Source organism: Hypanus sabinus, chromosome 4 (genome assembly GCF_030144855.1).
Source record: "Hypanus sabinus isolate sHypSab1 chromosome 4, sHypSab1.hap1, whole genome shotgun sequence".
In the NCBI taxonomy this organism is placed as follows: Eukaryota; Metazoa; Chordata; class Chondrichthyes; order Myliobatiformes; family Dasyatidae; genus Hypanus; species Hypanus sabinus.
The window spans coordinates 61,031,560-61,175,738 of NC_082709.1; the positions used below are offsets into that span (position 1 = coordinate 61,031,560).

General features: G+C 48.8%; 2 protein-coding genes and 1 long non-coding RNA gene across 7 annotated transcripts in view; 1 reads left to right on the forward strand and 2 right to left on the reverse strand.

Moving 5' to 3' along the window:
- Nucleotides 1-40,165: 40,165 nt before the first annotated feature.
- On the forward strand, nucleotides 40,166-95,229 carry slc19a1 (solute carrier family 19 member 1). 2 transcript variants are annotated; one of them, XM_059967214.1, is made up of 6 exons: nucleotides 40,166-40,757; nucleotides 63,106-63,706; nucleotides 65,833-66,003; nucleotides 73,691-73,883; nucleotides 77,535-77,676; nucleotides 89,261-95,229. In XM_059967214.1, the coding sequence occupies exons 1-6, from the start codon at nucleotides 40,596-40,598 to the stop codon at nucleotides 89,447-89,449; spliced, it is 1,458 nt and encodes a 485-aa protein (XP_059823197.1). In that variant the 5' UTR covers nucleotides 40,166-40,595; the 3' UTR covers nucleotides 89,450-95,229. The 2 variants fall into 2 exon arrangements, with proteins under 2 accessions (XP_059823197.1, XP_059823198.1); XM_059967215.1 differs by lacking the exon at nucleotides 40,166-40,757 and adding an exon at nucleotides 54,634-54,772.
- Nucleotides 95,230-101,277: 6,048 nt separating this feature from the next.
- On the reverse strand, nucleotides 101,278-116,021 carry LOC132392817 (uncharacterized). Its single transcript, XR_009511664.1, has 4 exons — nucleotides 115,590-116,021; nucleotides 103,297-103,718; nucleotides 102,014-102,186; nucleotides 101,278-101,735 (listed from the first exon to the last, which is right to left on the reverse strand). It is a non-coding gene; the product is annotated as an uncharacterized LOC132392817 (long non-coding RNA).
- Nucleotides 116,022-119,126: 3,105 nt separating this feature from the next.
- LOC132392814 (collagen alpha-1(XVIII) chain-like) overlaps nucleotides 119,127-144,179 on the reverse strand; it is a 269,811-nt gene continuing 244,758 nt past the window's right edge. For all 4 annotated transcript variants that reach the window (XM_059967218.1, XM_059967219.1, XM_059967217.1 and 1 more), the window contains 16 exons: nucleotides 143,972-144,007; nucleotides 142,132-142,185; nucleotides 141,303-141,377; nucleotides 141,138-141,212; nucleotides 140,378-140,426; nucleotides 138,682-138,771; nucleotides 137,131-137,174; nucleotides 135,478-135,594; nucleotides 133,320-133,491; nucleotides 132,114-132,181; nucleotides 129,201-129,329; nucleotides 128,596-128,634; nucleotides 125,475-125,807; nucleotides 124,624-124,821; nucleotides 123,813-123,928; nucleotides 119,127-123,179 (listed from right to left, as the gene is read on the reverse strand). In XM_059967218.1, coding sequence (XP_059823201.1) covers nucleotides 122,966-123,179; nucleotides 123,813-123,928; nucleotides 124,624-124,821; nucleotides 125,475-125,807; nucleotides 128,596-128,634; nucleotides 129,201-129,329; nucleotides 132,114-132,181; nucleotides 133,320-133,491; nucleotides 135,478-135,594; nucleotides 137,131-137,174; nucleotides 138,682-138,771; nucleotides 140,378-140,426; nucleotides 141,138-141,212; nucleotides 141,303-141,377; nucleotides 142,132-142,185; nucleotides 143,972-144,007 — 1,809 coding nt within the window. In that variant the 3' untranslated portion in view covers nucleotides 119,127-122,965. The remainder of the gene's footprint in view (nucleotides 123,180-123,812; nucleotides 123,929-124,623; nucleotides 124,822-125,474; nucleotides 125,808-128,595; nucleotides 128,635-129,200; nucleotides 129,330-132,113; nucleotides 132,182-133,319; nucleotides 133,492-135,477; nucleotides 135,595-137,130; nucleotides 137,175-138,681; nucleotides 138,772-140,377; nucleotides 140,427-141,137; nucleotides 141,213-141,302; nucleotides 141,378-142,131; nucleotides 142,186-143,971; nucleotides 144,008-144,179) is intronic.

Consider the following 144,179-nt stretch of genomic DNA (forward strand, 5'->3'; position numbering starts at 1 on the left):
CTGACTCAGAGCCTGTGTGTGCACCAGTGCCCTGACTCAGAGACTGCGAGTGCAGCAATGTCCTGACCCAGAGACTGCGAGTGCACCAATGCCCTGTCTGCGTGTCTGCTTGTGCACCAATACCCTGACCCAGAAACTGCGAGTGCTCCAATGCACTGACTCAGAGCCTGCGAGTGCACCAATGTCCTGACCCAGTGACTGCGAGTGCATCAATGCCCTGACTCAGAGCCTGTGAGTGCACGAATGCCCTGACAGCGTGTCTGCGAGTGCACTAATGCCCTGACTGCGTGTCTGCGAGTGCACCAATGCCCTGACTGCGTGTCTGTGAGTGCACCAATGTCCTGACTGCGTGTCTATGAGAGCACCAATGCCCTGACTCAGAGCCTGCGAGTGCACCAATGCCCTGACTGAGTGTCTGCATGTGCACCAATATCCTGACTCAGAGCCTGCAAGTGCACCAATGCCCTGACTCAGAGCTTGCGAGTGCACCAATGCCCTGACTGCGTGTCTGCGAGTGCACCAATGCCCTGACTCAGAGCCTGTGTGTGCACCAATGCCGTGACTGCGTGTCTGCGAGTGCAGCAATGTCCTGACTCAGAGCCTGTGTGTGCACCAGTGCCCTGACTCAGAGACTGCGAGTGCAGCAATGTCCTGACCCAGAGACTGCGAGTGCATCAATGCCCTGACTCAGAGCCTGTGAGTGCACGAATGCCCTGACAGCGTGTCTGCGAGTGCAGCAATGTCCTGACTCAGAGCCTGTGTGTGCACCAGTGCCCTGACTCAGAGATTGCGAGTGCACCAATCCCTGACTCAGAGCCTGCGAGTGCACTAATGCCCTGACTCAGAGACTGCGATTGCACCAATGTCCTGACTCAGAGCCTGCGAGTGCACCAATGCCTGGACTCAGAGCCTGTGAGTGCACGAATGCCCAGGCTGCGTGTCTGTGAGTGCACCAATGCCCTGACTCAGAGCCTGCGAGTGCACCAATGCCGTGACTCAGAGCCTGCGAGTGCACCAAAGTCCTGACTCAGAGACTGCGAGTGCACCAATTCCCTGACTGCTTGTCTGTGAGTGCACCAATGCCCTGACTGCGTGTCTGCGAGTTCACCAATGCCCAGACTCAGAGCCTGCGAGTGCACCAATGCCCTGACTGAGTGTCTGCGAGTGCACCAATGCCCAGACTCAGAGCCTGTGAGTGCACCAATGCCCTGACTCAGAGCCTGCGAGTGCACCAATGCCCTGACTGCGTGTCTGCGAGTGCACCAATGCCCTGACTCAGAGCCTGCGAGTGCACCAATGCCCTGACTCAGAGCCTGCGAGTGCACCAATGCCCTGACTCAGAGCCTGCGAGTGCACCAATGTCCTGACTCAGAGCCTGTGAGTGCACCTATGCCCTGACTCAGATCCTGTGAGTGCACCAATGCCCAGGCTGCGTGACTGTGAGTGCACCAATGCCCTGACTTTGTGTGCGCGAGTGCACCAATGCCCTGACTCAGAGCCTGCGAGAGAACCAATGCCGTGACTCAGAGCCTGCGAGTGCACCAATGTCCTGACTCAGAGACTGCGAGTGCACCAATGCCCTGACTCAGAGCCTGCGAGAACACCAATGCCGTGACACAGAGCCTGCGAGTGCACCAATGCACTGACTCAGAGCCTGCGAGTGCACCAATGCCCTGACTCAGAGCCTGCGAGTGCAACAATACCCTGACTCAGAGCCTGCGAGTGCACCAATGCCCTGACTGCGTGTCTGCATGTGCACCAATATCCTGACTCAGAGCCTGCAAGTGCACCAATGCCCTGACTCAGAGCTTGCGAGTGCACCAATGCCCTGACTGCGTGTCTGCGAGTGCACCAATTCCCTGACTCAGAGCCTGCGAGTGCACCAATGTCCTGACTGCGTGGCTGTGAGTGCACCAATGGGCTGACTGCGTGTCTGCGAGTGCAGCAATGCCCTGACTCAGAGCCTGCGAGTGCACCAATGCCCTGACTGCGTGTCTGCGAGTGCACCAATGCCCTGACTCAGAGCCTGTGAGTGCACCAATGCCCTGACTGCGTGTCTGTGACTGCACCAATGCCCTGACTCAGAGCCTGCGAGTGCACCAATGTCCTGACTGCGTGTCTGAGAGTGCACCAATGCCTTGACTGCTTGTCTGCGAGTGCACCAATGCCGTGACTCAGAGCCTGCGAGTGCACCAATGTCCTGACTCAGAGACTGCGAGTGCACCAATGCCCTGACTCAGAGCCTGCGAGTACACCAATGCCGTGACACAGAGCCTGCGAGTGCACCAATGCCCTGACTCAGAGCCTGCGAGAGAACCAATGCCGTGACTCAGAGCCTGCGAGTGCACCAATGTCCTGACTCAGAGACTGCGAGTGCACCAATGCCCTGACTCAGAGCCTGCGAGAACACCAATGCCGTGACACAGAGCCTGCGAGTGCACCAATGCACTGACTCAGAGCCTGCGAGTGCACCAATGCCCTGACTCAGAGCCTGCGAGTGCAACAATACCCTGACTCAGAGCCTGCGAGTGCACCAATGCCCTGACTGCGTGTCTGCATGTGCACCAATATCCTGACTCAGAGCCTGCAAGTGCACCAATGCCCTGACTCAGAGCTTGCGAGTGCACCAATGCCCTGACTGCGTGTCTGCGAGTGCACCAATTCCCTGACTCAGAGCCTGCGAGTGCACCAATGTCCTGACTGCGTGGCTGTGAGTGCACCAATGGGCTGACTGCGTGTCTGCGAGTGCAGCAATGCCCTGACTCAGAGCCTGCGAGTGCACCAATGCCCTGACTGCGTGTCTGCGAGTGCACCAATGCCCTGACTCAGAGCCTGTGAGTGCACCAATGCCCTGACTGCGTGTCTGTGACTGCACCAATGCCCTGACTCAGAGCCTGCGAGTGCACCAATGTCCCGACTGCGTGTCTGAGAGTGCACCAATGCCTTGACTGCTTGTCTGCGAGTGCACCAATGCCGTGACTCAGAGCCTGCGAGTGCAACAATGTCCTGACTCGGAGACTGCGAGTGCACCAATGCCCTGACTCAGAGCCTGCGAGTACACCAATGCCGTGACACAGAGCCTGCGAGTGCACCAATGCCCTGACTCAGAGCCTGCGAGTACACCTATGCCCTGACTCAGAGCCTGCGAGTGCACCAATGCCCTGACTCAGAGTCTGCGAGTTCACCAATGCCCTGACTCAGAGCCTGCGAGTGCACCAATGCCCTGACTGCGTGTCTGCATGTGCACCAATATCCTGACTCAGAGCCTGCAAGTGCACCAATGCCCTGACTCAGAGCTTGCGAGTGCACCAATGCCCTGACTGCGTGTCTGCGAGTGCACCAATTCCCTGACTCAGAGCCTGCGAGTGCACCAATGTCCTGACTGCGTGGCTGTGAGTGCACCAATGGCCTGACTGCGTGTCTGCGAGTGCAGCAATGCCCTGACTCAGAGCCTGCGAGTGCACCAATGCCCTGACTGCGTGTCTGCGAGTGCACCAATGCCCTGACTCAGAGCCTGTGAGTGCACCAATGCCCTGACTGCGTGTCTGTGACTGCACCAATGCCCTGACTCAGAGCCTGCGAGTGCACCAATGTCCTGACTGCGTGTCTGAGAGTGCACCAATGCCTTGACTGCTTGTCTGCGAGTGCACCAATGCCCTGACTCAGAGCCTGTGCGTGCACCAATGCCCTGACTCAGAGCCTGCGAGTGCACCAATGCCCTGACTCAGAGCCTGCGAGTGCACCAATGCCCTGACTCAGAGCCTGCGAGTGCACCAATGCCCTGACTGCGTGTCTGAGAGTGCACCAATGCCGTGACTCAGAGCCTGCGAGTGCACCAATGCCCTGACTGCGTGTCTGCGAGTGCACCAATGCCCTGACTGCGTGTTTGCGAGTGCACCAATGCCCTGACTCAGAGCCTGCGAGTGCACCAATGTCCTGACTGCGTGTCTGTGTGTGCACCAATGCCCTGACTGCGTGTCTGCGAGTGCACCAATGTCCTGACTGCGTGTCTGTGTGTGCACCAATGCCCTGACTGCGTGTCTGTGTGTGCACCAATGCCCTGACTGCGTGTCTGCGAGTGCACCAATGTCCTGACTGCGTGTCTGTGTGTGCACCAATGCCCTGACTGCGTGTCTGCAAGTGCACCAATGTCCTGACTGCGTGTCTGAGAGTGCACCAATGCCCTGACTGCGTGTCTGCGAGTGCACCAATGCCCTGACACAGAGCCTGCGAGTGCACCAATGCCCGGACTCAGAGCCTGCGAGTGCACCAATGCCCTGACTCAGAGCCTGCGAGTGCACCAATGCCCGGACTCAGAGCCTGCGAGTGCACAAATGCCCTGACTCAGAGCCTGCGAGTGCACCAATGCCCTGACTGCGTGTCTGTGAGTGCACCAATGCCCTGACTCAGAGCCTGCGAGTGCACCAATGCCCTGACTCAGAGCCTGCGAGTGCACCAATGCCCTGACTCAGAGCCTGCGAGTCCACCAATGCCCGGACTCAGAGCCTGTGAGTACACCAATGCCCAGGCTGCGTGTCTGTGAGTGCACCAATGCCCTGACTGCGTGTGTGCGAGTGCACCAATGCCCTGACTCAGAGCCTGCGAGTGCACCAATGCCCTGACTCAGAGCCTGTGAGTGCACCAATGCCCTGACTCAGAGCCTGCAAGTGCACCAATGCCCTGACTCAGAGCCTGAGAGTGCACCAATGCCCTGACTGCGTGTCTGCGAGTGCACCAATGCCCTGACTCAGAGCCTGCGAGTGCACCAATGCCCTGACTCAGAGCCTGCGAGTCCACCAATGCCCGGACTCAGAGCCTGTGAGTACACCAATGCCGAGGCTGCGTGTCTGTGAGTGCACCAATGCCCTGACTGCGTGTGTGCGAGTGCACCAATGCCCTGACTCAGAGCCTGCGAGTGCACCAATGCCCTGACTCAGAGCCTGAGAGTGCACCAATGCCCTGACTGCTTGTGTGCGAGTGCACCAATGCCCTGACTCAGAGCCTGCGAGTGCACCAATGCCCTGACTCAGAGACTGCGAGTGCACCAATGCCCTGACTCTGAGCCTGCGAGTGCACCAATGCCCTGACTCAGAGTCTGTGAGTGCACCAATGCCCTGACTGAGTGGCTGCGAGTGCACCAATGCCCTGATCCAGAGACTGCGAGTGCAGCAATCCCGGACTCAGAGCCTGCGAGTGCACTAATTCCTTGACCCAGAGACTGCGAGTTCATCAAAGTCCTGACTCAGAGACTGCGAGTGCACCAATGCCCTGACTCAGAGCCTGCGAGTGCACCAATGCCCGGACTCAGAGCCTGTGAGTGCACCAATGCCCAGGCTGCGTGTCTGTGAGTGCACCAATGCCCTGACTGCGTGTGTGCGAGTGCACCAATGCCCTGACCGAGAGACTGCGAGTGCACCAATGCCGTGACTCAGAGCCTGCGAGTACACCAATGTCCTGACTCAGAGACTGCGAGTGCACCAATGCCCTGACTAGGAGCCTGCGAGTGCACCAATGCCCTGAATGCGTGTCTGTGAGTGCACCAATCCCTGACTGCGTGACTGCGAGTGCACCAATGCCCTGACTCAAAGCCTGCGAGTGCACCAATGCCCCGACTGAGTGTCTGCGAGTGCACCAATGCCCAGACTCAGAGCCTGCGAGTGCACCAATGCCCTGACTCTGAGCCTGCGAGTGCACCAATGCCCTGACTGCGTGTCTGCGAGTGCACCAATGCCCTGACTCAGAGCCTGCGAGTGCACCAATGCCCTGACTCAGAGCCTGCGAGTGCACCAATGCCCTGACTCAGAGCCTGTGAGTGCACTCATGTCCTGACTCAGAGAATGCAAGTGCACCAATGTCCTGACTCAGAGCCTGCGAGTGCACCAATGCCCTGACTCAGAGCCTGCGAGTGCACCAATGCCCTGACTCAGAGCCTGCAAGTGCACCAATGCCCTGACTCAGAGCCTAAGAGTGCACCAATGCCCTGACTGCGTGTCTGCGAGTGCACCAATGCCCTGACTCAGAGCCTGCGAGTGCACCAATGCCCTGACTCAGAGCCTGCGAGTGCACCAATGCCCTGACTCAGAGAATGCAAGTGCACCAATGTCCTGACTCAGAGCCTGCGAGTGCACCAATGTGCTGACTGCGTGTCTGTGTGTGCACCAATGCCCTGAATGCGTGTCTGCAAGTGCACCAATGTCCTGACTGCGTGTCTGAGAGTGCACCAATGCCCTGACTGCGTGTCTGCGAGTGCACCAATGCCCTGACGCAGAGCCGGCGAGTGCACCAATGCCCGGACTCAGAACCTGCGAATGCACCAATGCCCTGACTCAGAGCCTGCGAGTGCACCAATGCCCTGACTGCGTGTCTGTGAGTGCACCAATGCCCTGACTGCGTGTCTGTGAGTGCACCAATGCCCTGACTGCGTGTCTGTGAGTGCACCAATACCCTGACTCAGAGCCTGCGAGTTCACCAATGCCCTGACTGCGTGTCTGTGAGTGCACCAATGCCCGGACTCAGAGCCTGCGAGTGCACCAATGCCCTGACTCAGAGCCTGCGGGTGCACCAATGCCCGGACTCAGAGCCTGCGAGTGCACCAATGCCCTGACTCAGAGCCTGCGACTGCACCAATGCCCTGACTGCGTGTCTGTGAGTGCACCAATGCCCTGACTCAGAGCCTGCGAGTGCACCAATGCCCTGACTCAGAGCCTGCGAGTGCACCAATGCCCTGACTCAGAGCCTGCGAGTGCACCAATGCCCTGACTCAGAGCCTGCGAGTCCACCAATGCCCGGACTCAGAGCCTGTGAGTACACCAATGCCCAGGCTGCGTGTCTGTGAGTGCACCAATGCCCTGACTGCGTGTGTGCGAGTGCACCAATGCCCTGACTCAGAGCCTGCGAGTGCACCAATGCCCTGACTCAGAGCCTGTGAGTGCACCAATGCCCTGACTCAGAGCCTGCAAGTGCACCAATGCCCTGACTCAGAGCCTGAGAGTGCACCAATGCCCTGACTGCGTGTCTGCGCGTGCACCAATGCCCTGACTCAGAGCCTGCGAGTGCACCAATGCCCTGACTCAGAGCCTGCGAGTCCACCAATGCCCGGACTCAGAGCCTGTGAGTACACCAATGCCGAGGCTGCGTGTCTGTGAGTGCACCAATGCCCTGACTGCGTGTCTGCATGTGCACCAATATCCTGACTCAGAGCCTGCAAGTGCACCAATGCCCTGACTCAGAGCTTGCGAGTGCACCAATGCCCTGACTGCGTGTCTGCGAGTGCACCAATTCCCTGACTCAGAGCCTGCGAGTGCACCAATGTCCTGACTGCGTGGCTGTGAGTGCACCAATGGCCTGACTGCGTGTCTGCGAGTGCAGCAATGCCCTGACTCAGAGACTGCGAGTGCACCAATGCCCTGACTGCGTGTCTGCGAGTGCACCAATGCCCTGACTCAGAGCCTGTGAGTGCACCAATGCCCTGACTGCGTGTCTGTGACTGCACCAATGCCCTGACTCAGAGCCTGCGAGTGCACCAATGTCCCGACTGCGTGTCTGAGAGTGCACCAATGCCTTGACTGCTTGTCTGCGAGTGCACCAATGCCGTGACTCAGAGCCTGCGAGTGCACCAATGTCCTGACTCAGAGACTGCGAGTGCACCAATGCCCTGACTCAGAGCCTGCGAGTACACCAATGCCGTGACACAGAGCCTGCGAGTGCACCAATGCCCTGACTCAGAGCCTGCGAGTACACCTATGCCCTGACTCAGAGCCTGCGAGTGCACCAATGCCCTGACTCAGAGTCTGCGAGTGCACCAATGCCCTGACTCAGAGCCTGCGAGTGCACCAATGCCCTGACTGCGTGTCTGCATGTGCACCAATATCCTGACTCAGAGCCTGCAAGTGCACCAATGCCCTGACTCAGAGCTTGCGAGTGCACCAATGCCCTGACTGCGTGTCTGCGAGTGCACCAATTCCCTGACTCAGAGCCTGCGAGTGCACCAATGTCCTGACTGCGTGGCTGTGAGTGCACCAATGGCCTGACTGCGTGTCTGCGAGTGCAGCAATGCCCTGACTCAGAGCCTGCGAGTGAACCAATGCCCTGACTGCGTGTCTGCGAGTGCACCAATGCCCTGACTCAGAGCCTGTGAGTGCACCAATGCCCTGACTGCGTGTCTGTGACTGCACCAATGCCCTGACTCAGAGCCTGCGAGTGCACCAATGTCCTGACTGCGTGTCTGAGAGTGCACCAATGCCTTGACTGCTTGTCTGCGAGTGCACCAATGCCCTGACTCAGAGCCTGTGCGTGCACCAATGCCCTGACTCAGAGCCTGCGAGTGCACCAATGCCCTGACTCAGAGCCTGCGAGTGCACCAATGCCCTGACTCAGAGCCTGCGAGTGCACCAATGCCCTGACTGCGTGTCTGAGAGTGCACCAATGCCGTGACTCAGAGCCTGCGAGTGCACCAATGCCCTGACTGCGTGTCTGCGAGTGCACCAATGCCCTGACTGCGTGTTTGCGAGTGCACCAATGCCCTGACTCAGAGCCTGCGAGTGCACCAATGTCCTGACTGCGTGTCTGTGTGTGCACCAATGCCCTGACTGCGTGTCTGCGAGTGCACCAATGTCCTGACTGCGTGTCTGTGTGTGCACCAATGCCCTGACTGCGTGTCTGTGTGTGCACCAATGCCCTGACTGCGTGTCTGCGAGTGCACCAATGTCCTGACTGCGTGTCTGTGTGTGCACCAATGCCCTGACTGCGTGTCTGCAAGTGCACCAATGTCCTGACTGCGTCTCTGAGAGTGCACCAATGCCCTGACTGCGTGTCTGCGAGTGCACCAATGCCCTGACACAGAGCCTGCGAGTGCACCAATGCCCGGACTCAGAGCCTGCGAGTGCACCAATGCCCTGACTCAGAGCCTGCGAGTCCACCAATGCCCGGACTCAGAGCCTGTGAGTACACCAATGCCCAGGCTGCGTGTCTGTGAGTGCACCAATGCCCTGACTGCGTGTGTGCGAGTGCACCAATGCCCTGACTCAGAGCCTGCGAGTGCACCAATGCCCTGACTCAGAGCCTGTGAGTGCACCAATGCCCTGACTCAGAGCCTGCAAGTGCACCAATGCCCTGACTCAGAGCCTGAGAGTGCACCAATGCCCTGACTGCGTGTCTGCGCGTGCACCAATGCCCTGACTCAGAGCCTGCGAGTGCACCAATGCCCTGACTCAGAGCCTGCGAGTCCACCAATGCCCGGACTCAGAGCCTGTGAGTACACCAATGCCGAGGCTGCGTGTCTGTGAGTGCACCAATGCCCTGACTGCGTGTCTGCATGTGCACCAATATCCTGACTCAGAGCCTGCAAGTGCACCAATGCCCTGACTCAGAGCTTGCGAGTGCACCAATGCCCTGACTGCGTGTCTGCGAGTGCACCAATTCCCTGACTCAGAGCCTGCGAGTGCACCAATGTCCTGACTGCGTGGCTGTGAGTGCACCAATGGCCTGACTGCGTGTCTGCGAGTGCAGCAATGCCCTGACTCAGAGACTGCGAGTGCACCAATGCCCTGACTGCGTGTCTGCGAGTGCACCAATGCCCTGACTCAGAGCCTGTGAGTGCACCAATGCCCTGACTGCGTGTCTGTGACTGCACCAATGCCCTGACTCAGAGCCTGCGAGTGCACCAATGTCCCGACTGCGTGTCTGAGAGTGCACCAATGCCTTGACTGCTTGTCTGCGAGTGCACCAATGCCGTGACTCAGAGCCTGCGAGTGCACCAATGTCCTGACTCAGAGACTGCGAGTGCACCAATGCCCTGACTCAGAGCCTGCGAGTACACCAATGCCGTGACACAGAGCCTGCGAGTGCACCAATGCCCTGACTCAGAGCCTGCGAGTACACCTATGCCCTGACTCAGAGCCTGCGAGTGCACCAATGCCCTGACTCAGAGTCTGCGAGTGCACCAATGCCCTGACTCAGAGCCTGCGAGTGCACCAATGCCCTGACTGCGTGTCTGCATGTGCACCAATATCCTGACTCAGAGCCTGCAAGTGCACCAATGCCCTGACTCAGAGCTTGCGAGTGCACCAATGCCCTGACTGCGTGTCTGCGAGTGCACCAATTCCCTGACTCAGAGCCTGCGAGTGCACCAATGTCCTGACTGCGTGGCTGTGAGTGCACCAATGGCCTGACTGCGTGTCTGCGAGTGCAGCAATGCCCTGACTCAGAGCCTGCGAGTGAACCAATGCCCTGACTGCGTGTCTGCGAGTGCACCAATGCCCTGACTCAGAGCCTGTGAGTGCACCAATGCCCTGACTGCGTGTCTGTGACTGCACCAATGCCCTGACTCAGAGCCTGCGAGTGCACCAATGTCCTGACTGCGTGTCTGAGAGTGCACCAATGCCTTGACTGCTTGTCTGCGAGTGCACCAATGCCCTGACTCAGAGCCTGTGCGTGCACCAATGCCCTGACTCAGAGCCTGCGAGTGCACCAATGCCCTGACTCAGAGCCTGCGAGTGCACCAATGCCCTGACTCAGAGCCTGCGAGTGCACCAATGCCCTGACTGCGTGTCTGAGAGTGCACCAATGCCGTGACTCAGAGCCTGCGAGTGCACCAATGCCCTGACTGCGTGTCTGCGAGTGCACCAATGCCCTGACTGCGTGTTTGCGAGTGCACCAATGCCCTGACTCAGAGCCTGCGAGTGCACCAATGTCCTGACTGCGTGTCTGTGTGTGCACCAATGCCCTGACTGCGTGTCTGCGAGTGCACCAATGTCCTGACTGCGTGTCTGTGTGTGCACCAATGCCCTGACTGCGTGTCTGTGTGTGCACCAATGCCCTGACTGCGTGTCTGCGAGTGCACCAATGTCCTGACTGCGTGTCTGTGTGTGCACCAATGCCCTGACTGCGTGTCTGCAAGTGCACCAATGTCCTGACTGCGTCTCTGAGAGTGCACCAATGCCCTGACTGCGTGTCTGCGAGTGCACCAATGCCCTGACACAGAGCCTGCGAGTGCACCAATGCCCGGACTCAGAGCCTGCGAGTGCACCAATGCCCTGACTCAGAGCCTGCGAGTGCACCAATGCCCGGACTCAGAGCCTGCGAGTGCACAAATGCCCTGACTCAGAGCCTGCGAGTGCACCAATGCCCTGACTGCGTGTCTGTGAGTGCACCAATGCCCTGACTCAGAGCCTGCGAGTGCACCAATGCCCTGACTCAGAGCCTGTGAGTGCACCAATGCCCTGACTCAGAGCCTGCAAGTGCACCAATGCCCTGACTCAGAGCCTGAGAGTGCACCAATGCCCTGACTGCGTGTCTGCGAGTGCACCAATGCCCTGACTCAGAGCCTGCGAGTGCACCAATGCCCTGACTCAGAGCCTGCGAGTCCACCAATGCCCGGACTCAGAGCCTGTGAGTACACCAATGCCGAGGCTGCGTGTCTGTGAGTGCACCAATGCCCTGACTGCGTGTGTGCGAGTGCACCAATGCCCTGACTCAGAGCCTGCGAGTGCACCAATGCCCTGACTCAGAGCCTGAGAGTGCACCAATGCCCTGACTGCTTGTGTGCGAGTGCACCAATGCCCTGACTCAGAGCCTGCGAGTTCACCAATGCCCTGACTCAGAGACTGCGAGTGCACCAATGCCCTGACTCTGAGCCTGCGAGTGCACCAATGCCCTGACTCAGAGTCTGCGAGTGCACCAATGCCCTGATCCAGAGACTGCGAGTGCAGCAATCCCGGACTCAGAGCCTGCGAGTGCACTAATTCCTTGACCCAGAGACTGCGAGTGCATCAAAGTCCTGACTCAGAGACTGCGAGTGCACCAATGCCCTGACTCAGAGCCTGCGAGTGCACCAATGCCCGGACTCAGAGCCTGTGAGTGCACCAATGCCCAGGCTGCGTGTCTGTGAGTGCACCAATGCCCTGACTGCGTGTGTGCGAGTGCACCAATGCCCTGACCCAGAGACTGCGAGTGCACCAATGCCGTGACTCAGAGCCTGCGAGTACACCAATGTCCTGACTCAGAGACTGCGAGTGCACCAATGCCCTGACTAGGAGCCTGCGAGTGCACCAATGCCCTGACTGCGTGTCTGTGAGTGCACCAATCCCTGACTGCGTGACTGCGAGTGCACCAATGCCCTGACTCAAAGCCTGCGAGTGCACCAATGCCCCGACTGAGTGTCTGCGAGTGCACCAATGCCCAGACTCAGAGCCTGCGAGTGCACCAATGCCCTGACTCTGAGCCTGCGAGTGCACCAATGCCCTGACTGCGTGTCTGCGAGTGCACCAATGCCCTGACTCAGAGCCTGCGAGTGCACCAATGCCCTGACTCAGAGCCTGCGAGTGCACCAATGCCCTGACTCAGAGCCTGCCAGTGCACCAATGTCCTGACTCAGAGCCTGCGAGTGCACCAATGCCCTGACTCAGAGCCTGCGAGTGCACCAATGCCCTGACTCAGAGCCTGCAAGTGCACCAATGCCCTGACTCAGAGCCTGCGAGTGCACCAATGCCCTGACTGCGTGTCTGCGAGTGCACCAATGCCCTGACTCAGAGCCTGCGAGTGCACCAATGCCCTGACTCAGAGCCTGCGAGTGCACCAATGCCCTGACTCAGAGAATGCAAGTGCACCAATGTCCTGACTCAGAGCCTGCGAGTGCACCAATGTGCTGACTGCGTGTCTGTGTGTGCACCAATGCCCTGAATGCGTGTCTGCAAGTGCACCAATGTCCTGACTGCGTGTCTGAGAGTGCACCAATGCCCTGACTGCGTGTCTGCGAGTGCACCAATGCCCTGACGCAGAGCCTGCGAGTGCACCAATGCCCGGACTCAGAACCTGCGAATGCACCAATGCCCTGACTCAGAGCCTGCGAGTGCACCAATGCCCTGACTGCGTGTCTGTGAGTGCACCAATGCCCTGACTGCGTGTCTGTGAGTGCACCAATGCCCTGACTCAGAGCCTGCGAGTTCACCAATGCCCTGACTGCGTGTCTGTGAGTGCACCAATGCCCGGACTCAGAGCCTGCGAGTGCACCAATGCCCTGACTCAGAGCCTGCGGGTGCACCAATGCCCGGACTCAGAGCCTGCGAGTGCACCAATGCCCTGACTCAGAGCCTGCGACTGCACCAATGCCCTGACTCAGAGCCTGCGAGTGCACCAATGCCCTGACTGCGTGTCTGAGAGTGCACCAATGCCGTGACTCAGAGCCTGCGAGTGCACCAATGCCCTGACTGCGTGTCTGCGAGTGCACCAATGCCCTGACTGCGTGTTTGCGAGTGCACCAATGCCCTGACTCAGAGCCTGCGAGTGCACCAATGTCCTGACTGCGTGTCTGTGTGTGCACCAATGCCCTGACTGCGTGTCTGCGAGTGCACCAATGTCCTGACTGCGTGTCTGTGTGTGCACCAATGCCCTGACTGCGTGTCTGTGTGTGCACCAATGCCCTGACTGCGTGTCTGCGAGTGCACCAATGTCCTGACTGCGTGTCTGTGTGTGCACCAATGCCCTGACTGCGTGTCTGCAAGTGCACCAATGTCCTGACTGCGTCTCTGAGAGTGCACCAATGCCCTGACTGCGTGTCTGCGAGTGCACCAATGCCCTGACACAGAGCCTGCGAGTGCACCAATGCCCGGACTCAGAGCCTGCGAGTGCACCAATGCCCTGACTCAGAGCCTGCGAGTGCACCAATGTCCTGACTGCGTGTCTGTGTGTGCACCAATGCCCTGACTGCGTGTCTGCGAGTGCACCAATGTCCTGACTGCGTGTCTGTGTGTGCACCAATGCCCTGACTGCGTGTCTGTGTGTGCACCAATGCCCTGACTGCGTGTCTGCGAGTGCACCAATGTCCTGACTGCGTGTCTGTGTGTGCACCAATGCCCTGACTGCGTGTCTGCAAGTGCACCAATGTCCTGACTGCGTCTCTGAGAGTGCACCAATGCCCTGACTGCGTGTCTGCGAGTGCACCAATGCCCTGACACAGAGCCTGCGAGTGCACCAATGCCCGGACTCAGAGCCTGCGAGTGCACCAATGCCCTGACTCAGAGCCTGCGAGTGCACCAATGCCCGGACTCAGAGCCTGCGAGTGCACAAATGCCCTGACTCAGAGCCTGCGAGTGCACCAATGCCCTGACTGCGTGTCTGTGAGTGCACCAATGCCCTGACTCAGAGCCTGCGAGTGCACCAATGCCCTGACTCAGATCCTGCGAGTGCACCAATGCCCTGACTCAGAGCCTGCGAGTCCACCAATGCCCGGACTCAGAGCCTGTGAGTACACCAATGCCCAGGCTGCGTGTCTGTGAGTGCACCAATGCCCTGACTGCGTGTGTGCGAGTGCACCAATGCCCTGACTCAGAGCCTGCGAGTGCACCAATGCCCTGACTCAGAGCCTGTGAGTGCACCAATGCCCTGACTCAGAGCCTGCAAGTGCACCAATGCCCTGACTCAGAGCCTGAGAGTGCACCAATGCCCTGACTGCGTGTCTGCGAGTGCACCAATGCCCTGACTCAGAGCCTGCGAGTGCACCAATGCCCTGACTCAGAGCCTGCGAGTCCACCAATGCCCGGACTCAGAGCCTGTGAGTACACCAATGCCGAGGCTGCGTGTCTGTGAGTGCACCAATGCCCTGACTGCGTGTGTGCGAGTGCACCAATGCCCTGACTGCGTGTGTGCGAGTGCACCAATGCCCTGACTCAGAGCCTGAGAGTGCACCAATGCCCTGACTGCTTGTGTGCGAGTGCACCAATGCCCTGACTCAGAGCCTGCGAGTGCACCAATGCCCTGACTCAGAGACTGCGAGTGCACCAATGCCCTGACTCTGAGCCTGCGAGTGCACCAATGCCCTGACTCAGAGTCTGTGAGTGCACCAATGCCCTGACTGCGTGGCTGCGAGTGCACCAATGCCCTGATCCAGAGACTGCGAGTGCAGCAATCCCGGACTCAGAGCCTGCGAGTGCACTAATTCCTTGACCCAGAGACTGCGAGTGCATCAAAGTCCTGACTCAGAGACTGCGAGTGCACCAATGCCCTGACTCAGAGCCTGCGAGTGCACCAATGCCCGGACTCAGAGCCTGTGAGTGCACCAATGCCCAGGCTGCGTGTCTGTGAGTGCACCAATGCCCTGACTGCGTGTGTGCAAGTGCACCAATGCCCTGACCCAGAGACTGCGAGTGCACCAATGCCGTGACTCAGAGCCTGCGAGTACACCAATGTCCTGACTCAGAGACTGCGAGTGCACCAATGCCCTGACTAGGAGCCTGCGAGTGCACCAATGCCCTGACTGCGTGTCTGTGAGTGCACCAATCCCTGACTGCGTGACTGCGAGTGCACCAATGCCCTGACTCAAAGCCTGCGAGTGCACCAATGCCCCGACTGAGTGTCTGCGAGTGCACCAATGCCCAGACTCAGAGCCTGCGAGTGCACCAATGCCGTGACTCTGAGCCTGCGAGTGCACCAATGCCCTGACTGCGTGTCTGCGAGTGCACCAATGCCCTGACTCAGAGCCTGCGAGTGCACCAATGCCCTGACTCAGAGCCTGCGAGTGCACCAATGCCCTGACTCAGAGCCTGTGAGTGCACTCATGTCCTGACTCAGAGAATGCAAGTGCACCAATGTCCTGACTCAGAGCCTGCGAGTGCACCAATGCCCTGACTCAGAGCCTGCGAGTGCACCAATGCCCTGACTCAGAGCCTGCAAGTGCACCAATGCCCTGACTCAGAGCCTGCGAGTGCACCAATGCCCTGACTGCGTGTCTGCGAGTGCACCAATGCCCTGACTCAGAGCCTGCGAGTGCACCAATGCCCTGACTCAGAGCCTGCGAGTGCACCAATGCCCTGACTCAGAGAATGCAAGTGCACCAATGTCCTGACTCAGAGCCTGCGAGTGCACCAATGTGCTGACTGCGTGTCTGTGTGTGCACCAATGCCCTGAATGCGTGTCTGCAAGTGCACCAATGTCCTGACTGCGTGTCTGCGAGTGCACCAATGCCCTGACGCAGAGCCTGCGAGTGCACCAATGCCCGGACTCAGAACCTGCGAATGCACCAATGCCCTGACTCAGAGCCTGCGAGTGCACCAATGCCCTGACTGCGTGTCTGTGAGTGCACCAATGCCCTGACTCAGAGCCTGCGAGTGCACCAATGCCCTGACTCAGAGCCTGCGAGTGCACCAATGCCCTGACTCAGAGCCTGCGAGTGCACCAATGCCCTGACTCAGAGCCTGCGAGTCCACCAATGCCCGGACTCAGAGCCTGTGAGTACACCAATGCCCAGGCTGCGTGTCTGTGAGTGCACCAATGCCCTGACTGCGTGTGTGCGAGTGCACCAATGCCCTGACTCAGAGCCTGCGAGTGCACCAATGCCCTGACTCAGAGCCTGTGAGTGCACCAATGCCCTGACTCAGAGCCTGCAAGTGCACCAATGCCCTGACTCAGAGCCTGAGAGTGCACCAATGCCCTGACTGCGTGTCTGCGCATGCACCAATGCCCTGACTCAGAGCCTGCGAGTGCACCAATGCCCTGACTCAGAGCCTGCGAGTCCACCAATGTCCGGACTCAGAGCCTGTGAGTACACCAATGCCGAGGCTGCGTGTCTGTGAGTGCACCAATGCCCTGACTGCGTGTGTGCGAGTGCACCAATGCCCTGACTCAGAGCCTGCGAGTGCACCAATGCCCTGACTCAGAGCCTGAGAGTGCACCAATGCCCTGACTGCTTGTGTGCGAGTGCATCAATGCCCTGACTCAGAGCCTGCGAGTGCACCAATGCCCGGACTCAGAGCCTGCGAGTGCACCAATGCCCTGACTCAGAGCCTGCGGGTGCACCAATGCCCGGACTCAGAGCCTGCGAGTGCACCAATGCCCTGACTCAGAGCCTGCGACTGCACCAATGCCCTGACTGCGTGTCTGTGAGTGCACCAATGCCCTGACTCAGAGCCTGCGAGTGCACCAATGCCCTGACTCAGAGCCTGCGAGTGCACCAATGCCCTGACTCAGAGCCTGCGAGTCCACCAATGCCCGGACTCAGAGCCTGTGAGTACACCAATGCCCAGGCTGCGTGTCTGTGAGTGCACCAATGCCCTGACTCAGAGCCTGCGAGTGCACCAATGCCCGGACTCAGAGCCTGTGAGTGCACCAATGCACGGACTCAGAGCCTGTGAGTGCACCAATGCCCAGGCTGCGTGTCTGTGAGTGCACCAATGCCCTGACTGCGTGTGTGCGAGTGCACCAATGCCCTGACCCAGAGACTGCGAGTGCACCAATGCCGTGACTCAGAGCCTGCGAGTACACCAATGTCCTGACTCAGAGACTGCGAGTGCACCAATGCCCTGACTAGGAGCCTGCGAGTGCACCAATGCCCTGACTGCGTGTCTGTGAGTGCTCCAATCCCTGACTGCGTGACTGCGAGTGCACCAATGCCCTGACTCAAAGCCTGCGAGTGCACCAATGCCCCGACTGAGTGTCTGCGAGTGCACCAATGCCCAGACTCAGAGCCTGCGAGTGCACCAATGCCCTGACTTTGAGCCTGCGAGTGCACCAATGCCCTGACTGCGTGTCTGCGAGTGCACCAATGCCCTGACTCAGAGCCTGCGAGTGCACCAATGCCCTGACTCAGAGCCTGCGAGTGCACCAATGCCCTGACTCAGAGCCTGTGAGTGCACTCATGTCCTGACTCAGAGAATGCAAGTGCACCAATGTCCTGACTCAGAGCCTGCGAGTGCACCAATGCCCTGACTCAGAGCCTGCGAGTGCACCAATGCCCTGACTCAGAGCCTGCAAGTGCACCAATGCCCTGACTCAGAGCCTGCAAGTGCAGCAATGCCCTGACTCAGAGCCTGCGAGTGCACCAATGCCCTGACTGCGTGTCTGCGAGTGCACCAATGCCCTGACTCAGAGCCTGCGAGTGCACCATGCCCTGACTCAGAGCCTGCGAGTGCACCAATGCCCTGACTCAGAGAATGCAAGTGCACCAATGTCCTGACTCAGAGCCTGCGAGTGCACCAATGTGCTGACTGCGTGTCTGTGTGTGCACCAATGCCCTGAATGCGTGTCTGCAAGTGCACCAATGTCCTGACTGCGTGTCTGAGAGTGCACCAATGCCCTGACTGCGTGTCTGCGAGTGCACCAATGCCCTGACTCAGAGCCTGCGAGTCCACCAATGCCCGGACTCAGAGCCTGTGAGTACACCAATGCCCAGGCTGCGTGTCTGTGAGTGCACCAATGCCCTGACTGCGTGTGTGCGAGTGCACAAATGCCCTGACTCAGAGCCTGCGAGTGCACCAATGCCCTGACTCAGAGCCTGAGAGTGCACCAATGCCCTGACTGCTTGTGTGCGAGTGCACCAATGCCCTGACTCAGAGACTGCGAGTGCACCAATGCCCTGACTCTGAGCCTGCGAGTGCACCAATGCCCTGACTCAGAGTCTGTGAGTGCACCAATGCCCTGACTGCGTGGATGCGAGTGCACCAATGCCCTGACCCAGAGACTGCGAGTGCACCAATCCCGGACTCAGAGCCTGCGAGTGCACTAATTCCCTGACCCAGAGACTGCGAGTGCACCAATGCCCTGACTCAGAGCCTGCGAGTGCACCAATGTCCTGACCCAGAGACTGCGAGTGCACCAATGCCCGGACTCAGAGCCTGTGAGTGCACAAATGCCCAGGCTGCATGTCTGTGAGTGCACCAATGCCCACACTGCGTGTCTGCGAGTGCACCAATGCCCTGACTCAGAGCCTGCGAGTGCACCAATGTCCTGACCCAGAGACTGCGAGTGCACCAATGCCCGGACTCAGAGCCTGTGAGTGCACAAATGCCCAGGCTGCATGTCTGTGAGTGCACCAATGCCCACACTGCGTGTCTGCGAGTGCACCAAAGTCCTGACTCAGAGACTGCGAGTGCACCAATGCCCTGACTCAGAGCCTGCGAGTGCACCAATGCCCGGACTGAGAGCCTGTGAGTGCACCAATGCACGGACTCAGAGCCTGTGAGTGTACCAATGCCCAGGCTGCGTGTCTGTGAGTGCACCAATGCCCTGACCCAGAGACTGCGAGTGCACCAATGCCGTGACTCAGAGCTTGCGAGTACACCAATGCCCTGACTCAGAGCCTGCGAGTGCACCAATGCCCTGACTCAGAGCCTGAGAGTGCACCAATGCCCTGACTGCTTGTGTGCGAGTGCACCAATGCCCTGACTCAGAGCCTGCGAGTGCACCAATGCCCTGACTCAGAGACTGCGAGTGCACCAATGCCCTGACTCTGAGCCTGCGAGTGCACCAATGCCCTGACTCAGAGTCTGTGAGTGCACCAATGCCCTGACTGCGTGGCTGCGAGTGCACCAATGCCCTGATCCAGAGACTGCGAGTGCACCAATCCCGGACTCAGAGCCTGCGAGTGCACCAATGCCCGGACTCAGAGCCTGTGAGTGCACCAATGCACGGACTCAGAGCCTGTGAGTGCAGCAATGCCCAGGCTGCGTGTCTGTGAGTGCACCAATGCCCTGACTGCGTGTGTGCGAGTGCACCAATGCCCTGACCCAGAGACTGCGAGTGCACCAATGCCGTGACTCAGAGCCTACGAGTACACCAATGTCCTGACTCAGAGACTGCGAGTGCACCAATGCCCTGACTAGGAGCCTGCGAGTGCACCAATGCCCTGACTGCGTGTCTGTGAGTGCACCAATCCCTGACTGCGTGACTGCGAGTGCACCAATGCCCTGACTCAAAGCCTGCGAGTGCACCAATGCCCTGACTGAGTGTCTGCGAGTGCACCAATGCCCAGACTCAGAGCCTGCGAGTGCACCAATGCCCTGACTCTGAGCCTGCGAGTGCACCAATGCCCTGACTGCGTGTCTGCGAGTGCACCAATGCCCTGACTCAGAGCCTGCGAGTGCACCAATGCCCTGACTCAGAGCCTGCGAGTGCACCAATGCCCTGACTCAGAGCCTGTGAGTGCACTCATGTCCTGACTCAGAGCCTGCAAGTGCACCAATGCCCTGACTCAGAGCCTGTGAGTCCACCAATGCCCTGACTCAGAGCCTGCAAGTGCACCAATGCCCTGACTGAGAGCCTGCGAGTGCACCAATGCCCTGACTCAGAGCCTGCGAATGCACCAATGCCCTGACTCAGAGAATGCAAGTGCACCAATGTCCTGACTGCGTGTCTGTGTGTGCACCAATGCCCTGACTGCGTGTCTGCAAGTGCACCAATGTCCTGACTGCGTGTCTGAGAGTGCACCAATGCCCTGACTGCGTGTCTGCGAGTGCACCAATGCCCTGACACAGAGCCTGCGAGTGCACCAATGCCCGGACTCAGAGCCTGCAAGTGCACCAATGCCCTGACTCAGAGCCTGCGAGTGCACCAATGCCCTGACTGCGTGTCTGTGAGTGCACCAATGCCCTGACTCAGAGCCTGCGAGTTCACCAATGCCCTGACTGCATGTCTGTGAGTGCACCAATGCCCGGACTCAGAGCCTGCGAGTGCACCAATGCCCTGACTCAGAGCCTGCGGGTGCACCAATGCCCGGACTCAGAGCCTGCGAGTGCACCAATGCCCTGACTCAGAGCCTGCGACTGCACCAATGCCCTGACTGCGTGTCTGTGAGTGCACCAATGCCCTGACTCAGAGCCTGCGAGTGCACCAATGCCCTGACTCAGAGCCTGCGAGTGCACCAATGCCCTGACTCAGAGCCTGCGAGTGCACCAATGCCCTGACTCAGAGCCTGCGAGTCCACCAATGCCCGGACTCAGAGCCTGTGAGTACACCAATGCCGAGGCTGCGTGTCTGTGAGTGCACCAATGCCCTGACTCAGAGTCTGTGAGTGCACCAATGCCCTGACTGCGTGGCTGCGAGTGCACCAATGCCCTGATCCAGAGACTGCGAGTGCACCAATCCCGGACTCAGAGCCTGCGAGTGCACCAATGCCCGGACTCAGAGCCTGTGAGTGCACCAATGCACGGACTCAGAGCCTGTGAGTGCAGCAATGCCCAGGCTGCGTGTCTGTGAGTGCACCAATGCCCTGACTGCGTGTGTGCGAGTGCACCAATGCCCTGACCCAGAGACTGCGAGTGCACCAATGCCGTGACTCAGAGCCTACGAGTACACCAATGTCCTGACTCAGAGACTGCGAGTGCACCAATGCCCTGACTAGGAGCCTGCGAGTGCACCAATGCCCTGACTGCGTGTCTGTGAGTGCACCAATCCCTGACTGCGTGACTGCGAGTGCACCAATGCCCTGACTCAAAGCCTGCGAGTGCACCAATGCCCTGACTGAGTGTCTGCGAGTGCACCAATGCCCAGACTCAGAGCCTGCGAGTGCACCAATGCCCTGACTCTGAGCCTGCGAGTGCACCAATGCCCTGACTGCGTGTCTGCGAGTGCACCAATGCCCTGACTCAGAGCCTGCGAGTGCACCAATGCCCTGACTCAGAGCCTGCGAGTGCACCAATGCCCTGACTCAGAGCCTGTGAGTGCACTCATGTCCTGACTCAGAGAATGCAAGTGCACCAATGTCCTGACTCAGAGCCTGCAAGTGCACCAATGCCCTGACTCAGAGCCTGTGAGTCCACCAATGCCCTGACTCAGAGCCTGCAAGTGCACCAATGCCCTGACTCAGAGCCTGCGAGTGCACCAATGCCCTGACTGCGTGTCTGCGAGTGCACCAATGCCCTGACTCAGAGCCTGCGAGTGCACCAATGCCCTGACTCAGAGCCTGTGAGTGCACCAATGCCCTGACTCAGAGCCTGCGAATGCACCAATGCCCTGACTCAGAGCCTGCGAGTGCACCAATGCCCTGACTCAGAGCCTGCGAATGCACCAATGCCCTGACTCAGAGAATGCAAGTGCACCAATGTCCTGACTCAGAGCCTGCGAGTGCACCAATGTCCTGACTGCGTGTCTGTGTGTGCACCAATGCCCTGACTGCGTGTCTGCAAGTGCACCAATGTCCTGACTGCGTGTCTGAGAGTGCACCAATGCCCTGACTGCGTGTCTGCGAGTGCACCAATGCCCTGACACAGAGCCTGCGAGTGCACCAATGCCCGGACTCAGAGCCTGCAAGTGCACCAATGCCCTGACTCAGAGCCTGCGAGTGCACCAATGCCCTGACTGCGTGTCTGTGAGTGCACCAATGCCCTGACTCAGAGCCTGCGAGTTCACCAATGCCCTGACTGCATGTCTGTGAGTGCACCAATGCCCGGACTCAGAGCCTGCGAGTGCACCAATGCCCTGACTCAGAGCCTGCGGGTGCACCAATGCCCGTAACTCAGAGCCTGCGAGTGCACCAATGCCCTGACTCAGAGCCTGCGACTGCACCAATGCCCTGACTGCGTGTCTGTGAGTGCACCAATGCCCTGACTCAGAGCCTGCGAGTGCACCAATGCCCTGACTCAGAGCCTGCGAGTGCACCAATGCCCTGACTCAGAGCCTGCGAGTGCACCAATGCCCTGACTCAGAGCCTGCGAGTCCACCAATGCCCGGACTCAGAGCCTGTGAGTACACCAATGCCGAGGCTGCGTGTCTGTGAGTGCACCAATGCCCTGACTGCGTGTGTGCGAGTGCACCAATGCCCTGACTCAGATCCTGCGAGTGCACCAATGCCCTGACTCAGAGCCTGTGAGTGCACCAATGCCATGACTCAGAGCCTGCAAGTGCACCAATGCCCTGACTCAGAGCCTGCAAGTGCACCAATGCCCTGACTCAGAGCCTGCGAGTGCACCAATGCCCTGACTGCGTGTCTGCGAGTGCACCAATGCCCTGACTCAGAGCCTGCGAGTGCACCAATGCCCTGACTCAGAGCCTGCGAGTGCACCAATGCCCTGACTCAGAGAATGCAAGTGCACCAATGTCCTGACTCAGAGCCTGCGAGTGCACCAATGTCCTGACTGCGTGTCTGTGTGTGCACCAATGCCCTGACTGCGTGTCTGCAAGTGCACCAATGTCCTGACTGCGTGTCTGAGAGTGCACCAATGCCCTGACACAGAGCCTGCGAGTGCACCAATGCCCGGACTCAGAGCCTGCGAGTGCAGCAATGCCCTGACTCAGAGCCTGCGAGTTCACCAATGCCCTGACTGCGTGTCTGTGAGTGCACCAATGCCCGGACTCAGAGCCTGCGTGTGCACCAATGTCCTGACTCAGAGCCTGCGGGTGCACCAATGCCCGGACTCAGAGCCTGCGAGTGCACCAATGCCCTGACTCAGAGCCTGCGACTGCACCAATGCCCTGACTGCGTGTCTGTGAGTGCACCAATGCCCTGACTCAGAGCCTGCGAGTGCACCAATGCCCTGACTCAGAGCCTGCGAGTGCACCAATGCCCTGACTCAGAGCCTGCGAGTGCACCAATGCCCTGACTCAGAGCCTGCGAGTCCACCAATGCCCGGACTCAGAGCCTGCGAGAGCACCAATGCCCTGACTGCGTGTCTGCGAGTGCACCAATGCCCTGACTCAGAGCCTGCGAGTGCACCAATGCCCTGACTCAGAGCCTGCGAGTGCACCAATGCCCTGACTCAGAGCCTGTGAGTGCACTCATGTCCTGACTCAGAGAATGCAAGTGCACCAATGTCCTGACTCAGAGCCTGCAAGTGCAGCAATGCCCTGACTCAGAGCCTGCGAGTGCACCAATGCCCTGACTGCGTGTCTGCGAGTGCACCAATGCCCTGACTCAGAGCCTGCGAGTGCACCAATGCCCTGACTCAGAGCCTGCGAGTGCACCAATGCCCTGACTCAGAGAATGCAAGTGCACCAATGTCCTGACTCAGAGCCTGCGAGTGCACCAATGTGCTGACTGCGTGTCTGTGTGTGCACCAATGCCCTGAATGCGTGTCTGCAAGTGCACCAATGTCCTGACTGCGTGTCTGAGAGTGCACCAATGCCCTGACTGCGTGTCTGCGAGTGCACCAATGCCCTGACACAGAGCCTGCGAGTGCACCAATGCCCGGACTCAGAACCTGCGAATGCACCAATGCCCTGACTGCGTGTCTGTGAGTGCACCAATGCCCTGACTGCGTGTCTGTGAGTGCACCAATGCCCTGACTGCGTGTCTGTGAGTGCACCAATGCCCTGACTCAGAGCCTGCGAGTTCACCAATGCCCTGACTGCGTGTCTGTGAGTGCACCAATGCCCGGACTCAGAGCCTGCGAGTGCACCAATGCCCTGACTCAGAGCCTGCAGGTGCACCAATGCCCGGACTCAGAGCCTGCGAGTGCACCAATGCCCTGACTCAGAGCCTGCGACTGCACCAATGCCCTGACTGCGTGTCTGTGAGTGCACCAATGCCCTGACTCAGAGCCTGCGAGTGCACCAATGCCCTGACTCAGAGCCTGCGAGTGCACCAATGCCCTGACTCAGAGCCTGCGAGTCCACCAATGCCCGGACTCAGAGCCTGTGAGTACACCAATGCCCAGGCTGCGTGTCTGTGAGTGCACCAATGCCCTGACTCAGAGCCTGCGAGTGCACCAATGCCCGGACTCAGAGCCTGTGAGTGCACCAATGCACGGACTCAGAGCCTGTGAGTGCACCAATGCCCAGGCTGCGTGTCTGTGAGTGCACCAATGCCCTGACTGCGTGTGTGCGAGTGCACCAATGCCCTGACCCAGAGACTGCGAGTGCACCAATGCCATGACTCAGAGCCTGCGAGTACACCAATGTCCTGACTCAGAGACTGCGAGTGCACCAATGCCCTGACTAGGAGCCTGCGAGTGCACCAATGCCCTGACTGCGTGTCTGTGAGTGCTCCAATCCCTGACTGCGTGACTGCGAGTGCACCAATGCCCTGACTCAAAGCCTGCGAGTGCACCAATGCCCCGACTGAGTGTCTGCGAGTGCACCAATGCCCAGACTCAGAGCCTGCGAGTGCACCAATGCCCTGACTTTGAGCCTGCGAGTGCACCAATGCCCTGACTGCGTGTCTGCGAGTGCACCAATGCCCTGACTCAGAGCCTGCGAGTGCACCAATGCCCTGACTCAGAGCCTGCGAGTGCACCAATGCCCTGACTCAGAGCCTGTGAGTGCACTCATGTCCTGACTCAGAGAATGCAAGTGCACCAATGTCCTGACTCAGAGCCTGCGAGTGCACCAATGCCCTGACTCAGAGCCTGCGAGTGCACCAATGCCCTGACTCAGAGCCTGCAAGTGCACCAATGCCCTGACTCAGAGCCTGCAAGTGCAGCAATGCCCTGACTCAGAGCCTGCGAGTGCACCAATGCCCTGACTGCGTGTCTGCGAGTGCACCAATGCCCTGACTCAGAGCCTGCGAGTGCACCATGCCCTGACTCAGAGCCTGCGAGTGCACCAATGCCCTGACTCAGAGAATGCAAGTGCACCAATGTCCTGACTCAGAGCCTGCGAGTGCACCAATGTGCTGACTGCGTGTCTGTGTGTGCACCAATGCCCTGAATGCGTGTCTGCAAGTGCACCAATGTCCTGACTGCGTGTCTGAGAGTGCACCAATGCCCTGACTGCGTGTCTGCGAGTGCACCAATGCCCTGACTCAGAGCCTGCGAGTCCACCAATGCCCGGACTCAGAGCCTGTGAGTACTCCAATGCCCAGGCTGCGTGTCTGTGAGTGCACCAATGCCCTGACTGCGTGTGTGCGAGTGCACAAATGCCCTGACTCAGAGCCTGCGAGTGCACCAATGCCCTGACTCAGAGCCTGAGAGTGCACCAATGCCCTGACTGCTTGTGTGCGAGTGCACCAATGCCCTGACTCAGAGACTGCGAGTGCACCAATGCCCTGACTCTGAGCCTGCGAGTGCACCAATGCCCTGACTCAGAGTCTGTGAGTGCACCAATGCCCTGACTGCGTGGATGCGAGTGCACCAATGCCCTGACCCAGAGACTGCGAGTGCACCAATCCCGGACTCAGAGCCTGCGAGTGCACTAATTCCCTGACCCAGAGACTGCGAGTGCACCAATGCCCTGACTCAGAGCCTGCGAGTGCACCAATGTCCTGACCCAGAGACTGCGAGTGCACCAATGCCCGGACTCAGAGCCTGTGAGTGCACAAATGCCCAGGCTGCATGTCTGTGAGTGCACCAATGCCCACACTGCGTGTCTGCGAGTGCACCAATGCCCTGACTCAGAGCCTGCGAGTGCACCAATGTCCTGACCCAGAGACTGCGAGTGCACCAATGCCCGGACTCAGAGCCTGTGAGTGCACAAATGCCCAGGCTGCATGTCTGTGAGTGCACCAATGCCCACACTGCGTGTCTGCGAGTGCACCAAAGTCCTGACTCAGAGACTGCGAGTGCACCAATGCCCTGACTCAGAGCCTGCGAGTGCACCAATGCCCGGACTGAGAGCCTGTGAGTGCACCAATGCACGGACTCAGAGCCTGTGAGTGTACCAATGCCCAGGCTGCGTGTCTGTGAGTGCACCAATGCCCTGACCCAGAGACTGCGAGTGCACCAATGCCGTGACTCAGAGCTTGCGAGTACACCAATGCCCTGACTCAGAGCCTGCGAGTGCACCAATGCCCTGACTCAGAGCCTGAGAGTGCACCAATGCCCTGACTGCTTGTGTGCGAGTGCACCAATGCCCTGACTCAGAGCCTGCGAGTGCACCAATGCCCTGACTCAGAGACTGCGAGTGCACCAATGCCCTGACTCTGAGCCTGCGAGTGCACCAATGCCCTGACTCAGAGTCTGTGAGTGCACCAATGCCCTGACTGCGTGGCTGCGAGTGCACCAATGCCCTGATCCAGAGACTGCGAGTGCACCAATGCCCGGACTCAGAGCCTGTGAGTGCACCAATGCCCGGACTCAGAGCCTGTGAGTGCACCAATGCCCGGACTCAGAGCCTGTGAGTGCACCAATGCACGGACTCAGAGCCTGTGAGTGCAGCAATGCCCAGGCTGCGTGTCTGTGAGTGCACCAATGCCCTGACTGCGTGTGTGCGAGTGCACCAATGCCCTGACCCAGAGACTGCGAGTGCACCAATGCCGTGACTCAGAGCCTACGAGTACACCAATGCCCTGACTCAAAGCCTGCGAGTGCACCAATGCCCTGACTGAGTGTCTGCGAGTGCACCAATGCCCAGACTCAGAGCCTGCGAGTGCACCAATGCCCTGACTCTGAGCCTGCGAGTGCACCAATGCCCTGACTGCGTGTCTGCGAGTGCACCAATGCCCTGACTCAGAGCCTGCGAGTGCACCAATGCCCTGACTCAGAGCCTGCGAGTGCACCAATGCCCTGACTCAGAGCCTGCGAATGCACCAATGCCCTGACTCAGAGAATGCAAGTGCACCAATGTCCTGACTGCGTGTCTGTGTGTGCACCAATGCCCTGACTGCGTGTCTGCAAGTGCACCAATGTCCTGACTGCGTGTCTGAGAGTGCACCAATGCCCTGACTGCGTGTCTGCGAGTGCACCAATGCCCTGACACAGAGCCTGCGAGTGCACCAATGCCCGGACTCAGAGCCTGCAAGTGCACCAATGCCCTGACTCAGAGCCTGCGAGTGCACCAATGCCCTGACTGCGTGTCTGTGAGTGCACCAATGCCCTGACTCAGAGCCTGCGAGTTCACCAATGCCCTGACTGCATGTCTGTGAGTGCACCAATGCCCGGACTCAGAGCTTGCCAGTGCACCAATGCCCTGACTCAGAGCCTGCGGGTGCACCAATGCCCGGACTCAGAGCCTGCGAGTGCACCAATGCCCTGACTCAGAGCCTGCGACTGCACCAATGCCCTGACTGCGTGTCTGTGAGTGCACCAATGCCCTGACTCAGAGCCTGCGAGTGCACCAATGCCCTGACTCAGAGCCTGCGAGTGCACCAATGCCCTGACTCAGAGCCTGCGAGTGCACCAATGCCCTGACTCAGAGCCTGCGAGTCCACCAATGCCCGGACTCAGAGCCTGTGAGTACACCAATGCCGAGGCTGCGTGTCTGTGAGTGCACCAATGCCCTGACTCAGAGTCTGTGAGTGCACCAATGCCCTGACTGCGTGGCTGCGAGTGCACCAATGCCCTGATCCAGAGACTGCGAGTGCACCAATCCCGGACTCAGAGCCTGCGAGTGCACCAATGCCCGGACTCAGAGCCTGTGAGTGCACCAATGCACGGACTCAGAGCCTGTGAGTGCAGCAATGCCCAGGCTGCGTGTCTGTGAGTGCACCAATGCCCTGACTCAGAGTCTGTGAGTGCACCAATGCCCTGACTGCGTGGCTGCGAGTGCACCAATGCCCTGATACAGAGACTGCGAGTGCACCAATCCCGGACTCAGAGCCTGCGAGTGCACCAATGCCCGGACTCAGAGCCTGTGAGTGCACCAATGCACGGACTCAGAGCCTGTGAGTGCAGCAATGCCCAGGCTGCGTGTCTGTGAGTGCACCAATGCCCTGACTGCGTGTGTGCGAGTGCACCAATGCCCTGACCCAGAGACTGCGAGTGCACCAATGCCGTGACTCAGAGCCTACGAGTACACCAATGTCCTGACTCAGAGACTGCGAGTGCACCAATGCCCTGACTAGGAGCCTGCGAGTGCACCAATGCCCTGACTGCGTGTCTGTGAGTGCACCAATCCCTGACTGCGTGACTGCGAGTGCACCAATGCCCTGACTCAAAGCCTGCGAGTGCACCAATGCCCTGACTGAGTGTCTGCGAGTGCACCAATGCCCTGACTCAGAGCCTGCGAGTGCACCAATGCCCTGACTCTGAGCCTGCGAGTGCACCAATGCCCTGACTGCGTGTCTGCGAGTGCACCAATGCCCTGACTCTGAGCCTGCGAGTGCACCAATGCCCAGACTCAGAGCCTGCAAGTGCACCAATGCCCTGACTCAGAGCCTGCGAGTGCACCAATGCCCTGACTGCGTGTCTGCGAGTGCACCAATGCCCTGACTGCGTGTCTGCGAGTGCACCAATGCCCTGACTCAGAGCCTGCGAGTGCACCAATGCCCTGACTCAGAGCCTGTGAGTGCACTCATGTCCTGACTCAGAGAATGCAAGTGCACCAATGTCCTGACTCAGAGCCTGCAAGTGCACCAATGCCCTGACTCAGAGCCTGTGAGTCCACCAATGCCCTGACTCAGAGCCTGCAAGTGCACCAATGCCCTGACTCAGAGCCTGCGAGTGCACCAATGCCCTGACTGCGTGTCTGCGAGTGCACCAATGCCCTGACTCAGAGCCTGCGAGTGCACCAATGCCCTGACTCAGAGCCTGCGAATGCACCAATGCCCTGACTCAGAGAATGCAAGTGCACCAATGTCCTGACTCAGAGCCTGCGAGTGCACCAATGTCCTGACTGCGTGTCTGTGTGTGCACCAATGCCCTGACTGCGTGTCTGCAAGTGCACCAATGTCCTGACTGCGTGTCTGAGAGTGCACCAATGCCCTGACACAGAGCCTGCGAGTGCACCAATGCCCGGACTCAGAGCCTGCAAGTGCACCAATGCCCTGACTCAGAGCCTGCGAGTGCACCAATGCCCTGACTGCGTGTCTGTGAGTGCACCAATGCCCTGACTCAGAGCCTGCGAGTTCACCAATGCCCTGACTGCATGTCTGTGAGTGCACCAATGCCCGGACTCAGAGCCTGCGAGTGCACCAATGCCCTGACTCAGAGCCTGCGGGTGCACCAATGCCCGGACTCAGAGCCTGCGAGTGCACCAATGCCCTGACTCAGAGCCTGCGACTGCACCAATGCCCTGACTGCGTGTCTGTGAGTGCACCAATGCCCTGACTCAGAGCCTGCGAGTGCACCAATGCCCTGACTCAGAGCCTGCGAGTGCACCAATGCCCTGACTCAGAGCCTGCGAGTGCACCAATGCCCTGACTCAGAGCCTGCGAGTCCACCAATGCCCGGACTCAGAGCCTGTGAGTACACCAATGCCGAGGCTGCGTGTCTGTGAGTGCACCAATGCCCTGACTGCGTGTGTGCGAGTGCACCAATGCCCTGACTCAGATCCTGCGAGTGCACCAATGCCCTGACTCAGAGCCTGTGAGTGCACCAATGCCCTGACTCAGAGCCTGCAAGTGCACCAATGCCCTGACTCAGAGCCTGCGAGTGCACCAATGCCCTGACTGCGTGTCTGCGAGTGCACCAATGCCCTGACTCAGAGCCTGCGAGTGCACCAATGCCCTGACTCAGAGCCTGCGAGTGCAACAATGCCCTGACTCAGAGAATGCAAGTGCACCAATGTCCTGACTCAGAGCCTGCGAGTGCACCAATGTCCTGACTGCGTGTCTGTGTGTGCACCAATGCCCTGACTGCGTGTCTGCAAGTGCACCAATGTCCTGACTGCGTGTCTGAGAGTGCACCAATGCCCTGACACAGAGCCTGCGAGTGCACCAATGCCCGGACTCAGAGCCTGCGAGTGCAGCAATGCCCTGACTCAGAGCCTGCGAGTTCACCAATGCCCTGACTGCGTGTCTGTGAGTGCACCAATGCCCGGACTCAGAGCCTGCGTGTGCACCAATGTCCTGACTCAGAGCCTGCGGGTGCACCAATGCCCGGACTCAGAGCCTGCGAGTGCACCAATGCCCTGACTCAGAGCCTGCGACTGCACCAATGCCCTGACTGCGTGTCTGTGAGTGCACCAATGCCCTGACTCAGAGCCTGCGAGTGCACCAATGCCCTGACTCAGAGCCTGCGAGTGCACCAATGCCCTGACTCAGAGCCTGCGAGTGCACCAATGCCCTGACTCAGAGCCTGCGAGTCCACCAATGCCCGGACTCAGAGCCTGTGAGTACACCAATGCCCAGGCTGCGTGTCTGTGAGTGCACCAATGCCCTGACTGCGTGTGTGCGAGTGCACCAATGCCCTGACTCAGAGCCTGCGAGTGCACCAATGCCCTGACTCAGAGCCTGAGAGTGCACCAATGCCCTGACTGCTTGTGTGCGAGTGCACCAATGCCCTGACTCAGAGACTGCGAGTGCACCAATGCCCTGACTCAGAGACTGCGAGTGCACCAATGCCCTGACCCAGAGACTGCGAGTGCACCAATGCCCTGACTCAGAGCCTGCGAGTGCACCAATGTCCTGACCCAGAGACTGCGAGTGCACCAATGCCCGGACTCCGAGCCTGTGAGTGCACAAATGCCCAGGCTGCATGTCTGTGAGTGCACCAATGCCCACACTGCGTGTCTGCGAGTGCACCAATGCCCTGACTCAGAGCCTGCGAGTGCACCAAAGTCCTGACTCAGAGACTGCGAGTGCACCAATGCCCTGACTCAGAGCCTGCGAGTGCACCAATGCCCGGACTGAGAGCCTGTGAGTGCACCAATGCACGGACTCAGAGCCTGTGAGTGCACCAATGCCCAGGCTGCGTGTCTGTGAGTGCACCAATGCCCTGACTGCGTGTGTGCGAGTGCACCAATTCCCTGACCCAGAGACTGCGAGTGCACCAATGCCGTGACTCAGAGCTTGCGAGTACACCAATGTCCTGACTCAGTGACTGCAAGTGCACCAATGTCCTGACTCAGAGCCTGCGAGTGCACCAATGCCCTGACTGCGTGTCTGTGAGTGCACCAATCCCTGACTGCGTGTCTGCGAGTGCACCAATGCCCTGACTCAAAGCCTGCGAGTGCACCAATGCCCTGACTGAGTGTCTGCGAGTGCACCAATGCCCAGACTCAGAGCCTGCGAGTGCACCAATGCCCTGACTCAGAGCCTGCGAGTGCACCAATGCCCTGACTGCGTGTCTGCGAGTGCACCAATGCCCTGACTGAGTGTCTGCGAGTGCACCAATGCCCTGACTCAGAGCCTGTGAGTGCACTAATGTCCTGACTCAGAGAATGCCAGTGCACCAATGTCCTGACTCAGAGCCTGCGAGTGCACCAATGCCCTGACTCAGAGCCTGCGAGTGCACCAATGCCCTGACTCAGAGCCTGCGAGTGCACCAATGCCCTGACTCAGAGAATGCAAGTGCACCAATGTCCTCACTCAGAGCCTGCGAGTGCACCAATGCCCTGACTCAGAGCCTGTGAGTGCACTAATGTCCTGACTCAGAGAATGCAAGTGCACCAATGTCCTGACTCAGAGCCTGCGAGTGCACCAATGCCCTGACTGCGTGTCTGTGAGTGCACCAATGTCCTGACTGCGTGTCTGGGAGTGCACTAATGCCCTGACTGCGTGTCTGCGAGTGCACCAATGCCCTGACTCAGAGCCTGTGTGTGCACCAATGCCCTGACTCAGAGCCTGCGAGTGCACCAATGCCCTGACTGCGTGTCTGTGTGTGCACCAATGCCCTGACTGCGTGTCTGTGAGTGCACCAATGCCCTGACTCAGAGCCTGCGAGTGCACCAAAGTCCTGACTCAGAGACTGCGAGTGCACCAATGCCCTGACTCAGAGCCTGCGAGTGCACCAATGCCCGGACTGAGAGCCTGTGAGTGCACCAATGCACGGACTCAGAGCCTGTGAGTGCACCAATGCCCAGGCTGTGTGTCTGTGAGTGCACCAATGCCCTGACTGCGTGTGTGCGAGTGCACCAATTCCCTGACCCAGAGACTGCGAGTGCACCAATGCCCTGACTGAGTGTCTGCGAGTGCACCAATGCCCAGACTCAGAGCCTGCGAGTGCACCAATGCCCTGACTCAGAGCCTGCGAGTGCACCAATGCCCTGACTGCGTGTCTGCGAGTGCACCAATGCCCTGACTGCGTGTCTGCGAGTGCACCAATGCCCTGACTCAGAGCCTGTGAGTGCAGTAATGTCCTGACTCAGAGAATGCCAGTGCACCAATGTCCTGACTCAGAGCCTGCGAGTGCACCAATGCCCTGACTCAGAGCCTGCAAGTGCACCAATGCCCTGACTCAGAGCCTGCGAGTGCACCAATGCCCTGACTGCGTGTCTGCGAGTGCACCAATGCCCTGACTCAGAGCCTGCGAGTGCACCAATGCCCTGACTCAGAGCCTGCGAGTGCACCAATGCCCTGACTCAGAGCCTGCGAGTGCACCAATGCCCTGACTCAGAGCCTGCGAGTGCACCAATGCCCTGACTCAGAGAATGCAAGTGCACCAATGTCCTCACTCAGAGCCTGCGAGTGCACCAATGCCCTGACTCAGAGCCTGTGAGTGCACTAATGTCCTGACTCAGAGAATGCAAGTGCACCAATATCCTGACTCAGAGCCTGCGAGTGCACCAATGCCCTGACTCAGATCCTGTGAGTGCACCAATGTCCTGACTGCGTGTCTGAGAGTGCACTAATGCCCTGACTGCGTGTCTGCGAGTGCACCAATGCCCTGACTCAGAGCCTGTGTGTGCACCAATGCCCTGACTCAGAGCCTGCGAGTGCACCAATGCCCTGACTGCGTGTCTGTGTGTGCACCAATGCCCTGACTGCGTGTCTGTGAGTGCACCAATGCCCTGACTCAGAGCCTGCGAGTGCACCAATGCCCTGACTCAGAGCCTGCGAGTGCACCAATGCCCTGACTGCGTGTCTGCGAGTGCACCAATGCCCTGACTGCGTGTCTGCGAGTGCACCAATGCCCTGACTCAGAGCCTGTGAGTGCAGTAATGTCCTGACTCAGAGAATGCCAGTGCACCAATGTCCTGACTCAGAGCCTGCGAGTGCACCAATGCCCTGACTCAGAGCCTGCAAGTGCACCAATGCCCTGACTCAGAGCCTGCGAGTGCACCAATGCCCTGACTGCGTGTCTGCGAGTGCACCAATGCCCTGACTCAGAGCCTGCGAGTGCACCAATGCCCTGACTCAGAGCCTGCGAGTGCACCAATGCCCTGACTCAGAGCCTGCGAGTGCACCAATGCCCTGACTCAGAGCCTGCGAGTGCACCAATGCCCTGACTCAGAGAATGCAAGTGCACCAATGTCCTCACTCAGAGCCTGCGAGTGCACCAATGCCCTGACTCAGAGCCTGTGAGTGCACTAATGTCCTGACTCAGAGAATGCAAGTGCACCAATATCCTGACTCAGAGCCTGCGAGTGCACCAATGCCCTGACTCAGATCCTGTGAGTGCACCAATGTCCTGACTGCGTGTCTGAGAGTGCACTAATGCCCTGACTGCGTGTCTGCGAGTGCACCAATGCCCTGACTCAGAGCCTGTGTGTGCACCAATGCCCTGACTCAGAGCCTGCGAGTGCACCAATGCCCTGACTGCGTGTCTGTGTGTGCACCAATGCCCTGACTGCGTGTCTGTGAGTGCACCAATGCCCTGACTCAGAGCCTGCGAGTGCACCAATGCCCTGACTCAGAGCCTGCGAGTGCACCAATGCCCTGACTGCGTGTCTGCGAGTGCACCAATGTCCTGACTCAGAGCCTGCGAGTGCACCAATGTCCTGACTGCGTGTCTGTGTGTTCACCAATGTCCTGACTGCGTGTCTGTGTGTGCACCAATGCCCTGACTGCGTGTCTGTGAGTGCACCAATGCCCTGACTGCGTGTGTGCGAGTGCACCAATTCCCTGACCCAGAGCCTGTGAGTGCACCAATCCCTGACTGCGTGTCTGCGAGTGCACCAATGCCCTGACTCAAAGCCTGCGAGTGCACCAATGCCCTGACTGAGTGTCTGCGAGTGCACCAATGCCCAGACTCAGAGCCTGCGAGTGCACCAATGCCCTGACTCAGAGCCTGCGACTGCACCAATGCCCTGACTGCGTGTCTGTGAGTGCACCAATGCCCTGACTCTGAGCCTGCGAGTGCACCAATGCCCTGACTGCGTGTCTGCGAGTGCACCAATGTCCTGACTCAGAGCCTGCGAGTGCACCAATGCCCTGACTCAGAGCCTGCGAGTGCACCAATGCCCTGACTCAGAGAATGCAAGTGCACCAATGTCCTCACTCAGAGCCTGCGAGTTCACCAATGCCCTGACTGCGTGTCTGTGAGTGCACCAATGCCCGGACTCAGAGCCTGCGAGTGCACCAATGCCCTGACTCAGAGCCTGCGGGTGCACCAATGCCCGGACTCAGAGCCTGCGAGTGCACCAATGCCCTGACTCAGAGCCTGCGACTGCACCAATGCCCTGACTGCGTGTCTGTGAGTGCACCAATGCCCTGACTCAGAGCCTGCGAGTGCACCAATGCCCTGACTCAGAGCCTGCGAGTGCACCAATGCCCTGACTCAGAGCCTGCGAGTGCACCAATGCCCTGACTCAGAGCCTGCGAGTCCACCAATGCCCGGACTCAGAGCCTGTGAGTACACCAATGCCTAGGCTGCGTGTCTGTGAGTGCACCAATGCCCTGACTGCGTGTGTGCGAGTGCACCAATGCCCTGACTCAGAGCCTGCGAGTGCACCAATGCCCTGACTCAGAGCCTGAGAGTGCACCAATGCCCTGACTGCTTGTGTGCGAGTGCACCAATGCCCTGACTCAGAGACTGCGAGTGCACCAATGCCCTGACTCTGAGCCTGCGAGTGCACCAATGCCCTGACCCAGAGACTGCGAGTGCACCAATGCCCTGACCCAGAGACTGCGAGTGCACCAATGTCCTGACTCAGAGCCTGCGAGTGCACCAATGCCCTGACTGCGTGTCTGCGAGTGCACCAATGCCCTGACTGCGTGTGTGCGAGTGCACCAATTCCCTGACCCAGAGACTGCGAGTGCACCAATGCCGTGACTCAGAGCTTGCGAGTACACCAATGTCCTGACTCAGAGACTGCAAGTGCACCAATGTCCTGACTCAGAGCCTGCGAGTGCACCAATGCCCTGACTGCGTGTCTGTGAGTGCACCAATCCCTGACTGCGTGTCTGCGAGTGCACCAATGCCCTGACTCTGAGCCTGCGAGTGCACCAATGCCCTGACCCAGAGACTGCGAGTGCACCAATGCCCTGACCCAGAGACTGCGAGTGCACCAATGCCCTGACTCAGAGCCTGCGAGTGCACCAATGCCCTGACTGCGTGTCTGAGAGTGCACTAATGCCCTGACTGCGTGTCTGCGAGTGCACCAATGCCCTGACTCAGAGCCTGTGTGTGCACCAATGCCCTGACTCAGAGCCTGCGAGTGCACCAATGCCCTGACTGCGTGTCTGTGTGTGCACCAATGCCCTGATTGCGTGTCTGTGATTGCACCAATGCCCTGACTCAGAGCCTGCGAGTGCACCAATGCCCTGACTCAGAGCCTGCGAGTGCACCAAAGCCCTGACTCAGAGCCTGCGAGTGCACCAATGCCCTGACTCAGAGCCTGCGAGTGCACCAATGTCCTGACTGCGTGTCTGTGTGAGCACCAATGTCCTGACTGCGTGTCTGTGTGTGCACCAATGTCCTGACTGCGTGTCTGTGTGTGCACCAATGCCCTGACTGCGTGTCTGCGAGTGCACCAATGCCCTGACTGCTTGTCTGCGAGTGCACCAATGCCCTGACTGCGTGTCTGTGACTGCACCAATGCCCTGACTCAGAGCCTGCGAGTGCACCAATGCCCTGACTGCGTGTCTGTGTGTGCACCAATGCCCTGACTGCGTGTCTGCGAGTGCACCAATGCCCTGACTGCGTGTCTGCGAGTGCACCAATGCCCTGACTGCGTGTCTGTGAGTGCACCAATGCCCTGACTCAGAGCCTGCGAGTGCACCAATGCCCTGACTCAGAGCCTGCGAGTGCACCAATGCCCTGACTGCGTGTCTGCGAGTGCACCAATGTCCTGACTCAGAGCCTGCGAGTGGACCAATGCCCTGACTCAGAGCCTGCGAGTGCACTAATGTCCTGACTGCGTGTTTGTGTGAGCACCAATGTCCTGACTGCGTGTCTGTGTGTGCACCAATGTCCTGACTGCGTGTCTGTGTGTGCACCAATGCCCTGACTGCGTGTCTGCGAGTGCACCAATGCCCTGACTGCGTGTCTGCGAGTGCACCAATGCCCTGACTGCGTGTCTGTGACTGCACCAATGCCCTGACTCAGAGCCTGTGAGTGCACCAATGCCCTGACTCAGAGCCTGCGAGTGCACCAATGCCCTGACTGCGTGTCTGCGAGTGCACCAATGTCCTGACTCAGAGCCTGCGAGTGCACCAATGTCCTGACTCAGAGAATGCAAGTGCACCAATGTCCTGACTCAGAGCCTGCAAGTGCACCAATGCCCTGACTCAGAGCCTGCCAGTGCACCAATGCCCTGACTCAGAGCCTGTGAGTGCACTCATGTCCTGACTCAGAGCCTGCGAGTGCACCAATGCCCTGACTCAGAGCCTGTGAGTGCACTAATGTCCTGACTCAGAGCCTGCAAGTGCACCAATGTCCTGACTCAGAGCCTGCAAGTGCACCAATGCCCTGACTCAGAGCCTGCGAGTGCACCAATGCCCTGACTCAGAGCCTGCGAGTGCACCAATGCCCTGACTCAGAGCCTGCGAGTGCACCAATGCCCTGACTCAGAGCCTGCGAGTGCACCAATGCCCTGACTCAGAGCCTGCGAGTGCACCAATGCCCTGACTCAGAGCCTGCGAGTGCACCAATGCCCTGACTCAGAGAATGCAAGTGCACCAATGCCCTGACTCAGAGCCTGCGAGTGCACCAATGCCCTGACTCAGAGCCTGCGAGTGCACCAATGCCCTGACTCAGAGCCTGCGAGTGCACCAATGCCCTGACTCAGAGCCTGCGAGTGCACCAATGCCCTGACTCAGAGAATGCAAGTGCACCAATGTCCTCACTCAGAGCCTGCGAGTGCACCAATGCCCTGACTCAGAGCCTGTGAGTGCACTAATGTCCTGACTCAGAGAATGCAAGTGCACCAATGTCCTGACTCAGAGCCTGCGAGTGCACCAATGCCCTGACTCAGATCCTGCGAGTGCACCAATGCCCTGACTGCGTGTCTGCGAGTGCACCAATGCCCTGACTCAGAGCCTGCGAGTGCACCAATGCCCTGACTCAGAGCCTGCGAGTGCACCAATGCCCTGACTCAGAGCCTGCGAGTGCACCAATGTCCTGACTCAGAGAATGCAAGTGCACCAATGTCCTGACTCAGAGCCTGCGAGTGCACCAATGCCCTGACTCAGATCCTGTGAGTGCACCAATGTCCTGACTGCGTGTCTGAGAGTGCACTAATGCCCTGACTGCGTGTCTGTGAGTGCACCAATGCCCTGACTGCGTGTCTGTGTGTGCACCAATGCCCTGACTGCGTGTCTGTGATTGCACCAATGCCCTGACTCAGAGCCTGCGAGTGCACCAATGCCCTGACTCAGAGCCTGCGAGTGCACCAATGCCCTGACTGCATGTCTGCGAGTGCACCAGTGTCCTGACTCAGAGCCTGCGAGTGCACCAATGCCCTGACTCAGAGCCTGCGAGTGCACCAATGTCCTGACTGCGTGTCTGTGTGAGCACCAATGTCCTGACTGCGTGTCTGTGTGTGCACCAATGTCCTGACTGCGTGTCTGTGTGTGCACCAATGCCCTGACTGCGTGTCTGTGAGTGCACCAATGCCCTGACTGCGTGTCTGCGAGTGCACCAATGCCCTGACTGCGTGTCTGTGACTGCACCAATGCCCTGACTCAGAGCCTGCGAGTGCACCAATGCCCTGACTGCGTGTCTGTGTGTGCACCAATGCCCTGACTGCGTGTCTGCGAGTGCACCAATGCCCTGACTGCGTGTCTGCGAGTGCACCAATGCCCTGACTCAGAGTCTGTGTGTGCACCAATGTCCTGACTGCGTGTCTGTGTGTGCACCAATGCCCTGACTGCGTGTCTGCGAGTGCACCAATGCCCTGACTGCGTGTCTGCGAGTGCACCAATGCCCTGACTGCGTGTCTGTGACTGCACCAATGCCCTGACTCAGAGCCTGCGAGTGCACCAATGCCCTGACTGCGTGTCTGTGTGTGCACCAATGCCCTGACTGCGTGTCTGCGAGTGCACCAATGCCCTGACTGCGTGTCTGCGAGTGCACCAATGCCCTGACTCAGAGCCTGCGAGTGCACCAATGCCCTGACTCAGAGCCTGCGAGTGTACCAATGCCCTGACTGCGTGTCTGTGAGTGCACCAATGCCCGGACTCAGAGCCTGTGAGTGCACCAATTGCCTGACTCAGAGACTGCGAGTGCACCAATTGCCTGACTCAGAGACTGCGAGTGCACCAATGCCCTGACTGCGTGTCTGTGAGTGCACCAATACCCTGACTCAGAGCCTGCGAGTGCACCAATGCCCTGACTCAGAGCCTGCGAGTGCACCAATGCCCTGACTGCGTGTCTGTGAGTGCACCAATGCCCTGACTGCGTGTCTGTGAGTGCACCAATGCCCTGACTGCGTGTCTCTGAGTGCACCAATGCCCTGACTCAGAGCCTGCGAGTGCACCAATGCCCTGACTCAGAGCCTGCGAGTGCACCAATGCCCTGACTCAGAGCCTGCGAGTGCACCAATGCCCTGACTGCGTGTCTGTGAGTGCACCAATGCCCTGACTCAGAGCCTGCGAGTGCACCAATGCCCTGACTCAGAGCCTGCGAGTGCACCAATGCCCTGACTCAGAGCCTGCGAGTGCACCAATGCCCTGACTGCGTGTCTGTGTGTGCACCAATGCCCTGACTCAGAGCCTGCGAGTGCACCAATGCCCTGACTCAGAGCCTGCGAGTGCACCAATTCCCTGACTCAGAGCCTGCGAGTGCACCAATGCTCTGACTCAGAGCCTGCGAGTGCACCAATGCCCTGACTGCGTGTCTGTGAGTGCACTAATGCCCTGACTGCGTGTCTGTGAGTGCACTAATGCCCTGACTGCGTGTCTGTGAGTGCACTAATGCCCTGACTGCGTGTCTGTGAGTGCACCAGTGCCCTGACTCAGAGCCTGCGAGTGCACCAATGCCCTGACTCAGAGCCTGCGAGTGCACCAATGCCCTGACTGCGTGTCTGTGAGTGCACCAATGCCCTGACTGCGTGTCTGTGAGTGCACCAATGCCCTGACTCAGAGCCTGCGAGTGCACCAATGCCCTGACTGCGTGTCTGTGAGTGCACTAATGCCCTGACTGCGTGTCTGTGAGTGCACTAATGCCCTGACTGCGTGTCTGTGAGTGCACTAATGCCCTGACTGCGTGTCTGTGAGTGCACCAGTGCCCTGACTCAGAGCCTGCGAGTGCACCAATGCCCTGACTCAGAGCCTGCGAGTGCACCAATGCCCTGACTGCGTGTCTGTGAGTGCACCAATGCCCTGACTCAGAGCCTGCGAGTGCACCAATGCCCTGACTCAGAGCCTGCGAGTGCACCAATGCCCTGACTCAGAGCCTGCGAGTGCACCAATGCCCTGACTCAGAGCCTGCGAGTGCACCAATGCCCTGACTCAGAGCCTGCGACTGCTCTGACGCTCCCCGGACTGTCAGCTGGTTTGGAGCTGCAGTGGACCCTGGGATTCTTCGTTCACTGCGGCTGCTTTCTGCATGTGAGATTTTGTACTCCAACTCCCAGCCTGCATCGTGAGGAGGCTTGTGGGTAGGGGACGCGAGGGTTTCGGTGGCAAGTGAAGCAAATGTTTTTTCCAGGAGTCCCCTCTGGCTGGAGGCGGGGACTAGCCCTGCTTATATTGGGCTGCCCCTGTTCGGCAGCGCTGCAGACGCTTGGGACTCCCGCTGGCTCTGTTCTTGTGATACAGCGGCGGCGGACGGAGCCGAGTCTCCGCAGAGACACTTTGTTTTGGGGACGGGGAAAAGTTGCTTTCAGATCGGCCAGCTGGGGACGGTACTCCTGCGAGCCCAGCGCCTTTGCCCCTCGATTGCAGGGCGAGAGCGAAGGTCCCTGCAAGTGACAAGAGAGGCGGAAACAACCCCGAGAGCAGCCGGGACTGGGGTCGCCGGTGAGGATTTCGGAGCAGCATGGACCCCGAGGCGGCAGAGAAACCGGCCGAGCCGGGCGATTGCTGGAAATTCTCCGTCATGTATCTGTGCTTTTACGGCTTCATGATCCAGGTTAAGCCAGCAGAGAGCTTCATCACTCCTTACCTCCTGGGACCAGACAAGAATTTTACCAGGGAGCAGGTGAGTGTCCTGTGCTGCCGAGGGCTGGTGAAATGTGACAGAGGGCTTTCCGCTTCTCCCGGAGCATGTCATCCAAGCTGTATTCTGGTCACTGACTTAATGCTTAATATATGGTTTGTGATCAGTTCCCATCTGATCGTGCCCCATGAAGTAGTGGAACCTTCAGTAAAAGTCCCAAGTTGTCTAGAGGGACAGTTGTGTGTTTATGCTGGTAATCCGTTCGGGGTGAAGTTAGCCAGATGTACTGGTGGGCTCTCGGGATCAAGAAGGTCACTGCTCTGGGCTGTTAAGTGCATGCCGCTCCTTGGGTTGATTGCATTTAACTAAAAGGAATATCAATTAAAGTATGACTTTTATTTGCATAATGCCCTTCAGAATCACGTTTGTTATCACTGTTACTGTGGCGTGAAATCTGTTGTTTTGTGCTGGCACTACAGTGCAAAGACAATCAATTACCAAAGAGTTAAGATCACAGGTATAACAAGGTAGTGTTCCTGGACTGTTCAGAAAGCTGATGTGGGAGGGGAAGAAATGTTTCTAAATCCTTGAGTGTGTGCCTCCATATTCCTTATGGTGATAACAAGGTGAGTGTACGTCCTGGATAGTGAGGGTCCTTAATGAAGGACGCTACCTTCTGGAGGTACCTGTGCTGGCGATGGAGCTGGCTGAGTCTCTTCCACAGCACTGGACATTTTAGTCTCCATGCCAGGCTGTGATACATCACTATACCCCTCACTATACATCTAGAAATTTGCTGGAGACTTTGGTAACATAGCAAATCTCCTCCAATGCCCAGAGATTCAAACTTGCACCATATCCCAGAGTACTTGCAGTCACATGAAGGGCGGCTCAGGAAGCTCACCAAGCCTGTTGTATTTCTTGCCCAGCAGCATGGTACTCACAGCGGTGTGACTGCATGATCACTGTTCTTGTTTGAGGAATGGGCTTTTCCTGAGACACCGGGAAGAAGTCTCCCAGGAAGTCCATTCACACCGCTGGGTTTGAAATGTTGCTTCACGCTAGCAGGAGTGTTGTTCACTTGGGTCCAGGTGGAACAGGAGGGTAACGCCTCATCCCGAGAGTTAAGTTCTGTGGGATTTGGACTGCGACTTGAAGCTAATCCTCCTCTCCGAGACAGAACGGATGGATGCCCCAGTTGAGCCGTCTGAACCCAGAGTCCCCACGCAGCAGTGAGGGGCTGCGTCCCCCGGGCTCTGAGCCGGCGGCAATTCCCACTCAGGTTTGCCACGTTCCAGCCGTGAAGTATCTGACAGGTTTGCCTACACAACTGTGGGTAGTGTGCTGTATAATGTAATTCCCTTCAGTGTCCGTGTGGGGGAAAACACTGACACAAAAGAGTGTGGAACTGTTGGGAAGGCAACAATACGGAGAATATCCTCCGGGCTGGATGGGCTAACACCAACCTTTACCTTATGCCAATTCTGCAAAATTCAGTTTCACCCCGAGAGCTGGGCACTTCTGTTCCCGATCTCCTGTGTGTGTCCCGTGCACATTCGTCTTCAGCTCCTCTGATGAAGCGGAATCCCTTTATAAGTAGGTTGGTCACAAAAAGAGCAGAGAACACAAGGTGCTGCTGTCTGTCGCCAACGAGGTGCCAGTTAAAGGGTCTCCAATCCTGATTTCCATTCGTGATGCAGTTGCCCTTTGCTGGGGATCTGCATGAGTCTCTCTACACCCCTCTCCCTCTCTCCTCCCTCTCCCTCTTTCCCTCTCCCTCTCTCCTCCCTCTCTCCTCCCTCTCCCTCTCTCCCTCTCCCTCTCTCCTCCCTCTCCCTCTCCCTCTCTCCTCCCTCTCCCTCTCCCTCTCTCCTCCCTCTCCCTCTCTCCCTCTCCCTCTCTCCTCCCTCTCTCCTCCCTCTCCCTCTCTCCCTCTCCCTCTCTCCTCCCTCTCTCCTCCCTCTCCCTCTCTCCTCCCTCTCCCTCTCTCCTCCCTCTTTCCCAGCCAGTCTTTGTTTGTGAAGCACCGTGCACGCACACTGGGATCCCTCTGTGAACAATCAGTCCCTCCCCCAGTGATGAGGTTGGACTGTCAGGGGGCACTAGAATGTGTGTGCGTCTCTGGGGGTGGGTAGGGCTGATTAGTCAGATGGGAGTCCCTGCCCCCCCACCACTACATCTTCTCCAGAGGCCCTTGTATGCCGCAGGTCTGTGGCTGCCTCACAGGCAGCCTCCTGCGGTCAGCCACAACAATGCAGCAGTGATACTGATCTTCCGCAGCTCCTGTTCTAGCACTTAACTCCAAGCGTAAACCACTTCAGATTCACGCAGCGAAATGTATCACTTCCCTTAACAACTAATGCATCCAGGGATGTGCTGGGGGCAGTCCGCAGGTGTCTCCACACGTTCTGGTGCCAACTCAGCATGCCCACAATGTTCGGCAGAACAAACTCAGAATTTGGCTGTAGTTTCCTACATCCCCTTGGCCAGTCTCGTGGGTGGATGATCTGAATCTGTGTCAACAGTGAATGCAGCATTACCAGAAAACACAACAGAAACAGATGAGCCTCAGGTTCTGGCCACCTCTCTTCCCTGTGGCCAGAAAACCTGAGGACACTAACTTGGCCATTGGGTAAGGAACCAGGCAAGGTGATTTGGGCACGTTACCTGATACAGTCGACCAGACCCTTCAGAGGACAGCTAGCTTACAGTCATTGAGTCAAACAGCATTCCCATCTAAACCAGTCCCAATTGCCTGTGTTTGGCACATATCTGTCTAAATCTTTCCTACATTTTTTGTAGCCATCCAAGTATCTTTTAAATGTTAATATACCTTCCTCTGCCACTTCTTCTGGCAGCTCATTCCATAAACAGATCACCCTGTGGGTGGACTGAGGTTCCTATTAAATCTCTCCTCTCTCATTTTAATTTGATGGTCCTGTAGTTCTTGATTCCCCAACAGTGGCAAAAAGACTGCACCTTTAAGAAGAGGGTAGAATCTGGGCAGAGAGGGAAATAGATGGGACATGGTGAGAATAAAATGGGATTGGTGTAAATAGATGCTTGATGTCAGTAAAGACTGAATGGGCCAAAAGGCCTGTCTCTGTGCTCTCTGTCTCTAAGCTGCCAGTTGAGGTCACATTAGAAGAGTTCGTTCAGATTTGGTCGCTGTTACAGAGGGGTAATTTATAATGGGCAATTAACCTACCAACCTTTGCTTCTTTTGGGCGGTGGGAAGAATCCGCAGTTCTCAGAGAGCACACATGGTCACAGGGAGAAGGAGAGAACTCCACACAGAGAACACCAGGGGTCAGGATCAAATCAGGGTCTCCAGTGCTACCGGAATGAGCTGGCATTGCAGACATTTGAGTGGAGAGCTGGGGTGAAGGAATTCCCCTCTGAAAGAACTGGGTTGCTGTTGGTGCGCCAAGTGGCATTGTGTATTGCTTTGTTTGAAATGCAGTAATGAGTGGTGCAGATTTACACTGGGTTATCATGCTGCAGGAGTACTTCACTTTACTGAAGTAAGTTAAAGTGCGACAGGAACCAAAGGAGATTTGTAAATTCCTTGCATCGCATACCAGACTGCAAGATTTGTTCAGGACGAATGCAGTTAAATATGAATCATTGCATTATATTTATTATATATTCTGATTCTGTGCTTGTATTGCTCAAAGATGCTATCTCAAGATGCTATTAAATGCAAATTGTTCTGCCAAAGGTAAGCTTGATCCTGCAACAGACACATCTTTCACTGTGGCAATTATGGAAACAAGTGCAAACAGCTCTTGACACCCCCTCACCCTGCCCAATCCCTACATCCCCACCCACATGCACTGGTCCCTGCTTCGTTGGTTGGCCCACACCTCACCGTGATGTCAGACCATGGGGGGGGTCATGTAGGGGCAGGGGTGTGGGCGCATGTAATCCAGATAGGTGCTGTGCTCCCCTGCGCATTCCCAGCCACCCCCAGGGGTCCTTGCATGCAAAGGTTCTGTGGCTGCCTCAGGCAGAGCTCCTCTGCCCAGGCAACAGTGCAGTAGGGGCACTTACTTTCCTGCAGCAGCCAGTCTTTTGAATGGGTAACTTGGATCAGTGTGAACACAAAACGATGTGCCTCAGTGTCCTCACATTGAGTCGCATTCAGTGTTGGGAGAGGTGACCGATTTGTCCCCTTGTTTATAAAGGTGTGGGAGACAAAACCTCTCGGCTCCTCTGTGTTTACTCATAGTACAGAAACAGGACCTTGGACTAGCCACGTCCACACCAACAATCAAGTAAGCATCTGTGCTAATGCGATTTAGCAGCATTTGGTCGATAAATCACTGTGCCTTGGTGATTAAAGTGCACGTCCAGATGCTTAAGTGTGTGAGTTTCTGTCTCCCCTCTCAGGCAGCGCATTCCTGGTTCCAAACACCGTCTGGAAAAAATTGTCCTATTTTCTGAAAGCCTTTTCCTCCTTACCTTAAAGCTGTTCCCTCCAGAAACACACACTTCTGCCGTGAGGAAATGTTGTGACTGTGTGCATTCTCTGATTGTGTGCTCTGTTCAGTTCAATTTCCTTGCAGGTCAGTGTTCTACACCGTGGTTCTGAAGTTGCTGGTCATCTAATCGTGCTCATGGGACCTTGTCATGTCACGTTCCTTAACTCTCTCAACCTTTGAGTTTAGCCCTTTCCATGCCACAGGTTTCTATTCCACTTCCATTCAAGGCTGACAGAAAGAAACAAAAACTGCAGTTGACAGAGTCATTGGGCTCAGGGGCAGCATCCCTGCATCAGAGTCTGAAGGTCGGGGGTTTAGTTCAGCTCAGTGGCCCCTGCCTCACAGCTCCTGTGCTCTGGGTTCCATTCTGACCCCCAGCGCTGGCTGCTTTGGTTTGTGGAAGCTGTAGCACGGTAAGGGTTAAGGTAATGTCCAGGCATTACGTTTACAGATAGTGTGCAGGCGAGAAAGGATTTTTAAGAGCACAGCATGGGCTGGAGCCATTTTGCATACCATAAGGCATAGGAGCAGAATTAGGTCATTTGGCCCATCTAGTCTACGCCGCCATTCAATCATCGCTGATCCTTTTTTTTCCCTCCTCAACCCCATTTCCCAGCCTTCTCCCCGTAACCTTTGATGCCGTGTCCAATCAAGAATCTATCAATCTCTGCCCTTAAATACACCCAACGACTTGACCTCCACAGCTGCATGTGGCAACAAATTCCACAAATTCACCACCTTCTGGCAGAGGGTGAGAGAAAGGTAAGGGTGTATCAAAGGATGCAAGGGCAAGGCAAATACCACTGGGGACCGTAACTTTACTAACTTCAAAGTATCATCAGTTGTTAACTTACTTTCTATTGACTTTTAACGCCTGTACTTGTGAATGGCGATTGATCTTGCAAATAAGGAATTACAACATGCACAGCTTACTAAATGGCCAATATCTGTAACTGCCAGGCAATTCTGTGTAAAAATGGCCACAGACAACCACAACAGTGTGGTTGACCAGGGTTGTCCTGTTCTCCTTGTGCGCAAGCAAGTAAAGTGTGATTGAGGAGCAAGTTTCAGAGTTTAGTTAATCAGCGACTGTAGGTTTTGTCTCATATCTCACCTATTGTTAATCAGCGACAATAGGTTTTGTCTCATACCTATGTAGGTCAGTAGATGAATTGCCGGCTGTAGATTACTGCTGATGCATGGGTAGTGGTAGCATTGGGGAAGATGGGACAGTAGCTGCAGAATCACTTTATTGGCAATATCAGAACTGATCGGTGCCAAGCATAAAACTCAGGACAATACCATAACAGACAACCAGCAATTTAATATACAAGACAAAACGGCCATAAGCAATCAACAATGAACAGAACAGTCTCATATACAAATGTCAATAATTAAGCTGAAACGTGAATGTACCAACAGACTCAATCATTACCAACAGAACAAGGAGACCAGGAATGGCCATTTAACAGATGCTGTGCAGGGACAGTTAGGGTATTACACCTGAGTGAGTTTTGTCAGGAAGCTGGATAGCTGCAGGCAAGAAGCTTCAGAGATGATGTGTAGTCCTGGTGGTGACGGATGGCAGTTTGGTGAATAGGTGACTGGAGTCAGCAGTAATTGTTTCAGCTCTTTTCTTCACTCTGGCGATGAATAGGTCTGTTCATGTTGTTAACTGATAGCCAGTGATCTTCTCTGCTGAGTGGACCACTTGCTGTAGGGAAACCAAACGGTGATGGAGGTGGTCACAACACTCTCAATGAAGGATGAGTAAAAATGCATCAGGATACCCCCTGAGATGTTAAGTTTCCTAAGCTGGTGTAGGAACAACCAATCTCTGCTGAGCTTTCCAAGTGAAGAACGTAACATAATGGTAGTCCCAGGAATTTGAATGGCTTGACCACAGACACCATTAATTTCCAAGGAGGGGGGGGGGGTGTCAGATAGAGGCTTGTCAGCAAAGACAATCCTTGATAGCATTAAGTTTCAAGTTGTTATGAGCGCACCATGCTGCAAGCTTGTCTACCTCTCTTTGACAGGAGGTCACATCATTATTTGAGATGAGACCAACCACAGTCATGTCATCCATGGACTTAGAGCTTTTAATGGACTTCTCTGTGGAGGTATAGTTATTTGTAGAAAGTGAGAACAGGAGGGGTGAAAGAACACAGCCTTGGGGAGAGCCTGTGCATATAGAGCAAACACGAGGAAATCTGCAGATGCTGGAAATTCAAACAACAACACACACAAAATGCTGGTGGAACACAGCAGGCCAGGCAGCATCTATAGGGAGAAGCGATGTCGACGTTTCGGGCTGAGATCCTTCGTGCCCGAAACGTCGACAGCGCTTCTCCCTATAGATGCCGCCTAGCCTGCTGTGTTCTACCAGCATTTTGTGTGTGCTGTGCGTATAGACATTGGATCAGACAAGTAGGAACCCAGGGATGCGTACACAACGCTGGAAGAACTCAGCAGGTCAGGCAGCATCCGTGAGAAAAGTAGGGACCCAGCTTTGTATACCGCTTCCTTCCTGTCACAAAGTTTGCAATCCACTGACAGATTCCATAGGGTACGGCTAGCAATAGAGCAACTCCAGAATGATAGAACGAAACAAAATTAGTGAAGATGGGTCTTGGATGATCAGTAGGGTCTCAGTAGGCTGAAGGGCCTGTGTGCTGTGTGAGCCTGTGAAATCCCACTGCAGCAGTGTTAGTTCCCAGTGTGAGTAAATCGCACCGAGGGAATGTTGCCTCGCCAGAGGGGTGCTTCTGATGAGTTATTTGACTGAGGGTACACATGCTCTTTGAAGTGGGTGTTCAAAAACCATGAGAGCATGTTGAAGGGCAGCAGGAATGACTGCAGTCCACATCACTGAAGCTTCCCTGAAGAATTTTGTTCTGTGTTTTGTGGCTCGGTGCAGTGCGTGGTTTGGCTGTGTTTCCTGCATTATAACAGTGGCCACACTTCAGAGTAACTTCATTGACTGTAAAGTGCTCAGAGATGGTACAAGGTGCTCTATGAAAGATTTCTCCTCCCCCCCCCCCCTTCTGTTTGTCTTGCTTTCGACAGATATGATTCAAACAGATCAAGCTGGTTGTTGTGGGGGAGAGGGACAGCATTCGCTTGATGTAGTGGTTTTGGCTCTGTGAGAAGAGCCAACTATAGGCCTCATTGTAATTGCAAGAAGTTATGCTAATCCAGTTTTAAATAGACAGGTCACCTTCCTGACCCCAGTCCAGTTAGTTTCTTTCTACTGTCGTAGGGGATTAAGTAGAAGCTTCATTTGTAACTTAATGGTGGTTCTGCAGCCTTCCATTTTATGAAAGTTATTGAGAATGTAAAGTGCAGCATGTTACACTTAACTACATTTCATATCTGCTGTATAGTTCTCTGCAGTGCACAGCACAGAGACACATCCCATGTGGGCCAACTCCCTTTCCTCTACTGTTCAACTTATCAGGACACCCTGCTGCTCCACTGACTACTCTAGTTTCCCTTCATTGCATTAATAAACCTCTCCTCAACCAGTGACACTGAGTTTTACTCTCCAGGCTCTGGTTTCTACCAAATCTGATTCATTGCTGACTTAGGGCCCTACTTTTGGTCCCTCTCCACAAGTAGAAATCTCAAAGTCCAGCTCACTGCGAGTTTCAAAGGCCTCTGTCAGGTAAATTGGTTTATTATTGTCGTATGTACTGAGGTGCATGAAAACTTGTCTTGCACATTGTCCATACAGATCAATCCGTTAGGATAGTTCAAAGTAAAATAGTAAAGTGCAGGATAAAGTGTTACAGTCTTCTCTCATCTACCTTTTCTTGAGTTTTTTAAAAACAAAATATACTTTATTCAAAAATAAAATTATATACAATAAACCATTCAATGACTCTCGGTCCTTTTACAAATGTTTCCATTTCAGTCTTTACATTTCCACTCTGTTTGCCACCCACGTGGCACTCTGTTATTCCATATTTACATACCCTTGTTGAGGGGTATACACCCCACCCCCCTACCCCTCAACTCCCGCGGGAGAAGAACCCTAGACTGTGGTCCTTCCCCACCGGGCCCTAGTGGTGGCTGCACCAAGTTTGAGTGCATCCCTCAGCACGTACTCCTGCAGCCGAGAACGTGCCAGTCGGCAGCATTCTCCCACGGACATCTCCATGTACTGGTAGACCATCGTTTCGGGCCGACCAAAGAGCGCCTTTCACCGAGTTGATGATCTGCCAGCAGCACCAGTTGTTGGTCTCCGTGTGCGCCGCCCGGAACAGCCCGTAGATCCGAGAGTCCTCTTGGTCTCAAGCCATCAATTGTGGAGTTATTCTTGCACATTTTTCTTCCACATTCATCAGCTGAGGCTTTATAAGGCATTGGTAAGGCCACACTTGGAGTGTTGTGAGCAGTTTTAGCCCACTTGTCTCAGAAAGGATATGCTGGGATTGGAGAGGGTCCAGAGGATATTCATAACAATGATCCCAAAAATGAAAAGATTAATATGAGGTGAATTTGTTTGATGGCTCTGGGCCTGTATTTGTTGGAGTTTAGAAGAATATGGAGGGGTTCTTATTGAAACATCAATTATTATAAGGCCTTGATGGAGTGGATGTGGGAGGAAGGTTCCAGTAGTTTGAGAGTCGAGGACCAGAGGCACAGTGTCAGAATACAATAGCATCCCTTTGGAACAACAGGGATGAAGAATTTTTTTAGCCAGAGGGTGGTGAATCTTGGAACCTTACCACAGACAGTTGTGGAGGCCAAGTCATTGGGGATATTTAAAGTGGAGATTGATAGGCCCTTGTTTAATAAGGGTATCAAAGGTGATGGGGAGAAGGCAGAAGAATGAGTTGGGGAAGGATAATAAATCAGTCATGATGAAATGGCGGGGCAGACTCGGTGGGCTGAACAGCCCAATACTACTCTTTTGTCTTATCGTCATCGGACGTGGTTAGATTGAGCTTTTGGGTTCCTGTCTGTGCAGAAGCAAAGGTGGTGGCGGTGGCTGGCAGGCTTAATGGAGATACTTGATCTTGAGGTAAACTCGTTTTTACTGGCAAGAAGGTTGGGAACTAGAGCACACAAGTTTGAAATGATTAGCGAAAGAAGCATAAGATATTATTGACTTGAGTGATTTGAGATGTGAAATACACAGCTTTGAAAGTTGGGGAAAATAGATTTGACCTAAATGTACCCAGATGGCCAACTTTGCAAGATTATGGGGCAATAGAAAGGAAGTAGCTACTAGCACCAGTAAGATGGGTCAAATGGCCTACTAGAGTTATACAGCATGAAAAACTGCCCTTCAACCTATCTTGTACATGTTAATTGTATTTGGCCCACATCCCTCTAGACCTTCCTGTCCATGTACTAATGCAAATGTTTTTTAAACATTGTAATTGCACCTGCTCTGCCACCTGCATACAGTTCATGCCATACTTGTGTGCAGAAAAACTGCCCCTTGGATACCTTTTAAATCTTCCCCTTCTCGCTTTAAACCTATGGCCTCTAGTTTTGGGCTCTCCTACGCTGGGGCAAAAATTATGACTCTTTATGTGTTGTATAATTTTAAAGAACTCATATAAAGTCACCTCTTGGCCTCCTTCACACTAAGGAAATCAGCCCGGACCACCCAGTCTCTCCTGACTGGAACGCTGAGGTGTATTTTTGGGGAGTCTTTGGACTGCAGGAGTCTTCATCTGAAAATCCAGCTGGAAAAAGACCTACGCAAGAGATTGCGGATGCTGGGACCTGGAGCAAGAAACAAATTGCTGGAAGAACTGAGCGGGTCAAGCAGCATCTGTGAATGCAGAGGGATGGTTGAGGTTTCAGGTTGAGAGACTGCATCAGGATAACTTTGGTTTTACATTTGACAGCTAGACACCAGTAATGAATCCTTGCCGGCGACTGTGTTCTGAGCTGCATCAGCTCTGGAAACCCATTCCATTCCCTCCCCCATCTCCCTGCCTCATTCCTCGCTTTTATATGATACTCTCCTACCTAGCCAAGCCTCCGGTCTCCTTGCAGAGTCCGCTGTCAAATCCTATTCATCAGTTTTCTCTGGATTTCAACAGGATGAAATTTATCCAACTGTTTTAAACACCTGGTAGACCAGCCTGACTATTTCTATTTGAGGGAATATAAAGCTGGTGTATACCATGTGTTGTCATTAATAATCCCATTAACGAACTGGTCATGTTTGATGAGGGGTTTGTTGCTCAGGCAGACATTTTTCTACTCATTCAACAAGGAATAAATGCTCCTTCACAGTGGACATACTGAATGGGGAGGTCAGAGTGTGGGATGGTGGGGGAATGAGATGAATAAAATGTGGGGACTAAAGGCTCTGAGGCAAGAAGATGGTGTTGGTAAGGTTCATCCTGGTCTGTTGACAATAAGAGCCAGCCATGTTAATTCCTGGGCCCAGCTCCAACTCAAAGTGGCTTCCACTGATTATTCTTCTGTTTAACAGAGGGCTTGAGGAAGTGTATGGAGTCAGAAAGAACCATATTATACTTCTAATAAGGTAATTTTCATTTAAAAAGTGTAAAAGATATAAGACAGTGAAATGGTACTTGTGAAGAGTATGAAGATCTCATCAAGCCTTGACTTTTACATCTGAATGAGGTCCTTGTGAACCAGTCGACAGTCTTTGTAAAGTGGAAAAGATTGCTAGATAAATTCAGTGTCTTTGGAGAGAGAACCAGCGATAGAATTCAGGCCAGGGGTTGTAGGTAGGGATAGTGGAGCTCCCCCCAGTGTTGGGCCAATATTTATCTATATTTATCTTTAATCTGACATAAATGAAACAAGCTGTCTGGACATGATCACACTTCTGCTTTTTAAAACCTGCTGTGTGTAGGAGGCAGATGTGATGCCTATGGTAGTTGACTTCTTTTGGAAGTCCAATAAAACTGATCATCGGCTACCCCAAGGATTTGCCATTTGGCATCTGGGTGCTCTGGTTTCCTCCCGCATTCCAGAAAGTGTCACATTGGTCACGTGGGTGTGATTGTTTGGGCCAGTAAGGCCTGTTACTGTGCTGTACCCTGAAAATAAATTTAAAAATACAGCTGTTGCCCCTCTCTCTTACCAATGATGCCAATTAGAATAATGTTAGAGAGACATTTGGTCCCTTTCCTAAAGGAAAACCTAATTGTCTTTCTTAAAATGCTGAATTACCAATAACCATATAACAATCACAGCACGGAATACTAGGCATTATTTTTGAAGCAATGTGTATTTGGATTTTTTAGGCTGCCTACTTACACAAGAAAACACAGCTCAAGGCTCCTTAAGCCTGTAACGTCATTCAATATGAACATGGCTGCTCTATGCTGGTCTCACCTTCTGTTCTGTACCAGAACTCCATAACCCTTTATTTCTTGTCTGTCCCCACCCAAGTATTTTCAATGATCTAGCCTCCACCACCCCAGGGCAGAGAATTCAAGAGACTCCTTGCCCTCTGAGAGAAGCAATGTCTATGCATCTAATTTTTAAACAACCGTCCCCTCGTTTGAGTTTCTGGTTTCACATCTTCCCCTATAAAATTCCTCTTACTGAAATGCTTCAACTCCCACTGCCCCACACTATCCATTTTTTTCCAGTCAATCTATCCCATTGCAGACTTGGCCTTCCACCTATTTCAATATCATCGGCAAAGACAGAAACCTTGTATTTTATTCCCTCTTCCAGGTCATTAACATAAATAGTAAACGGTTAGGAAGCAAGTAGTTAATGTTGTTCAATTATTCAAGAAAGGAAAAGGAGATAATCCTGAAAACTATGGACTGTTGGGTCCCACATTAGAGGTAGAGAAGCTGTTGTAGTGTTGTGTGGGGTAAGTTGTGATCAAGGAGGCAATAAAACTGATTAATGAAGGTAGAGCAGTGGATATTGTCAAGGTGGATTTTAGTAACATGTTTGACTACATTACAGAAAGAGACCCTTTAGTAAATGGCAGCCTGGTCTTCTGCCTAGTTCCATTTACGTACCTGCAGCTGGACCATAGCCTTCCACAGCTCCCTCATCCATGTACCTATCCAAACCTCTTAAATATTACAATTGACCTCACATCTACCACTTTAGCTGACAGTTCGTTCTGTACTCACACCACCTTTTGATAATTCTGTATACTGTATCTACAAGATTTCCCCTCATTCTCCTGTGCTCCACTGAATAAAGTCCTAAGCTATTCAATCTTTGCCTATAACTTGGGTCACTTCAAGTCCCAGTAAAATCCTTGTTAATTTTCTCTGCACTTTTGAGCTTATTGGTATCCTATAGGTATGTGCTCATAAATGCACACATTTCACTAAACTTTGCCTTACCAATGTCTTCTACAACTTCAACTTAACATCCCAACTTCTCTACTCAATGCCTTAGCTCCTATAATCAGGGTCCCTCACCCAGATCAGGGCGCATGTGATCCATGGTGACTTGTATGTTTGATTTGGAATTGGCTTGCCTATAGAAGACAGAGTATAATGGTCAATGGGACTTATTCTGGTTGGAGGTCTGTGACCACTGGTGTTCCACAGGGATCTGTACTAAAACCTTTGCTGTTTGTGATATTTATGACTTAGATAAAAGTGTAAATCGTGGGTTAGTAAGTTTGCAGGTGATTAAAAGATTGCTGTTGTGGATAGCATTGAATGTTGCCCCAGGATACCGTGGGATATAGATTAGTCGCAGATGTGCATGGAGAAATGGCACTTAAAGCTTAATTTAGTAAATGTGACGTGTTGCAATTTGGGATATCAAATGTAGAAGGACAGTATACTGTTACTGGAAAGATCCTTAACTGTGTTGATGTACTGAGGGATCTTAGGGTCCAAGTCCATAGCTCTCTGAAAGTGGTTGATAGGGTGGTAAGGAGGGCACGTAGGACGCTTGCCTTTACCAGTCGAGATATTGAGTTCAAGGGTTGGGAAGTTATGTTGCAGCTTTGTGAAACTCCTGTTAGGCTACAGCTGGAGCATCGCGTTCAGTTCTGAAGGCGCAGAAGAGGTTTACCAGGATGCTGCCTGGATCAGAGGACATGTGGTATGATGAGAGGTTGGACAAATTTTGTTTGTTTTTCCTGGAGTAGGGGAGGCTGTGAGGATACGTGATAGAAGTTTATAAAATTATGAGAGGCGTAAGTAAGAGTGGACAACTGGTATCTTTTTCTTAGGGTCAAAAATTTTAATACTTGAGCGCATATATTTAAGGTTACAGGAGGTAAGTTCAAAGGAGATGTGAGGGTTAAGATTTTATTATACAGAGATTTGTAGAATGCAGTCGGGAATGGTGATGAAGACAAGTACAATACAGGCTCTTAGACTGGCACACAAATGTGCAAAGAATGGAGGGATATGCCCTTCTGACTGCACAAGGGATTAGTTTAGTTAGGCATTTAACTGCGAGTTTAATCAGTTCGGCACAACATTGTGGGCCAGAGGACCTGTGTCTGTGCTGTACTCTTCTGTGTTCTACGTTTTAGGGATGTACATGATTGTCCAGAAGCACACAGCCTCAGGAGGAGCCCTAGCAACTCGGCTGTAGAAGAGTTCTTGTGTAATAATTGACAGATAAATGAAGGTTGGTGTGAAGACTCTGGAGATTAGTAACCAATTGTGAATGCCTTCGACAGAGGTTTTCATGCCTAAGCCATTTTCCATCGAAATAGAATATGAATCAAAGGTCCCATTCTTAATCTCCTATAAAATGAATTTTATTCTCTTTTAAACAAACAGTTTCTGTTACTGTAACCTCTGTGTTACTGCCTAAGTAATTGTAACAATCACCTCCCATTCTGCATTCAGAAGCCACTCAAAGCTGCGTAGTGGCGTCATCCAAATCAAGTGATCTTGTCTTTTTCCACATTTGTTTATTTTCCCGCTGTGTGTGTCTCTCACTCTCTCTCTCTCTCCCCCCCGTCTCTCTCCCCCGTCTCTCTCTCCCTCTCTCTCCCTCTCTCTCCCTCTCTCTCGTGCTCTCTCTCTGCATCTCTCTCTCCTCCACCCCCCCCCCCACCCAATCTGTGTGTGTCTCCCTCTGACTCTGTCTCTCTCCCTTATCTAGGTTAGTTACCACCTTTGGGGCAGGTTGCTCCACAGTGAGCAGTCCTGTCATAGCCGAGGGTTCCAGTCCGGTGATCATACAGTTGAGTACAATGTTCAGGGAGTCCCTTCTGTTGCCAGCCTTGGCATCAGTACAGTTCTCTCCAGCTGCACTAAGGGCAGCTCTGACCATGACTGTGAGTACAGTCCCATCCTATCTGCAGCCGCTGACGTGGTTAGCTGCCACATCACCTCTCTTGCCTTCCTTTTGTTGCTTCTTTCCTTGGCTACCCAATGTATCCTCATATAGCAGCCCTTCCAGCCTCGTGCTAACTCTGAAGTCTTTACTTTTAGGTCTCCTCGAGATAAGACCATATGACATAGGAGTAGAATTAGGCCTTTTGGCCCATCGAGTCTGCTCCGCCATTCAATCGTGACTGATCCTTTTTCTTCCCCCTCCCCAGCTCCACTCTCTGGCCTTCTCTCCGTAACATTTGAAGGCATGGCCAATCAAGAATCTATCAATCTCTGCCTTAAACAAATTCAGCAACCAGGTCTCCACAGCTCCCTGTGATAACAAATTCCACAACTTCACTACTCTATGGCGAAAGAAAATTTTTCGCATCTCTGTTTTAAATGGACCCCTCTATCCTGAGGCTGTGCCCTCTTGTCTTAGACTCCCCCACCATGGGAAACATCCTTTCCACATCTACTCCATCTAGGCCAGGGGTCAGCAACCTTTACCACTGAAAGAGCCACTTGGACCCGTTTCCCACAGAAAAGAAAACACTGGGAGCCGCAAAACCCGTTTGACATTTAAAATGAAATAACACTGCATACAACGTTTTTTTTGCCTTTATGCTATGTATAAACAAACTATAATGTGTTGCATTTATGAAATTGATGAACTCCTGCAGTGAAAACGAAATTACATTTCTGCATGCAACAAAAACATTTTGAACTCCGAAAAAAAGACGTTGGGTTGAAAGTTACTTTTAAGTAAAATACTCAATGTCTATTTGAGTCCTTCTTGTATTTATGAAAAACGCCGAACTTAAATTTTCCGCCAGCAGCAAACCAAAAATAACGTCAGCCAGCTGTCATCCTGAAAAATGAAAGGACTATTTCACTGAACAATGAAAAAATATGAATATGAGTAAAATAATAGGCAATTAAAATATTTATCATACTTGGTTAATGGGATTTCTGCTCCTGGACCTCAGCGCACAGCGTCTGCACATCAGGGCTGTATGATGTCACCTTCATCTTTACACAGGATCGCAAGCTGTCATCTGTGAGGTTTTCAATATCACTCCATTTGTGTTTCTGAGCAAGAACGGCCTTCTGACGGGCAACATCTTCAAGGTCTGCTGTCAAGCGTCTAAACTTGGACACCCATATGTCTTTGTCGGCTATGTCGGCCAGTTCCATCTCAAGATCAGGTTGACTCACACCTGCCAATGCAGTCGTATTCAGTAGGGAAGGATCGATGCTTAAGGGAGTGACCGGGAAGGATAATGTGTTTTTTTCCTCTCTGAACTCACAGAAGCGTTTCCCAAACGATGTTTGCATTGCGATGATTGCAGAATGTAAATACTCCGAAATTATCATGTCGTGACCTTGTTTGAACTCTCTCAAATTGGGGAAGTGAGACAAAGTGCCTTTCTGTAAATCTCTGGCAAGCACTGTCAACTTGCGCTCGAATGCCAAAACATCCTCCAATATGTGCAGGGCTGTACGTCCTTTCCCCTGAAGAGCTGTGTTCAGCGTGTTCAGGTGCGCTGTCATGTCTACCATGAAGTGTAGCTTTTCCAGCCACTCTGGCTGTTCCAGCTCAGGAAAGGTGAGCCCTTTGCTGCCCAGGAAAGTTTTCACTTCTTCCAGACACGCGACAAAGCGTTTCAGCACCTTCCGTCTGGACAGCCAGCGATAAAAACACGTTGTAGCGGTGTCAGTAAACTGCAGTCAAAGATAGCTTTATTCGAACTAAACAGCCTTGCTTTTCAGCTTCCCTCAACCCAGCCCCCATGGACGCAGATGCTGCAAAAGACGCGTACTCACAAACCCCCGTAGGCTATCTCCCTTAGCCGGAATGCTGGCTAATTGTGAGCCGTTTTATGATGTGGCAGGAAATGTGTCGCTACACTTAGGTTGTACAAGATCACCATAATTACATTTCAAAAGCTAACAAACTAACATAAAATACATTTTAATTAAATACTGACCAATTATTTCCCAAAGCCACAGGGAGCCGCAGCACAGAGGTGAAAGAGCCACAAATGGCTCGGGAGCCGCAGGTTGCCGACCCCCGATCTAGGCCTTTCAACATTCAAAAGGTTTCAATGAGATCCCCCACTCCCTCTTAATTCCAGTGAGTACAGGCCCACAGCCATCAAATGTTCCTCCTGTGATAACTCTTTCATTCCCAGAATCATCCTTGTGAACCTCCTCTGAACCCTCTCCAATGCCAGCACATCTTTTCTTAAGAGCCCATAACTCAAGCTAAGGCCTTATAAAGCCTGAGCATTACATCCCTGCTCTTGTATTCCAGACCTCTTGAAATGAATGCTAACATTGCATTTGACTAAACCTGCAAGTTAACCTTTAGGGTGTTCTGCACAAGGACTCCCAAGTCCCTTTGCAACTCAAAGTCTTGGATTTTCTCCCTGTTTAGAAATTAGCCTGCACATTTATTTTTGCCAAAGTGCATGACCAAGCATTTTTCAACATTGTATTTCATTTGCCACTTTCTTGCCGTCCTCTATATCTGTTTAGGTCCTTCTGCAGCCTTCCTGTTTCCTCAACACTACCTGCCCCTCTACCAATCTTCATATCATCTGCAAACTTGCAAACAAAGCCATCATCTAAATTGTTTATATACAGCATGAAAAGAAGCAATCCCAACACCAACCCTTGCGGAACACCACCAGTCACTGGCAGCCAACCAGGAAAGGATCCTTTTATTCCCACTCGCTTCCTCCTACCAATCAGCCACTGCTCTAACCATGTTAGTAACTTCCCTGTAATACCATGGGCTCTTAACTTGTAAGCAGCCTCATGTGTGGCAGCTAGTCAAAGGCCTTATGAAAACTCAAATATACAACATCCTCTGCATCCCCTTTATCTACCCTTCTTGTAATCCCCTCAAGGAGTTCCAACAAGTTGGTCAGACAAGATTTTCATTAAGGAAACCATGCTGACTGTGTCCTATCTTGTCCTGTGTCACCAAGTACTCCATAACCTCATCCTTAACAATTGACTCCAACATCTTCGCAACCACTGAGGACGGGCTAACTAGTCTCGAGTTTCCTTTCTGCTGCCTCCCTCCTTTCTTAAAGAGTGGAGTGACATTTGTAATTTTCCAGTCCTCAGGAACCATGCCAGAGTCCAACAATCCTTGAAAGATCATTACTAACGCCTCCACAGTCTCTACTGCTACCTCTTTCAGAACCCTAGAACAGTTCATCAGGTCTGGGTGACTTGTGCACCTTTAGATCTTTCATCTTTCTGAGCACCCTCTCCCTTGTAATGGTAACTGCACTCATTTCTCTTCCCTCACATCTTCAACACCTTGGCACACTGCTGGTGTCTTCCACAGTGAAGACAGATGCAAAATACTCATTTAGTTCATCTGCCATCTCCTTGTTCCCCATTACTATGTCTCCAGCCTCATTTTCTAGCAGTCCTATATCCACTCTCATCTCTACTTGAAACAGCATTTTCTATCCACCTTGATATAGCTTGCTAGCTTGCTTTCATATTTTCCATCCTAACAATTCTTTTAGTTGCTCTCTGTAGGTTTTTTAAAGCATCCCAATTCTCTACCTTGCCGCTAATTTTTGCTTTGTTGTATGCCCTCCCTTTTTGCTTTTACATTAGCTTTGACGTCCTTTGTCAGCTAGATTGTATACAATATTGTGCCATTTAAGTACTTTGTTTTTGGAATGCATCTATTCTGCATCTTCCTCATTTTCCCCTGAAACTCAAGCCATTGCCTCTCTGCTGTCATCCCTGACAGCATCTTCTTCCAATTTAATTTGACCAACTCCTCTCTTGTAATATTGTAATTTCCTTTACTGAAATACTACTAGGTCAGATTTTACTTTCTCCCTATCACATTTCAAGTTGAACTCAATCATATTGTGATCGCTGTCTCCTAGTTTTTTTTGCCTTCAGCTCCCTAATCACCTCCAGTTCATTACATCGCTCCCAATCCAGTGCAGCTGATTTCCTAGTAGACTCAATGACAAGCTGCTCCAAAAAGCCACTCATAGGCATTCAACAAACTCACTCTCTTGAAATCCATTACCATTCTGGTATTCCCAATCTACCTTTGTGTTGAAATCTCCCATGACTATCATAACGTTGCCCTTTTGATACAACTTTTCTATTTCCCGTTATAATCTGTGGTCCACATCCCAGCTACTTTGGAGGCCTGTATATAACTGCCATCGGGGTCCTTTTACCCTTACAGTTTCTTAACTCAACCCACAAGGATTCCACATCTTCTAACCCTATGTCACATCTTTCTACTGATTTGATGCCATTCTTTACAAGCAGAGCACACCACCCCCTCTGCCTACCTTCCTATCCCTCTGAAACAAGGTGTAACCTTGAGCATTCAGCTCCCATCTACAACTATCCTTCAACAACATCATACCTGACAATCTGTCAGGTAACAGTGTCAGGTAATCTGTCAGGTAATAGTGCAATGAGATCATTCACCTTATTTCTTATACCCTGTGCATTGAGACATAACACTTTGTATTTGCTACCCTTTTGATTCTGTATCCCTAATGCACTGATACTCACAATGCTGGCTGCAATTTTGTCCTATCATCTACTTGCCCTTCCTGACAGTCTTACTGCATTCTATTTTTGCTTTCTTACTACCCATCCTATCCTGAGTCCCTTCACTGTGGTTCCCATTCCCTAACAAACTAGTTTAAACCCTTCCCAACAGCTCTAACAAACTTGCCCACAATAATATTGGTCTTCCTCGGGTTCAGGTGCAACCTGTCTTTTTTGTACAGGTCATACCTCTCCTAGAAGAGATCCCAATGATTCAAGAACGTAAAGACCTGCCCCCTGCACCTGCTTCTCAACCACACATTAATCTGCCAGATCATCCTGTTTCTACCCTCACTGGCGCATGGCACGGGTAGCAATCCAGAAGTTGCTACCCTGGAGGTCCTGCTTCTCAGCTTTCTGCCTAGTTCTCTAAATTCTCTCTTCAGGGCCTCTTTGTTTTTCCTTCTATGTCCCTGTTATCAATATGTACCAAGACATCTGGCTACTCCCCCCCCCCACCAAACAAAATGCTGTGGATGTGATCCGAGATGTCCCTGACCCTGGCACCAGGGAGGCAACATACCATCTGGGTGTCTTGTTCACGTCCACAGAATCTCCTGTCTACTTCTCTCACTATCGAATCCCTTATCACTAGCACTCCTCTCATCTCCCTCTTTCTGCAGTAACTGCCTATTCACTGTCCTGCCCTGTTCCTTCTCGTGACAGTCACCGAGCTACTCACCTCCTGCAACTTAGGAGTAACTACTTCCCTGTAACACCAATCAATGATCTCCTCACTCTCCCGTACAAGCCAAAGATCATCTAGCTGCTGTTCCAGAACCCTAACACGGTCTTCAAGGAGCTGCAGCTGGATGCACTTCATGCAGATGTAGTTCCCTGGGAGACTCTGGGTCTCCCAGGGCTCCAACATCCGACATGAAGAAAACACAATGGCCATTGAAACTACACTGAGTACCCCTAACAGAGTAAGAGAAAGGGAAACTTAAAAGAGACTTCCCAAAGCTGACACCTCTTCCAAGCTAAAGCCTCCTCAAAGCCTAACACCCTACTCTCACCACTGGTCCACTTCCAACAATGGCTGCTCCGCTTGTCCCTTTTGTACTTTTATTTACTCCTCTCTGTACTGCTCCCACTGCTGATTAGGACACTGTAATGATACAGAATGTGCAACGATAGATCATAGATGAAATGAGCTGGGGGGCCTGTTTTTGTGCTGTATGACAAGCTAATGTGAACTCTCGATTGCTTCCCTTGAACCTTCTAATCCTGGAAGATCTAAATCTTCGTCCTCGTGTAACCTGCTTCCATCTGAGCAGGGTCAGTCCTAAGTTGAACTTTGAACCATGCACTGCAAAAACCAACTTTCTCCTCTGCAGAGCCATCCATCTCCAGCTCTGCCTCGCCTCATCGGTCTGCCCCTACCTGCGGCGTTTGAAGGGTCAGTTCTTCACAAGTCTGGCTGCCCTGGATGTAATGCGCAGCATCCCCTTCATCCACCATCTTCACTGTCTCTAGGCCTTGATTCAGCTGTCCATTCGGTGCAAATCGCCCTCCCTGCCCCGTAGCCTTGACCCTCCCTGCCCCGTAGCCTTGACCCTCCCTGCCCCGTAGCCTTGACCCTCCCTGCCCCGTAGCCTTGACCCTCCCTGCCCCGTAGCCTTGACCCTCCCTTTGCCGAACCTCCTCCAGCCGCAACTCTCATCCATCCCTGCTCCTGGCCTGTAATGCTGTTGGATCACGATGTTTTTGTGATCCAAAGGTTCTTTGGATGTCAAGAATGAGGCATAAACCCTGTTACATGTGATTATTTTATTAAATGTTACAAGAATGGAAAACAAACAAAAAAGAGGAAGCGAGAGGACAGAGAAAGAAAAGGAAAACTGTAATGTGATTGTTTCATGCTCAGACTGGAGATGGAGATTCCAGTGAAATCAGTTCTGTATTTTCAGCATCTACAGAATCTTCTGTGTTTATGATAACTGGTACAGGTTATGATAGCTCAGGAGAAAAGGTTCTGAAGCCCAGGAGAGCTGTTTGACAGGAATATTGATCAGTGAAGAACAAAGGTTTAGGGATAAGATATCAAGCCATGTCTGATCCCACAGATAGAGGTGGCCAGTAGCTGGGTGGCATATCGTTGAAAATAATTGCCTGGCTGTACAAAGCTTCACCTCTCCCTCAGCTGTACAACCTGAAGACAATTGTGCTCCAGTTAAACCTTCTCTTAGCATCTTTCAGCCCACTGGATTGGCATCAACCACAAAGCATCCATTTGCTAATCCCATTTTATTCTCCTCACATTACCATCAACTTTCCTCCCCACCGCCCCCTCCCCTGGATTCTACCACTCACTTACACACGAAGGGGCTATTTTCAGCTGCCAATTAACCTAGCAGCTTACGTGACTTGGGATGTGGGAGGAAACTGGAACACCAGGGAGACCAGCATGAGCACAGCAGGGATGTAGCAATTCCACACAGACTGCACCCAATCCTGACTAAACCTAGGGCCCAGGAGCCACTGATCTGCTCTTACACAATTGGTTGCCCTGCCATTTGCATCGGTCCCTTCACTTGGACCCAAAGCTCAGGAACCCAAAAATTCTCCCCCTCTTCCCCCTTCTCTCCATCAGCCACTGAGTCTACAGAAGCCCACAGCTAGAAGTAAGCCCTTCAGCCCACCAAGTCTGTGCACCAACCACCAACCAGCCCCTTCTCCTCATCCAAGCCACTATGGCTTTGGTATCAGGATTTGTTTGGGGACACTTCTGGGAACATCGAAACTGGGACATAAGCTAGAGTTGAGCAATCTGGCATTAAAGAGTTAAACATCCTCCTTTCTGTTCTCAGGAACGCCCAACATTTTAGGAACAGCTTCTTCCCCTCCGCCATCGGGTTTCTGATTGGATACTAAGCCCATGTACATTACTTCACCATTTTTTAAAAATAGCTTATTTTTGTAATTACGTATTGCACTGTACTGCTCCTACAAGACAACAACTGTCATGACATGTGCCTGTAATGTTAAACCAGATTCTGACTCTGTCTCATCTTTCTCCAGGTCACCAATGAGATTACGCCAGTGTTGTCGTACTCCTACATGTCTGTGCTGGTGCCCATCTTCCTGCTGACGGACTACCTCCGCTACAAGCCGATGCTCATCCTGCAGAGTCTCAGCCATGTGGCCATCTGGCTCCTGCTGCTCTTTGGAACCACAGTGCTTCAGATGCAGTTCATGGAGTTCTTCTACGGGATCACCATGGCCGCCCGCATCGCCTACTCCTCGTATATCTTCACCTTGGTCACGCCCAAGTCGTATCAGAAGGTGGCCAGCTACTCTCGCTCCTCTGTCCAGCTGGGCGTTTTCGTCAGCTCGGTGCTCGGCCAGCTCTTTGTCACGCTAGGGAATATGCCCTTCTGCACCATGAACTATATCTCCCTGGGCTGTGTGACCTTTGCCTTCACCCTGACCCTCTTCCTGAAGAGGCCCAAGCGGACCATGTTCTTCAACAAGAAGGCCCTGGAAGCCAACGGGGCCGTCAAGTACGAGGTGGATGGCACACAGCCTGCCTCCATCACGCTGGTCAGCCAGAAACCCAAGGTTCACCGGAAGTGGGACTGGCGAGATTTGGCACTGGTGAAGATGATGATGGAGCTCAAAAGTTAGTGAACCCTATTTTAATGCTATCTCCTATCTTCCAAGAGACAGGAGATAACCTGCCACTCCCATCAATGCTGAGGGAGTGACACAATATTCTTTCAGATGGGTGCACTGTCTCATGGGCGCTTTCCTATGTATCTGAGAGATCTAATAGCACCATTCTGATCATTCCTGATTCCCAATTGCACATTCCCTGCTGGTCATCCTGTCCGTACACAACCTCCCACCACAAACTAGACAGCAGAAGCTAAATGGAAGCTTACCTTCACGGTTAGACCATAAGATAGGAACAGAATGAGGCCATTTGGCCCATCAAGTCTGCTCCACCATCCAATCATGGCTGATCTTTTTTTCTTCTTCCCAGCCCCACTCCCCGGCCTTCACCCCGTAACCCTTGATGCCATGTTGAATCAAGATCCTATCAAGTTCTGCCTTAAATATACCCAATGACCTGGCCTTCACAGCAGCCTGCGGGAATAAATTCCACGAATTCACCACCTTCTGGCTAAAGAAATTTTTCCACATCTCTGTTTTAAATGGATGCCCATTTATCCTGAGGCTGTGCCATCTTGTCCTAGACTCCCCCATCATGGGAAACATCCTTTCCACATCTACTCTGTCTAGGCCTTTCAACATTTGAAAGGTTTCAATGAGATCAGCCGTCATCCTTCTGAATTCCATCGGTACAGACCCAGAGCCATCAAACATTCTTCATATGATAACCCTTTCATTCCTGGAATCATCCTTGTGAACCTCCTCTAAACCCTCTCTAATCCCAGCATCTTTTCTATGATAAAGCGCCCAAAGCTGTTCACAATACTCATGGTGAGGCCTCACCAGTGCTTCAGCTTCATGTCCCTGCTCTTGTATTCTAGACCTCTTGAAATGAATGCTAACATTGCATTTGCCTTCCCCACCACCAACTCAGCCTGCAAGTTAACCTTTAGGGTGTTCTGCACAAGGACTCCCAAGTCCCTTTGCAACTCAGATTCTTGGATTTTCTCCCCATTTAGAAAGTAGTCCACACATTTATTTCTTCTACCAAAGTGCATGACCTTTTCCAACATTGTATTTCATTTGCCACATTCTTGCCCATTCTCCAAATCTGCCCAAGTCCTTCTGCAGCCTTCCTGTTTCCTCAACACTACCTGTCCCTCCACCAATCTTCATATCATCTGCAAACTTGGCAACTAGGCCATCTATTCTATCTAAATCATTGACATACAGCATGAAAAGAAGCAGTCCCAACACCGACCACTAGTCACTGGCAGCCAGGATCCTTTTATTCCCACTTGCTGCCTCCTATCAGTCAGCCAATGCTCTAACCATGCAGGTAACTTTCCGGTAATACAATGGGCACTGAACTTGGTAAGCAGTCTTTCGTGTGGCACCTTGTCAAAGGTCTTCTGAAAGTCCAAATAAACAACATCCACTGCATCCCCTTTAACTATTCTACTTGTAATCTCCTCCACCACCAGGCAAGATTTTCCGTTAAGGAAACCATGTTGACTTTGTCCTATCATGTCCTATGTCACCATGTACTTCATAATCTCATCCTTAACAATTGCCTCCAACATCTTCCCAACCACTGAGGAATGATTGTGCCCATTACACATTACCCATCATGTTGTTTTAAACAAAGTTCACCCTTTGGAACAGATGTGGAGGAATTTCTTTAAAAAGAGGGTGGTGAATCTATGGAATTTATTACCACAGACAGCTGTGGAGGCCAAGCCATTGGGGACATTTAAAGGTTCTTGAATAGTAAGGACATCAAAGGTTGTGGAGAGAAGGCAGGGGAATGACATTAAAAGAAAAAATAAATCAGCCATGATTGAATGGTGTAGCAGACTCGAGAGGCCAAATCATCTAATTCTGCTCCTATTTGCTACAGTCAAATAATAAACTCGTTGATTCTTTCCCCCTCCATCCCCACTCTCCCGTCATCCCCTCCCTTCCTTCTCTTGGTTAATGTGAGCAATGTGTTCCTGATGATTATTAATACTTGTTGAAGCAGTCTCACTATGTTGAGGGAGGCTGTGTCCTTTGTAAACCTGATGCAGTGGGATACCTGGCCCCGTCTCCCAACCTGATTCTCATTCCTTGCCTTTGTTTCTCTTTGTGCAGATACTGTGCGATCTCACCGGTTGAAGTTGTGGTCCCTCTGGTGGATTTTTAACTCCTCTGGCTATTACCTGGTGGTCTACTACGTACAGATCCTCTGGGATGACATATATCCTTCCAGGGAAAACAGAGGCGTCTACAACGGAGGCGTGGATGCTGTAGCAACACTACTTAGTACGGAGGATTTGTACTTACTGCTCTTGTGAATGATGTGTGAGGTTGAGGTCCCTCTACCTGACGGCTCTGTGAAGGCTTTCCAGTCAAAGGTTAAAAACCTGGTCAGGGTCTCCAACTTGAAGTGTTGGCTCTTTCTCTTCCCGCAGAGTTGGCCTTTTCTGCTGCAATTTCTGGTTTTCAGATTTCAAACCTCTGTAGTTATTTTGATTCTTCACCAGCTTCCCAGTTTCTCCCCCTTCCCTTCTCTTCAACTCCAGACAATTTTTCCTCCTGGAATCCAGTTCCCCTTTTCACAGTTACTGTGGAATCTGTTCCCCTCACCTGCTGAGGTGAGTCCCGGGTCACAGCCGGCTGCCAGAGCCGAAATGGTGAACAAGTGGAGGCATTTATGCATAAACCATAATCTTCCATGATAAATTCTGCTGTGATTTTAAAAAAAACATTATCGTGGTTTGCTGTGGCCAAAGGGTTTAAGGGTAGTATTAGATGCAAAAAGACTGCTGTTAAACTGAGTTTAAGCTTCAGATGATAAATATGAGCAGAAGTAGGCCATTCAGCCCCTTTTACCCACTGCTGTTTAATAAGATCCTGTTTGACAGGTTGCCTCAGTGCTGCCTTCCTGCACTCAGACCCCTAATCCCCTTAACATCTGAAAATAGTTCATTTCTCTCCCTAGATAGATATTATCTGAACCTCTGAGTTCCTGCAGCTGTTTGTGTGTTGCTCTAGAAATCCTTATCTGTCCTGAAGACATTCAGTAACTGAGCTTCTTGGGCTGACAGATACTGCATAAGGCTTACCAGCATTCTTTTCTATCCTTTTCAGATTTTCCACTCTGCCCAAACTGATTTTGTTTACCTTTCTGTGACCAACTCCTTTATGTCAACACAACATCATATTTGTTAATATCAGGATCGTCTCCTTTCTGTTTGACCTTTGGAAAAATTAAGCATCCTGCAACACCTAATTCCCGGCCTTGCTCTCTATGCCAACAGATGCCTACAAAGGCCTGTCAGCTTCACCCATTTACTTCTATCTGAACTATTCATTGGCCTGTCTTATGAATGTGGCATGCATTTAGACGAAGAGCCTTCAGTTGTGTCCTTTCACCCGGTTTTTCCTGTCCTGCTTCCAAATGGCACAGTAATCCTGTTTGTATGCTTTGCCTTTCTAGACATGCACTTTGTATCATTAGCAACACACACAAAATGTTGGAGGAGCTCAGATGCTGCATCTATGGAGCAGAATAAGCAGTTAACATTTCAGACAGAGAACTTCAACCAGGACTATATGTTTATTCCCCTCTGTAGGTGCTGCCTGACTTACTCAGTCCCTCCAGTATTGTGTGTGTGTGTGTGTCTCTCTCTCTCTCTCTCCCCCTCCCCCTCCCCCTCCCTCTCCCTCTCTCACTCTCTCCAGGATCTCTTTACCATTGCGCATTTTGTTAACAGCTAGATTGTTTTGCCCTGGCTACCTTTCTAAATTTCTCACAACATCCAAATCTCCCATTTATGTTAAATCAATTAAACAGAGGGTAGTGAATCCATGGAATTTATTGCCACAGATGGCTGTAGAGGCAAAGCCATTGGATATATTTTGATCAAGGGTTGATGGGTCCTTGATTAGTAAGGGTGTCAAAAGTTATGGAGAGAAGCCAAGAGGATGGGTTAAGAGGGATAATAAATCAGTCATGATCAAATGGTGGAACATAATTGATTGGCTGAATGGCCTAATTGTCCTGGTGGTCACCTGAATGGTCACCAGGACAAATGGCTTAGTACAATTCCATTGAAGCCTCTTCCAGTTTCCTCTTTCCTTATTCCAGTGCTCCATGAATTGAAGCTCCACTTTCCCAGTCATCTTTGAACAACACAATCAAACCTTTGATTCTGTTGCCTGTGCCAATTCACCTGTGACTCACACAGTGATCTTTAGACATTTCCTTTTGTGATTCTGCTTTATAAATTGTGTCCTGGTTGCTCTTGCACCTCAGCAGAACCTCCTTTGTCTAATGCTGTTAGTTCACACATGGTGTGTCCTGCTTCATTCTTCTCCATTCTCAGGGAAATATCCTGGCACTAGGCTGGCTCCTAAACCAATGGGAATAGTAGCTTTTAGCTACTGAGAATACTGCATTCCAATTCCGGCTGATCCATTTCACCCCTCCATTTTGAATGGCCCTGAACAACAGTGGTGTGGTCAGTTTCCTCTACCGTCTCTACACTTTTCCTCACAGGATACAAGCGTTTTGTACCTGCTGGGCAATTTGAAGAACTGGGAGTCTTCCAACATCAACCTTTGGATCCTTGTATCTGCCTCACGCATAGTCCAGTTGCACTTGACTGGCCCATTCTACTGTACTGAACCCAAGGGTTGTGAGTACCTCTTGGAACAAAGTATCCAAGTAACTTTGCCCTTTGCCCACTGTGTTACAGTGTCCGCATCTTAGACTCGAGTTTGTGAACTCTGAGCTGAAATTCTGCAAATTGTGCACTCTCACTGCAGATGTAGTGATTACATTAGCTTCCACTTGGTACACTTGAAACACCCCTCCCAGCCTGCCAAGCCTCTCAAGTTTGTTAATAAGTTACATTATCAACTGGCTAATCCTACTTGTTAACTAGAATTTTGTCTAATATTTAAATAAATGCTGTAGATTGAAACTGGGAGCAAATCCTTTTAAAATGAAGAAAACTGGAGTCTCATGGGACAGATTTACACAGATTCACCACTAGATTAACCTTTTGAACCAAACATAAACAAGGTATTTTTAATTCTCTTGCTAAAGAACACTTTGCCTGTGTCTCACTGCGGTTCCTTGTGCTCATAGACGCTGTTGACAGTGGCCACTGCAAACCGCACTAATAAATAACAGAATAGATGGGATTTTTTTAAAAAGTAAATTCAAAAACTAACAGAGAGAAAGTAGAATGGGTGTAATCTACAGTAATATAAAATAGTTTGCATGTGAGCATCTTGGTGACTGAGTAAATGGTATGGTTAAAAGGTCAGCACAGCATTGTGGGCCAAAGGGCAGGAACTGTGTTGTAGTATTCTGTCTTCTATGTTCTATAATGGAGAATAATGGAATAGCATGGACGTTATCAAATATGTCTGTCTTCACTGAAAAGACCTTGAAAAATGAAAGTACTGGGGTCCAAAGACAGTGGTGAACTTAAAATGATTAACATTCCTAATGAGCGAGTATTGGATGAATTAATAAAACCAAAAGCTCTCAAATTCTCCAAACCTGATTCCTTCTATTCTACGTCCTTTTAAGATGGTCTGTACATCGACAGTAAATGTATTTGTGACAGGCTTCCAAAATTCCCTGAATGCTCAAACAGCCAAGTGAATTATAACGTGGCAAATGTTATTCAGGAACAGAGAGGGGGGAAAACTGGGAACCGTGGGCCAGTTATTGATCAAAGTTGTTGGGAAAATGCTGGAATCTATTAACTATGTAGGAGTAGAGCACATAGAAGGTAATCATTTGGCTAGGTAGAGCTTTTGGTAAATGTAATGGATATTGAAAGGGACAGCATGGTAGTATAACAGTTAGCATAACACTACTACAATGCCTGTGACCCTGACATTCTTCCTGTGACAGGGTGGGTTCCCTCCCACATTCCAAAGATGAGCCGAATGGTCGGTAAACTGACCACCTGGGTGTAATTGGTTCATTGGGCTGTAAAGGCCTGATACAATGTTGTTTCTCTAAATAAATTCACCATCAGGGTAGAAAGGGAGGACAGTAGATATAATATATCTGGTCTGACTGGGCTAATGTGGGTATTGATAGAGTATCAGTCGGAAACCTCCAGATGGCTGCTAAATTGGATGGCAGGCAGGGGAGGTGTGCCACAAGGGTTAATATTAGTGGGTTGGCTGTCAAAAAGCTTGCAAAGTATCTGAGATTACAGGCGATACAAAGCTAGGAGGGCAAGTCAGGAGAAGATGGAGAGATGTAGAGACATTAAGTCGTGGGCCAGAAAGCAGGAAATAGCATATAACACGGAAAGCCAAGGTAGGAAGAATATAAAAATGGGTAGCTAGAAAACAAAAAACGTTGATGCTCAGAGAGATTTGGATGACTGACCTTGGGCATAAAGACTGAATAGACAGCAAGTGAAATAAGTGTTGCAGGAGGCCTGGAAGGAAGAGTGAGGATGTCCGAAATGATGCAGGCTCTGCTGAGGCCACACATTGCATTCGTACCAGAGAAAATATGCAGTGTCCTTTCCTAGGAATGTAGATTCGCTGAGCTGAATTGTGGATGGGGTTTATAGCATAGAAACGGGCTCTTTGGCCCAGCTGGCCTGTGCCGACTACAGCAGTTTCCCATGTTCTGCTCATAATTCATCAAGCCCTACCTCACCATTTACCTACCCAAATGCTTCTTAAACGTAACAATTGTACTTGCTTTGACTACTACCCCTGGCAACTCACTCCAGGTACTCACTACCCTCTGTGTAGTTACCTCTTTTAAATCTCTCCCTCTTTTCTTGTATCTCTGCCTTCTAGTTTCAGCCTGCCCAACCTTGGAGAGAAGACTATGCCCCTTTATCATGATTTTATAAACTTCTGAGGTCACCCCTCAATCTCCCACACTCCAAGGAATAAAGTTCCAGCGTAGCCAATCTCTCCTTGTAACTCAGACCCTCTAGTTCAAGCAGCATCCTTACAAATTTCTACACTCTCTCCAGCTTGACAATGTCTCTTTAACAGGGTGACTAAAACTGTACATAATACTTCCAAGAGTGCCCTCACCAACTCGTATAACTGCAACATAATGTCACTGTTCCTAAACTTGATGCCCTGACTGATAAAGGTCAGCATGGTAAAAGCCTTCCTCATTAACTTGTCTACGAATGCGTTGTTGTCTGGTGAGTAGAGATTGAGGATCGTGGATGTGTTCCCCAGAGTCCAGGTGAATGAAGCAGAATGTAAGAGAGATTGGCAGTGTTTTTACTGTGAGTCTAGAACTCAGCACCATTGTCACAGGGTAAAGAACCAGTCATGATAAGATGACGACATTCCTGTACACCAACACACCTAAATCTCAGGGGAATGTAAGTATGTGATTGACAGCTGTGTGGCCAGCTGGAAATCCAGGGAAAAGAGGTGGTTTAAGAAATTGGAATTTTGGGAATCCAGTTTTGATCTTTTTGAATGGCTTAATCCTGCTTTTATATTTGTTTTCATATTTTTGTGTCTGTCCTCGCATTTATAACACTTTGACTTATTCCAAGGCAGTGTGTGTTGCTAAATAAATGCAGACTTTTCTTTCTTTGTTACTTGCTCTCTCAACCCAGAAGCCGTTCTGTAGGGAACAGTGAGAGGGAAGTCTTCAGATCTTCAACTTCTAGAAATGTTAAACATGTTTTTTTTAAATGCCAAGTTCCACTTTTGGAAAAGCAGGATTATTTACTCCAAAGTTCATTTCTAGCGATGTCACAATCTTGAGATTGACACTGGGCCAGGCTGCTTGTTTACCTCACCCACTGCCAGTCCAAGCAAGACATCTGAGACCAGCAAACCCACTTACGGGACAAACACATTCACCCAAACCGAGAAATGACTTAGATTAACAAGCTCACAGCTAGTACCGAAGTGAGAAGGATGCCAACACTCATAATGCACAGATAGCAAGAAACATTCCCCAGAAAAGCTGATGACAATTTAATTTTGACTGCCCAGATATAGAATCTAGGTGTAAACAGATTATTTCACTCACTGAAATATTCATCGTGCTGTTTTTGGCATCTTGCTATTTGATTTTGGCATAAACAGCAGTCAAGTGTTTAAAAATGTGCTGGTTTACCCTGTTCTAACTGCACTCTTGATTATCAAGGTGTATGCTATTCCACCACATCCAGGCTAGTGAAGCGCTGTCGTGATGTCAGAAATCGGAGCAATTACTGCACAGGATAAACCAACAAAATTGCTTAGAAAATGACAGCACAGTGCAGGCCGTTTGTCTCATTGCCTTTTACCCCTCCTGCGTAGCCTTCCATTTGTCTATCATCCCTTAAGTGCCCCTAATGTATCTGCCTCTACCACCACCCCTGGCAGGGCATTCCACACACCCACCACTCTCTGTCTATAAAATAAAATTTACCTCTGACATCCCTCCTATAATCGCCTTAAAATTATGCTCCCCTCATATCAGCCATTTCTGCCCCGGGGTAAAAAGTCTCTGGCTATCCACCCAATCTATGCCTCTTGTCACCTTGTACACCTCTATCAATTAGCCTCATCCTCTGTCACTCCAAAGGAAAAACTGTAGCTTGCTCAACCTATCTCGATAGGACATGCTCTCTAAGCCAGGCAGCATCGTAGAAAATCTGCTGTGCACCCTCTTTCAAGCTTCCACATCCTTCCTATAATCAGGTGACCGGGACTGAGCAGGACGCTCCCAGGTGTGATCTAACGTTACCTCATTAGTGAGCTGCAACGTTACCTCATGGCTCTTGAATTCAAACAGACATGCATTAATGGACCAAGCAATCTGTTGTCTTTGTGATGCTCCTTGAGGAGGAACAGATATACAGTAATAAACAAGTAAGACTGTCCCTTCTGCTGTTTGAAGTTGAGGTCAAAGAACAAGAAAAGAGGCTCTTTGGCCCATTGCGTGCATACTAGATATCAAAGATCCATCGACGCTGATCCCGTTGTCCAGCACTTGGCCTTGTGTACCTGACAATTCAAGTCATTTAAAGACATTTACAGCACAGACAGGCCCTTTGGCCCACTGAGTCTCTGCTAATCGTCAATACCCAATTAAACTAATCCTACTCAGATCCATTTTTTTTCTGTTCTATTACATTTTCCTTCAACTTCTCCACTCCCCTTCCCTGATTCTACTACTGACCTATGTGCTGGGGTAATTTACAGAGGCAAGTTAACCTCTCACCCCCTGTGTCCTCTTGAATGTTGTGAGAATACCTGCCTCCATCAGCTCTTCGGGGACTGCATTCCAGATTCCAAAGCAAGCGTTACCTTAAATCCTGTCTACGTCTCCTACATCTTAAAACTATGGTTACAGATACCCTCCAATAGAGTATGTTACCCTCTCACCATCCACCCTTAGCAATGCTGCCTGACTTTGTGCAGCAGATCTTTCAGAAGAGACTTAGTTTTAGTGTCCCATTCAGCATGTGGTGCATGTGGTCAACATCACTCCCTCAGTAACTTTACCGGAGTGTAGTCATATCTGTAGTTCAGGACATGGAGTCAGAGCTGAATCTGCCTTGTTGATACAGGATGCAGACTGTCAGTAATGTACTCCCTGGGTTTTCACCTTGAAATTAGGGAACAGGAATACTCAGAAAATCCCCCCCACCGCTGCACTCCCTGTGTATTCTCTAGCCTTTCAAGTGGCAGGATTCCCAGAATGTCACTGCTCTGGGTGAAGACTATTTTCCTGAATTTCTTTCTGGTTTTTTTCTTTTCCCCTAGCATTTCTCTATGTTTACGTTCACTGTCATTTTTTTCTCCTCAACAAACTCAATTGACAGGGGAATTAGCTAAGCATTCCTAACCTGCCTAGCGTTCACTAGATTTGGAATGTTTGAACATGAAGCCCAGAGACGCTGTTGAGAATACCACCAGGTCCCTTGTGTTTTCCTGTCCCACTCCTTACTCCCTGAAATCTCTTACTAGGCTTTCTTTGTTTCGGTAGGTGCCATTGCGTCTTTCTCTGCGGGTTATGTGACCCTGCGCTGGTCACTGTGGGCGGAGGTGGTGATCTTCATCGTCACGGCATTACAGGCTGGACTCCTCTTCCTCATGAACACCACCAACAATATCTGGATTTGCTACATGGGTTTCGTCCTGTTCCGGAGCAGCCACCAGTTCCTGGTTCCCATTGCGATGTGAGTATCGCTCGTGTCCCTTCCTACCACAAAGCGGGAGGTGGTAAAGGAATGGAGGGAGACCTCGCGGAGTTAGGGAAAAGACAAGGTACACAGAAGGAATATGTGCCTCCTTCGGGAGTAGTACACACCTGCAGTTGCAGTCTTAAGGTGAACAAGAACCAAGTAAGAATAAGCCCATAGTTGGAGGCACATCAGACTTTTTGCCTCTGCTAGCTCTTTGAATCAAGCGTCCCCCCAAACAGCTCTATACTTTTCTCAGAACTTTGCTGTATTTCTTTTCAAGGATAATTTTAAAAGGGCTGGATTTGTTGAATGTACCTACACACCCTTTCCAGGCACTCTTCTGGATCAGGCTGCAGATTTATTTTTTCGAACAAGGTCTTAACTCTCCTCTGATTTTTTGGTTGGCAACTATCTTAAATCAGTGTGCCTAGGTTGAACAGTTCTGCCTACACCTAACAATGCATCTCATGATTTTGGACCGCTAAAACAAAAGCTTCCTTTAGAGAATTATATTTTATCCATTTAAACAAAAACATTCTAGGGCATTGGCCTACTTAAATAGTTTAATAAAGAAACATCTGATGTTGGATGGATGAACTCCACTGAAACGATAACACTCTCATGGACAGAGTTGTATACACCGACATGTATGCACACAAGCACAAGTTACTAAATACATTGTCCAAGTCCCAGTGATCCAGCAGTTTTATCACACAGAGGGCACAGTGGTGCAGCCTCGCTGTGCCAGAGGCCTGGCTCCTATCTGTGTGGAGTTTGCACGTTCTGTCATGAGTTCTCCGTCACTCTTCTCTCCCCTCACTGACGTACGGATTGGTAGATTAATTAGCTGCTAGAAATTGCTTCTACTTGGAACATAGAATGCAGAAGAGTACAGCACAGAAAGAGGCCATTTATCCCACAGTGTTGTACCAAATAAGCTAAAAAGCAAATCAAAAACACCCAAACATTAATTCCTCCTACCTCTAAATGTCCATATCCCTCCATCTTCCTCATACTCATGTGCCTATCTAAACATCTCTTAAAAGCCTCTAATGTATTTGCCTCTATCACTGTACCAAGCCTCATGTTCCGTGGATCCACCACTCTCTGAGTAAAAAACTCACCCCCTCACATCCCATTTGAACCTACCCCCCTCTCACCTTCAAAGCATACCCTCTGGTATTCGACATTTCTACCCTGGGAAACAGATACTCCCTGTCTACCTTTATATTGGAATTTTGGCAGCCAGTATATTCACAGGAAGATCCCACCATTAGATTTTTCTGCGATTCTGATAAATAGTGTTTTGCCAATATACTACAGAGGAGCTGGAATGTCACTTATTTTTCCATTCTCTCAGCTGATTATTTTACATGGAACTAGCATCGCTAAAGACAGATATCTATTCAATATAGTACTACTGTTTTTGTGAACGTGGCCATTGTGTACATTACAACGGTGTCTACAAAAACTTGCACCATAAAAAGTAGATGATTGTGTACATGCAGAATAACGATGAAGTATCTAGCCAAACCATGAGGTCATAACACACTGCGTGCATAACCATATCATTTTTGAATGTGAAGAAATTTGTGTGGCTGCTGCCCTACCACCCTGTGGGTGAATTAATTTCTCATTAACGCCCTTTAATCCTTCTACTGGGTACTAAATTTGCCTCTTGACCTCTTTGCTAAGGTCTTGCTATCTGTTCTGCTTTAGGGCTCTTGCTGACAATTTGTCAAGGCCAGCATTTATTACCTTCTATTTGTACCCTTCAAAAGGCATAGGCCAGCTGTCTCTTTAAAACACTGCGGTCCTTTTGGTAAAGATGCCCCTCCTCTATGTTTTAGGGATTCCCAAGGCTTGCGTTCATCGAAGCAGATGGACCATTGATTGACTTCCAAGTCAGGGAGGTGTGCAGCTGGGAGGGAAACCTGCGGGTGGTGGTGTCCCATGTGCTGGTTCCAATGGTCCTTTGATTGGTCAATGTTAAAGACTACAACAAGCCGCCAGAGTAACCTAGGGGGATAAATGTAGTAGATTGTTTAATTGGTTCAGTACGATATTGTGGGCTGAAGGGCCTGCTCCTGTGCTGGACTGCCCCACGTTCTTTGTTCTCTGGTACAGGGAATGATTATTTGGGCTGCTGCCTGGTATGTGACACTTTATCTTGGGAGGTGTTGAGGTTTCCCTCTCTCCCATCGTACAGGAGGTGCACAAGCCTACGTGTACGTCACCAGGCTCAAGGACAACTTCTGCCCCGTGATAAGATTCTTAAATGTTTCCCTAGTATGATAAATTGGATTTTTGACCCCACAATCTACCTTAATGTTTACCTGCATAGTAAACAGTTTCTCTGTAACTGTTGAAAATATTAGGCATTGTCATCGTTTCAATGCACAGAGTAAAGATTTGATCTGTAAGGACAGCACACAAGACAAGTTTTTCACTATATCTTGGTACATGTGACAAGAATAAACCAGTTCCAGTTCTTGGCAATGTTGGAGCTGCACACATTCAGCTAATCTCAGTTTGGTTTGCCTTTGCCAGTAAATGGTGCAGAGATTTAGGGGTGTCAGGAGACGAGTCTCTCGTCACAGGGCATCGAGTACCTGGGCTGCTCTTGTAGCCGTGCCACTTGCATGGCTTCAGATTTGTGGAATGAGCAAGGGAGTTTCTTTAGGGTGGCAGAGTGGGACAGCGGGTAGAGGTGCTGTCTCAAAGCTCGCAACCCAAGTCCAACCCTGATCTCTGTTGTCTGTGTGGGCTTTATATATTTTTCCTGGGTTTCCCCCCCGCCCCACGAGCTCTGGGATCCCAATGTGTGTGTGTTGGTAGTAACTACATCTGCAATTATAAATTTCCCCCAGTGAGTAGGTAGGTGATAAAGTTGGTGGAAATGTGGAGAGAATGGATTACGTAGGAAATTGTATTGCTCTGTAATTCACCGTATGGGTGAATGGCCAAGCACATGAAGAAAAATGGTAGATTTCATAGATTCAGACAGCATGAAAGAGGCCCTTCAGCCCAACTCATCTGTGCTGACTGAATTGTCTATCTAAACTAATTCCATTTGATTGAGTTTGTCCTGTTCCTCTAAACCTCTCCTAACCATTTAACTGTCCCTATGTCTTATTATGTCTTGTAATTGTTATTGCCTCTGCCTGTTCTTCTGGTAGCTCATTCTATATGCTCATCGTGAGGAAAAACTAGACCTCCTCACCTTAAACCTATGCCTTCTAGTTTTACACTCCCCAACCCTGGGAAAAGACTGTAACCATGTTCCCTAATGATTGCCTCTCTTATAAGCCTCTACAAAGTCACTCCTCAACTTACTTTGCTCCAGGGAAAAGAACCCTGTCTGTTCAGTTATCCCTTATAACTCCAATCTTGGCAACGTCCTTGTGATTCTTTTCTGCGCTCTCTCTAGCTTAACCACAGTCTTTCTCTGAGCAAGAACTTACCCAGGGTTTGGCCTGTCCAAAGTTTAGGCTGCATGGGTCAACATGGATTCACTCAGTGAGTTGAAGAACCTATTTCAATGCTGTATAACTATCCTCAGACTAATGAGTAACTTGCACTTAAGAGATGTCCTTGCAGTGCCTGTGAGTACAATTGCCCTGACATCTGTCTTTTGGTCATTAGTTTTCAGATCGCTGCCTCATTGAGCAAGGAGCTCTGTGCTCTGGTGTTTGGAATCAACACATTTCTCGCCACCATATTAAAAACCATCATCACCTTAATCATCGCTGACAAGCGTGGACTGGGACTGCACGTCCATGACCAGGTATGTATTAGGCCTGCCACGTTGATTGAGCTTTTGTTTGTAATTCCCCAGTCTGGGGATAGGGAGAGAGATGCACTGTAATCCATGCACATCACTGCCAAGGCCTCAAAGTGACCACTGCTGCCTGGGCACCTCCATGGGTAGGTCCATGGAGAGATTGTGCAGAGATAAGTGAAGAGGTAAGTTCATGTGGGACTGTTGGGATTGCCCTTCTAGGCTACGGGAAAACTTATTTGAAAAGTGCAAACCCATGAAGCATTTTAATAGCATACACAGTGAAAAATTTGCTGCCGGTAAGAAGGAAAGACATTGAAATATGGGTTTCAATTTAAACTCTTATTTCCCTCTCCTCGAATGCTATCAGGCCTGCTGAGTGTTTCTAGCATTTTCTGATTGCCAGCATCTGCGGTATTTTGACTTTTAGTGACCAGGAGAGGTTGATTTAAGCCATTCTACCTTGGGAGAGGTTTTGATGGTAACAACAGAAAGAGAACTTGGAAGATATGTGAGGGACAATATTACCAGGAACTATACCCAATTAAGCTGTCCTTTGAAAGAGATGGCAGGCTACAGTGGGCTGAATGGCCTGTCATTATTTTAAAGATATTTCTCCTGCTCTGTCTGTAAACAAGTCCCTGACTTTTTTCCTACACCCTTGATCCTGGGGCACAAGTTATATGGTGCACTACACCCTGTAATTGCTGCTTTTAGATGAGTCATTATCGTCAGGACTTTCTACACGGTCCCTATGCACGTAATGCCTCTAGGAAGAGTGAGGGAGTGTTCCACTTAATAATTCTCAAGCTATGTATTCCTTTCCTGAAAAAGGTTGTTGGATCTCCCTGTGCAGAGCTTGGCCTCTGTGAGAGACTACATTCAGACATCCCAGGGTCATATGGGGCTTTTTTCTCTTTATGTAGAACAGACACAAGCTCTTTTTCTGGGACTGCATCTTGACTTGCTCCAGAGCTTTGGCAATGGGGAGGGAGGACAAGTGATTTGTGTGAGGAGTAAACAAGCCCCTCTCCACACCCTGTTGTGGGAGAGGAGAGATGCAGAGCCAGAGTCAGTCACAGGGATTGGCTCTCACATGATGGCCCCGTTTTTAATAAAAGTCTGAGCGAGAACACAGAGGATACTGCAAAAGCTGGAATCTGCAGCAACACGCAGAACGCTTGTGGAGCTCAATGAGTCGCCGGCATCTATGGTGAGAGATGGACAAAATGCATCAAATCCCCATTATTAGCGAAAGCCTTGGAGCAATTTGCAAAGACCAGCTTTCCTCACCTTTACCATTATAAGACTATTAGACATCAGAGTAGAATTAAGCTCATTGAGTTTGCTCTGCCATTCCATCATGGCTGAATTGTTATCCCTCTCAACCCCATTCTGCCTTCTCCCTGTACCCTTTGGCACGGAACTGGGAGACTGGCCCATCACTGGCTGAGCTTGAGGGAGCTCTGTAGACGTTGCTTCAGTTGTCCAGCTCTGAGCTCTGTGATACCTTCCAAGCAGCTCCTAGTGAGGCCTGGTTTAAATCCCATCCCCTCTCCCAGGTTCCCACTCATTCTGGCATCTCCTCTCCTATTGCAGAGGGAGGAGAGGTGTTTACTTGTTCGCCTGTCCCGCAGCCAAAACTTTGGAGATTCAAACTGCAACCCTCAGGGGAAAAAAAAGCTTGAGCCTATTGTATATAAGGATAAAACAAACTCGGTGACTCAGAGATGCAATGGCTGTTCTGCATTGGATAGCCCAGACAGCAAGGAAAAGTTAGAGTCCACAGCACGGAATCGGGCTGTTTGGTTTACCAAGTGCACACCAGTCATCAAACACCCATAAACACTAATCTCATCTTCTCACGTTCTGATCTACTCTCCATGCACTCACCTACACACTAGGGCCAATTCAAAACCTTCAGATATGGGAGAAAGCCCCAACACCCAGAGTAGGTACAGACAATGCCCGAGGTCAGGATTGAACCTGTGTCGCCAGTGCACAGTGGCTCTACCAGCTATGCCTGCTGGAGGTCTTTGATGCAGTAATAATGAAGTAGTTTCTCTCCCAGTGAGAGAGAATAGTAGACCAAAGAACATGGATGGAAGGATCGAAAGTGACCTGAGCTGCAGTCCATCTGCTCATTTGAAACCCCTCTCTTTCAACGAGCTTTCAGTTGTTTGCTCATGCGGCTGAAGTGGTGAACTCAGCTTGATAATAATCCTGTGAAATGCCTTGGGTCAGTAGCAGTGCTGTGGAGACATGCTGTGTCAGTGCTTTGTTGAAACGTGAGGTTGACAATACCAAGCATTATCAACCCTTGGGCTTGGATCTTGGTGCGATTAAGCAAATGTATAAAGATGAGCCCTTGATGATGGCAACCCAGCCCGATGAATAATAAAATGAGCAAATGCTTAATTTGTTTGATTTGAGCCGCAGCTGAACTTCAAGTTCAGAGTTCAAGGTAAATTTATTATCATCATTATCAAATTATCATCATATACTACAGTGCAATTCATTTTCTTGTGGGCATTCACAGTAAATACAAAGAAACACGATAGAATCAATGAAAAGTTACAGACTAGGATAGACACCTAGCTAATGTGCAAAAAACAAAGTGTGAGAGTTGCAATTTTGGTTAATAAATCTTTACCAATTAAAATACAAAATGTAATAATTGATTCTGGGGGGAGATATGTGATTATTCATTGTCAAATTTTTTCAGAATTATGGACTTTTATGAACATTTATGCACCAAATGAAAATGATGCAAAATTCATGCAAGAAGTTTTTTTGAACTTGACTGATGCACATGATAAAATATTAATAGGTGGAGATTTTAATTTTTGCTTATATCCAGTTTTGGATAGGTCAACTAAAATTGCTACAAAATCAAAAGTAATAAAACTAACTTTATCATTAATGAAAGATTTAAACCCGATTGATATATGGAGGAAAATTAATCCAAGAGAAAGAGATTATTCATTTTATTCAAATAGACATAAAACTTACTCAAGGATTGATTTTTTTTTATTATCAAAAAATATTCAAGATAGAGTGAAAAGTGTGGAATATCAAGCAAGAATACTGTCAGATCATTCCCCCTTGATAATGACAATGATAATGATGGATAAGGAGGAATCGATTTATAGATGGAGATTTAATTCAATTTTATTAAAACGTCGATTTTTGTGATTTTATGAAAAAACAGATTCAATTTTTTTTGGATACAAATTTACATTCAGTTGAGGATAAAATTGTATTATGGGAAGCGATGAAAGCATACTTAAGGGGTCAGATTATAAGTTATACATCTAAAATTTAGAAGGAATACATGGCAGAAATAGATCAATTGGAAAAAGATATCATAAAGTTAGAAAAAGAATCTCAAAGATATATGACAGCAGAAAAACGAAGACAACTTGTTAATAAAAAACTACAATATAATACACTCCAGACATATCGTACAGAAAAAGTAATTATGAGAACTAAACAGAAATATTACGAATTAGGTGAAAGATCACATAAAATTCATGCTTGGCATTTGAAAACAGAACAGGCTTCTAAAACAATAAATGCAATTGGAACAAGTGTAAATAAGGTTACTTATAAATCTTTAGAAATTAATGAAACTTTTATACTGAACTATATCAATCAGAATCGCAAAATAAGATTGCTGAGATAGATAAATTTTTATCACAAATAACCCTTCCAAAATTAAATTTGGAAGAACAGAAAGGATTAGATAGGCCCTTTACATTAAAAGAGGTTGAAGAAGCTTTAGGATCACTTCAGAGTAATAAATCCCCAGGAGAAGATGGTTTTCTTCCTGAATTTTATAAAAAATTTAAAGATTTATTAATTCCTCCTTTTATGGAATTAATATACCAAGTGGAAAGAATGCATAAACTCCCACAATCTTTTTTAACAGCGATCATAACTGTATTGCCAAAAAAGATAGAGATCCTTTAAAACCAACATCATATAGGCCTATTTCTTTGTTGAATACAGATTATAAAATACTAGCAAAAATTTTATCTAATAGAATATCTAAATATTTACCAAAAATTAATACATATGGATCAAACAGGTTTTATTAAAAACAGACAATCAATGGATAATATAACCCAGTTACTTAGTATAATTCATTTGGCACAAAAAAGAGAGGAAATGAGTGTGGCAGTTGCTTTGGATGCAGAAAAAGCATTTGATAGATTGGAATGGGATTTTTTATTTAAGGTATTGGAAAAATATGAGTTAGGAAAATCTTTTATACAATGGATTAAAACCTTAAATACTAATCCTCAAGCTAAAGTAGTTACAAATGGTCAGATTTCAACACCATTTTGCTTAAAGAGGTCAACTAGACAAGGCTGCCCATTATCACCTGCTTTATTTGCATTGGCAATAGAACTATGAGCTGAATTAATTAGAACAGATTCAGACATTGGGGGCTTTAGAGTTAATCAAGAAGAATATAAGATTAATTTATTTGCTGATGATGTTTTGATTTATTTAACAAACCCATTGCAATCTTTGCAAAGATTATCTTTTAGATTGGAAGAATATGGGAAATTATCAGGGTATAAAGTAAATTGGGATAAAAGTGAAATTTTACCCCTTACCAAAGGAAATTATAATCAATGTCGATTAGTAACTCAATTTCGATGGTCAATAAATGAGATAAAATATTTAGGTATTAGAGTTGATAATGATGTAAAAAATTTATATAAACAAAATTATTTGCCATTATTAAAAAAAAATAAAAGAGGATCTTGATAAATGGATGATGTTACCAATAACATTAATAGGTAGTTAATGCTGTAAAAATGAATATATTTCCTAGATTGCAATATTTATTTCAAACTTTACCAATACAATTACCTCAGGTTTTTTCAAGAACTGAATAAATATGTAAGGAAATTTCTTTGGAAAGGAAAGGTGTCAAGAATATCATTGGAAAAATTGACATGTAAATTTGATTTAGAAGGGTTACAACTTCCAAATTTTAAGAATTATTATAAAGCAAATCAACTTAGATTTATTGCATCTTTTTTTGATGAAGAAAAACCAGCATGGATTAGAATAGAATTAGATAAGATAGGAGAAAATATACCAGAAGATTTTATATATAAATGGGAATCCAAATGGATACGGGAAAAAAAGAATCTCCTATATTAAGACACTTGATTGATTTATGGAATAAGGTAAATATGGATGATGAGATAAAGAAATCTTTATTAGCAAAAAGAACTTTAATTTAAAATAGGCTTATTCCTTTTACAATGGATAATAAACTTTTACATAATTGGTTCCAAAAGGGGATTAAATATATAGGTGATTGTTTTGAAGGAGGTATATTGATGTCGTTTGATCAATTAAAAAATAAATATAAAATATCAAATAACACTCTTTTCTGTTATTTTCAATTAAAGGCTTATTTACAAGAAAAGCTGGGTCAAACAATGTTGATGCCAAAATCTAGTGAAATAGAAATATTAATTCAAAAAGGAAAAATTAAAAAATTTACATCTTGTATGTATAATTTGATTCAAAAACAGACAATTAAATCAGGAATTCATAAATCAAGACAAAAATGGGAATTTGATTTGAATGTTAAAATTGATGGAAAAAACTGGTCAAGATTATGTTCTGATAGTATGAGAAATACAATAAGTGTTAGATTAATACAATATAAATTTTTACATCAATAATATATAACACCACAGAAAATAAATAGATTAAATTCAACTATGTCTGACCAATGTTTTCGATGTAATCAAGAAATTGGTACTATTTTATATTCTACTTGGTCTTGTTTTAAAATTCAACCATTTTGGATAAATCCAAGACTTTTATTGGAACAAATTACTGGAGTACGACTCCCACATCGTCCAGTATTATTTTTAATAGGAGACATTGAAGGGACAATACCGAAACTTAAATTGAATAAGTATCAGAAAAAATTTATGAAAATTGCATTGGCAGTAGCCAAAAAAGTTATCGCAGTTACTTGGAAATCTGATTTATATTTAACTATGGATCGTTGGAATAATGAAATACATAGTTGTATTCCACTTGAAAAAATTACATACAATCTAAGAAATGAATATGATATATTTTTGAAAATTTGGCTCCCAAGCTTACAAAAGATAGGATTAAATACATAGGCCCTTTGAAGATAAAATTATAAAGTAATTGAGGAAAGTAAAAATAAATATTAAAATTATTTTGAACTCCATGGAGCATGTGGGGATCCTCCCATATCCAGGCAATCTTTCTCTTCTTTTCTTTCTTTAGATAAGGGTTAAGGGGGGGAAGGGTTAATATTATTTTTCTCACTATTTATCATCACATTTATTCTTTGTAATTTTCTAAAAATTAATAAATAAATAAAACAAAGGGTGCAAATATAAAAGTCAGAAAAGCAAAACAATAGTAAATAAATAATATTCAGATAATGAGTTGTAGAGTCCTTGAAAGTGAGTCTAGTCTATAGGTTGTGGAGTTAGTTGAATGCTGAGTGTAGTTATCCACCCTGGTTCAGGAGTCTTGTGGTTGAGGGGGAAATCACTCAGTGTTTGTACCAGAGTGGCTATGAATACCCCTCAGTGGAGGAGGCACCCACCTTTAACAGAGTTCACCAACATACATGGGCTGCTCGGATTTGTTATTGAAAGCATTGCAGGTAAGTTTGGAGGGGAATTGCAGTTGACATTTTGGGGCAGTCCTGATGAAGGGCCTTGAGCTTTGACTTTTTATTCCCCACCATAGATGCTGTCTGACGTGCTGAGTTTCTCCACCATTTTGTGTGTGTTTGTGTTGCTCAAGATTTCCTGCATCTGTAGAATCTCTTGGGTTTACAAGTAAAAATTGTGCTTTGTTAAAAGCAGAATTGATAAATTGATAATCTACTAACCCAAGGCATTTCACAGGATTATTATAAACAAGTTCTTAAACTTAAGAACTGAACGGGACCTGAGATTTCGTTCAATGCCACCTTGCAGAATAATCCCATCCCCCATATTAATTTTCTCTGCTCTGTAACCTCCTTATCACATTACCATCAACTCCTCCCCCACCCCCAGACCTACATACAGTAAACCAACTGCTGACCCCCGCATCTTTGGAAGGTGGGAGCAAACTGGAGCACCTAGGGAAGCCCACACAGCAATAGGGAGAGTGTGCAAACTCCACCTGGACAGCACCTGAGATCTGGTTTGTACCCAAAACTTCGTCTCTACGTGGTAATGGCTTTACCCACTGTGCCGCTGTCCTCTGGGTACTGGGTCGGTGCAGGGTTGAAACGAAGAGGGATTTCTTCCTTTGGAGGGTTACGAATGGATGTCCAAGGAGTCCCTGAGACCGAGCTGAGCCCATTCAAAGCCACAAAGGAACATAGAAAATAGAAAGCCCACAGCACAATACAGGCCCTTCAGCCCACAAAGCTGTGCCAAACACGACCCTACCTTAGAAATTACTAGGCTTACCTATAGCCCTCTATAGCCCTGTCCAAAAGCCTCTTAAAAGACCCTATCGTATCTGACTCCACTACTGTTGCTGGCAGCCCATTCCATGCACTCACCACTCTCTGAGTAAAAAAACTTAACCCTGACGTCTCCTCTGTACCTACTCTCCAGCACCTTAAATCTGTGTCCTCTTGTGGCAACCATTTCAGCCCTGGGAAAAAGCCTCTGACTATCCACACAATCAATGCCTCTCATCATCTTGTACACCTCTATCAGGTCACCTCTCATCCTCCGTCGCTCCAAGGAGAAAAGGCCGAGTTCACTCAACCTATTCTCATAAGGCATGCTTCCCAATCCAGGCAACATCTTTGTAAATCTCCTCTGCACCCTTTCTTCCTGTAGTGAGGTGACCAGAACTGAGCATGGTACTCCAAGTAGGGTCTGACCAGGATCCTATATAACTGCAACATTACCTCTCGGCTCCTAAATTCAATTCCATGATTGATGAAGGCCAATACACCGTACATCTTCTTAACCACAGAGTCAACCTGTGCAGCTGTTTTAAGTGTCCTATGGACTTGCACCCCAAGATTCCTCCGATCCTCCACACTGCCAAGAGTCTTACCATTAATACTGTACTCTGCCATCATATTTGACCGACCAAAATGAACCACTTCACACTTATCTGGGTTGAACTCCATCTGCCACTTCTCAGCCCAGTTTTGCATCCTATCAATGTCCCACTGTAACCTCTGACAGCCCTCCACACTATCCACAACACCTCCAACCTCTGTGTCATCAGCAAACTTACTAACCCATCCCTTCACTTCCTCATCCAGGTCATTTATAAAAATCACGAAGAGTAAGGGTCCCAGAACAGGTCCCTGAGGTGACCGACCTCCATGCAGAACTTTATGTTAATGGTGTATCAAAGGAATGGAGAACAGACAGGAACATGGCACAGGAGTAAATTTTCAGATCATTCGAGATCTCATGGGATGGCAGGGCAGTTCTGAGGGGCTGAATTACTTGTTCCTGTTTCTTAGCTTCTCAACTGACTTTCAGCTTGAGGGCTTGTTGAGTATATTACTAAAACCCAGTCCAAGCCTGTGAGCCACTCTTATTTAAGTCTGACCTAGGCCCATACATCCAACCTGCCCTGACCCCTTCCTGACAGACCCAGCTGGACTGCTGTGAGGATTGGGTTATGTGAGGATCATGTTGGTGTAGCCAGGTGCTAGTCGAGACAGTGTTCATACCTGTAAAGGGGGTGTTGGGGGGAGGAATTTACAAGCTAACCTGTAGAGAAACATGTTATTTTTAAATATTGTTTTCTTGAGAAGACAAGAAACGGAAGAATTGACTTGTTATTATAGTAACATTTCTAAGTTAATTTAAAGCTGGCCTAAGCTGAACCAGTCCCAGTTGCCAGTGGTTTAGTGTGGTCTTGAATACACAGGACGTAAGATAATTCTCATATTCATTATAACAACCGCAGCTAAATATCTTCATGCAGCAGGAGGCCGGTTGCCAAAGTCACAGTTTTGCAACAACCTGCCAAGTGCTGGATTTCAGATCTCCACGTTTTCCAGCCAACCACTTATTTGCCATGACTTCTGTTGACCAGTGATACATTAATGGAACAGATAAAGTCAGTCTGATTTAGAGGATTTTGTTTTTACTGTGAGGCACTCCATGCAATAACAGCACATTGATTACAGATTTAGATTTATTTATCACTCACACTGCCTGTAAAAAGTGGAGATTGTGACAAATCCATCCAGTGCTCTCTGTTTGCACCAGAACCCTGGGTTATTCTACACCACTGGGGCAGGATAAGCAAGCTCGCGCTTGCATCGGCCCAGAGACCCCAAATGCCTCAACTATTCCCCTGAAACAATCAGCTGTGGAAGCCAGTGGTCTGTGCACAGCTCGATCCCACCAACATAGTTGTGATGGCAACCAAATTACTTGAGGGGTAAATATTAGTTCGGGCAGTTGGGAGCTCCCCTGTTCTTTATGGGGCATTATGTGCTCATGGGGCAACAGGGCCTGGTTTGTATGGTTTATCCATAAAGAGCAAGAGCCACAGCCCAGATGGAACAAGCAAACAGAGTGGTGAGTGAGTATTACCACTGGCCCCTCAGAACCTCGCCCCTCACAACTTATCTCTAACGTTCTTGTTCTCTTCTGGATGCTGCATTGTATTAAAATTGTTCAGCAGCATGGGTGAAGTGCCCTGTCCGATGGGGGCAGGCTTGCCTTTGTGCTTGTAACCTGTCCCTTTACACAGCAGAGCACTAGATGGCTGAAGACGCAGGTTCAATCCTGATCTTTGGTGCTGTCTGTGCGGAGTTTTCATGTTCTTCCTGTGTCCACGGGTTTCTTCCCACATCCCAAAGATGTGCAGGTTAACTGGAAGCTGTAAATTGTCCTTGGTGTGGATGAGGTCCTCTGTTGGTTGGGGTTGACCAAGGAGATTGTCTATACTGTTGGTGTACAGCAGGCTTCCATCTCATGCAGAGACTGATGCAGTTTGGCCCCAGCTGCGTCGCAGGAGTTGCTAGTCAGTGTTCAACTCAATGTAAGAATGCTTTAGGGGTTCCAGCTCTGTATTTGTCCTCGGGATTTACTCACAAAGCTTTGCCCGTGAGTGGGTGGAGCCGCAGGGCGATCAGAGCTTTCCTTCCTCCAGTCGAGCTGCCAACCACGGCTGATGAGCCCCATCTGCCTGAAGCGACTGGTTTTGAGACACCACTAGCCCACCTGTCGGTAGAAGTTGTTCCGCTGGACTTGGTACCTAAGCCATGCATGAAGGTCAGGAGCTGAACTTGGTTATCAAAGCGTAGTGGGAGCTTATCCCCATTACCTCACTCGGCAAAGACAACCTTAAGGAACCCAGTGTGCAGGTGAAATTGCAAATGTCACTCCTTTTTTTAAGAAGAGAGGGAGGTAAAAGACATGAAATCATAGTCTAGTTAGCCTGCTTCATTGGTTGGGAACATGTTGGGAGTCCATTATTGAGGATGAGGTTTTGGGGTATTTGGAGGCACTTGATAAAATAGGCATGGTTTCCTTGAAGAGAATTCTTGCTTCACAAATCTGTTGGAGTTTTTTGACAGAATAACAGGAAGGATAATCAAAGGAGAATCAGAGGATGTTGTTTACTTGGGTTTTCAGAAGCCTTTAACAATGCACACGAGGCTGCTAAACAAAATGGGGATAGGGAGAGGTACCAGTATGGACAGAAGATTGGCTGACTGGCAGGAGGCAGAGAATGAGAACAAAGGGAGCCTTTCCTGGTTGGCTGCCCGTGACTGGTGGTATTCCACAGGGGTCTGTGTTGAGATCACTTCACGTTAAGTTGGCAGACGATACAAAGATAGGTGGAGGGGCAGGTCATGTTGAGGAAACAGGGAGTCTGCAGAAGGACTTGGGTTGGAAGAATGGGCAAAGAAGCAGCACATGGAATGCAGTGTAGGGAAGTGTATGATCATGTACGATCGTGTACTTTGTTAGAAGCAATAAAGACTCAGACTATTTGTAAAGACGAGTCGAGGTGAAGTGGGTTAATGAAATTTTTAGGTACTGATTATGTATCTTTGTGCTGTGTGGAGCTAATTGTAAAGCTGCGGGTCAGGCAGTACTGGAGAAAAACGGAACCATGTCACGGGGGTGACTTAACATAGAAAGGGCCAATTCTAATGCAGACAGAGTAAGTGACTAGCCTTTAATGTTAGACATTGTGACAGAGAGTCCAGAAAGCTGCAGTGCAAAATGTTCCTGGATCTACATGCAGCTTAGCATAAAGAAGCATAGTCATCACCTAACCCCATTAATCTATTTGGTCTCGCACCATCACTGATCTGATTTTCTGTGTCCTATCCATCTCTCCCCACCATGTTCTCTGCAAGTTGAAACAACCATTTTCCTGCGTCTCTCTTTCCCAGTTTGGATGAAGAATCTTTAAAGTATTTCAGACCTGAAAAGTTGATGGTTTCTCCCTCTTCCCCAGATGGTGCCTGACTTGCATTTTCTGTTTTTATTAAGATTTCCAGCATTTGCGAGTTTTGTTTTAGAATTTAATTCACTAACTTCCTTTCTCTTTCTCCCTACCACAGTTCTTCTTTTACATTGGATACTTCTCACTGCTTGCAATCATCTACCTTGGCCGAGGACTGTATATTTTTGGTACCTACTACCGGGAGTGCAAAGACAACAGCTCACAGAAGGTGGAGACAACTGACAGCCCAACTGCAGAGCCGAATCGGACTGATGATCAGGCACAAGAGGCGGCCCCAAAGGCTTGAAGCGGACGAAGGCCATCACGGGCTGGTGGCAGTGGGTGGGAAGGGGAGGGGTGGGCTTATCTTATGTGCCTTAAGGTAATATCATAATGAAGGTGACAAAGCAAGAGTTTTGTTTTTGGAATGGGTGGGAGTTTCTTTTTAAAATGAGAAAGAACACGGTTGTCTACAACACCATGATGGCTTGGTCACATTCCCAGAACTGGGCCGTCACCTGAACATCAGGCGTGCACAGGAAGCTCCCAGGAGACGACGCCCACACAAGACGTGACATTGAAAACAGTTGCTGATTGCCGAGGCCTTCACAGATGGAGGGGGTGAGTCAGCATCTCCCTGTGTGAAAGGTTGATAGAGAATGTGTGACTGGGTTCTATGGCCTCTGCTGTCCTCTTTCTCTCACACACGCACACGCACGCACGCACACGCACACACACACACACACACACACACACGCACACACACACACACACACACACACACACACACACACACACACACACACACACACACACACACACACACACACACACACTGTCCCCTCACCCTATCATCACTAGACATGCCAAGTCATCACTTGGACCTCAACTGGCCAGTAAATTGAGCCCCAGGCTCCTTGTCAGCTGAGGCCATGTGTCTACAGAGGTGCAGTGAAGCGGAGGCAAAGAAGGCAGTGGGTTGGATTTCAATTAAATTGAGCTCTTGCCTCCCAATGTGAAGTCCTGGGAATTAGATTACACAGGGCCAGTCACTTTACTGTTGAAGTCAATAATTTCAGGACTATGCACTTTAACAGGGACAAGAAAGATTAATCTTCGTTTTGACTTAGTGAGTTGACTGCCCCCCCCACCTTCCCCACCCCACCCTCAACCCTGGGTGGCAAGGACTGCTATCTACGGGCAAAGAGGAGGTAGATCTCCAGTTGAACTTGGGTGGATCTGTCAGATCTAAGTTCTCCTTTGTGTGAGGTGCTTTATGTGTGTGGCCATACAGAGAACCCCTAAAAGCTTTGTCCTGTTAAAGGTGGAGACAGTCCAATTTTCCCAAACAGTATTCTCTTCCTGCTGGCTAGAAGCCAGTAGAATAAAATGATTTGTGTGGCGTGATTCCACTTCCAAGCCCAAGATAGAATGAAGACCAAGTTGACTGCAGGGTAGCATGCTTCAGTCAAAACCACTGAGCTAGTATTAAAATCTCGTTTTAGCCTGTATTAGATGCTGGGAGATTTGGTTCATGAATAGGAGTTCATAATATTGTACCTGCACTTTTGAAATTAATGTGTTTCCTTCAGCACTTTAGAGCATCAGAATCCTCTCATCTGTGAATGTTCAGCATGCCAGCAAGCATACTGTAAATTAAGCAAAAAAAATACACGGGGATTCCAAAAGTGGAGAGTTGCGAGTGGGTTTGGGATGGAGGCAGCTAGGTAGAAATTTGGATTATTTTTAACAGCAAGGAACATAAAGCAAATTATATTTTCATATACCAAAACCCACCTTGCATTGCCTTGTGCATTTGATGTTTTCTCCAGAGTGGGTATCCTTCGTATACCTGTCTGATTTGGGCTTTATAGGGTGCAGTTATCACTTACTGATTAAGTGCCTAGTGGAAGGTCTACTGTCATCCAAGAATAAGTGAAAGTGACTGAGAGATGCACATCTGCTCATTACCTCTCCTGGTTGCCTGCTTTCAGATGTCTTGTCAAGCACACAAGACTTTGTGCTTGAGACGAATACACACCTGAAAGAACAAAACTAAGGCCTCAGTAGGAATGTTTTTCACTTTTTCATATGTTGCAATCTCTTTTTTTTTTAATTTCATGTGCCCACAGTGCAGATAAAACGTTCTCTGCTGACCGCTGTTTGTGAAGTCGCTCTGGCCAGAGTCTTTGGATTAAAAGCAGAGGAATGAAACATGTTCTTTATTTAACCCAAAGACAGTCTGGAGCAAGCACGCGGAAGGGAACAGTGTTGTGGATTTTATTTTGGAACTGGGTTAATGTGTAGGAGGTGGTGGATTAAGGGCAGTGACCTGCTGAGGTCCTGAGGTTTCTCTGTAGGCGTTCTGAGGGCAAAGGCATCACTGTTCAGGATGCACACGGCCTTGCAAGCCAACGCCTCCTAACATATTTTCTATTTATGCCACAGAAACGTGTTATAAACAAGAGCCCAGTCGTCACTGAGCAGCATTACAAGTGAACATCTGGCTTGCCTTTTTGCCACTGCCAATAATTACTTGTCTTGCATCCCTCCCATTCCTGCCCTCTGTGGCCAATCTCAGGAGAACATAATCCCAGGAAGCCAGAGCTGTTACTCGGCTTAAGTCACAGTAAAAAAAAAGGCTGGGCTCAGCTTCTCTTCTGTGCCATTTCCCCAGAGCCTCAATGTTTATATATTTCCACTTAGTATACTTTTAATGATCCAGACAGCACGACTCTCTCGGGTAAAGAATTCCATAGATTCACTTCCCTTTGAAAGAAGAACTTTAAACGTACCTATGTTTTAAATGAACAGCTCCTTGTCTTGAAACTACAGTATATCCCTCATTCAGCATTCTCCCACTTGTGGAAAAAGTCTCAACACGTCCCCTTTGGAGTTTTTTTTGTGTCTCAATAACATTGCCCCTTTTTCTCGTAGCCTCCAATGAACAGGTGCATACATTTCCAGCCTCTCAGTGTCTGTAATCAGTTCTACCAAGCCATCCTCCGAATCAGAATGTTGTGAGTGCAGGGTCCTGCCCAGATCAAACAGAGTCACAAGGCCTTTTCCCTTTAGGGGCAGGCATGTAGGTGCAGCTGGTAGAACCTCCCACCTCGCAGCACCAGATTTGTAGGTTCAGTCCTGACATCCACACTGTTTGCCCAATCCCTCTGCTACTGTGTGGGCTTCCTCTCACAACCCAAAGATGTTGATGTTGCTGGGTTAATTAGCCATAGGAAATTGCCCTGGAGTGTAGATGAGTACAGACTCTAGGGAGTGGTGGTAAACTGATGAGTGATTAAAAAGGAAGATTAGTGTAGGATCGGTGTCACAGTGCCTCAGTATTACATTAGAATCAGAACTTAAGCTGCCTATTAATATGCTGGTAATGGATTCCAAACTCTGAGGCAGTAAGGCTTTTAACACTGTCAATGAATATGATTCTGCCCGTGCTGGAAATCTTGAGCAAAACCCGTATAAATGCTGGAGGAACCTCGAGGGTCAGGCAGCATCCGTGAAGGGGATGTTTTGATGTTTTGGGCCAAGACCCTTCATCAGGACTTAATCAGGATTTAATGCTGTCAAATTAATGTGCATTTTATGTCATGCAGTAATCAGCTTAGTTTTTTAATGATACAGAAATTCGAAGCACTCCAGACCTCAAAGTATACAAGCTGGCTCTGTGAATGATTTCGGCATATAGGAATGTATAGTACTGTTGTGTCCCAGTGTCCCTTGTGTCCCCTTTCCTACTGGAATTCCAGGGCCTGGCCTGCAGGAGATATGGACCGGTGCACAGATAAAGGGCTTGCACTGGCCGAGACTTGGGGAAAGAGCACAGGTGAATTTAAACACAAAGGGGGGGGGGGGAGAGAGAGGATGAGATGCAGGGGAGTCGTGTAAGAAGTGTGCAGCATAACTGGCCCTTGAACAACTGCAGCTGTGTGCTGCAGACTTGATGTTGTGTGTTCCCCAACGCAGTCAGCCTCTGTCTCGTCATTTCTTTTAATTGGTACACTGAACAATGTAGCTACCCAAATAACTTACCTTGCTACCTGCATAGGTTAGACCAGGCAGAATGAACCAAGATCTCCGTCACATCTCTAAGCTTCCAGCTCTTTCAGATATCAAGCAAGCAGAGATAAAGCGTCAATTCTGTTTACAGAGTTAGTAGTCACTGCTGGGCCATCTCTCGGAATTGAGTTGCTCTGCTCTGCAAGCTCTTCCCCAGACGAGCCAGGAGGTGACTGAAGGGGCTGTGGGTGGGCAGTTTGTGAGATGGCGTGTTTATTCCATAGCTTATATTATGGTCTTCTGATGGAGGTTCTCAGTGTTATCCCAACTATTCCTTCTGCACTTTGAATGGTCCCAGTCTGAGGAATTCTCAGGAATCACAGGGGAATGCTTCATTTATTCCAGGAGGCATTGAGAATATTCCCTGTTCCCAGGTAATCAGCTGTTTGGAATTGAGTGCCTTGTGTTGTGAATGGCATGGTCTTCCCATCTGAGCTGGCTGGATGTAACTAGGCTCTGGTGTCAGGGTCATTAGACTAGAAGAGGATGCTGATGTTATTTTGCTCATGCTGCCAGTGGGTTTGGAGGATTTTGTGGAACAGTGTTGGTGGTAGCTCCTTAGTGCATCAAATGCCTGCTCTAGGTAGACTGGGTCTCAGACGTCTGCAGATGGGCAGGCATCACTGCTGTCCAATGGACCGCGAACTTAGTGCTATTTCTGACCACCTCTTTTACACTGACTCTTGTATTCCTTGTTGCTTGTAATGCCGATGGGAGAGGCTACGTTATATCTAATGGAGTGCAATAGACATTCTGTTACATGGCCAGTCTCACAATCAAGTTTATACTGTGTGGTCATAGCCTGGTCAATTGCCTTTACTCTGGGTAGTGTTTAGAGATGATCTCTCATTCCATCCTCCCACTATAGTTCTACGGGTAAATGCATTTCATTTTACAGCGCAGTTTTATAAATTAGAATTTAAGATAAACACTATGAAACTTTTGTTTGCAGTATTTTGTAAGTAAAACTATTTGCAACTGTATCAAAATAAATCTGTAACATTTAAGCTAAATTATATTGCAGGATTTACTGGAATTTTTGCATTTGATTGCACTGTTCCCAATCCTTGCTGCTTGCATTGTGCTATATTACATGTGCACAAATATTAATTGTTTTAGGGTTATGAGGTTTCCAAATGTTAGAAGCCAATGTCTTGGAATTCTGTTTGATTGTGTTCAACCCCATCCTTCCCCGTTCCTACACCAGCTCCCAAATTCTGACCCAGTGAGATGCGGAATTCTTCCCAAATCCAGGATCTCCCAGAGCCCTTTGGGCTGATGAGTGAGATGGAATCATTGTCTGAAGGCAGGGAACCGGGCGGCAATTCTTTCAGAAGCATCGTTGTGCCCGCTCTTCCACATTGGTGAAATTAGCTTATTGGCCAGGGCACCAGGAGGAACTCCCCTAATCTTTCCTGAAATAGAACCTCCTGTGCATTGACACCTAGAAGACTGCACCTTCGGCAGTACAGCACTACAGTGAAAGGGCGAGTTTGACGTGCCTGCAGCCTTTCGTTTATTTGGAGGGAAGAGTTCTTCAAACTCCGTCAGCTGGCCTCTAAGTAGATGCCCGTCGTCAGCAACTGCCATTTCATTCTAGGGCAGAACCCCTTCAGATTCCAACCAGCCATTAAGCTTCCTCGTGTCACACACTGCCGAGTGGACTCCCGGTAAAGTGCCACTCCTATTGGTTAATGAGGAAAATTGTAAAAAAAAGGCCTAGTCCCGAATTTGACATTAGAGTGCTACACAAACTCCGCCTGTGGAAGGGAAACCTCTCGTCTGCTTATAGCATTGCAGAAACTGCCCTCATCTCAAAATATCCATGGGCCGGTTTAGCAGTATTATTTTTAACGTGTGCACTTTTTTTTTGTAACTTAAACCAATCTGTATTTCTGAAACAGTGTGAAGATTTTGAAGCTTTATTGCTAATTATTTGTTCTCTATATGCAATGGTATATTTTACATTGTAATTATTGATTTATTAATAAATGAAGTATGGAATTTATGACAGCTCGACAAGTTTGGTGCTTTTTCTTTCTTGAACTTTTTAAGGGGTTATTCTAGTACCAAAAGAATCAATGGTTTCAGCTGTATTAAGTTTTGTTTAGAGGACAGATCTTATATTAAAAAACTGTGCTGCAGATTGTAAATAGTGTCTAGTTCTATGCACAGCCTTCAGGAAAGATGCTAAGGTTTCAATGAAGACCCAGAGGACATTTATCAAGGACTGCCCTACGATGTGGGACCTCGTGTGCTGGGACTTGTAGCTGGCTCTGGAGGACCTGAGTTCACATGGGAGGATGGGAGGTTAGCCAGGCTAGCTCTTTATTGCTTGGCACATAGGAGTCCTGACAGTTCCTTTTTAAGCGATGAGAGACATGGGTTAAGTGGATGTTAACGGTCTTTTTCCCCGGGGCAAGGGAGTCCAAAACTAGAGGGCATAGGTTTAGGGTGAGAGGGAAAAGGTTTGAAAGGGCCCAGAGGGGGCCTTGTTTTTACACAGAGGGTGCTGCGTATATGGAGTGAGGAAGTGACTGAAGCATGTACAACAGTATCATTTGAAGCATTTGGATAGGTTCAAAGGTTTAACAGTACAATTTAATGTCAGAAATGTATATGATATACATCCTGAAATGATTTTTCTTCGCAACCATCTGCGAAAACAGAGGAGTGCCCCAAAGAATGAACGAGAGTTAAATTTTAGAACCCCAAAGTAAACCCTCAGCTCCCCCCCCCCGCGCGAAAGCAGCAGTGAGCAACAATCCCCCCTTCCCCCCACTGGCAAAAAAAAAGCATCGGTAGTGCCACAGAGCAAAGCAATAGCAAAGACACAGACTTGGAGTTACCCCAAACACTTTGCGTTTCACCCGGCATTCAACATACCACAGGTTCTCCCTCTCTCTAATAAGGGAGAAAAAGGTGTCCATTTCCCAGTGAGTGGGGAGACATAACAAGCAACTCAGAGGTTTACGATGTTAAGAGTCCGTTACGTCGCTTTTTTTGAGCTCTGTGCCTCAAGATGTCAAAGATCTCGGATCTCCAGACACACAGCAGCTATCCCAAGTCCCTCGATGACACACTGGTCTCCTGTCGTGACACCAAACCTTGATTCGCCACCTCCAGAGCCCCAAGATCCTAGGCTTCTGAATTTGAGCCGGGCCCTTAGTCCAAGCCTTTGGCGTGCTGAACAACAGCCAGTCGTGGAACCCCAAGAACGGGTCCCATTCCCGCAAAGAACCGAAGTCAGCATGTAACTCCAGGTCAGGGTCTTCAAAAGAACCCTGAAAGGAAAAAATAGAGATATTAAAGATGGAAATAGAGCTGTTTCTGAAGATGCAAACAAAGGAGTCGCTGTTAGGTGCCATTAACCCTCCTAAGCTGTGTGAAAGGGTATGTGTGCAAGACTAAGAGAGATATGGCCCAAATGCAGGGAATTGGGACTGGCTGGTGGGCACTAGTTGGGCTGAAAAGCTTGTATCCATACCGTATTGCTCAGTGACTCTATGAGGAGCTGAGATAAAGGGAAGTTAACAGATTTGTTAGAATAGAGTGGGAGATGGTGTTTTCACTGACAGGACAGTTGAATAATAAGACGATAGTTAGCTGGTGGTGGGGGCAAGCAAATCACTGGATGAAACTTCTCTCCCTGGACAGAGTAGGCTGTTATAATATTGAACCTGCTTGTAAGAGTGCTGGTTGCAAAGGGGGAAATGGGTGAATTTTTGAAGATGGAAACTTGACTCTGAGCAGGCAGCAGAAGATTGGTTAAAACTGGAGAGCTCCTTTAAAGCATAACCACAAACGGGTCTCCACTCCTGCTGGCTTTTCTGAGCTATAACAGCTCAGACAATGCTTGCTGTTATGGAACTTGCTGCTAAATGAGTGAGCCTATCCGAAGAAGAGGTACACAGACTAGGAGGAGAGGGGGGAGAGAAAGGCAGAATAATGTGGTGAACTATGTGCCTGTCTGGACACGCCCCCTGCTGACTGCTCCTGTGGCTCCTCCCACAGGCCCCTGTATAAAGGCGATCTGAGGCCTGACGCTCGGCCTCAGTCTCCAGGACATAGTATGATGGACACTCACTCCTGGTTCCTTCTTCCAGTCAATAAAAGCCGATATCTCGCCTTACGTCTCGCCTTACGTGTGAGTTATTGATGGTGCATCAATTTTATTGACACCACTGCCACGTCCGTCATAAAAGCCCTGCGCCAGCTCTTCACTCTGTTCGGGTATCCCTGCTATATCCACAGTGATAGAGGGTCCTCCTTTATGAGTGAGGAGCTGCGCCAGTACTTGCTAGCTAGGGGCATTGCTACCAGTCGGACCACGAGTTATAATCCCCGGGGTAATGGCCAGGTGGAGTGGGAGAATGCCACAGTGTGGAAGGCCACACTTTTAGCCCTTAAGTCAAAAGGGTTGCCGGTCTCTCGATGGCAGGAGGTCCTCCCTGAGGCACTGCACTCTATCCGCTCTCTGTTATGTACGTCCACCAATGCCACCCCTCACGAACGCCTATTCTCTTTTCCCAGGAAGTCTGTCACTGGGACCACCCTACCAGTTTGGCTGACGTCCCCGGGGCCAGTGCTGCTCCGGAAACATGTGAGGAGCAATAAATACTCCCCGCTGTTAGAGAGGGTTCACCTTCTACATGCGAACCCCCAGTATGCTTACATGGTCTTACCTGATGGGCGGGAGGACACGGTCTCCATCCGCGACTTGGCACCCGCAGGTGCAGCAGATCACTACCCTGAACACTCTCCGGTAACTATGAACCTGCACCAGAGGTGACACCGTGCTCACCAGGCCCTACACAGACTCCTCACGACACTTGTATACCGGGCGTTTCGTACGCATTTATACCAGGCGCCTCGCACATGCGTGAGGGATCACCGGCGCCTAGTGGGCAGGAACAAGCGAGACCTCCGTCCCCTGTGCAATCACCGATGTCGTCAGCATCCATGCGATCACAGCCGGTGCTACGTAGATCGCAACGACAGATTCGACCACCTGATAGACTTGACTTGTAAGAAACTTCGCCACATGGGACTCTTTCAAACAAAGGAGGGGTGAATGTGGTGAACTATGTGCCTGTCTGGACACGCCCCCTGCTGACTGCTCCTGTGGCTCCTCCCACAGACCCCGGTATAAAGGCGATCTGAGGCCTGACGCTCGGCCTCAGTCTCCAGGACATAGTATGATGGACACTCACTCCTGGTTCCTTCTTCCAGTCAATAAAAGCTGATATCTCGCCTTACGTCTCAGTGTGAGTTATTGATGGTGCATCAAATCCCTTCCAATCTGGCCCTTCCTACTACTGCATATGGTTAGCGAGTTTCCACACTCAAGTAGTTTAGAGAGTATAAAGAAATCCTTTAACTCTTTAACGTCTACCTGTTTAAAAGCAAATTGGAAATGGCTTTTGATTCCTGTTCTTTCCTGCGGAACCAGTTCTCAGGGCAGAAGAGCTGGAGAGATTAAGCAGTCAGACTACTGACAAACATGAGTTGTCTTGACTTCATAGATTCAGATTTATCGCACGTGCATTTAAACATAGGCTGAAATCCGGACCATTTGCATTAACAAAATGCCCAGGGATGTGCTGGGGGCAGCCCAGAAGAGTCGTCACACAGTCCGGCGCCAGCGTAGCGTGCCCACCACGCTCAGCAGAACCACACAGAACACAGCAAAGCAAGCCCCGTTCCTCCCACCCATACACATGCACCGTCCATTAACCCCAGGGCAGGTCATCTTCCACCTCCAGTGTACTTGTGGATTTGCAGACATTGAGCCTTTGACTTGTCCAGTGGACCCGCAGAGATCCACATAGTCAGGGCTCCAGCCATTGGGCTTCGATCTGGACTTCTAACCAACCTTCAGGCCTTGATCTTTGGTATCGACCTGGCCTCGATCTCCACAATCATTAATGATGTGACACCAAATATTCCTGCACATCGAACAGCCCGACATCCAACCATGTCCACATCGCTGACCCTCAAATGCTGAGCGGAGGTTTAGACCCTGGCCTGACCTTTAACTCCCACACAAGCCTGTCCTTAAAACCTAACCTGACCCCCAACTCCCTTCTCTGTTCCCAAAACCATTCCCACAAAACTGGAAGTACCCAAAGAAACATTTAGGCATAAGCCGCAACATTATAGGAGACTGCATTTCAATCTTATCCAGAAGCCAACTGGTTTGAGTGTTTGTCCCAACACACATCACCCGGTGAACAGCAACATCCTCAAACTGAATGCAGAAGCCATTGTCCAATACCAGTACATACTTTTGCACAGTACATTTAACACAGCTGAACCATCCCAAGGTACTTCATGGAAGACTTATTAAAGCCATCTGATGTCAGCTGGAGAAGGAGAAGCAAAGATGGTGAGAAGATGGAAAGGTCAAGGGAGGAAGTAAATTTAGGGGCTTGGAAGCAAAGGGTTTAGACCAGGGGTCAGCAACCTTTACCACTGAAAGAGCCACTTGGACCCGTTTCCCACAGAAAAGAAAACACTGGGAGCCGCAAAACCCGTTTGACATTTAAAATGAAATAACACTGCATACAACGTTTTGTTTTGCCTTTATGCTATGTATAAATAAACTATAATGTGTTGCATTTATGAAATTGATGAACTCCTGCAGAGAAAACGAAATTACATTTCTGCATGCAACAAAAACATTTTGAACTCCGAAAAAAAGACGTTGGGTTGAAGGTTACTTTTAAGTAAAATACTCAACGTCTATTTGAGTCCTTCTTGTATTTATGAAAAACGCCAAACTTAAATTTGCCGCCAGCAGCAAACCAAAAATAACGTCAGCCAGCTGTCAACCTGAAAAATAAAAGGACTATTTCACTGAACAATGAAAACATATGAATATACGTAAAATAATACGCAATTAAAATATTTATCATACTTCTTCAGGTTGACTCACACCTGACAATGCAGTCGTATTCAGTAGGGATGGATCGATGCTTAGGGGAGTGACCGGGAAGGATAATGTGTTTTTTTCCTCTCTGAACTCACAGAAGCGTTTCCCAAACGATGTTTGCATTGCGATGATTGCAGAATGTAAATACTCCGAATTTATCATGTCGTGACATTGTTTGAACTCTCTCAAATTGGGCAAGTGAGACAATGTGCCTTTCTGTAAATCTCTGGCAAGCAACGTCAACTTGCGCTCGAATGCAAAACATCCTCCAACATGTGCAGGGCTGTACGTCCTTTCCCCTGAAGAGCTGTGTTCAGCGTGTTCAGGTGCGCTGTCATGTCTACCATGAAGTGTAGCTTTTCCAGCCACTCTGGCTGTTCCAGCTCAGGAAAGTTGAGCCCTTTGCTGCCCAGGAAAGTTTTCACTTCTTCCAGACGCGCGACAAAGCGTTTCAGCACCTCCCCTCTGGACAGCCAGCGATAAAAACACGTTGTAGCGGTTGCTACACGCAGTCAGTAAACTGCAGTCAAAGATAGCTTTATTCGAACTAAACAGCCTTGCTTTTAAGCCTCCCTCAACCCGCCCCCCATGGGCGCGGATGCTGCAAAAGACACGTACTCACAAACCCCCGTAGGCTATCTCCCTTAGCCTGAACGCTGGCTAATTGTGAGCCGGTTCGGATGTGTCAGGAAATGCGTCGCCACAACGTCTTATTTAGATTGTACAAGATCACCATAATCTTCAAATTTAGATTTACATTTCAAAAACTAACAAACTAACATAAAATACATATTAATTAAATACTGACCATGTAGCGGTGTGCTACACGCAGCGCTAAAATTACGACACGGAGTCGGTAACTGCAGTCGAAGGAAAAAAACTTTATTCGAAATCTTCAGCCTCACTTTTAAGCCTCCCTCAACCTGCCCCCCCCCCCCATGGCGCAGAGGCTCCAAAGCTCTGTGCTCGCAAACCCCCGTAGGCTATCTTATTGTGAGTCGGTTCGGATGTGCCAGGAAAAGGGTCGCCACAACCAATTATTTCCCAAAGCAACAGGGAGCCGCAGCACAGACGTAAAAGAGCCACATGTGGCTCCGGAGCCGCGGGTTGCCGACCCCCGGTTTAGACAGTAGTAGGGAGGGTGTGGCCACCACGGAAGGGTTATGAAACCAGAGGCAAAGAGATTTTATGGAAGGTAGAAGATCTGGACGATGTTATAGAGGTATGACAGAAAGAAGTGATGGAGTAATTGGAAAATAGAAAAAAATTAAAATGGAAATGTTTGGACCATAGAGGTGAGGCGTGCACAGGACAGGTTCAGACAGAGACTACAGTTTTGAAATTTGAAGTTAATAGAAGTGGAGAGACGGGAGTCAGACTGGTGTTGTTGCAGTTCAGGGTAATGGAAGGAGAGAAGGAAAGGTTGAGAAGGAGGTTTGGATTGGAGAAACGACATGAAGTTGCCTTAACTTTCCAGATGGGCAGTGTGGCCTCATGCTGTGAATCCAGAGCCACCAGTGAACATCCAGACCATGTGGCTGACATATTGTGAAACAGCAAGCACACTCAGCAGGTCAAGCGACGTCTGTGGGGAGAGAAATAGTTAAAGTTCCAGGAAAACTGGTAGACCAAGTTGAAGTGAGGGTGGATAAGGCATGGGGAGGACAAAGGGGATGCCCCTGATAGGGAGGGGTCCAGATCAAATGAGCTAAAGGGGCAGTTTGAAGATGGTTATACTTTGTCCAGGTGGAAGGACAGCTGATGAAGCCGTTAGTTTGACAGGGTAATGAGGACAGGTGTAGAGAAACCCTTTTGCTTAACTTGCTCGGCGGCTATGTGTTGTGATGTCTGTAACTTGCTCACCACTTTGCATGGGGCTGTTTGTTTTCCCCATTCGGCCTCCTGAGCGCCTGTTTCACCAGTCAAGGCCACTTCTCCTGCTTCCAGCCTTTAACGCACTTTGTCCTTTCACACCCATTGGAAGAGCAGTGTGTGACGAACCAGTGAAGATTCAGGGGCGTCTTCTCCACACGTTTCTACAGATAAAGGGACAGTTGGAGAATGATGACATTTTTTTGTTCAAGAGGTGAGAAGTGCCCAGCTGTTGATGTGGCCATCAGTTTGACAGGCTGATGAGGACAGATCTATAGAAATGACTTTCTACCATCAGTGTACCCTGAACCCTTCACTTGATCTGCCAGTCATGGCCCCAACTGGAACAAAGTCTTCAGGAATTGCAACCGTTGAATGTGTAACCTCCTGGATCGCCTCAGGCTCGCTCAGCTCGTTTCGTCTAGGGGGAGCAGCCTTCGGCCCCACCAAACTGGGTAATCAGCTGGTGTGGATGCTGTGTGATGTCCCCGCCTCGCCCAAAAACAGACAGTACACCATATGCGATTAAATGAGTACAATTTATAAAGGTTACTATAACTAAGTGATTAATAACGATACAGTATATATGAAGAGAAAATTAAAGAAAAGGCGCCAAACTTATCAAAGTCCAAACCACTTCGTGCACAGCCGTTGGAGCTCAATTACTGAAGTCTTCTGGCCACCATTCGATCCCCTCCAAACTCCTCGACTCGCAGCTCAGGACCCTCCGAACTCCTCGACTCGCAGCTCAGGACCCTCCGAACTCCTCGACTCTCCAAACAGCTCAGGACCCTCCGAACTCCTCGACTCTCCAAACAGCTCAGGACCCTCCAAACTCCTCGACTCGCAGCTCAGGACCCTCCGAACTCCTCGACTCTCCAAACAGCTCAGGACCCTCCGAACTCCTCGACTCTCCAAACAGCTCAGGACCCTCCGAGTGGTCAACCAAGCACATCTAGCTTCATCCCCCCCCCTCCTCGGAGAATCTCCCGGCCTCGAACCCCCCTTTGGGGTCCGATCCTCGCCCAGCTTAGAGCATGGCGTCCTCTCTCTCGACCCCCTCGCACCGATCTGCCCAAAAGCCCGTCAACAAAAGCTTACAGACTCAGAAGAAAGAACATTAATCCCCATTTGGTTTACAAAGGAATACCATTCTCGTTATCAGTAAATTAGCATTCCTGCTAGTTAACAAAAAGAAACCCTTTCCCAACAGTAACAAAGAAAAAAGAAGAAACCCCCTTTACAAATGTGATCAGTTTTCAGTTTTCAGTTACCTGTCACTTTAAATCACCATTCCACTCCCTCTCTGACCTCTCATTCTGTGTCCTCCTGCATGGTAATGAGACGCACCGAAACTCCAGGATCACCTCATCTTCTGTCTGGTGTTAGAAGTCTGTTGTGTTGCTTTTTCTGATCTCTGTGCCCAAAGAACTCGGGTCTCTGGGCACACAGCCTGCAGCCGGCTTGCTGCCTTCAATCTTCCCTGTACTCCCATGACACACCAGGCAGCGGCACCAACCTTCAATCTGCCCGCCTCCAGAGCCACAAAAATCCGGCACACTGAAGGCTCGCTAGTCTCCCAGGCCGTGTCCTTGGCGTATTGAAAAGTTGCCGGTCGTGAGGCCCTGAGAGGGGTCCCATTTCTGCAAAGAACCGAAGTCAGCGTGTAACTCCAGGCCAGGGCCTTCAAAGTAACCTTGAAAGGGAAAAAAAAAGATATACTGAAGATAGAAATAAAGCTGTTTCCATAGATGCAAGCAAAGGAGTCGCCGTTCGGAGCCATCGTCCTCCCAAGCTCTGTCTGTCTTAGAACTGCTCATCCAGCCTTCACTTTTCTTCTCTTTATTTTTGTCTGTATTATCCCAATAGCCCAGGCTATACACATTCAGTAGAGTGTTACACCAACAGGCCCCTCAGCCCATCTAGTCCATGCCGATCTGATTTTCTGCCTAGTCCCACCTATCTGCACCTGGGCACTGGCCTTCTGTACCCCTCCCATCCATGTATCAATGCAAATATCACTTAAATGTGAGAATTGAACCTGCATCTATCTCTTCCACTGGCAGCTTGTTCCACACTCGCACCATCCTTTCAATGAAATAGGCCCCCCTCCGGTTCCCTTTCACCCTAAAGCAATGACCCCTAATTCTAGTCTCATCCATCCTGAGGAGTAAAAGCCCACACACATCACCCTAGCTATCTATCATAGTTTTGTATCCCTCTACAAGATCTCCCTCATTCTCCTTTGCTCCAGGGAAGGAACTCCTAACCTGAAGTCCAGAGAGTCCCCTTTGAAGGGTCTCGCCCCCCCCCCCAAAACATCAACTGTTTATTCATTTCCATAGATACTACCTGACCTGCTGAGTTCCTCCAGTGTTTTGTACGTAATGTACTCCCCATTCATTCTTTCCCTATAACTCAGGTCCACAAGACTTGGCAACATCCCCAGAACCTACAACATCAACGACCTACAGACAATGGAGCTAGTCTGCTCATGAACAGCTGTGTTATTTTATCCTGCCACAGACTTGCCCATCATCCTCCCCCACCTTCTCTGCCTGTCAGCCTAACAACTTTTCCCTTTCTCAGCTCTGACATGGTGTTCCAGACCTGAGGCTTTTTTCTCTCCCTACAGGTGCTACCCGGCCTGCTTTCCCTCCAGCATTTTAGCGTCTGCAGGCTTTTTTCCTGATTTTTCAAAGGTGATGTTATAGTTTGTCTCTGAGTGACAATGATGATAGGGAGATGACCGACGACCACGGTGAGTGTGAAAAGCAGACTGAAATGAAAGATAAACAGCAATGTGTGCAAAACTGAGTGTGAATGAAAGGTGTAGTTACTGAGACAGTAGATAATACAAAATAGCAGGGCAGTCGATCGGAGATTACAGTAAGACGAAGGAGAATCGATTTGTCAGGATGGATCTGTATTCTCAAACAAACAGCGTGAGTGAGCCAGACGGCAAAAGCACTGGGGAGATGAAGGCTTGCACAAGTGCAAAGGAGGTGATCTTGCTCATAGAAACCGTGTGAGCTCAAGAAAACGACAACTTTTTGCCCATTTAGTGAAGCAATATGAAAGTTGCAGCATCATTTTAACCCAGCACCATTGTAGACTGTGTGATGTGTAACCAGGGCTCAGGGGAGATGATTTGCGACAGTACTATTAACAAAGGATCTAGTGCTTTCACGATGTATATAATGTATAAGCTCTTCTTGGGCATCCAACCGAATTCAGGTGATGATTTTAACTGTCGTTTCGATGACAAACTCCACCACCTTCATCGGGGTGATACCTCGGCATGTCTAGTCCGGACTAACCAATCAGGAGGGACGGACAACGGGGGTTGAGTATACAGTATATACCACTGTCACCGATGAAGATTGTAGAGTTTGTCATTAGAACGTAGGTTAAAATCGACACCTGCGTCTGGCTGGAAGCCAGACAAGAGTTTATGTTTAATACTGTTAGCAATGCAGCTTCTATATTTTTCAGGACTGCGTGTGCCTAGGTCGGTTCACGTGTGCACTGATGCACGAGCATATCCCGTTAACACATGAACATTCAAATACGTGGGCAAGCTCATTATATCAATTGAAACTGCCTCTAGAAATGTGTAAGGTTATTTTAGCCAGCACAGAACGGCAGTGAAATTGAGCAGGGAAGGAACTCCAGCACTGAATTAGGGCACGTGAGCTTGAGTGCAGGTACGGGGGGAGAAGGTACTGTAAGGGAAGTAGGTGGAGCTGTGCAGAAGGATGCTGATTTAAGGCCAGTGCACTTTGAATAACTGAACAAATGTTTAGACATCACGAAACCTCTTCACCGCATCTACTCCCCAGAAGCTCAGCCAGGATTTATAATACTACAATGCAGGCCGGCTGGTGGCATAGTGGCTTCAACACTGGAGGTCAAGGCAGACGATCCTGAGTTCAAAGCCAGCCGGGCCCCAACCTGGGCAGCAGCAGTATCTGTGCGGAAGAAAGGCCTGGCATCTACTTCTGTATCTTGCCATGAAAGCCCTATGGACACTATGGTCAATGAGGTCACGAAGAGTCGTACTCGACTAAACAACTGAACAACACCAATACAGGAGAGTGAGCCTGAGGAACTGCAAAGGAAGATTATGGAAAAATCCAAGCACATACATAATGTGTTATGAATGTTGATGAGCCAATCCGATTATTGGCCAGGTGTCAACAAAATAAGGCCGTAATACAAGCAGAAGGAGCCTATTCGGTCCCATCAAGCCTGGTCCCACATGGCTGATTTATTATCCTTCATTATTCCATTCTCCTCCATAACCATTGATGCCTTTACCAATCGAGAACCTATCAACCTCCACTTTAAATATACCCAATGACTTGGCCTCCACAGCCATCTGTGAAAATGAATTTTGCAGAATCACCACCCTCTGGCTAAAGAACTTCCTCTCATCTCTGTTCTAAAGGGATATCCTTGTATCCTGAGGCTACAGGAAATATCTCTCCAAGTCTACTCTATCGAGGCCTTTCAATATTCAACAGGTTTCAATCAGATACCACCTCATTCTTCAAAACTCCAGCAGACACAGGCCCAGAGCCATCCAGTTGAGATTACTCACCCTGATGAAGGGTCTTGACCCAAAATGTTAGCTGTTTATTCCTCTGTAAAGATACTGCTCAAGCTGCTGAGTTCCTCCAGTACTTAGTGTGTGGTGCAATAGAGGTTACCGTACTTACCCACTGAACAGTATTGGCAAGCACTGATCCAGGTGTGGAAGTGCACTGCCAACAGGTCAAAAGAGGTGGACAACTTCTCTGTATTAATTGCATCTCAAATAGAGTCATTGAGTCATGGAGTAGTACAGAACAGAAACAGGCCTTTCAGCCCTTCAAGACCATGCCAAACCATTTAAACCATGGCCCTCTCTATCCTCTCTAAACTTCTAAACATTGAAATCGAGCTCACCTGGACTATTTGTGCTGGCAGCTCACTCCACACTCCCACAACCCTCTGAGTGGAGAAGTTTCCTCTCACGTTCCCCTTAAACTTCTCACCTTTCACCCTTAAACCATAACCTCTGGTTGTCGTCCCACCCAACCTCGGTGGAAAAAGCTTGTTTGCATTTACCCTATCTATACCCCTTATAATTTTGTATACCTCTATCCAATCTCTGCTCAATTTTCTACATTCTAAGGAATAAAGTTCTAACCTATTCAATTTTTCCTTATAACTCAGGACCTCCAGTCCTGACAACATCCTTGTAAGTTTTCTCTGTACTCTTCCAATTTTATTTACATCTTTCCTGTAGGTAGGTGACCAAAACTGCACGCAATACTCCAAATTAGGCCTCACCAATGTCTTATACAACTTCAACATAACCTACCATCTCCTGTACTCAATACCGGAATTTATGAAGGCCCATGTGCCAAAAGCTCTCTTTACAACCTTATCTACCCATGACGCTACTTTCAATGAACTGTGGACCTGTATTCCCAGATTCCTTTGTTTGATCACACTCCTCAGTGCTCCACTGTTCACTGTATGAGTCCTACCCTGGTTGGTCCTACTGAAGCACAACACCCCACACGTTTCTGCATTAAATCCCATCTGCCATTTTCTAGCCTATTTTCGCAGCTGATGCAGATCCCTCTGCAAGCCATGATAACTTCCTTGCTGTCCACTACACCCCCAATCTTGTTGTCATCAACAAATTTTTTGATCCAGTTAATCACATTATCTCCCAGATCATCAATATGGATGGCAAACAACAATGGGCCTAGCACCAATCCCACTAGTGGCACACCACTAGTCACAGGGCAACAGTCAGAGAGGCAACCATCTTCTACCACTTTCTGGCTTTGCCCTCAAAGCCAATGTTTAATCCAATGTACTACCTCATCCTGAAGGCTGAGCGACCGAACCTTCTTGACCAGCCTCCCATGCAAGACCTTGTCAGGTGCCTTTCTAAAGTCCATGTAGACACACCCACTGCCTTGCCTTCATCCACTTTCCTGGTAACTTCCTTGAAAAACTCTATAAGATTGGTTAGACGTGACCCACCACACGTGTGAAGCCATACTGACCATCCTTCATCAGTCCATGTCTATCCAAGTACTTATATATCTGGTCCCTTAGAATACCTTCCAATAACTTTCCCACTGCTGGTGTCAGGCTCACTGACCTATAATTTCTTGGTTTTGTTTTGAGTCTTTTTTAAACAGTGGAGCAACACTGGCTATCCTCTCCTGTCACTGAGGATGCTTTAAACATCTCTGCTAGGGCCCCAGCAATTTCTACATGTATGTCCCATGGGGTCTGAGGGAACACCTTGTTGAGACCTGGGGATTTCCCCACCCTGATTTGCCTCCGGATAGCAAACATCTCCGTCTCATGAGTAAATACAGATGAAACAGAAGTTACTTAAGATCTCCCCATGGATTACCATTGTCATCCTCCAGTGGACCAATTTTATCACTTGCAATCCTTTTGCTCATAATATATCTGTAGAATCCCTTAGGATTCTCCTTTGCCTTGTCTGCTAGAGCAACTTCATGCCTTCATTTAGCCTTTCTGATTTTTCTCTTATGTGATCTCTTGTATTTCTCATATTCGATAAACATCTCATTTGTTTCCACCTGCCTGTACCCGCTAAGCACATCCTTTCTTCTCTTAACCAGGGCCTCAAAATCTTTTGAAAACCAAGGTTCCCTACACTTGTTATATTTATCTTTTATTCCGATAAGCACATACAAGCTGTGCTCTCAAGATTTCACTTCTGAAGGCCTCCCACTTTCTAAGTACACCTCTGCCAGAAAACAGCCTGTCCCAATCCACACTTGCCAGATCCTTTCTGATATCATCAAATCTGGATTTGCTCCAGTTTAAAATACTAGCCTGTGGACCAGACCTATGTTTTTGCTTATTTACTTTGAAACTAATAACACTGTGATCATTAGATTCAAAATGTTCCCCTGCACGAATTCCTATCGCTTGCCCTTCCACATTCCCTAATAGCAGATCAAGTACCACACACCCTCTTGTTGTGACTTCCACGTACTGATTGAGGAAACATTCCTGAATGCATTTGACAAGCTCAATCCCATCTGGTCCTTTGACAGTATGGGAATCCCAGTCGAGATGTGGAAAGTTAAAATCACCTTCTATAACAACCTTATGTTTCCTGCAACAATCAGCGATCTCTCTACAATTTTTTTTCCTCTAAATCCTTCAAACTGTCTATAATATACCCCATTAACAAGGACAGCTCTCCTCCTTTAAGCACTCCCACTAACCCTAACCCTAACCCTAATACCCCATTAACAAGGACAGCCCTCCTCCTTTAATCACTCCCACTAACCCTAACACTAACCCTAATGCCCCATTAACAAGGACAGCCCTCCTCCTTTAATCACTCCCACTAACCCTAACACTAACCCTAATGCCCCATTAACAAGGACAGCCCTCCTCCTTTAATCACTCCCACTAACCCTAACACTAACCCTAATGCCCCATTAACAAGGACAGCCCTCCTCCTTTGATCACTCCCACTAACCCTAACCCTAATGCCTCATTAACAAGGACAGCCCTCCTCCTTTAATCACTCCCACTCTGTCAGGTCTAAAATAATGAAACCTTGGAATATTGAGCTGCCTGTCCTGCCCCTCCTGCAACCAAGCATCACTAATGGCTACAATATCATAATTCCAGGTGATGATTCATGCCCTGAGCTCATCTGCCTTTCCCATGATACTTCTTGCACTGAAATATAGGCAGCTCAGGGCCCTGATCACACCATGATCAACCTTTTCATTCCTGACTTTGTCTGAGGTTTTACCAACATCTGTCTCCACAATCTCTCCACTAACTGTTCTGGCACTCTAGTTCCCAACCCCCTGCAACTCTAGTTTAAACTCCACCATGCAGCATTAGCAAACCTTCCCACCCGAATATTAGTGCCCTTCGAGTTCGGGTGCAAACTTTATTTTCTGTATAGGTTCCACCTTCTCTGGAAGAGAGCCCAATGATCCAAAAATCTTATGCCCTCCCTCCTACATCAACTCCTTAACCACGTGTTAAACTGTATAACCTTCCTTTCTCTAGCCTCTCTAGAACAATCCTGAGATCATAACCCTGGAGGTCCTGCCCTTTAACTTAGCATCTAACTCCCTGAACTCCCTTTGCAGAACCTCATCACTCGTCCTACCCATGTCATTGGTACCTGTTGGTACTTCTGGCTGTTCACCCTCCCTCTTGAGAATGCTGAGGATTCAATCCTAGATGTCCTGGAATTAGGCCACCCAGGGGGCAACATTACATCTGGGAATGATATTCTTGCCCACAGACCCTCCTTTTGTTCCCCTGTCACCACAGCTCACCTCTTCTTCCCCCCTTCCCTTCTGGGTCAGCGTCTGACTCTGGGGTCATGTGCACATGGTGGTGGAGCTGAGGTCAGGTGTGTCCCCACACGGGCTTGCTGAAGAAGTCACATTGCAGAATGGTTTGTGACTGCATTTTTCCAGGACTGACTGAATCATAAAAAAAAATGAGAAAACACTGGTTCAAAAACAGAAAACAGAAAAGCCTGGCCACAGCTATGGGAAGAGAAGTAGAGTTATGGGCACAGCTCAGCACATCACAGAAGATCTGTCTACACTTCTTGCTGCCTTAGTAAATCAGCCAGCATAATCAAAGAACCTTTCTACCCCGGACTTTCTCTTTTCTCCCCTCTCCCATTAGGCAGAATGTACAGAAGTCTCAAAGCACATACCACAGGCTCAAGACCAGCTTCTATCCCACTGTTATTAGACTTTTGAATGGAAGTCTCATACAGTAAGATAGACTCTTGGCCTTAAGCTACCTTATTATGACCTTACACTTTATCATTTAACTGCACTGCATTTTTGAAGCTTTTACACCTTATTCTGCATTGGACAATACTTTTTGTTTGACTACAGGGGTAGTGTGGGTTTAGTACTTTTTTAAAGGATTATATGGGTCAGCACAGCATGGAGGGCTGAAGGGCCTGTAGCGTTCTATGGTTCTATAGTCTAGTTCAATGCACTGTGTAACAGTTTGATCTAGACAAACAGTATGCAAGACTGTATCTTGGTACATGTAACAATAATAAACCAAACGCAATATCAACACCGAGAAGTTAATATTGTGGGTCAGAGACCCATTGCGAGGACTGAGGAGGAAGCTTGTCAAGCTGCTGGGGCCGTGGGAGAGTGGAGAGGTCTAAGATCAGTTGAAACTGCAATGATCATTGGGATGAACTGTAAGTGGGTGAACATGAATGGGAGCAAATAGAGAGTGAGAGCACAGACAAAAGAGTGGAGGTGCAAGAGACTGCAGATGCAGCCGTCTGGAGCAGAAGACTAATGACTGGAGAAACTCAGTGGGTCTAGCAGCATCTGTGGAGGCAAAGAAATGGTAACGTTTCAGGTCAATTTTCAAAACCTCTCTTTACACCTCAAACTGAGATGGGTAAAAGGAGGTATTTTAGAAACAGGTTATGGAAGTTCAATCAACTTCGCCTTGAAACATTGACATGTAGCATCTCTCCAAATGGTAGTATTAACCCTCCTGGCAGATTCAGCCTAGCCAAATCCAATTTGTAAAAGGAAGATGCGAAAGGGCAGTATTAAAATAAGGGATAGCTGGCTCGAAGGGCACAATGGCCTACTCCTGCACCTATTGTCTATTGATATCAGAGCATGATAAGGCCATTCAGTCTAATCAGAGTTTCCCGTCATTCTGTAAGGTGGCAGCCAGGCTGATGGTCACTGCAATCTTTCCCCCTCATGATCCTGGTGAAGCCAGGACCAATGAGCCCACAGATGCAAGGTATCATGACATAGTACTCACTACTCAGTGTACCATGCTTAACTGAGGCTTTACCTGCTCTCTCACGTGGATGACAAAGATCCCATGAGTGGTGGAGGCAGGAACAATTACAAAGCTTAAAAGACATTTGGACGGGAAAGTTTCAGCTGGATATGGGCCATTTACAGGTAAATGGGATTAGTTTAGATAGCCATTGGCTAGCATGGACAAGTTGGACTGAAGGGCCTGTTTCCATTGAGTGCAGGATCTCTCCCCAGTCAACTGGCCAAATATTTAAACGGTATGATTCAAAGGACAAAGAATCATATGGTATCTCAGGAGACACACGAGACTGCAGGTGTTACAGCCTGGATGGTGCAGAGGAAGCCACCTGAGACCATTGATTACTCTGATTGGTTGGGCTGTGAATGGGATAAGTGCAAGGCTCTCGCTGCTAATTGACACCAAGTGCTGGTGGAACACAGCAGGCCAGGCAGCATCTATAAGGAGAAGCGCTGTCGATGTTTCGGGCTGAGAGTCACAAAGTCCTGACGAAGGGTCTCGTCCCGAAACGTCGACAGCGCTTCTCCCTATAGATGCTGCCTGGCCTGCTGTGTTCCACCAGCATTTTGTGTGTGTTGTTGTTTGAATTTCCAGCATCTGCAGATTTCCTCGTGTTTGCTGCTAATTGAGACTGTTTGTGGAACTACAGTGCCCCCTGCAGTGCAGAGGCGGGAGGACAGTCCTGATCCCATTTTCGGCAATCTATCCAAATCTGAATCAGCTTTAACTTCACTGACGTCTCACGAAATTTGTTAACTTAGCAGCAGCAGTACAATGCAGTACATAATAAATACAGAGAATAAATAAATAAATCAATAAACAAACAAACAAATAAAAAAAACAGCAAGTATATATAAACAGGAGAAAATCTGCAGATGCTGGAAATCCAAGCCACACGCACAAAATGCTGGAGGAACTCAGCAGGCGAGGCATCATCTATGGAAGAGAATACAGTCGATGTTTTCGGCTGATACCCTTCAGCAGGACGGGAGAAAAAAAGATGAGGGGTAGAGTTAAAAGGTGGAAGGGGAGGAGGATGGAGGAAGGTGATGGGTGAAACGGGGAGGGGGATGGGTTGGAAAGTTGATTGGTGAAAGAGAAACAGGGCTGGAGAAGATGGAGTCTGATGGGAGAGGACAGAAAAAAGGGGGAGGAGCACCAGAGGGAGCTGATGGATGGGCAAGGAGATAAGGTGAGGGAGGGGGGCCATTGCTGGAAGTTAGATAAGTCGATATTCACGCCATCAAGTTGGAGGCCAGCCAGACGGAATATGAAGTGTTATTCCTCCAACCTGAGTGTGGCCTCATCATGAAGGTGGAGGAGGCCATGGGAATGGGAAGTGGAATTAAAATGGGTGGCCACTGGGAGATCCTCTGGTGTGCAGAGCGTACGTTTGGTGAATCGGTCTCCCGATCTACGTCAGGTCTTGCCGACATACATGAGGCTACACCGGGAGCACCGAACACAGTATATGACCCCCAACAGACTCAAAGGTGAAGTGTTGCCTCACCTGGAAGGATGGTTTGGGGCCTTGAATGGTGGTGAGGGAGGAGGTGTAGGGGCAGGTGAAGCACTTGTTCGCCTTGCTAAGTTAAGTGCCAGGAGGGAGATCAGTGGGGAGGGACGAATGGACAAGAAAGTCACATAGACAGAGATCCCTGCGGAGAGCAGGAAGTGGTAGATGGGGAAAGATGTCTTGGCGGAGGGATCCTGTTGGAGATCATGGAAGTCGTGGAGAATTATGTGCTGGACACAGAGGCTTGTGGGGTGGTAGGTGAGGAGAAGAGGAACCTTATCCTGGTAGGATGTGTGTGTGTGTGTGTGTGTGTGTGTGTGAAATTAAAGATAGTGCAAAAACAGAAAATTGTGAGGTACTGTTTATGGATTCTGCGTCCATTTAGAAATCCAGAGGGGAAGAAGCTGTTCCTGAATCACTGAGTGTGAGCCTTCAGGCTTCTGTATCTCCTACCTGACGGTAACAATGAGAAGAGAGCATGTCCTGGTGATGAGGATGCATAATACAGTAACGGTACCGCTCCTGAAAATGCCTTGGATACTACAGAGGCTAGTACCCATGAAGGATCTGATTAATTTTACAAGTTTCTGATCCTCTGTTATTTTGATCCTGTGCAGTAGCTCACCCCCCGCCCCACAATACCAGACAGTGATGCAGCCTGTCAGAGTGCTCTCCACGGTTCATTATGCAATTTGAAATGAAATAAAACATTTAATGAAAGACCAGAGTTGTCCCACGGTTTGCAGCAATGCACCAGGTGCTGTGTGTGTCTGATATAACAGTCTACCGAGCAGTCTGGACTGAGGCAGTGATGTCCAGTCTAATCTGCATTGGTGCCTCTTCCAGGAATCTGTACACTCAGCTAGGGCCATAAAATCCATGGGTGTCTCCTGCCCTCCTGAGGGGCCTAACTGCCTGACTGTCTCACTCCTAGCAGATTGTCCGTCCCCTTCCCAGCCGATTGTCCAACTATCTCACCCCCAGCTGATTGTCCCTACAAGTTGGACAAACTTGAGTTGTTTATTTCTGGAGCGGCAGAGGCTGAGGGTGTGACTTGATAGAACTTTACAAGATTATGAGGGGTGTAGATAGAAAAGCTGTTTAGCATCTCCCCCGGGGCAAAAAAGTCAAATACTAGAGGGAATGGCTTTACAATGGGAGGGGTAAAGTTTAAAGGAGATGTGCAGGGAAAGGGGAAGCACACAGAGTACCTGGAACGGGTTGCCAGAGGGAGTGGTAGCAGCAGATATGATACTGATATTTTAGAGACATTTGGACGAGCACATGAACAGACAGGGACTGGAGGGTTAATGGACCACGTGCTAGCAGATAGGATTAGTTTATTTTGGTTTTGTGGTTGGCCATTGTTGTGCTGTTCAGTTCGATGTTGTAGGACCACCTGACCGTCTCCTCCCAGCCAATTGCCTGATGGTTGAGGCAGAACCCTCTCATTTCCCGGGCGTGGGCCTGAGCTTGTCAGTGTCCTCACCCAATGTTGTCTGAAGTCTGATGTGGTCCAGTTATACAGGTGTTCACTGCTCACACTCCACACGCAGACTCTCTCACACAGGGCCCTCGCCTTGGCTGGATGTGGTCCAATCCACAGCCTGTGGCGTCATGGAACAGTGTGACACCATGATGGATGAGCTTCCCCTTCATCCCCCCAGCTTCCTTGCAGACAGGAAGTGGAACAATGGACATGTTCTAACCGCCATATTTCTATGTACATGAAATACTGCCAAGTAGCTGAATCAGTCCCATGTACCAGTGGTTTACTGCAGTTCTGCGTACACAGGACATTAGATAATTCATAATAACAACCACATTCAAACATCCTCATGGAACAGGAATGGTTTAAAGAATGCCAAACCCACAATGTTAAAATAACTTGCTAAATGCCAAATTCCAGATTTCCACGTTTTCCAACCAACCATCTGTTTCTCATAAACATTATTGATGAACAGCGTATTAATGGCAACTGTTAAATCAAGTCTTACTTTGTGGATTTTGTTTTTCGCAATAAGCCACACAGTGGTTTGGTGTAAAAACAGGTTTAAAAGACGGCATATGTATTATTTTTTTGTAAAAGCCCTAATTAAGCCGTAAGGAAAGCCTGCTGGGGTTTGTGGGGAGGGGTGGGTGTAAGAGTGTGGATAGAGCAGGGATTTAGTGGCTAACCTGTCCAGTACTGGCCGGTACTGATTCCGCTGAAACTCCCAGGCCTGCTTTGTCTGCATTATTACTTCGAGCTATTTAACAAAAGATCTTAAATGGTTTCTTCACTTCAGGATGTCTCATAGGAACTTGCAATCAGTCATTTGTTTTCACCGTATCATCACAGTTGTAATATAGGAAGCTGAGTGTTGCCATACCGACCGTGTGCCGCGGAGTACAGCAGGCCAGCAAACTCGGAACAAAAGAGAACGCTAGCGATATCCAGCAGGCCGGGCAGAGTCTGCAGAGAGAGAAGTGAGGTTTGTACAGACAGCAAGTCACTGAAAACCAATGTGCAGGTGCAGAAGGCAGATGGTACCTTGGCCATTAGTGCAAAAGGGATTAAGTGTAAAGGTGTCTTGCTGCAATAATGAAAAGCAGCAGATGCTCTGAAGACAGTGAATATATTTAATTAATGAACAAAAAACGGGAAGAGAACCAAGCCATTCAGCCCCTGTTGCTCTGCCCTACAACAAGATCCTGCATCAGCCTCTATTCCATCATTATCTCTTCAAGAAGTGACGTTTTAGGAATGCGGTATCCATCAACAGAGTGGCTCAACACTCCAACCCTCCAATAGGCAGGAGGTACAGCAGCCTGAAGACCAACACTTCGAGGTTCAACTAGACCTTTAGCCCCTCTCATCAGTCTCTCGAACAGACCCAATGAACTTAAACACTCCCTTGGACTGCACACTTTTTCTCTCCCTCAGTCTTGCATTAGAGTCATTATGTGTATTTTGCACAGGTGTCATGCACAGTTTATGTTAGTTTGAGCTCATGTTGATTTAGACCACAAGAACGAGTAGTATTAGGCCATTTGGCCCATCGAGTCTGCTGCACCATTCCATGGCTGATTTATTATCCCTCTCAATCCCATTCTCCTGCTTTCTCCCTGTAACCTCTGATGCCCTGATTAATCAAGAACCTATTAACCTCCACATTAAATATACCCAATGACTTAGCCTGCACAGCCACCTGTGGCAAGGAACTCCACGGACATACATTCTGTTACGTTGAAACATAAAGACATTACAGTATGTTTGTCCTCACACTGTAACGCATTGTGCTGCTGCAAAAAGTCAAGTTTTCATGGCATTCTACACCCTGCACACAAATGCCTATGGCAACAATAGACGAACGTTTCCCTTCCCATTCACATATCCCTTGGAGGCCCTAATATCCTGCAATCTCTGTTTAAGATGCTATCAAGTGTTTGAGTCTCTACGTACCTTGCAGATAGAGAGTTCCGTAGAGTCAATGTCATTTAAATGAAGAAGTTGCTTCTCTTCTTAGTCCTAAACGAATGACCCTATATTCTGAGACTGTGAGCTTGGTTCCTCACATCTACGCTATTGAGCCTTTTAAAAAATGTACATTTCAGAAAGGTCACCACTTCTTCTTCAATCCCCAGGGAGCAGAGGTCTCATCCACTCAACCCCACCTCGTATGGGACCACCATCCCAGGAATGGATGGTGCATCTTCCTTGCATCTCTCACTGACAAGGGTATTCTCTTGCTTTGATATGAAAACCAACACTGCACACAATACACTTGAAATGGCCTCGGCAAACCCCTAAATAACTGCAGCTGGACATTTTTATTCATGTCTAATGCAATGCTCAAATTGACTGAATGCAAAGTCAAAGTAGGTTTATTATCTAAGTGCATACATACATGCTTCTTCCCCTCTGCCACCTGATTTCTAAATGGACATTGGACCCATGAACTCTAACTCATTTTTAAGGACTTTCGCCAACCAATAAAGTCTGGTGTAATATCAAGAAATTAAACTGTTGGAGAAATGTGAATGTGGGTTTGATAGTGGCCAAGGTGCAGTTAACTCCTTCTCGTCAAAATAGTATCACTGGGATCTTTCGGCATGCTAGATTTGCTGGTTGGTGAAACCAGGCTCAGAGGTAAGGGAACAAGCAAGGGGAGAAACACACACCAACTTTATATTGGTGACCTTTATCAAACATAGAGGTTGCCCTTACGGACTTTATCAAGGCCTTTGACAAGGTGCCACATGGAAGGCTAGCCTGAAAGTTACACGTGGGGTTTGGGCAGAGGTAGCTAATTGGATTAATAATTAGCTTACTGGGAGGAAGCAATGAATGAAGGTCAAAAGTATTTCTTAGAGTGGAAGCCTGTAACTTGTGGTGTACCACAGTCATTGATAGTGGGACCTCTGTCATTCATCATTTATTTAAACAAATTGGTTGTGAATGTACAAGGTATGGTTAATAAGCTTGCAGATGATACTAAAATAAATGGTATCATAGACAGCAGATTATCCAAAATTACAGGGGGATCTTACTCTGCTAAGTAAGTGGCTGACTAATGGTGTTCAATTCTGCTAAGTCCATTTTGGGAAATCAAACCAGGAAAGGACTTACACATTAAATAGTCCGTTTCTGGGGAGTGTTGTGGAATGCAAGTGCGTAGTTTGCTGAAAGCATCATCACAGGTAGACGGGGTGGTGAAAAAGACATTTAGCACACTGGCCTTCATCAGTCAGGGCACTGAGTATATGAGTTGAAAAGTTACAGTGTATGTTGAGTTATGCAACATGTTAGTGAGGCTGCATTTGGAGTTTTTTTGTACAGTTTTGGTTGTCCTGTTATAGGGCAGATGTAATTAAACTGGAAAAATGCAGAGGAGGTTTATAAGGATGCTGCCAGGACTCAGGAGTGTGAGTAACAGGAAGAGGTTGGGCAGGCTAGGACTTTATTCGTTGGAATGTAGGAGCCAAAGGTAGGGGTGACTTTGAGGAGGTGTATAAAATAATGAGGGGTTTTGACATGGTGAATGTGTAGCCTTTTCTCTGGGAAGGAATACTAAGCACATAGGTATAGAACCATAGAACCAAGGACGTAGGTTTCAGGTGAGAGGTAAAAGATTTATAAGGGACCTGAGGGGCAATTTATTCATGCAGAGGGTGATACATATGTGCAACGAGCTGCTAGAGAAAGTGGTTGAAGAAAGTACAATAACAACATGTAAAAATACTTAGACAAGTACATGAATAGAAGAGGTTTAGAGGTTCATGGGCTAAATGCAGGCAAATGGGACCAGCATGGTAAACACTATGATCAGCTTGGATGAGAAGGGCTGAAGGGATTGCTTGCTCACTGCATTGCTCCGACTCTATGACGCGTTAGAGGCCAAAGTCAGATCTTCAGCTCATTCACACACACTTAAACATCGCTATAATGACACCTATCATATGCCTCTTCATGCCAAATAGCTTCCATGAGCAGACACCACAGGTAAATGGAAGACCTGCAGCAGAGCAGGCAAAAGAATACAAATCAAATTGCGCCCACCTTAAATCTTTTGTTCAGCACTTAAAAACTGTTGTTTTAAATAACTTAAAAAGTTATTTTAGAAAACAGCTCTGAATTATTATGGAAATTAAAATCCAAATGAGAAAGATACAACAAAAACTATCAAAATTTGCTGGTATTAAATGCTTCCTGCCAAAGTAATCAAACAAGGATAAGATTTAAAAGAGAACTTTATAATCTTTATTCAGTACTCTGGGGAAAAGTGTTTAGAGAGCTTCAAGGTTACAGAAAGCTACACAATGTGCTGCAAACATTTACTGGTTTTAATTACAGTGCTTTCACGTGTTGACACAAATTGTAGTGTGGACTCCAGGAGTTATAAGCTTACATTGAGTGGCAGCACTCTGGGAGAGACCACTGGTAAATTAATTGTGTCTTTAGGGAAGTGTTCAGCAGGCTAAGCATCCCTCTTTGTCACTTACATCAACAGTCAAAGGCTCCCGTAGTGATCTGGAACAAGTGGCCCTTGGAGAGAGAAGGAAACTGAAGCAGTCTAAGAAAAGTGCTCAAATTGCACAAAATGAACATCAAATGAGCTTATATATCACCAGGCTTTCCAAAGTAATCAGGTTTTCAATTCTCTGCTGCCAACATGTAATGCTGCTACATACACACGTATAAGTAAATATTCAACTTAACCATCAATGGTTTGTAGACATTGGAAAAGAACTAAAGCATGCCTCGCTGAAATGGAGATGAGCAAACACATCCTCCCCAACTTTTCCTGCAAGGCTGACTCAAGCTCTGAATGAATAAGAGACATCAACAACCTTCCAGGATTGTCCAAGGTCTTCAGGAATTAAAGATGAAACTCAGATTCTTGACTTAGGAGGGAAGTTAAAGAACAATAGTATATATTTTGTAAAGAAAAACATTTTATTAGTTATAAAAACACCAGAAGTGGTAGGATAAACATTGAAGTGATATCCATAATACATAATCTTTTTGCTTTCTGATTGATGTAACAGGTTTCATAGGTGTGGATGGCTGAATAGTCAATACGATACGAGGGTCCAAGGGAGAAATAACAGATCATGTGATCTTCCCGTAAGTAAACCTTGAACTAAATTGGCAAGCTTGCGTTGTGTTAAAATAATCAATCAGGGATCTGCCAGCATGGACCTCTTCTTGACAGCCAATCAAATGCTACACGCACAGAGTCATGGTGGAGTGCTTGGGCCAGAACTGGAGAAACTGAGCAATGATTTGGTATCGGTGGGGAAAGTATTTGCACATTTGAAAAGAAGTGGATGGACTGTTTTCATTAATGCAAGCTTCATTCACCGTGCCTTCCAACAGGGAGACGCAAGAGACTGTAGGTGCTGAAATCTGGGACTTCAAGCAGACTGCTAGAGGAACCCACTGAGATCATCCTTCAGCAGTCTGTCTTTTTTTAAATCTTCCAACAATTTTTATGTAGTAGTGGAGTTGGGAGAATATTGACCCATACACTGTGCTCAGTGGGATGTGACTTCAACCTTCAGCTGCCTCCTCTCCACTGGGGTTAATAGAAGCAAAAATGTTCCCTGCAAAGTCCTCTTCTGTGTCAGAGAGTTGACACATATTCTGGCATTAAATTAGTGTTAGGTAGTGCAAGTTTTTTTTGGGAGGGGGGCAGAGGAGGGGTGAATGCTTGAGATACTAGATGTAGAGAGAGAGCAAGCACAATTATTGGGTGAGCAGTGAAACGGGCTTGAGAACATGAAGACAGAAAATGTTCCATGAACAAAGACCAAATGCTGCACGTCATTCAAAAGGAGGCAGACGATGGCAAAATAACTGGCGTGAGAGAAGGATGTCCATTTCCCATTTATTGCTCACTCTCTGGGTGTGGACATCCCTTATTGCAGTGTCTGGCAAGGGTGGGCATTTTCTTGCTGGTGTCACGTTAGCCAGGCCTGTTCAGGAAGCAGGACATTGTTGGACCTGTTGGCCTCAACCAATATGCTCCTGGTCACCATGGAGACCAGCTTCATGTTGTCAGATCCCAGATCTTTGCAACTGAATTTAAAATCACAGATTGGGACCTGTCCTCCACGTTACTGAACCAGGCTTCCACATCAATCGAGCTGTTACATCCACTGCATCATATCTTGGATTTAGTTAATTCCAGTCACTAACTAGCTCTGTTGGTAGGAGCTTCAATGGTGGTTTAACAAGGCTGAGAGCATTGTTTTCAGTTGACACTATAAAGGGCCTGTTCATTAATGCCCTCAGAGCTATTATGAGTGCTGATGGTATCTTGGTTGTTCTGCAGTGCATTAATGTCTTTACTTTCATCAAAAATCTGCAGAGAATTATCTTGGAATTCGCTTATTTATTGAGATACAGTGCAGAGCCATGCTACCCAGCAACCCCTGATTTAACCCTAGCCTAGTTATGGGACAATTTACAATGACAATTTACAACTGGTATGTCTTTGGACAGTGGGAGAAAAGCAGATTACCTGGAGGAGATCCACACGGTCACAGGGAGAACATACAAACATCTTACAGACAGTGACGGGAATTGAACCAGGGTTGCTGGGACTGCAAGGTGTTGTGCTAACCACTACGCTACTGTGCCACCCCATGAATCTGTGCTTTGAATTTTCAAAAGTCGTCTACCCATTTACTAAAGAAATGCATGCAGAAATTGTGCGGCAGAGTGAGCCCTGGGTAAGGACAATGTTTTGTATTTACTGACTTTACACCTGTGGGAGTGACTTAGAATCGATTGCCTTGCTCCCATAGATGTCTGGCATTTGCTTATGACTAACACACACAAAATACTGGAGGAACTCAGCAGGTCAGGCAGCATCTATGGAGAGGAATAAACAGTTGACGTTTTGGTCCCAAGACCCTTCATCAGGATGTCATGATAAAGGGTCTCAGGCCGAAGTCAACTGTTTATTTCTCTCCATAGATGCTGCCTGACCTGCTGAGTTCCTTTAGTACTTTGTGTGTGTTACTCGGATTTCCAGCGACTGCAGCACTTCTTGTGTTTACGATTTCCTTGCAATTTCTATGTTTTAGCAAACTCATGAGGATGGGTCTTGTAACTAAAAGCAGTCATTGCCATAAACAATATTCTGGGCAGGACTGTCTCCCTGGTGCAACTCCCAAGGGTGTGTATCCTGCAGCCAGAGTAAACTGGTCCCATTGGTGCAAATATGAGTGTCTGTGTGCTACTTAAAGGCAAAGGCTCGGTGTGCTGATTTAACAAACAGCCTGATGTTCTGATGGACGGACAGCTAGGAATGAACGGGCTGGGTGAATTTTGTGCTCCTCTCCTCTCTCCCCTTGTCTTCTATTTAGTTCCCTCCTGAGGACAGCCAACCTCATCTCTGCACCAGGAAGGTGAGACCAGTCCACTCATCAGGCCCTCTCTCCTCCATCAGAACGTGGAACCCCAGCAAGTCCAACACAGAGGAGGTGGGAAAGAGGGCCCAGCCCATCAACACTAAGAGATATCTTTAATGTAGAATATGTTTGCACCTGTGCTTGCACGTGCATGTGTGAGAGATACATAAAGCAACACTGTCATAACGGCTTCAGATTCCAAGTGATCAAAGACACATTCTAAATCAGTGTGTGTAGTTCTACATACAGTTTAGCGTGTTTGTATTAGAGAAACTGAATAATTCTGCCAAAAGGGAGGAATGAATTAGAAAAGTAATCTGGTAAGACTAACTGTCAGAAGCAGCAAGTTAAAGAGGATACACTGGCTTGCACAAACATTCCATATACAAATATTAACTGTTACATGTACACATTGGACACTTGCATCATCTGGGGCACTTCAAGGACATGCCCAGTGAATGCTGGGAAACCACCACGAGTGGCTTTTTTATTATTTGTTTTAAAAACCGACCTCTTTGGCTTTTATCTTCCATCGTTTTTTTAAAAAATTATTTAAAAAAAATTACATCTGTACAGAAAATGCGTTTTCACCATAAGCACCAGGAGAAACCTCTCTCCATTGATCAGGGAAGGGTGGCGAGTGTGGGGTTTTACTTCCGCGAGTGCGGCAGGTAGCTGTTCTCAATGCAGAGGACGATGAAGGACTTGAAACACTGGCTGGGCCGTTGTTCCAGGAGCCGGCTGCCGAGCAGGGACGAAGCCATACCCTTCACATCATCCGTATCTTTTCTCCAGGCTTCACAGTAAGTTTCCAACAAGCGCCGTCCCTTGGTGTCTGAGCCATGCCAGATCGACTTCTCAGGCCTGCACGAAGTTGGGGGCGAGGGGAATGCAGGGCAGAGGAGGGTAGGAAGGAGGAGGCAGTTATCAGCTGTCAGTGGGTAGCGCCACCTTCAGTCGGGAAGCTACAAGTTTACCTTGCTTACCCCCAGCCCTGTGCAAGATGAGCCACCTTCATTGAAACGTTAGGCTGAGGCCCTCATGGATGAACAATATCAGTGCTACGGCAACACCTGAGCTCTTTCTGGCATCCCAGTCCAACATTTGTACCTGCTACCTCCCTGTGAAGATGCTGTGCTCAGTTCTCTGGAGAGAACCACATTGACCACATATGGCATTGGATTCAGAGTGTGTTGTCATATCCCGGAGTTAGGAGAATCCTTTCTTTTACAAACAGAACCCTGGACCTTACTGCTGACATTTTCTCCTCCACCTCTACCCAATGTTCTTCTCCCTCAAACCCCTCCCCAACTGCCTTCCTGCCCACGCTCCAATCTTCAGCTCCTCCCTTAAAGCTGGAGACTAGGAACACCCCTCCTAATCTTCCCTCTTTTCTCCCCAGACTCTGTCTCCCTTCCCTGAATCCTCTGTTTAGGTCCTTGGGGGAACTGTGTCACTTTTACAGAGCAACATGAACCAAATGCATTATTTACATACCAGGCCGGGTCCCGAAGGACGTCTCGTCCGTCAAAGGAATAGATAGTGGCAGTAGATTTGAAGGGAGCTTGAGATCCAGTGAAGAGCGAGATCCAGTTATCAAACAGCACCTCTCCCTAAGGGCAAGGAGCAAGAAGACATCTTAGTTCAACCCACTGTTTACTTCTGACTAATACTTAAAGTTCCTCTATAAATAAATCTGATAAATAGACCTGACTGTGAATCTTCCTCGATTTCAGTCAGATATTGAAATTCTCACCACAATCTCCCAGCCTCTCCTGCAACTCACCCCTCTGTAACTCCTCCAGTCTCAAAATGTTCTGAGATCTCTCCCTTCCTTCCTCTTGTACACACTTGCTGACCTTTGTCCCTGGTTGAGGAATTCTCTCTGTATTCCCCTTATTCTGTAACATTACATCTCTTCTTCCTCACACTTGGTCACCAAAATGTCCGAGAAGCACCCCGCTGCGGTCAATCATTAGAAGACCCCGTCCCTTGGAGGTCAACACTAGCCGAGCCTCGTGAAGAACTGCATATGGCCCCCACCCGCGAGCTCTTGCAGGGATGTGGGAAGAGTGTCGGCAGCCCTTGCCTGACCCGCCATCCTGTCAGGGATGCAAGAGCAATCTTGTCAGGAATGCATTGCGGGTCTGTCTGCAAACCTGTCAGCAATGCATAACAGCCCAGTTACGCTCCTGTCTGGAATGCGCTGCTGGCTCCAGTGCAGCCCCATTCGGTACAAAGAGCGTCGCTGCACCATCGGTACGGGAAACACCGCAAATGTCGCCAGGCCTCACTCTGACAAGCTTACCTTGCCGTTCACGATTGGCACCGAGTTCCTGTCGGCACGCCGGACCACACTGTACAGGTCCTGAACTCGGGATGAGAGGAAGGCCCTGAACGTGCCCATCAGTCCCACCCCTCGTGCCTGCTGGAAGCACTGGAAGTCCACCCCGCGGATCCCCTGCATGTTGCCTGTGACAGGGGTGTTGAGTGCCATGAGGTGCAGCTGTAAGGAGGAGAGCAGAGCGTTAGTGGGAGAAAGTATCACTGACAGGGCTACTGGTAACTAAACTGCAAAGGGCAGCTGCATCTTTCTGATCACTTGAATTACTACTGTACGGAGGGTTACAGATAAGGTGCTAGGAAACAGGAGTCAGAGATGGTCGGCACGGATACAGTAGACCGCAGGGCCAGTTCTGTACTGCGCAACTCTACAAGCCAATTGCTGAACACTGCTTTGGAATGTACTGGGTCATAAAAAGGCAGACACAATAGTGACGCAGTGGGCAAAGCTACTGCCACAGTGAGCCAGGTTCGATCCTGACCTCTGCCGCTGTCTGTGTGGAGTTTGCATGTTTTCCCTGTGACTGACCGTTTCCGCTGGGCACTCTGATTTCCCCCCACGTCTCAAAGGTGGGCGAGTCGGGAGGTCAATTGGCTACCGTGGACCTCCCCCCCAGTGTGTCGGGAAGGGGTACAACTGATGGGAATGTAGGTTAAGGAAGAACTGGTGTAAAAATGGGTGGATTGATGCTCAGCATGGACTTTGTGGGCCGAAGGATCTGCGTCTCTCCATAGTTCTATAAAAGTCTGTTTGTCTCCATTCATTTCAGAATAATTCGATCACACGATATCCCATCTGTTCCAGGCATTATTTACCATTGGCACCCCATGCAGCTGGCCAGTGTGGATGGGGGTGACGTGAGGTTGGAGGGACACGCTGTGGTGGTTCACCCTCGGAGGCTCCACTGTGCGGGGAGGGGCAGCAGTCGCTGGCTTCCCCGGGATGTACTGGTGATGGGGGTGGACGGGTTTCGACAGCTCTGGCCGCTGGTGAACACCTCCGTAAGTGTGGATGTTCGTTAGTCGTTCTGACTGGGAGTGGTGGGCCTCCCGATCCTTGGAAACCACTTTATCCGAATTTGCTGAGGGTTCCCGCTGTCCAGAATACTGCACCACTGGCGGGGATCCCACCGCCTCCACCTTGTTTTCCTGTAAACAGCACAGAAAATAAGTGGGAAGGTTAAGGCCAGGGAATGGATGTCACCAAAACTTGAAAATGTTAGTCATAATATCTTTAGATGGGACAGAGCTTGTCAAATTTGTTCAGGAAAGTTTCCTTCATCAGTATATAGAAGTCCCAGCGACAGAGCGTGCGATAGGGGATGAGACAGGGCAGGTGACAGAAGTTGTTTGTGTAGAGGAACTCTTTGCATCCAGTGATCACAATGCCATTAGTTTCAAAGTAAGCCTGCAAAAAGATAGGTCTGGTCGGCTGGTCGAGATTCTAAAGCCAATTTTGATGATATCAGAAAGGGTCTGGCAAGTGTGGATTGGGACAGGCTGGTTTCTGGCAAAGGTGTACTTGGAAAGTGGGAGGCCTTCAAAAACAAAATTTTGAGAGTACAGAGCTTGTATATGCCTGCCAGAATAACAGGTAAAGATGACAAGTATAGGTAACCATGGTTTTCAAGAGATATTGAGGACCTGGAGAAGAGAAAAAAGGAGGTGCAGAACAGGTACAGGCAGGTAGGAACAAATGAGGTACTTGCGGAGTATAAGAAATCCAAGAGAACAGTTGAGATATTAATCAGGAAGGATAAGAGAAGGCATGAAGTTTCTCTAGCAGACATGGTGAAGGAGAATCCTAAGGGATTCTACAGATATGTGAAGAGTAGAAAGATTTCAAGGGACAAAATTGACTCTCTGGAGGACCAGAATGGTAATCCATGTGTGGAGCTAGAACAGATGGGGGAGACCTTAAATGAAATTCTGTATTTACTCAGGGGATGGACACAGAGTCTATTGAAGCGAGGCAAAGCGGCACCAACTTCATGCACCCTCTACTGAAAACAGAGGAGGAGGTGTTTGCTACACTGAGGCAAATCAGGTGGGATAAATCCCCAGGCCTGACAAGGTGTTCCCTCGGACCCTACGGGAGGCAAGTGCAGCAATTGCTGGGGCCCCCAGCACAGATGTTTAAAACATCCTTAGCTACAGGAGAGGTACCAGAAGAACGGAGGATAGCCGATGTTGTTCTGCTTTTTAAAACAAAACCAGGAAATTATAGGCCAGTGAGCCTGCCACCAGCAGTGGGAAAGTTATTGGAAGGTATTCTAAGGGACCGGATATATAAGTACTTGGATAGACATGGACTGATGAAGGTTAGTCAGCATGGCTTCACACGTGTGGTGGGTCACGTCTAACCAATCTTATAGAGTTTTTCAAGGAAGTTACCAGGAAAGTGGATGAAGGCAAGACAGTGGATGTTAGTAAGGACTTTAGTAAGGCATTTGACAAGGTCCTGCATGGGAGGCTGGTCAAGGAGTTTCAGTCGCTTGGCATTCAGGATGGGGTAGTAAATTGGATTAGACGTTGGCTTTGTGGGAGAAGCCAGAGAGTGGTAGTAGATGGTTGCCTCCCAGACTGAAGGTGTGTGACTAGTGGTGTGCCTCAGGGATCAGTGCTGGGTCTGTTGTTGTTTGTCATCTATATCAATGATCTGGATGATAATGTGGTTAACTGGATCAGCAAATTTGTGGATGACACCAAGACTGGGGGTGTAGTAGACGGTTATCATGGCTTGCAAAGGGATCTGCATCAGCTGGGAAAATGGCAGGTGGAATTTAATGCAGACAACTGTGAGATTTTGCACTTTGGTAGGACCAACCAGGGCAGGTCTTACACTGTGAACGATAGGACACTGAGGAGTGTGGTAGAACAGAGAGATCTGGGAACACAGGTCCACAGTTCCTTGAAAGTGGCGTCACAGGTAAATAGGTGATAAAGAAAGTTTTTGACATGTTAGCCTTCACAAATCAATGTATTCAGTACTGGAGACTGGATGTTAAGTTAGAGTTGTATTAGACATCGGTGAGGCCTAGTTTGGAGTTTTGTGTGCGGTTTTGATCACCTGCCTACAGGAAAGATGGAAACAAGGTTGAAAGAGTGCAAAGAAAATTCACAAGGATGTTGCCAGGTCTGGAGGACTGGAGTTCTAAGGAAAGATTGAACAGGTTAGGACTTTATTCCCTAGAATGCAGAAGATTGAGGAGATTTGATGGAGGTATACAAAATTATAAGGGGTATAGATAGGGCAAATGCAAGCAGACTTTGTCCACCGAGGTCGGGTGGGACTACAACCAGAGATCATGAGTTAAGGGTGAAAGGTGAGGTTTATGGGGAGCATGAGGGGAAACTTCTTCACTCAGAGGGTTGTGAGAGTGGGGAATGAGCTGGCAGTAGAAGTGGTGTATGTGGGCTCGACTTAAATGGTTAAGAGATATGGAGGGCTATGGTCCCGGTGCAGGTCAATGGAGTAGGCAGCGTAAATGGTTTTGGCATGGACTAGATGAGCCGAAGGGCATATTCCTGCGCTGTACCTCTATGACTCAATGGCTTGGTGGCTAGCACTCCCGCACTGAGTCTCCTGGGTGTGGACACGGAGATGGGAGTGCAGATGTGAGGGAGTGCCACACTGTCGGGGACCAAATCAGCACCCCTCTCTGGTCACGAAGGGTGGATGGAAAAGCTCCCAGGGCACGACTACAAAGAAAAGCAGAGGGGTTTTCCCTTGTGGCCTGTTCAATATTTATCCCTTAACCGACATCAATAAAACAACTTGCCAGCTCAGTGCCCGAGTTCAAACAGGTTATGCGGCTTTTTAAAAATCAAAAGGAAAAAAATATATAAAATAACAAACCACTGTGTGCATGCATATATATAGAAATAAAGACTGAAGTGGAAAGTATACAAATCATAGGAGCAGAATGGTACTCACAACAATTCCGCCTCCAAGGTAAGGCACATACTCGCCAAGCTGTAAGGGAATAAAATGATGATATGTAACCAGTTTCTTTCAAGGCCTGCCTGCAGAATGTACACAGCACTGGGAAATGCGTGCATCTATGAGCACACAAATTTTGGTACAAGTGTCACAAATATGTATTGCTTTTGCATTAAATACATTAGTGTTTGAACATGAGTGTGAAGACATGGCTTTGTGTATACATCTACATACATTAATGTATATATGTCGAAACGTACATGTTCTATATGGATGTGTGAAAACAGTGTAAATTAATAAACTGCTTTATTATTATGCAAGGTACAGAGAAAAACTTTTTCTTATACGCCATCCATACAGATAATTTCATCACATTACTGCATCGAGGCAGTTCAAGAGAAAAGCAAAGCAGGACACAGGACAGTGTTAGAGTGATGCAGAAAGTGCAGTGCAGGCAGGCAGGCAGGCAATAAGCTGCAAGACCGTGGTGAGATAGATTGTGAGACCAAGAGACCACACCAACTCAGGACAGCGTGAAGCTGAAAGGGTTGAGTAAGTATCTTCTCCCCCGTTGGACGAGAATGTGAAGAAGCACTTACGTAAACCTGGCGCCAACCTTCCCTCACTCGGATGTACAGCTCCCCGCGTTCCAAGATGTAAGCCAGCGTTCCCTCGTGTAGACTCCGAGAGATGCTGAGCATGGTTTGGTAGGTCTGTAGCACTGTAACCTAGATGATATTGATAATGTCAAGGAGACTGTTTACACAGCTCAAGAATTATTGGACTTGTTAAGGGCTATCCATTTTGCTTTGATATAACCAGGATGCAAAAGGTTGCAGTCCATCACTCACTGGCCCTTTAACTGGGAGTCCAAATCCTGACCTACTCTTCAGCCCAGCCAATAGAAGATACTCTTATTGATGGATTTTTCTTTCTATAGTTCTCCTCTTAACATAGAAACATAGAAAATAGGTGCAGGAGTAGGCCATTCAGCCCTTCGAGCCTGCACCGCCATTCGATATGATCATGGCTGATCATCCACCTCAGAACCCTGTACCTGCTTTCTCTCCAAACCCCCTGATCCCTTTAGCCACAAGGGCCATATCTAACCTCCTCTTAAATATAGCCAATGAACCGGCCTCAACTGCTTCCTGTGGCAGAGAATTCCACAGGTTCACTACTCTCCGTGTGAAGAAGTTTTCCCTCATCTCGGTCCTAAAAGGCTTCCACTTTATCCTTAAACTGTGACCCCTCATTCTGGACTTCCCCAACATCAGAAACAATCTTCCTGCATCTAGCCTGTCCAATCCCTTTAGAATTTTATACGCTTCAATAAGATCCCCCCTCAATCTTCTAAATTCCAGTGAGTATAAGCCTAGTCGATCCAGTCTTTCTTCATATGAAAGTCCTGCCATCTCAGGAATCAATCTGATGAACCTTCTCTGTACTCCCTCTATGGCAAGAATGTCTTTCCTCAGATTAGGGGACCAAAACTGCACACAATATTCTAGGTGTGGTCTCACCAAGGCCTTGTACAACTGTAGTAGAACCTCCCTGCTCCTGTACTCAAATCCTTTTGCTATGAATGCCAACATACCATTTGCCTTTTTCACCGCCTGCTGTACCTGCATGCCCACCTTCAATGACTGGTGTACAATGACACCCAGGTCTCATTGCATCTCCCCTTTTCTTAATCGGCCACCGTTCAGATAATAATCTGTTTTCCTGTTCTTGCAACCAAAGTGGATAACCTCACATTTATCCACATTAAACTGCATCTGCCATGAATTTGCCCACTCAACTAACCTATCCCAGTCACCCTGCATCCTCTTAGCATCCTCCTCACAGCTAACACCGCCGCCCAGCTTCGTGTCATCCGCAAACTTGGAGATGCTGCATTTAATTCCCTCGTCTAAATCATTAATATATATTGTAAACAACTGGGGTCCCAGCACTGAGTCTTGCAGTACCCCACTAGTCACTGCCTGCCATTCTGAAAAGGTCCCGTTTACTCCCACTCTTTGCTTCCTGTCTGCCAACCAATTCTCTATCCACTACAATACCATACCCCCAATACCATGTGCTGTAAGTTTGCACACTAATCTCCTGTGTGGGACCTTGTCAAAAGCCTTTTGAAAATCTAAATATACTACATTCACTGGCTCTCCTCTATCCACTCTACTAGTTACATCTTCAAAAAATTCTATAAGATTCGTCAGACATGATTTTCCTTTCACAAATCCATGCTGACTTTGTCCAATGATTTCACCTCTTTCCAAATGTGCTGTTATCACATCTTTGATAACTGACTCCAGCACTTTCCCCACCACCGATGTCAGACTAACCGATCTATAATTCCCCGGTTTCTCTCTCCCTCCTTTTTTAAAAAGTGGGGTTACATTAGCCACCCTCCAATCCTCAGGAACTAATCCAGAATCTAAGGAGTTTTGAAAAATTATCACTAATGCATCCACTATTTCTTGGGCTACTTCCTTAAGCACTCTGGGATGCAGACCATCTGGCCCTGGGGATTTATCTGCCTTTAATCCCTTCAATTTACCTAACACCACTTCCCTACTAACATGTATTTCCCTCAGTTCCTCCATCTCACTAGACCCTCGGTCCCTAACTATTTATGGAAGATTACTTATGTCCTCCTTAGTGAAGACAGAATCAAAGTAGTTATTCAATTGGTCTGCCACGTCTTTGTTCCCTATGATCAATTCACCTGTTTCTGACTGTAAAGGACCTACATTTGTCTTGACCAATCTTTTTCTTTTCATGTATCTATAAAAGCTTTTACAGTCAGTTTTTATGTTCCCTGCCAGCTTTCTCTCATAATCTTTTTTCCCTTTCCTGATTAAGCCCTTTGTCCTCCTCTGCTGGTCTCTGAATTTCTCCCAGTCCTCAGGTGTGCCGCTTTTTTTTTGCTAATTTATATGTTTCTTCTTTGGACTTGATACTATCCCTAATTTCCCTTGTCAGCCACCGGTGCACTACTGGGATGAACAATTGTTGTAGTTCATCCATGTGATCTTTAAATGCTTGCCATTGCATATCCACCGTCAACCCCTTAAGTATCATTTGCCAGTCTATCTTAGCTAATTCACGTCTCATACCTTCGAAGTTACCCTTCTTTAAGTTCAGAACCTTTGTTTCTGAATTAACTATGTCACTCTCCATCTTAATGAAGAATTCCACCATATTATGGTCACTCTTACCCAAGGGGCCTCGCACGACAAGATTGCTAACTAACCCTTCCTCATTGCTCCATACCCAATCTAGAACGACCTGCTCTCTAGTTGGTTCCTCGACATGTTGGTTCAGAAAACCATCCCGCATACGTTCCAAGAAATGTACCTACAGTACATTCAGTCTTTTATTCACCAGAGTCCGATCAGAAATGATTGTGTGTTACTTTATATTTTGGAACCCTCAGCATCACCCACATCCTCCGCAGCACATCACACAAGATCTTAAGCCACCTTCAGTGTTCAAGAGCCCACACTTACCCCAGAATGTGAGGCTGACGATCCTGGGGGACCAGGAGGTCCAGGGGGACCAGGTGGGCCAACAACGCCTGCGTGTGATAGAGGGGGATGGGGAAAGAGAGACCATTAATGGATGGGAAAGAGACAAAAGGAGAGAATGTTAATTCTACATCATGGGAACTGAATAGCCCTTCAAACCACGGCCTCCCATGTGTGGACACGAATCCTTTGAGCTAGTTTGGGGAAGATTCATTAACTGGTTGGAATATTTGTTTAGTAGCTAAATGTGTGATCTGACCTTCGTCATCAAATTCAGGAAGCAAGTTTAGAAATCCTTTCTTGTTACTTTCTTTTTCCCTCCATAAAACTGGAGGATTTGCCAGGTATGTCTGTCAGTTTTAACTAGTTTTAGCAGATGCTACAATGAGGGCTATGATCAATGGCCCTGGAAACAATAGTAAGCATCATTATTTGAACCCACCTCTCAAACTTCAAATCCCTTCACCTTAATAAACCATCTCCACATCAACCAGCCCCTCAATCACAATCAAATCAAATCCTCTCCGTGTCAATAAAACCAGATCAAACTTTTTCCGTAATCAACCAAATCTTATTGATCCCAGATACTTTCAACCTCAACCAAAGCTTCTCTGGATCAAATGCTCTTGAACTCGACCATGCTGTCCTCATCCTAATTAAATTCTCACTATCCCAAACATTTCCCATTACAGCTAAGTCATTTCCATCCATCAAATACATCCAAAGTCAACCAAATGCTCCCTATCCCAATTTAATTCACTGCATCCCAACCCTTAAGCAAATCTGCAGCTCAACAAATAACCTTCCATCAGCCCAATGAGACAATACCCAAACAATTAAATACACTGCAAGCCAACCAAACTGTCTCTAATCCAACTAAACCCAAACCTCTACAACCCACCCTAACTCTCTAACCCAACCAACCCTCTCCAACCCAGCCTAACATTCTCCACTTAAACCAATTAAACCAATTAAATTCCATCCTTAGCACTCTCCCCAAAATTCAACCTCTCTCCAATCTATTCAAATCTTTTCCACCTAAACTAAAGCCTCTGTTCTAACCAAATCCTCTCCTCAACAACAATCTCTCTCAACTCAATCAAACTTCCAATATCCATCCACCCAATTTCATTTAAGGACTATTTATGTCGTAATATGCACATCAGAATAAAGCAGAAAGAAACCCACTTGTTGTCTGGTGCCCCGATGATACACCAGGCACAGGTAGCACAGATGAGCTGGGACGTCCTGGTGGTCCTGGGGGTCCTGGCGGTCCTGGAGGTCCTGGGTAGCTGTAACCTGGGGGTCCTGGGTTGCCTGGTAGTCCTCTAGGTCCAACAATGCTGTCTCCTTTTGGCCCCTGGTTGATGGAATAGATCGCTTACTCAGATAATAATGTTCAACAAGTACCACAATGTAACAGATGCAGGATTTTTCCTCATTTTCAGGCCTTGGTTTCATATAGAAAATAAAAGCAAAAGAGGGCCAGATAAACCCTCCTAACCTACTGAGACTGCTCCTCCATTTAATAACATTGTCACTGATCTGATCGTTACCAACATCTCATCATCCATGAGTGCATTTAACGACAAGCTTTGTGGGACAAAGTGTTCTAAAGGTTTATATTCTTCTGAGCGAACGAGCATTTCCTAATTTCTCTCTCATAGCCAATTCCTTATCCTGAGACAATGGCTCCCTGGTTTAAGATTCCCCGGGCAGCAGGAAAATCCCCACTGCACTCACCCTGCCAAGCCCCCTTGGAATTGTGTATGTTTCAATGAAGCTTCTGTTCCTTGTTTCCGAAACACTTAGTATGGCAGGACAGTCGAATGAATCTATCATAAAGGTCATAGAGCCTGTTTCTATGCTGTAATGCTCTTCAGCCCATGCTGCACTGTTATTCTGGCTATCCCCATTGACCCATACCTGGACTGTAGCTCTCCATAGCACTCCCATCAATGTACTTATCTAAACTCCTCTCAAATGTTGCAATCTACCACTTCCAAACTTGCACCACCTTTTCAGTGAGATGATTTCCCTCAGATTCCCCTAAATCTTTTCACCTTTCATCCTTAACCTATGACCTCTACTCAAGTCTCACCCAACCTCAGTGAAAAAAGCCTTTTTGCGCTTGCCCTAGCTATACCCCTCACAATTTTGTATACCTCTATCAAGTCTCCCCTCATGCTCCAGGAGAAAAGTCCTCACCCTCCATCCCAGGAACCTGTCCACTGAATATTCTCTACACCATCTCCACGACAGGTCTATCTTTCCTTAAGGAGACCAAAACTGCATGCAGTAATGCAGGCCCTGTAATATCACAGACAGACTTCCTTAATCTTGTCCTACAGAGCCCCCTTGAAATAATGTTTCTTTTACCTGCCACTGGCCTGCATGTTTCTCACAGGAGGATCTCCAGAACCCTCCGAACATTGGCATTCGATGGTCGCGTGCCATTTAAACAATATTCTTACCTGACCTTCAATTAAGGAGAATAATCTTATATTTCCTTTCTCTATATTCATTCTGCCATAATTTCATCCATTCACTCAACCTCTACGGCTTTTCCCTAGAGGTTGGAATTATTCAACATGGGAACATCGTCCACATTGACCACTAACCACCCATTTACTTGAATCCTTTACCAATCCCACTCCGTCTTCTTATTAACCTCCTCCAGATTCCAATACTCACCTACACTCTTTTACTGTGGACAGTTAATCTAGCAACCTGCAAGTCTCTGGTACATGGGAGGAAACTGGAGCACATCGTCACGGGGAGGGTGGGAGTCGTGGACTGCACTCAAGATGGGGACTGAACCCGGGTCTCTGGAGTTGTGAACCAGACCATGCCATCATTCGTAGAAACAGTTGCACATCATAAGCCAGGGGAAACTGGCATCTTTCTGGATGGAAGAGGATTGTGACTATTTCCAGGTTGACATTTGTCACTCCATGGCTTTGGTGGAGGACAAAACTGGGTATATTTCTGCATTGGTGACATACAGGATAGCCTGACCCAGTGAGTGCTTCCAGAACATTCTGCTTTTACACCAGATCTCCAGCGTCTGTGGTTGATTGACATCTGTTTCTAGAACATTGTCGATGAAATTGGTCTACGTTGTCCTAAGAACTCTCATCAAAGGGCACTGACAGATTAACCATGTATTTAGCACGCATTGCATCAAGCTGTCCTCTCTTTCAGGCCAATACCGAGGTGCTAACCCCCACCCACTGATATCACACAGAATCTCTGAATGGCCAAAGCTCAGACTCCCTACATCCTCACCTCCACCACCTCATCCACTCATGTAGATTTACAGGAACATCCACTGGAGGGTTCTTACCTGAAGCCCTGGTCGCCCTGGTGGACCAGGTATCCCTGAACCATAGTCATTGCCGGGAGCTCCCTTTTCTCCCTTCTGCCCTGTATTGCCTCGTTCTCCCTTCACCCCCTGTAAGAACTGTGGAAGGAAGAAAATGAAAAACCTTAAAATAAAGTGAGTCAGGTTGGATTAGGAACAAAAAAAAATCAAATTAGACTATATGCTCGCAGCTGTTAGTGGTGAAAGCTGATTGGAGCATTAAGTCACATGACAGGCCTGTAACCATCCGATTCCCAGTGCTCCCCCTCCATTGGTACATACCAAGGAGCCACATCACCTTCCAGGGCCTATTAGCCTCCTTGTTACTCAAAAGAATCATTCCATCAAATAAGTGTTGTTGCATCCCTATGGCGTATCCCAGAGACTTTCCCCCACAGATCACAAAGTTATGTCTAGTGATTACTGCAGGGCTAGTGAAGGATTGGTAGCGCTGATAGTCTAGATTGGGGTAAATACATTCACTGGTAAATGCACAACTTCAGATACTTTATGGATACACCGCAACTGTTATTGCAGCACTTTAATGAGGCAGATTTTCCAGACAATGAGGCACTATTTAACTAACACTCCAACAGATTCCTAGGTTCTTGGCCCAAAATGTCAACTGTTCATTCCCGTCTGTAGATGCTGCCTAACTTGCTGAGTTCCTCCAGTAATCTGTGCGTGATGCCTCCATTAGCATTTTTCTAAAGAGGTTACGTGGTAATATCCAGGGGACTCAGTAAGTTTTATGGGAGAGCAGCAACAGGGTTCTGGTGAATATAAAGGGAATATGGGAACCAGGGCTCTGGTGATTGGGATGGGGAGCAGAAGGATTGGGGCCCCTGTGAATGAAAGGCTAGAAATGGGATAGCAGATTATAAACAGTATACAGAAACTGCTAGAAAGATCATTGTGTAAACACCTCTACACAGAACAAAGATTAAAATGGCAACCCATTTTAATTCTACTTCCTGTTTTGATTTGGACACGTCAGTCCACGGCCTCCTCTACTGCTACGATAAAGGCCACTCAGTTTGGAGTTGCAACACCTCACGGTCTGTCTGGGTAGCTTCCAACCAGATGGCATGAATGTCAATTTCTCCAGCTTCTGGTAATTTCTCCCCCCCTCCCTCTTCTCTCTGTTTCCATTCCCCAGATTGGCTCCCCTCTTACCCTTCCCATCTCCTCACCTGCCCGTAAACTCTCTCTGTGCCCCTCCTCCTGCCCTTTTCCCCAGTCTACTCTCCTGTCCTATCAGATTCCTTCTTCTTCAGCCCTTTACCTCTTCCACCTATCACCTCTCAGTTTCTTACTTCGTCTGCACTGCCTCACCCCCCTCACCTGGTCTCACCAATCAACTGCCAGATTGCATTCCTTCCCCTCCCCCCCCACTTCCTTATTCTGGCTTCAACCCCTTTCCTTTCCAGGCCTGATGACGCGTCTTGGCTCAAAACATCAATTATTTATTTATTTCCATAGATGCTGCCTAACCTGCTGAGTTCCTTCACCGTTTTGTGTGCATTGCGCAGAGTAAAGGGTTGGGTTACAATGGAGGCAGCTGGCCAACCTAGCACTGCAGCCACAGGGAGTCAGAGAATCAAGTCAGCAAGTTAAGAAATTTGCGGCACTTACCCTGCCTCCAGGGTGAACATCATACACATCGTATGGAATGATTCCTGAAGTAGAAGAGAACAGCAACCTGAGAACTGATTCGGGTACGAAGACCAAAATGGCTGAACTGTTGCCCCAGGTCTCCTCAGGTGCAGCTGCCTTAGCGTGTTCCAGACTGTGGAGGGAGGCCGCGGTGACTCCGGCCCACTCACTGCACGCGGGCCCTTACACTTCTCGGGGAAGTGTTGTGGGGTTGCAGAGCCCAGAGGTACAATGGTCCCCGGTCTCTCCCATCCTTCCTAATGTTTGTCCGCCACTCCTTCATAATCAGTGCTTGATGCACCACGTACCAGAGGGAACAGGTCATCTTGCCAAGTCCCTTCAATTGTGCCTCCCAAACGGGTAAATTTAAAGTTAAAAGGGCAAAATTAGCAGATGAATTGGAACCCCTCCCCCTCCCACTTAAAGTGTCATACCATCCTTACCTGGAAAATACCGGAAGCTCTGAGAGGACAAGGAGTGGGGATAACACACTGTTATCACAGCAGGCTGGTTGTGGTCACAAAGCTAACCAATCATGTTGCTCATAGAGCTGCTGCGTAACAGTTCCAGTGAGCCAGGCTCGATTCTGACCCACCGTATGTCTGTGCGGAGTTTGCAAGTTCAGCCTAAGACCTGTGGTTGTGGTTAACCATTTGCTGAAGAGCTACTCCAAGTGCAGGGCGGTAGCTAAATCAGTTAATGGACAGTGTGAGAAATCGGACTGATCTGTGGGTCAGACCAGACTTCAGCACAGAAGGGCGGAATTACCTCCTGCTATGTTGAAGGCATGCAATCACTTCCTTTGTTACAAATGCCTAACTTAAGGACACACCATATAAACATAGGTGCTTTTGGGATGAATTTGCTGTTGCTTTAAGGCTGCAGGCATCTTCCGCTGGGTGGGAACGGGGTATTTCATAATCAGAAGCACAGAAATGGGCCCTTCTGCCCAATTATCTCTGCCGACCACAGCCTTCTCCTCGCTAGTCCCAGTTGTCCATGATCAGCTCATAACCTTCCAAGTCTCTCCCTTCCATGTACCTGTCCAAATGCCCCCTCTCTACCCCACAGAGCCAAAGGAACTGGGTGCTGGATTGAGGAGGGCAGAGCCGGGACCGCCAGGCAGACACTCTCGCTTGCTCACTAAGTCAGCGGGGTCGGCTGGACGGCTGCAATTCCCGCGCCTGCTTGCTCTCACATCACAGCTGTTTCTAACGCACAGACCAGGGTCTTGGGCCATTACATTGAATGTTTGTTTTTCTCCATAGAAGCTGCCTTACTGCTGAGTTCCTTCAGCATTTTGTGTGTTACTCTGGATATCCAGAAACTCTTGTGCTTATGATTTCCCACAAGCTGTTGATCATTTCCAAATTAATGGTCAGTTTGGATTATGAACCAACCTAGGGGCTGCCTGCCCACCAGTATGTGTTAGGACTCTACACTCTGGCTATTCCCCCGCATCTTTGTCCAAGCATTCCCTTCCCAAAGCAAACTTCGTGACTGTTCCCCCTGAGTTCCTACTCCACTCACCAGGTGGGCCTGGATTTCCCGGCTGGCCCGCTTCCCCCTTGTCCCCTTGTGGTCCTGGATGACCGGGGCTGCCTCGCTCTCCTTTAGGACCTGAGTGAGGAGAGGGAGCTGGAGTTATCAGTGTTAAGAGCACAGATCTGCTTGGCTCAACAGGTTGAGGCTTGAAACACTGCTCGAACTGAGGCTCATCATTTATCCCAGTAACATTACACCCACACTCTGCAGCCCATGGGAGTGTCCCATTGAGAGCACTGGCTCCTGAGGGGCATTTGGGAACGGGCCACAAATGCTGGCCTTACCATACAAGAATGGGGAAGTTAAACAATAACTTACTGAATCAATTAGAAACTTTTTGTTAAAAAAGGTTTGCAGATTAGTGTGATTAAGCAAACCAAATGAATGGCAGTGAGTGGTCACTGAATTTGGTGACCAGCAGGAACACCATTTACTTCTAATCAGTTTGGCATCAATTATTGAGAAACATGGACACTACAAAATGTGAATTTAAAACCAAAAATGCCAAATAGACCCAGCAAATCAGGTAGTGGTTAAGACTGATGACACTTGATCATTTTACTTCCTAGCCCTCGTCCAGTGGAAAACCAAGGATTTCATGTAAGCACCATTAAGGTTAAAGGTAAGTAGAATGTAAAAAGGTACTAATTTCTTGATTACAACGAAAGCATTGGTCAGACATATTTGAATTTAATCTATTTATTTTCTGTGGTGTTATATATAATTGATGTAAAAAATTATATTGTATTAATCTAAGTCAAACATTTATTGTATTTCTCATACTATCTAAACATAATCTTGACCAGTTTTTCCCATCAATTTTAACATTCAAATCAGATTCCCATTTTTGTCTTGATTTATGAATTCCTAATTTAATCCTAATTCCTAATTTGGTCTTGTTTTAAAATTCAACCATTTTGGATAAATTTAAGACTTTTATTGGAACAAATTACTGGAGTACAACTCCCACATAGTCCACTATTATTTTTATTAGGAGACATTGAAGGGACAATACTGAAACTTAAATTGAACAAGTATCAGAAAAAATTTATAAAAATTGCATTGGCAGTAGCCAAAAAAGTTATCGCAGTTAGTTGGAAATCTGATTTATATTTAACTATGGATCGTTGGAATAATGAAATACATAGTTGTATTCCACTTGAAAAAATTACGTACAATCTAAGAAATGAATATGATATATTTTTGAAAATTTGGCTCCCATACTTACAAAAGATAGGATCAAATACATAGGCCCTTTGAAGATAAAATTATAGTAATTGGGGAAAGTAAAAAATAAATATCAAAATTATTTTGAACTCCATGGAGCATGTGGGGATCCTCCGATGTCCAGGCAATCTTTCTCTTCTTTCTTTTTTTTGCTCTTTAGATAAGGGTTAAGGGGGGGAGGGTGAAGGGGAGGGGGGAGGGTTAGTATTATCTTTCTTACTTTTTACTATTACATTTATTCTTTGTAATTTCTAAAATTTAATAAATAGATAGATAGACAGATAAATAAATAAATAAATAGATAGATAGATAAATAAATAGGGTTAAGGGTAAGGACTGTCCTCAATTCCCTCCTTCCAGCAGAACTAAGGATCCCAGCGGGAGGCCTGTTTTTGGGGAATAAACCACAGGCAGATTAGAAAAGAGCAGTAAGATCCATGGGTGGGGTCTTTACCTGGTGATCCAAGAAGTCCTGGATAGGAGCCAGCTCCTACACGAAACACCTTCAAAAACAACAGGTAAAACAAGTCAGACTCTGCAATGTACTGAAAGCCCGCACCACTTCCCCAAGCTCATTGGTGGCACTCTTGTCTCTGAGAATGCAGTCAGTTCCTCTCTCCATCTATAGGTCTGAGCACTAAAATCTAGGCTGACCCTTCAAAGCCAAGGGCAAGGCTTAAACAGAGGGCAGCTCTGCTCATTCAACCACGCAGTTGTAAGGAGCAGCTACCATTCCTCCCTGTGATAATGTCTGTTTGGGTCAGGCAAGTGAATGATACAGCTTTCTCAACACAGCTGAGTGAAACCATGGCCTTGGTGGGCTGAGAGATGACCTGGAGATGTTTGACAAACTAGAAGGTGGTCCCTGCCGAAGAACCCATTGGCTGGGAAACAACTTTTAGCCAGGACACAGGGGAATACCTCTTTGACTTTATACTCTGGGATCTTCTGTGAGAATAGACAAAGGCTTGTGTCAACACCGAATCATGAAGACAGGACCTTGAACCTGGAATGCTCCCAAGCCCCTGTCCATTCTCCAAATGATCTCATGGCACCACTGCAAAGAGCACGCTCCCTCACTGTTTCACTGGTAAATGAGCCGATGGTCTTTCTGCCTCAGAAACTAGTACTGGGCAATAGCAGTGACCTGAAGGTAGAAACATCATGGTGAGATAGACATTTTGTACCCTCAGACGCTAGTGCAATCCACTTACGTTGTTGTCGAAGGTTGGCGCTGGTAGACCGGGTGGTCCAGGAGGTCCCGGGGGTCCTGGAGGGCCTGGAATACTCTGATAATGAAGGAAAACGGGATTAGAGTGAAGCTGAGGTCAAAGCAGAGGTTCTGTCAAATAAAGAAGTCTGGCGAAGACAAGACTCACCCGAAATCCATAACCACCGCTGAAGTCTCCCTGTTCACCCTTTTCCCCTTTCAGTCCATTTATCCCGGGACGACCCTGCCGGAAACAAAAGGGGGTTAGACCACGAGCAGAAACGAAGGGAGAGCCACCAATACTGATGGACAGTGGCAGAGGGCAAGGAGCCCAGAGGGGAAAACTGGTTTCCTCAGGAGAGATGAACAGAGTACCTCAGAAGGCCCGGTGGTCTGGTTTAACCTCCCTCCGACATCGGAAAAGTGGATGAAGTCCTCTCTCCCTGAGTGCAGAGTTCCGAGTTACCGGCCCAATGTAGTAAGCGGGTAAAACACTGCCAGGCAGGAATGGCACTGAGGCTAGGAGGGTGGCTCAACCCTAACCTCCATTTAAGATCAGATCTCAGTAAGTGACTTGAGAATCAGCCTTTAAAATAACATGGCTTCAAGGGAAACCACACTGTTCTTTGAACGGAGAGTAACTGAGATTTCTCAGAGCAGGTAGGATGGATTGAACTACTGATGAATTCTGGGCGTTGTCTATTGTTAGCATAATTTGGAACAAATCCAGGGCGATTGAAAATCCTGCTAAGAAATGCAGAGTTTCTGGACCATGTTACTGGGGTCCTGGTTAACCCAGTATGCAACAGCACAAGGAGTGGTGCTGTGTGAAGGAAGTTCAGGCAAATTTGTTCAAGGACTGTGTGTCTGTACATTATTTATGCTGGACATGAGACTGTGGGACCCCATTACTTGTTTATTCTGACAAATGTGAGCACCTGTTAAGTGACCAATTTTGTGCAATGGTAAGAATGGTAAGAACTATCGACAGAACTCACCGGTCGTCCTGGCAAACCAATTTCACCTTTTCGACCAGGATACCCTGGGACACCCTGAAAACAGACAGCATTGGAAATATAAGAAAGACCTGCACTCCCTACCATTTAATAGGACTATGTCTTCTTTGTTGACACCTTCCTGCACTAATCCAATATCCCTCGATTCCCTGAATCCCCAGTGGATTAAATCATGAATTGGGGAGGTCAGCCGACAGCACCCATGGGTGCTGGGCTCCGATATCCATCCAATATTAACCAGCACTGAGTGTGATCCTGGGCTTTCAAGCTGAACTCCTGTTCGATCATGAAGGTGTCAACAGGAACAAAGGCTGAACTCCCTTCTATCTACGATCTACTGTTAACTGAGATACACCATTAACTCCTAAAATCGCACACAGTTCTGACATTCAGTGGCATTACCATCACTGAATCCCCCACTCTCAATAACCCAGATATTCACTGAAATGACCATGACAGCAAGTCGGAGGTTGCTGACTCAGCTCCCAACTCCTCAAAACCTGTCTGCCATCTCCGAGGAGTGTGATGAACGCAGCTTCAACAACACTCAAGAACTCCACGTCACAGCGGTGGCAAGCTTGATAGGGGCAGCCCATCCACAACTGTTCCTTCACACAGTGGTGGAAGCTTGTACCATCTTCACTGCAGCAAGTTGCCCAGGTTCCTTAAACACCTTCGAAACAAGGACAGCAAAACCATGGGGCACACCATCACCTGGAAGTTACCCTCCAAGCCACACAATATATCCCCATCCCTTCACTGTGGTAAGGTCAACGTCCTTCATCTCCCTCCCTAAAAGCATTGTGGGTCTACCCACACTTCATGGACGACAGCGGTTCAAGAAGGCAGTTCAGCAGCATCTTCTCATGATGCTAGCACAACATCATGGGCTGAAGGGTCTACACTTGGCTGCAATGTTCCATCTATCTCAAGGGCAATTAGGGATGAATAATTAAATGGCTTAGTCAGCGAGGCCCACAGCCCTTGATTGACCAAAGGGCCTTCAGCACTCATTGGCAAGAGTTGTGCTTGCCATTAAGTGGGACACAAACTCTGTATTGCAACTCTCTGTTCCAGAACAAGTTGTGCAGGTCACGGGGAGGGGGTGAGGGAGTGGGTGCTGGGCAGTGGAAACCTGTGTTTCTACATATTTGATCCAGCCGGCTGGTGGTGTAGTGGCATCCGCACCGGACCTTGAGGCGAATCCGGCCGTCTCCTTTCCAGCCGTGCTGGCAACTCAGCCCCGTAAGAAAATACACAAACAGTGGCAAGGTTGCCACCCAATGTGTCACAAGACACAGACAGGAACAACAAATCAGATTTGATGTGGCCTTCGGGTATTTTTTAAAAACTGGAATCCAGCCCTGCCACCTAGCTTCCTATCAGATGGCGGGGTACACGGGGTGGCAGGAAGCCAGCGAATGGTAGTGGGAGAGTAGGCAGAGTACACGATCCCTGAGTAGGGGTTCTATCCTTGGGTTATGGGTGATCTGGGGTATAAACTCACTAACGAACAGAGGCTATTGGAGGATGGGATAATCTCTGGAGAGAAAATCTACTTCCTGATGGAGGACACTCTCTAAAACAGACTCAATGCTCAATAGCTAAACACTCCGGGGGGGTCGTCAGCACAGTTTGTTGTCTCATGGGAGATGGGCTGAGTATCGGGGAGGGCAGAGGCTTGGAGGATTAGGAGTTTAGTGTAGTAAGGGACGCCCCCCCTCCATTTTTGGGGAGACAGAAACTGCTGCCAGGTAGACGTTGCAGTGACAAACTTTGTTGTGGCATAAATTCCAATGTAATGTTAATGATGCAACTTTACCTCTGGGCCCATGGGTCCAGGATCACCAGTTTCTCCCTGTGAAAGAAAAACATTTATAGAGCTTTAGATACAAAGCTGTCCAACTGGGGAGGGCTGATTCTGTCACTCCCCCAGGAAGAAAGCCCCGGGCAGAATGATGGGGCAGGGATTGGAGGTGGAGGGCAGCAAGGGTTGCTCTCCGGAAGATTACTTATGCTGGTGGTTAGAG

Bases quoted from the DNA above. Each gene is read 5' to 3' on its own strand.
- slc19a1 (XM_059967214.1), top strand. From the start codon at position 40,596: ATGGACCCCGAGGCGGCAGAGAAACCGGCCGAGCCGGGCGATTGCTGG. The intron at 66,004-73,690 runs GTACGGAGGATT...TTGTTTCGGTAG, and splicing joins TGCTGTAGCAACACTACTTA to GTGCCATTGCGTCTTTCTCT. The intron at 73,884-77,534 runs GTGAGTATCGCT...TTTGGTCATTAG, and splicing joins TTCCTGGTTCCCATTGCGAT to TTTTCAGATCGCTGCCTCAT.